General features: G+C 44.1%; 1 protein-coding gene and 1 pseudogene across 1 annotated transcript; both read right to left on the bottom strand.

Moving 5' to 3' along the window:
* Window positions 1-2980: 2980 nt before the first annotated feature.
* LOC139424141 (zinc finger protein ZFP2-like) lies at window positions 2981-66955 on the bottom strand. The gene is made up of 4 exons (XM_071175833.1): window positions 66617-66955; window positions 12070-12385; window positions 4236-4569; window positions 2981-3983 (listed from the first exon to the last, which is right to left on the bottom strand). The coding sequence occupies exons 1-4, from the start codon at window positions 66953-66955 to the stop codon at window positions 3329-3331; spliced, it is 1644 nt and encodes a 547-aa protein (XP_071031934.1). The 3' UTR covers window positions 2981-3328.
* A 26019-nt stretch (window positions 66956-92974) lies between these two features.
* On the bottom strand, window positions 92975-100902 carry LOC139364488 (zinc finger protein 436-like; annotated as a pseudogene).
* Between the last annotated feature and the right edge of the window lie 20994 nt (window positions 100903-121896).

Below are 121896 nucleotides of genomic sequence, written 5' to 3'. Positions count from 1 at the left end.
GCCGGCAGCCCATCCATCCCAGGCACCTTCCCTTTTCCCATCCTCCTAAGAGCGCTCTCAACCTCTTCTAGTGAGATCTGGGCCTCCATCACGTCTCTAATGTCCTCTGGCAACCGCCGGGACAAGTGTTCTAAAAACACGTTTCCCTGCTGTACATCTATTTCCCTTTGTTTAAATAAACCTTGGAAATGATCAGTTGTCACCCTGACCATTTCCTCTGGTTTACTTACTATACTACCATTTTCTTCCCTAACTCCCTTCATTACCTTCCTACTCTGTCTGGCCCTAACCGACTTAAAGAACATAGCGGAACAAGTCTCATTATGTTCTAGAAAGCCACTATGCGCACGCTCCAGGAAAGCTCGAGCCTTCTGCTCCTGCAGCTCCCTGAGCTGCGCCTTTAGGGCTGCGAATCTCTCCCAGTCAATCGACCCGCCGAGGTTGCCTGCCTCGTACTCGAGTTCAATTAACCTTTGGATACGATCCACCTCCCTCCTTTCCTCCCTTTTTTTCCTTCTACAATATCCTATTATAAAAGCCCTTATCCTCCCCTTGACTAAATCCCACCACTCTAACACCCCCTCGCACATGGACCGGAGGCCGTCAAGCCTCCGAAAGAAACAAAAAAATGCATCAACGAAAGCCTGCTCCTCCAGTATATCCCGATCTAACTTCCAGTACCCCCTACCGAAGAGGCAGACTGGCGACCCCACCTGCAGGAACACCCCGTCGTGATCCGTGAAGAAAACAGGCAACAGCCGCCCAGACAACTGACCCAAAGACCTGGATACAAAAATGTAGTCGAGCCTCCGCGCAACCCCCCTGGAGTTGCGCCATGTAGGACCGACCATTGCCGGAGTAGTGTGCAGGCCACCATCAACCAGACCATGGCAAGCCATTAGCCCAGAGATGGCACCTGCACTGCTATCACCGCCTAACCCTAAATCTATATTAAAGTCTCCTCCTATCACCAAGTGCCTGTTTGTAACACACAGGGGCGCCAGACAGTCCACCATCTCCCTCCTGTCTGCCGCCACCTGTGGCCCATACACCCCAATTAACCTATATCTAGCTTCTCTAAACTTAACATCTATCCCCAAAACTCTACCCTGCATTATTACAAAAGTGTTCTCTATTTTAACCTCTCTATGCCCAAACAAAATCCCTACTCCTGTTGAGTGCACCCCTCCTATGCCCCAAAAAGATTCCCCCTTATCCCACTCCCTCTTAAATCTACACACATCCCCACCATCCCTCAGGTGAGCCTCCTGTAAAAAACAGAAATCAAACCCCACACCCTCTAAATAACAAAAAAACCGCCCTCCTTTTAACATTATCCCTTAAACCCTTAACATTTAGACTAAAAAAAGAAACAGAACTATTCATTTAATTATTTACAACAAATAAAAACCCCAAAACCCAAAGAAAAACCAGGAGACTCACCCGATGCTCCCCTGGTCCATCTCCACCGGCGGGGACGTCCTCTCCTCTCCTGACGCCCCCCCGTCCTCCATCCCAACCCATGATCCAGGCAGTGTGTTGGGTCCTCCCTCCCCACCCACCATCCCCCCCTCCCTGTTTGCCTCGGGGCTGCATATAGGGGACCCCATCTCCCCAAACAGGAGTTGGGATCCCTCTAGCAAACAACCCACCGACCCCTCACTGGAGTCATCCACTAAAATGCAAGGGGCTGAGGCAAACCGGGAGGACAAATTACCCCCCCCCCCCCGCCACTCTCTTAACCCCCCCCCCCCCCCCCCCCTCCACACCCCCCTCCCTCTCACTTCCTGCCAAGCTCCCCCTCTTTATCCCTTTCTTCTTTGGTGAAGGAGGTAGCGGGGAGACACAACGTCCCATCCCCACTAACCCCTCCACCAAATCCCTCATTTCGACCTCGAGGAAGCCTGGCAGGCTGTCCCCCCACTCCTTCCCCCCATCTCCCCCCCCTACCACCCCCTCCCCTCCCACCTCCACTCCTCCCTCCTTCTCCGTTACTGTCCCCGTTCCCTCTTCCACTCCTTCTCGTACCACTGTCCCCTTCTCCCTCTTCTCAGCTCCTCCACCTTCTTCCGTCTCCTTTTTCTTCTCTCCTTCTGTTCCATTCTTTTCTTCTCCTCGCCTCTTTCTTCCCACCTCATCCTTCTTCCCATCTTCTTCCTGCGCCGTCTTTTCCCCTGTGCCATCCATGCAATCCGCACGCGTCCTTTCTTTCCTCCCCCCATCCCCCGCTCCCCCCCCAGCTGCAGACGCGTATGACCTGTGACGAGCCGGGCAATCACGCCACAGGTGTGCTCTTGAGCCACACCCGTGGCAAGCCTTGGGCTCGTCACACTCCTTGGCCTCGTGCTCTTCCGACCCACAAAAACGACATTTATTGGCGCTGCACGAGGCCAGGATATGGCCGTAGGCCATACAACGCCTGCAGAACGGGGGCTGACGTGCATAGTAGAGTGTTCCCCTGTCAGCCCCCAGGGAGAACATCGCCGGAGGATGGAGGTAGCCATCCACACTCTTCGGGGACTCCCTGAGTAACGCCTGGAACCCTCTCTTCCCGTTCCAGAAACCCAGGGAGTCCCTGAGGTACCTCGCTGAGGAGACATTGTCCATGTATCTCCCCAGAAAGGCCCTCACTTCTTCATCCTTCACGTGCGGATTGTACATGTTTACGGTGACCACCCTGAAGTTGTTCTTTGCCAGGCTGGTCACCGCATAATGGCACAGGGGTCCTTTTCTTTTCTTTGAGTCCAACCTCAAAACATAAATGGAAAAACGAAAGCCTGTAACACTTTCCCCCTAAAAACAACAAATATATCCTATCTTGTTGTTGGAAAAGTTTGCGCACCACCAACAGAAAAGAACCATTACACATATTCTACTACAATACTTCACCGTCTACAATATAAACATGGTGTCTACTGGCTGTCAACAATTAAAAACATTAAAAAACATGTATTTCTAAATAATAATATACAATCATATCTTTTCTTTTTCTTTCTATAGAATCCTTAAAACTCACTTGCTTCTAGAACTCATGTCTTCCTAAAACTCCACTTGCCTCTAGAACTCTCGTCCCCTTGGAAAGAGCACAAACAAAACTCATCTCCAATACGGGAAAAACTTACAGTCAAAATAAATTGTGATGCACTGGCTAAAAGCAAAACACAACACTTTTTGACTGCCCAACCTTGAGACAATCAGCAACCAAATACTCCTTCTACAATGTTAAAACCTTCTACATTGTGACATCATTAAAATACTCATTCTACAATGTTTGATATCATGAAAAAAACTCCTTCATGCATGTATTTTCTGATGTTTAATCAGATATCTATATATCACAGCTATAAGATATATCTCCTGTATGTGTTATCTGGTGTGATATCAGGTGGCTTGACTGAGTAAAACTTTTCCCACATTGAGTACAGCTATGAGGTTTCTCTCCTGTGTGTGTTCTCTGGTGTGCTATCAAGTGGCTTGACTGAGTAAAATGCTTCCCACATTGATCACAGCTATAGGGTTTTTCTCCTGTGTGTGTTCTCTGGTGTATCTTCAGTTCCCCAGATTGAACAAAACTCTTCCCACATTGAGTACAGCTATAAGGTTTCTCGCCTGTGTGTGTTCTCTGGTGTTTCTTCAGGTGGCTAGACTGAACAAAACTCTTCCCACATTGAGTACAGCAATACGGTTTCTCTCCTGTGTGTGTTCTCTGGTGTATCTTCAGTTCCCCAGATTGAACAAAACTCTTCCCACATTGAGTACAGCTATAAGATTTCTCTCCTGTGTGTGTTCTCTGGTGTTTCTTCAGATTGCTAGATTGAACAAAACATTTCCCACATTGAGTACAGCTATAAGGTTTCTCTCCTGTGTGTCTTCTCTGGTGTATCTTCAGATGGCTAGATGTAAAAAAAAACTTCCCACATTGAGTACAACTATAGGAGTTCTCTCCTGTGTGTGTTCTCTGGTGAAGAGTCAGATTGCTCGACCTTGCAAAACTCTTCCCACATTCATCACAGCTATATGGTTTCTCTCCTGTGTGTTTTCTCTGGTGTGATATCAGGCTGCTTAGCCGAGTAAAACTCTTCCCACATTGATCACAGATATAAGGTTTCTCTCCTGTGTGTGTTCTCTGGTGAAGAGTCAGATTGCTCGACCTTGCAAAACTCTTCCCACATTCATCACAGCTGTATGGTTTCTCTCCTGTGTGTATTCTCTGGTGTGATATTAGGGTGCATAGCTGAGTAAAACTCTTCCCACATTGATCACAGCTATAAGGTTTCTCTCCTGTGTGTATTCTCCGGTGTGATATTAGGTTGCATAGCTGAGTAAACCTCTTCCCACATTGATCACAGCAATATGGTTTCTCTAAAGTGTGGATTCTCTGATGAATTTTAATGCCTGCTGATGAGGTGAATCTTTTCCCACAGTCTGGGCAGCAATGAGATTTTTTTCCCGTGGGTGTCTGCTGGTGTTTCTTGAGGAGTTCTGATCTAGAGAGACTCTTCTCTGCCTTGTCAGCATCATGAGGTTGTTGAGGCTCCCAAGAGGGCCCATGGTAGACAGTTCTCTCTCCTGTGTGAATGACAAAGTCATACAGATGGTTAAAGGCCCACAACAGCAGAAATCCACTGTAAAAGGTGATGTACAACATCATGGCTACGCTGTTGGCAACAATTGACGTCTGTAATGAATGTAATGATTATTTGACATTTGTCTTAAAATGAGCAACAATAGTCATATTTTGTCTTGTTTTCAAATTAGTAGTAACATCTAAGTTTGTAGACTAGAAATTAGTTATTCATGTTGTTGAAACTCTAAGCAGTGTGCCAGACGACTTTTGGTCTCCAATATAGGCCCCTTTCTGTGTTTGCTAAAATTGTATGTAGTATATCTGCCTGGAGCAAAAATGGCGAGCAAAGTTTTTCGTCTTTCACAATGTATTCTGAATGGGGGAAACTCAGGGGAGTAACCTCCATTTCCAGGTTGCTAATGAATGCATTTCACGCTTTGGATTATAATTGTCAGGCTCTTTTGAATGTCCTGCTTAATATAATGTTTGTGTACATCATCGCAAATCAACCGCTCTGTACTTAAAAAACACTTCAACCAGTAAAATGCTCTTTGGCCTTTTCATCAGCCTGACAATGAGAGTTTGTACACTGTTTGACAAATTGGCAGTTTGCATAGATCTACTGTAGGACCCATAATTTCACCTAACAATAACATAGACCTACTGTAGGACCCACCTAACAACAAATACAGGAAAACAGCTCTGTGTTGTACAATAGCCTATCCATCAAGGAACAGTTCTCTACACATTATGAGCAAAGTATCTCTGTGTGCAAACAGACCAACGAGACCCTACAGTAAATCAAGCAGACAATAACATTATAAACAACAATTTGTTAGGGATGTTGGATCCAACATGGAACATGGCATAACTGTCTTTACCATAGTAATGAATGAAGAAGCACTTTGATTGTTGTTATGTCGTGATGTTTGTCATTTGACTGGCATTCAGAAAATTATTTCCTGGATCTTCTGATGATAGTTGAACATGTGACTGTAACTAAACAGCTACAGTATTAAGAATTGTGTAATTATTGAAGAACTGCGTTAATGACAGTTTCGATTTGAGTGTTGTCAATAAAGCTACTATTTAAAAATATATATATATATTTCACCTTTATTTAACCAGGTAGGCTAGATGAGAACAAGTTCTCAACTGCAACCTGGCCAAGATAAAGCAAAGCAGTGCGACAAAAACAACAGAGTTACAAGTGAGAAACAAAAGTACAGTCAATAACACAATAGAAAAATCTATATACAGTGTGCAAATGGAGTACGAAGGTAAGGCAATAAATAGGTCATAGTAGCGAAGTATTAAACAATTTAACACGAGTGATAGATGTGCAAGTAGAAATACTGGTGTGCAAAAGAGCAAAAAAAAAATCAATAAAAACATGGGGATGAGGTAGGCAGTTGGATGGGCTATCAGCAATCGGTGAGGTAAGCTGCTCAGATAGCTGATGCTTAAAGTTAGTGAGGGAGATATGTCTCCAACTTCAGCGATTTTTGCAATTCGTTCCAGTCATTGGCAGCAGAGAACTGGAAGGAAATGCGGCCAAAGTAGGTGTTGGCTTTGGGGATGACCAGTGAGATATACCTCCTGGAGCACGTGCTATGGGTGGGTGTTGCTATGGTGACCAGTGAGCTGAGTGAAGGCGGCCTAGCAAAGACTTATAGATGACCTGGAGCCAGTTGGTTTGGCGACGAACACGTGGCGAGGGCCAGCCGACGAAAGCATACAGGTCCTAGTGGTGGGTGGTATATGGGGCTTTGGTAACAAAATGGATGGCACTGTGCTAGATTTAATCCAGTTTGCTGAGTAGAGTGTTGGAGGCTATTTTGAAAATGACATCGCCACAGTCAAGGATCGGTAGGATAAGTTTTACGAGGGTATGTTTGGCAGCGTGAGTGAAGGTAGCTTTGATGCGAAATAGGAAGACTTAATTTTGGATTGAAAATGCTTAATATTAGTCTGGAAGGAGAGTTTACAGTCTAGCCAAACACCTAGGTATTTATAGTTGTCCACATATTCTAAGATAGAACCATCCAGAGTAGTGGTGCTGGGGGGGCAGCGATCGGTTGAAGAGCATACATTTAGTTTTGCGATCGTTTAAGAGCAGTTGGAGGCCATGGATGGAGTGTTGAATGGCACTGAAGCGCGTTTGGAGGTTTGTTAACACAGTGTCCAAAGAAGGGCCAGATGTATACAGAATGGTGTCATCTGCGTAGAGGTGGATCAAGGAATCACCCGCAGCAAGAGCAACATCGTTGGTATATACAAAGAAAAGAGTCGGTCTGAGAATTGAACCCTGTGGTACCTCCATAGAGACTGCCAGAGGTCCGGACAAAAGGCCTTCCGATTTGACACACTGAACTCTGTCTGAGAAGTAGTTGGTGAACCAGGCGAGTCAGTCATTTGAAAAACGAAGGCTGTTGAGTCTGCCAATAAGAATACGGTGATTGACAAAGTCGAAAGCCTTGGCTAGGTTGATGAAGACGGCTGCACAGTACTGTCTTTTATCAATAGCTGTTACATCGTTTAGTACCTTGAGCGTGGCTGAGGTGCACCCGTGACCAGCTCGGAAACTGGATTGCACAGCGGAGAAGGTATGGTGGGATTCAAAATGGTCAGTGATCTATTTGTTAACTTGACTTTCGAAGACTTTAGAATGGCAGGGCAGGATGGATATAGGTATGTAATAGTTTGGGTCTACAGTGCCACCCACTTTAAAGAGGGGGATGACCGTGGAAGCGTTCCAATCTTTAGGAATCTCGGACGATACGAAAGAGAGGTTCAACAGACTAGTAATAGGGGTTGCCACAATGGCGGAGGATAATTTTAGAAAGAGAGGGTCCAGATTGTCTAGCCCAGCTGATTTGTACGGGTCCAGGTTTTGCAACTCTTTCAGAACATCAGCTATCTGGATTTGGGTGAAGGAGAAGCTGGGGAGGCTTGGGGAAGTAGCTGCAGGGCGTGGGGAGCTGTTGGCCAGGGTTGGGGTAGCCAGGAGGAAAGCATGGCCAGCCGTAGAGAAAGGCTGGTTGAAATTCTCGATTATCGTGGAGTTATCGGTGGTGACAGTGTTTCCTAGCCTCAGAGCTACAGGGTGCAAATTTCTGTTTGAAAAAGCTAGCCTAACTGACTGTGTATATCGGTTCCCGACTTCTCTGAAAAGTTGCATATCGCAGAGAGTATTCAATGTTTTTGTGCTGGTCGAGGGCAGTCAGGTCTGGAGTGAACCAAGGGCTATATCTGTTCTTAGTTCTACATTTTTGAAAGGGCATGCTAATTTAAGGTGGTGAGGAAATTACAATTAAAGAACAACCAGGCATCCCCTACTGACAGGATGAGGTCAATATCCTTCCAGGATACCCGGGCCAGGTCGATTAGAAAGGCCTGCTTGCAGAAGTGTTTTAGGGAGCGTTTGACAATGATGAGGGGTAGTCGTTTGACCGCGGACCCCTAACGGATGCAGGCAATGAGGTAGTGATCGCTGAGATCCTGATTGAAAACAGCATAGGTGTATTTGGAGGGCAAGTTGGTCAGGATAATATCTATGAGGGTGCCCATGTTTACAGATTAAGGGCTTTACCTGGTGGGTTCCTTGATAATTTGTGTGAGATTGAGGGCATCTATCTTGGATTGTAGGACGGCCAGGGTGTTAACCTCACTAGGGTAGGGGGCACTATTTTCACCTCCGTATGAAAAGCAAACTTGGTAGATTTGGATAGAAAACACAGTTTACAAAACTGTTAAAATAATGTCTGTGAGTATAACAGAACTTATATGACAGGCGAAAACCTGAGAAAAATTCATCCAGGAAGTGGGATTTTTATATTTTTGTAGTTTTCTATTGAATGCCTATACAGATTTGATTGACTTAGGACTCAAATTGCACTTCCTATGGTATCCACTAGATGTCAGTCTTTAGAAATGATTTCAGGCTTGTATTCTGAAAAATGAGAGTAAGACCACTCTGAATGAGTGGCACATTTAGTGTCCCAGAGATTTTTCATGTGTGACACCGAGAGAGCGCCTTTCTTGTTTACTTTTTATATTGACGATGTTATTGTCCGGTTGAAATATTATCTATTATTTAGGCTAAAAACAACCTGAGGATTGATAATAAACACCGTTTGACATGTTCCTACGAACTTTACTGATACTTTTCGTCTGGCTGTTGTGATTGCTTTTGAGCCTGTGGATTATTGAACAAAACACGTGAACCAAACAGAGGTTTTTGGATATAAAGAGACTTTATCGAACAAAACTAACATTTATTGAGTAAATGGGAGTCTTGTGAGGGCAACGATATGAAGATCATCAAAGGTAAGTGATTAATTTTATTGCTATTTCTGACTTGTGTAACTCCTCTACTTGGCTGGTAACTGTTTGTAATGATTTGTCTGCTGGGCGCTGATCTCAGATAATTGCATGGTATGCTTTCGCCTTAAGCCTTTTTGAAATCTGACACCGTGGTTGGATTAACAAGAAGTTCATCTTTAAACCGATGTATAACACTTGTATGTTTCATGCATTTTTATAAGGAGTATTTCTGTTTTTGAAATTGGCACTCTGCAATTTCACTGGATGTTGGCTATGTGGGATGGTAGCGTCCCACACCCCCTAGAGAGGTTAAGCATATCCCAGTTTCGGTCACCTAACAGAACAAACTCTGAAGATAGATGGGGGGCAATAAATTCACATATGGTGTCCAGGGCAAAGCTGGGAGCTGAGGGGGATCTGTAACACACTGCAACAGAGAGAGAGAGGGAGAGACTTATTTCTGGAGAAATTCATTTTTAAAATTAGAAGCTCGAACTGTTTGGGCATGGACCTGGAAAGTATGATAGAACTTTGCAGGCCATCCTCTGCAGTAGATTGCAACTCCTCCCCTCTTTGGCAGTTCTATCTTGACGGAAAATGTTGAAGATGGGGATGGAAATTTCAGAATTTTTGGTGGCCTTCCAAAGCCAGGATTCAGACACAGCAAGGACATCAAGGTTGGCGGAGTGTGCTAAAGCAGTGAGTAAAACAAACTTAGGGAAGAGGCATCTGATGTTAACATGCATGAAACCAAGGCTTTTATGGTTACAGAAGTCAACAAATGAGAGAGCCTGGGGACATGCAGGGTCTGGGTTAACCTCTACATCACCCGAGGAACTGAGGAGTAGGATGAGGGTACGGCTAAAGGCTATCAGAACTGGTCGTCTAGTGCGTTGTGAACAGAGAAAAAAAGGAGCAGATTTCTGGGCGTGGCAGGATAGATTCAAGGCATAATGTACAGAGAGGGGTATGGTAGGGTGCGGGTACAGTAGAGGTAAACCTAGGCATTGAGTGACGATAAGCGGTTGCATCTACTGGAGGCACCAGTTATGCTAGGTGAGGTCACCGCATGTGTGGGAGGTGGGACAAATGAGTTCTCTGAGGCATGTTGAGTGGGACTAGGGGCTATGCAGTAAAACAAAACAATGATAACTACCCTACACAACAGTATACAAGGATTATTGATATTAGAGAGACATAAAGCGAGGCATAAAGCAATCACGTTAAACAAAATGGAGAACTGTGATTAATGAACAGTCCAGCAGGCATCAGCTATGTAGCCAAGTGATCATAGGGTCCAGTGAATAGCAATATATGAACCAGGGAAGCCGTTAGGTAGTCATTACTACGCAAGAGGTATTGTAGCTGGAGTAATTTTGTTTGCTAGCCGGTAGATGCACCTGGCTCGAGGCTAACTGGTGCTAGCTTCAGGACAAGGGCGTTAGCCACTATAGCAAATCCATATACAGCAAATTAAACTGTTTCAGGAAAATGTACATATGAAAATCATAACTGGCACACAGATTGGTAGAAATGGTCAGATAAATTGACCCTCCAACTGGAAAAGGTTGCTGACTGCTGGTGTAGTCTATTACTGAAAATTTCAGGAGCAGAACAGCAGAAGTTATGAAGTCCAGCAGCAGAGGGGGGCACCCCCTGGTCGGGTCACGTTGACGACCGGCTCCGTCTGGTCGGGTCATGTTGACGACCGGCTCCCTCTGGTCGGGTCATAGTGACGACTGGCTCCCTCTGGTCATTTGTGTGTATAATTTATTTAATCAAACAGCGTGCTTAAAGCATCAGACAAGTTCAGTACATATAGATTTTATAAAAACACATGGGGCGATTGGTAGAAAGAAAATGACTCTTGGTTGACCAATATGTATTTTAGTTGGGGACAGCACTGGAACATGATTCTGGGGCTCTCGAGTGGCACAGCAGATACTGCATCTCAGTGCTTGATGTGTCACTACAGACACACTGGTCCAAATCCAGGCTGTATCACAAACGTCTGTGGTTGGGAGTCCCATAGGGGGGGCGCACAATTGGCCCAGCGTCGTCCGGGGTAGGCAGTCATTGTAAATAAGAATTTGTTCTTAACTGACTTGACTAGTTAAATAAAGGTTACATTTAAATAAATAAAAAATAGTGTTTCATGACAAACTTTTTTTTTTTATCCGCCAAGGCACCAACTTTGAGAAGGGTTTAAAACAAAGGTTTCAAACCAATTTATGAATGTAATTGAATCTAGATATGTCTTGCCTTTAATGTAAGGGCATGAAAAAACATTGGCTGAATATTATACAATGACTTATCAAACGCTCTAATAATTTGACCCCCACAGGAAATCTACACGGGCAATGATAGAACATACTATATAGCCTAGAAACCTGGTTAGCCTATCATTATGACATCATGGATGAATTCTAGAATATTCTATATAGCCGAGAAACCTGGTAAAACTATCATTATGACATCATGGATGGACAGTCCTTGTATTCATAGTGTAGTGAATTCTGGGGGTAGCCCTGAGCTGAACTCAAACTTGGGTCCAGCGACTGTCAAGCCAACACCTTATAACTGTTACGCCAAGATGTCAACTTCTTGACGAGGTCGCTAGGTGTTAGGTTACAGTTGCTACAATAGCTCTCTCTATGAATGTGAGAGTGGTTACACTTCTCCTTCTCCCATCCTTCAGCTGTTTACCAAACCAAGCCTCTGGACAGCCATTTTGTTGCTGTTTAAAAAACCCACACAACCCAGCAATCTGCAGTTCAAACAATAACAAATCTGTCATTCCACCACTGTTCTGGTAATAAAATGATTATGGGGTTGGAGAAATGTAACTACAGACAGACAGACCTATGGATGCAAGGACTGACCATCCATGATATCAACATTATAGTATTAACCATGTTGAGGCGATACAGTGTTGATTTACATTGTTTCTAAACATTATAGTAAAAAAAAGCTTATTTGGGGCTCTGATGGGGTACAACAGTTGAACTAAGCTCATGAGGCATGTGTTATACGTGTTATATTCTTCAAGAATCAATGGCTATAAATAAATAATTGAAAAGTTACAATATGGATGTAGCAATTGTAGATTTCTGCTTTAACACCTAACATCAGTTCAACTGCAGAGTTTGTGCCTCTGTTTTTAAGACAGTACTTACTAGTGTCAATCAGGGAACGGTTTCTCAAAACCATCTTATGGCTTAATTCATCGTTAGAACCATTGGATGCCTTAAGATGCGTTTGGGAAACTGGGCCCAGATATCCAGTTTCCTCCTCTTCTTCCTCCTCCTTTTTGGATGTAACAGTCATCTCCTCCTCCTCCTCTTTCACTCCATAAACTGCTTCATCCTCTCCTTTTACTGTAACATCCTCCTCCTCTTTCACTCTGAACATGTCTTCCTCTTCTTTCACAGTAACGGCCTCACCCTCTACTTCTTGTTTTACTGTGATATCCTCCTCTTCATTAGAAGGAGAGTAGCTTAGTGACCGCATGGTCGGGGATGTTAGCTAGGCTAATGCTAACTTAACCAGACCGCTAGCTGAATAATAACAACACCGTAAATATGAAATTAAATCGGAAAACTAACCAAGACGACAGAAGTGGGTTTAAAACAGGGTGGCTAATATACACTAAAGCGATATATTGGTTCGGCTATTTTGTCTTGCAAGCTACTGAGGTGTCTGACTAACTATTGTTGCTGCTGTTGAAAGAAGATTTCCGTCCACTAGATTAGACGTCACACTAGCCGCATAACCATAAATTCCCACACAGCCATCTGCTGATTGGAGTGGGTAACGCAGTTGATTGAAATGTATATGTTATTTTCAGACAAAAGGTTAAAGGGTAGGAATCAGGGACGTCACTAGAACTAAAGTATTCATTAGCCCCCGCCTAAATAAATCAATATCAGTCAATAATTTTTTTCTGTGAATAATTTTTTGGGGTCAACCGTTCCATCGCATCTAAACGTTCTACCGGTCCGGCACTTGGAGGCCGCTGCACTCGTGACTGTAGGACTGGTAGAACGCTGCTGCACCAGAGACTAGTGACTGTTTGACTTTCATCAGCAAAGATGGCGGACAGAAATACTAGGAGAGAGGTTTACCCCTACACAGAACTGGACAGAAATGTAAAGGATTATAACGTCAGTAAAAAACATGTACAGTTGACAGGAAAATCATAGTTCATTTACGAAAATCGCGATTTAGCAGTTAGCTTTACGTTAAGCTGGCTAGCTTTATGGGTGTTGTGACATTAGTATGAAATTGTAATTCTGGTTGTTTTAGTGACTCCTGAAACAACCAGCAAACCAGGTTGTCGTTTTGTGAAACAGTGGATGTATAGAATCTAGCTGAAGAATTTACTGCAAATTTAATGTACAATTTTGTAAGCGTTCCTTGCAGATAGATGACATCACGTAGCTAGCTATTGTCGTGGAAATCTTTTTTTTTAAATAAAAATATTTTCAAACAGCCTGAATGACATTAATGAAGCCTATGGATTGAGTAGAATATAATATCATGTTGTACCAAGGATGCAAGTCGTATATACATGTAGTTATTACCATGCATGAGATCCCCACATTGTAGCCTGTACATTTAATATATTCACTGATCATGTACTCTATCTTGGCAAATAAAGGTGCAGTTTAGGTATGAATGTATTTGAGATTATTTTTCAGTCATATCCAATACCAGGAGTATCAAATTCCAGTCTTTGAATGATGCTGTGTCTGCATGTATGTATTACAATTATACACTTCAACAGTATTTACCAATCTTGGTCCTGGGACATCAATGGTTACACATTGTAACTAATAGACTAGAAACAGGATTTAACTAGTTAATTAATATATACAGAAATATAATGTTAAAAAACACTACACTACACTTCCTATGTAAATACTCTTAACACCGGTTCATCTCAATATCTAATTTCCTTCATCTGCATTGATCTGATAAACACAGGATAGGTGGAGTATTTCATCACATTACACTTCATTTCAACCAGTAGAGAATGTGAAACGTTTATGGAAAAGCTCATTATCCAAGTGTTATCAATACAAGTTCAATCTGTACTTCAATGCACATCTGTTGTGAATTATAAAAACAGAGGAAGAAAGAGGAGGAGGTGTAAAAGACAGAAAGGGAAAGAGGTAAACACAAGGAGCAGGGAAGGCAGCTAAATATTCTCTCAGTTCATCACAATTACATAATAGTGTCTCTAGTCGGCCCAAAGGTTATCTTAAAAGATGGTGAGGTGGCGATGATGGGACTGGGGGTTGGCATCCTCTCACAACAAAACATATCTGCAGACGAGAGAGAGAGCATGTTTAAGCCTTGTGTTTTTATTTTTTATTCTAACATTGTTAGTCATCAATCAGGAGGTGAAATGCAAAACTGACCTGGGATCATTAACTCTGGGACTACTGCATCTATCTGTATTTCAATGTAAAGCATCTCTTTAATAATACTTCCTGTTGACCTGACCAATTGACCTCTCACCTCTGATCATGCTGTGTCCTCTATGTAGCCAGTTCAGATGGAGGAGTGGTTCACCGACACAGCTGAACCTAGAGGATTTAGGGAGAAGGGGAGAGAGGGATGAAGTGAAGGAGAGAGAATGTTATTGAGAAAATAAGGTAGTTAAAGCGACAGTGTTCAACAGGAATCTGAGTGTGTGGCCTCACCTGGTGTCCACACCACATTAAGTGGCTGCAGAGCACTTCATGCTGAAAAACATGAACCGACCCACAAGGACAAACAATTTAGCTAGTTAGTTATAGAAGTAATGAAGTCTCTTACTATTCTTCACGGTAGCCTTCATACACCTGAATTCCTCCAGGAGGCAGTCCCAGATGACCCTGGTCACCCAACCTTGCAGTGCCCTACACGGTAACTATAGGCAATAGTTTTGAAGGAATCTCCAGTTACAAGGTATCTGTAGGAATATGGAAGACAATGTAATTATTAATCTGTTACATCACCAGGTCATTGTGGATTACTAAAGTATAATATCCCTGATAACAAATCATGACAACATTGGATTGATAGATGCATGGACACACATACAGTGCCTTGCGAAAGTATTCGGCCCCCTTGAACTTTGCGACCTTTTGCCACATTTCAGGCTTCAAACATAAAGATATAAAACTGTATTTTTTTTGTGAAGAATCAACAACAAGTGGGACAAAATCATGAAGTGGAACGACATTTATTGGATATTTCAAACTTTTTTAACAAATCAAAAACTGAAAAATTGGGCGTGCAAAATTATTCAGCCCCTTTACTTTCAGTGCAGCAAACTCTCTCCAGAAGTTCAGTGAGGATCTCTGAATGATCCAATGTTGACCTAAATGACTAATGATGATAAATACAATCCACCTGTGTGTAATCAAGTCTCTGTATAAATGCACTTGCACTGTGATAGTCTCAGAGGTCCGTTAAAAGCGCAGAGAGCATCATGAACAACAAGGAACACACCAGGCAGGTCCGAGATACTGTTGTAAAGAAGTTTAAAGCCGGATTTGGATACAAAAAGATTTCCCAAGCTTTAAACATCCCAAAGAGCACTGTGCAAGCGATAATATTGAAATGGAAGGAGTATCCGACCACTGCAAATCTACCAAGACCTGGCCGTCCCTCTAAACTTTCAGCTCATACAAGGAGAAGACTGATCAGAGATGCAGCCAAGAGGCCCATGATCACTCTGGATGAACTGCAGAGATCTACAGCTGAGGTGGGAGACTCTGTCCATAGGACAACAATCAGTCGTATATTGCACAAATCTGGCCTTTATGGAAGAGTGGCAAGAAGAAAGCCATTTCTTAAAGATATCCATAAAAAGTGTCGTTTAAAATTTGCCACAAGCCACCTGGGAGACACACCAAACATGTGGAAGAAGGTGCTCTGGTCAGATGAAACCAAAATTGAACTTTTTGGCAACAATGCAAAACGTTATGTTTGGCGTAAAAGCAACACAGCTGAACACACCATCCCCACTGTCAAACATGGTGGTGGCAGCATCATGGTTTGGGCCTGCTTTTCTTCAGCAGGGACAGGGAAGATGGTTAAAATTGATGGGAAGATGGATGGAGCCAAATACAGGACCATTCTGGAAGAAAACCTGATGGAGTCTGCAAAAGACCTGAGACTGGGACGGAGATTTGTCTTCCAACAAGACAATGATCCAAAACATAAAGCAAAATCTACAATGGAATGGTTCAAAAATAAACATATCCAGGTGTTAGAATGGCCAAGTCAAAGTCCAGACCTGAATCCAATCGAGAATCTGTGGAAAGAACTGAAAACTGCTGTTCACAAATGCTCTCCATCCAACCTCACTGAGCTCGAGCTGTTTTGCAAGGAGGAATGGGAAAAAATGTCAGTCTCTCGATGTGCAAAACTGATAGACACATACCCCAAGCGACTTACAGCTGTAATCGCAGCAAAAGGTGGCGCTACAAAGTATTAAATTAAGGGGTCTGAATAATTTTGCACACCCAATTTTTCAGTTTTTGATTTGTTAAAAAAGTTTGAAATATCCAATAAATGTCGTTCCACTTCATGATTGTGTCCCACTTGTTGTTGATTCTTCACAAAAAAATACAGTTTTATATCTTTATCTTTGAAGCCTGAAATGTGGCAAAAGGTCGCAAAGTTCAAGGGGGCCGAATACTTTCGCAAGGCACTGTATGTGTAGCATGTGACAATAACAGGATCCTATCAAGGATAGCATCACAAATGAATACATAAATACTACTTGAAGCTTGATGATGAGTTGATCATTTGAATCAGCTGTGCAGTGCTGAGGCAAAAACAACAATGTTCTTCTGAGTCCCCAGGACTGAGAACCACTGCTCTTCATTGGGACCTCTTCATATGTAGACTGGCTTTCATAGCACTCTTTATCTGAGGACAGAAAACCTCACAAGAAACAGACTTCATTCTAGTCAAATTACACCACACTGAATATGTTGGTCCTATTATCTTCGTCTTCACTTCTAGAGCCAGGAACTACACAAAAGTACCTGCCCTATCCAGAATAGCCTCCTCTCTCATTGACAGTTGGGGCTGCTATCCTTTCACCCTCCTCCATGGTTGTTAGCTAGCTACCTACAAATGCATTTGGAGTTTGTTTTTTACAGTGATAAATACATCAAGATAGCTAGCTAATATGAAGTTAGGTAGCTGGTGATATTTAATTCACTTAGCTAGCTATCTATACAGTATTTGAAGTTGTCTAGATAGCTCATTTAGCAGCTCATTTGAGTTAGCCTGCACTGTAGCTAGTTAGCTAATAATATAATCGTTTTTTTTTCCATTTTCAAAATCTATTTACTTACTTACTTGAATAGGTTCTCCCAGAAATGTGGACAACTGGAAACAGGGCAGCAAAGTTCATCACCAGAGGGTGTTACAGGATATTACTATTGAACTATGTACCCATTTAATAACCAGACATTCATACAAACTTGCTCTGCTGAATTATTGACGGAGTCACAACGGGGCCTAAGCGGCATCTCGTCCATCTGCTGACTGGACGCAGTTGAGGAAAATGTAGTTTTTAGTTTAGGAAGCATGAGTTTTTACTCACCAGTGTAACAACAGTGTCGTTAAAGACTTAGTAACTTAGTTTTTATTATGAACACAACAAATACAACAACAAAAAAATAGAAATATACAAACAAGAGTACATTAACCTAACAAACAGGGGTATTACATATCAAGATTCATTTTCAATTTGTTAAATACTTATGGTGCGTATTGCTTTTTTGTTTTTACATTTACTGATCACTTCAAAATAATATTTAAATTCTATCTTAAATCATGTGAAGAGGGGTTTGTCCACTTCATTTTATGGACAAAGAATCTTCCATGAAAGATAAATAAATGAACAATGAAAGTTAAATCAGGGTCCATATCATTTGGATCAAAATAAAACATAATATCAGATTAGCATTAATAGTTGTTTATTTTAAAATAAAATCTTCTGACATGAGAGGAGTCCCCCAAAAAATGGTCAAGAGTCTCTGGGTCACAATCACAAAATAAACATTTGTTATTAATAGCTATTTTAAATCTGTGTATAATAAAGGTCTTTACAGGGAAGATTCTATGAATGAGTTTGCATGATGCTTCTTTCACCTTATTAGATAGACAAAATTTCCCAGACAACAACGAGACTTTGTTCCAGTTCACTTGTCCAAGGGCTGCATTCCAGTTCACTTGTTCTAGGGCTACATTTCAGTCCACTTGTCCTAGGGCTGCAATCCAGGACACGTGTCCTAGGGCTGCATTCCAATGCACTTGTCCTAGGGCTGCATTCCAATTCACTTGTCCTAGGGCTGCATTCCAGGTCACTTGTCCTACGGCTGCATTCCAGTACACTTGACCTAGGGCTGCATTCCACTACACTTGTCCTAGGGCTGCATTCAAAGTCACTTGTCCGAGGGCTGCATTCCAGTTCACTTGTCCTAGGGCTGCATTCCAGTTCACTTGTTCTAGGGCTGCATTCCAGTTCACTTGTTCTAGGGCTGCATTCCAGTTCACGTGTTCTAGGGCTGCATTCCAGTTCACTAGTTCTAGGGCTGCATTCCAGTATACTTGTCCTAGGGCTGCATTCCAGTTCTCTTGTCCTAGGGCTTTATTCCAGTTCACTTGCCCTAGGGCTGCGTTCCAGTTCACTTGTCCTAGGGCTGCATTCCAGGTCACTTGTCCTTGGGCTGCAATCCATTTCACTTGTCCTAGGGCTGCATTCCAGTTCAATTGTTCTAGGGCTGCATTCCAGTTCACTTGTTCTAGGGCTGCATTCCAGTTCACGTGTCCTAGGGCTGCATTCCAGTTCACTAGTTCTAGGGCTGCATTCCAGTATACTTGTCCTAGGGCTGCATTCCAGTTCTCTTGTCCTAGGGCTTTATTCCACTACACTTTTCCTATTTTTGCATTCCAGGTCACTTGTCCTAGGGCTCTTTTCCAGTTCACTTGCCCTAGGGCTGCATTCTGGTTCATTTGTCCTAGGGCTGCATTCCAGATCACGTCCTAGGGCAGCAATCCATTTCACTTGTCCTAGGGCTGCAATCCAGTTCACTTGTCCTAGGGCTGCATTCCAGGTCACTTGTCTTATGGCTGCATTCCAGTACACTTGTCCTACAGCTTCATTCCATTTCACTTGTTCTAGGTTTGCATTCCAGTTCACCTGTCCAAGGGCTGCATTCCAAGTCACTTGTCCTAGGTCTGCATTCCTGTATACTTGTCCTAGGTCTGCATTCCAGGTTACTTGTCCTACAGCTGCATTGCAGTACACGTGTCCTAGTGCAGCATTCCAGTTCACTTGTTCTAGGGCTGCATTCCAGTTCACGTGTCCTAGGGCTGCATTCCAGTTCACTAGTTCTAGGGCTGCATTCCAGTATACTTGTCCTAGGGCTGCATTCCAGTGCTCTTGTCCTAGGGCTTTATTCCAGTTCACTTGCCCTAGGGCTGCGTTCCAGGTCACTTGTCCTAGGGCTGCATTCCAGGTCACTTGTCCTAGGGCTGCAATCCAGTTCACTTGTCTTAGGGCTGCATTCCAGTTCACTTGTCCTAGGGCTGCATTCCAGTATACTTGTCCTAGGGCTGCATTCCAGTATACTTGTCCTAGGACTGCATTCCAGTTCACTTGTCCTAGGGCTGCATTCCAGGTCACTTGTCCTAGGGCTGCATTCCAGTTCACTTGTCCTAGGGCTGCATTCCAGTTCACTTGTCCTAGGGCTGCATTCCACTACACTTTTCCTATTTTTGCATTCCAGGTCACTTGTCCTAGGGCTCTTTTCCAGTTCACTTGCCCTAGGGCTGCATTCTGGTTCATTTGTCCTAGGGCTGCATTCCAGATCACATGTCCTAGGGCTGCAATCCATTTCACTTGTCCTAGGGCTGCAATCCAGTTCACTTGTCCTAGGGCTGCATTCCAGGTCACTTGTCTTATGGCTGCATTCCAGTACACTTGTCCTACAGCTTCATTCCAGTTCACTTGTTCTAGGGCTACATTTCAGTCCACTTGTCCTAGGGCTGCAATCCAGGACACGTGTCCTAGGGCTGCATTCCAATTCACTTGTCCTAGGGCTGCATTCCAATTCACTTGTCCTAGGGCTGCAATCCATTTCACTTGTCCTAGGGCTGCATTCCAGTTCAATTGTTCTAGGGCTGCATTCCAGTTCACTTGTTCTAGGGCTGCATTCCAGTTCACGTGTCCTAGGGCTGCATTCCAGTTCACTAGTTCTAGGGCTGCATTCCAGTATACTTGTCCTAGGGCTGCATTCCAGTTCTCTTGTCCTAGGGCTTTATTCCACTACACTTTTCCTATTTTTGCATTCCAGGTCACTTGTCCTAGGGCTCTTTTCCAGTTCACTTGCCCTAGGGCTGCATTCTGGTTCATTTGTCCTAGGGCTGCATTCCAGATCACGTCCTAGGGCAGCAATCCATTTCACTTGTCCTAGGGCTGCAATCCAGTTCACTTGTCCTAGGGCTGCATTCCAGGTCACTTGTCTTATGGCTGCATTCCAGTACACTTGTCCTACAGCTTCATTCCAGTTCACTTGTGCTAGGGCTACATTCCATTTCACTTGTTCTAGGTTTGCATTCCAGTTCACCTGTCCAAGGGCTGCATTCCAAGTCACTTGTCCTAGGTCTGCATTCCTGTATACTTGTCCTAGGTCTGCATTCCAGGTTACTTGTCCTACAGCTGCATTGCAGTTCACTTGTCCTAGTGCAGCATTCCAGATAACTTGTCCTACGGCTGCATTCAAAGCCACTTGTCCTAGGGCTGCATTCCAGGTCACTTGTCCTAGGGCTGCATTCCAGTTCACTTGTTCTAGGGCTACATTTCAGTCCACTTGTCCTAGGGCTGCAATCCAGGACACGTGTCCTAGGGCTGCATTCCAATTCACTTGTCCTAGGGCTGCATTCCAATTCACTTGTCCTAGGGCTGCATTCCAGTTCACTTGTCCAAGGGCTGCATTCCAGTTCAATTGTCCAAGGGCTGCATTCCAGTTCACTTGTCCTAGGGCTGCATTCCAGTTTACTATGTTCCAGGGCTGCGTTCCAGTAGACTTGTCCTATGGCTGCATTCCAGTAGACTTGTCCTAGGGCTGCATTCCAGTAGACTTGTCCTAGGTCTGCATTCCAGTATACTTGTCCTAGGGCTGCATTAGAGGTTACTTGTCCTACGGCTGCATTCCAGTACACATGTCCTAGGGCAGCATTCCAGGTCACTAGTCCTAGGGCTGCATACCACTACACTATTCCTAGGGCTGCAATCCAGGTCACTTGTCCTAGGGCTGTATTCCAGTTTACTTGTCCTAGGGCTGCTTTCCAGTATACTTGTCCTAGGGCTGCATTCCAGGTCACTTGTCCTATGGCTGCATTCCAGTACACTTGACCTAGGGCTGCATTCCACTACACTTGTCCTAGGGCTGCATTCAAAGTCACTTGTCCGAGGGCTGCATTCCAGTTCACTTGTCCTAGGGCTGCATTCCAGTTCACTTGTTCTAGGGCTGCATTCCAGTTCACTTGTTCTAGGGCTGCATGCCAGTTCACGTGTTCTAGGGCTGCATTCCAGTTCACTAGTTCTAGGGCTGCATTCCAGTATACTTGTCCTAGCGCTGCATTCCGGGTTCACTTGTCCTAGGGCTTTATTCCAGTTCACTTGCCCTAGGGCTGCGTTCCAGTTCACTTGTCCTAGGGCTGCATTCCAGGTCACTTGTCCTTGGGCTGCAATCCATTTCACTTGTCCTAGGGCTGCATTCCAGTTCAATTGTTCTAGGGCTGCATTCCAGTTCACTTGTTCTAGGGCTGCATTCCAGTTCACGTGTCCTAGGGCTGCATTCCAGTTCACTAGTTCTAGGGCTGCATTCCAGCATACTTGTCCTAGGGCTGCATTCCAGTGCTCTTGTCCTAGGGCTTTATTCCAGTTCACTTGCCCTAGGGCTGCGTTCCAGGTCACTTGTCCTAGGGCTGCATTCCAGGTCACTTGTCCTAGGGCTGCAATCCAGTTCACTTGTCTTAGGGCTGCATTCCAGTTCACTTGTCCTAGGGCTGCATTCCAGTATACTTGTCCTAGGGCTGCATTCCAGTATACTTGTCCTAGGGCTGCATTCCAGTTCACTTGTCCTAGGGCTGCATTCCAGGTCACTTGTCCTAGGGCTGCATTCCAGTTCACTTGTCCTAGGGCTGCATTCCAGTTCACTTGTCCTAGGGCTGCATTCCACTACACTTTTCCTATTTTTGCATTCCAGGTCACTTGTCCTAGGGCTCTTTTCCAGTTCACTTGCACTAGGGCTGCATTCTGGTTCATTTGTCCTAGGGCTGCATTCCAGATCACATGTCCTAGGGCTGCAATCCATTTCACTTGTCCTAGGGCTGCAATCCAGTTCACTTGTCCTAGGGCTGCATTCCAGGTCACTTGTCTTATGGCTGCATTCCAGTACACTTGTCCTAAAGCTTCATTCCAGTTCACTTGTTCTAGGGCTACATTTCAGTCCACTTGTCCTAGGGCTGCAATCCAGGACACGTGTCCTAGGGCTGCATTCCAATTCACTTGTCCTAGGGCTGCATTCCAATTCACTTGTCCTAGGGCTGCATTCCAGTTCACTTGTCCAAGGGCTGCATTCCAGTTCACTTGTCCTAGGGCTGCATTCCAGTTCAATTGTTCAAGAGCTGCATTCCAGTTCACTTGTCCTAGGGCTGCATTCCAGTTTACTATGTTCCAGGGCTGCGTTCCAGTAGACTTGTCCTAGGGCTGCATTCCAGTAGACTTGTCCTAGGGCTGCATTCCAGTAGACTTGTCCTAGGTCTGCATTCCAGTATACTTGTCCTAGGGCTGCATTCCAGGTTACTTGTCCTACGGCTGCATTCCAGTACACTTGTCCTAGGGCAGCATTCCAGGTCACTTGTCCTAGGGCTGCATACCACTACACTATTCCTAGGGCTGCAATCCAGGTCACTTGTCCTAGGGCTGTATTCCAGTTTACTTGTCCTAGGGCTGCTTTCCAGGTCACTTGTCCTAGGGCTGAATTCCAGTATACTTGTCCTAGGGCTGCATTCCAGGTCACTTGTCCTACGGCTGCATTCCAGTACACTTGACCTAGGGCTGCATTCCACTACACTTGTCCTAGGGCTGCATTCAAAGTCACTTGTCCGAGGGCTGCATTCCAGTTCACTTGTCCTAGGGCTGCATTCCAGTTCACTTGTTCTAGGGCTGCATTCCAGTTCACTTGTTCTAGGGCTGCATTCCAGTTCACGTGTTCTAGGGCTGCATTCCAGTTCACTAGTTCTAGGGCTGCATTCCAGTATACTTGTCCTAGGGCTGCATTCCAGGTCACTTGTCCTAGGGCTTTATTCCAGTTCACTTGCCCTAGGGCTGCGTTCCAGTTCACTTGTCCTAGGGCTGCATTCCAGATCACTTGTCCTTGGGCTGCAATCCATTTCACTTGTCCTAGGGCTGCATTCCAGTTCAATTGTTCTAGGGCTGCATTCCAGTTCACTTGTTCTAGGGCTGCATTCCAGATCACGTGTCCTAGGGCTGCATTCCAGTTCACTAGTTCTAGGGCTGCATTCCAGTATACTTGTCCTAGGGCTGCATTCCAGTTCTCTTGTCCTAGGGCTTTATTCCAGTTCACTTGCCCTAGGGCTGCGTTCCAGGTCACTTGTCCTAGGGCTGCATTCCAGGTCACTTGTCCTAGGGCTGCAATCCAGTTCACTTGTCTTAGTGCTGAATTTCCTGTTCACTTGTCCTAGGGCTGCATTCCAGTATACTTGTCCTAGGGCTGCATTCCAGTATACTTGTCATAGGGCTGCATTCCAGTTCACTTGTCCTAGGGCTGCATTCCAGGTCACTTGTCCTAGGGCTGCATTCCAGTTCACTTGTCCTAGGGCTGCATTCCAGGTCACTTGTCCTAGGGCTGCATTCCACTACACTTTTCCTATTTTTGCATTCCAGGTCACTTGTCCTAGGGCTCTTTTCCAGTTCACTTGCCCTAGGGCTGCATTCTGGTTCATTTGTCCTAGGGCTGCATTCCAGATCACATGTCCTAGGGCTGCAATCCATTTCACTTGTCCTAGGGCTGCAATCCAGTTCACTTGTCCTAGGGCTGCATTCCAGGTCACTTGTCTTATGGCTGCATTCCAGTACACTTGTCCTACAGCTTCATTCCAGTTCACTTGTGCTAGGGCTACATTCCATTTCACTTGTTCTAGGGCTGCATTCCAGTTCACCTGTCCAAGGGCTGCATTCCAAGTCACTTGTCCTAGGTCTGCATTCCTGTATACTTGTCCTAGGTCTGCATTCCAGGTTACTTGTCCTACAGCTGCATTGCAGTACACTTGTCCTATTGCAGCATTCCAGATAACTTGTCCTACGGCTGCATTCAAAGCCACTTGTCCTAGGGCTGCATTCCAGGTCACTTGTCCTAGGGCTGCATTCCAGTTCACTTGTTCTATGGCTGCATTCCAGTTCACTAGTTCTAGGGCTGCATTCCAGTATACTTGTCCTAGTGCTGCATTCCAGTTCTCTTGTCCTAGGGCTTTATTCCAGTTCACTTGCCCTAGGGCTGCGTTCCAGTTCAATTGTCCTTGGGCTGCATTCCAGGTCACTTGTCCTTGGGCTGCAATCCATTTCACTTGTCCTTGGGCTGCAACCCAATTCACTTGTCTTAGGGCTGCATTTCAGTTCACTTGTCCTAGGGCTGCATTCCAGGTCACTTATCCCAGGGCTGCATTCCAGTACACTTGTATTACGGCTGCATTCCAGTACATTTGTCCCAGGGCTGCATTCCAGTTCGCTTGTCCTAGGGCTGCATTCCAGTTCACTTGTCCTAGGGCTGCATTCCAGTTCATTTGTCCTAGGGCTGCATTCCAGTTCACTTGTCCTAGGGCTGCATTCCAGGTACTTGTCCTATGGCTGCATTCCAGTTCACTTGTCCTAGGGCTTTATTCCAGTTCACTTGCCCTAGGGCTGCGTTCCAGTTCACTTGTCCTAGGGCTGCATTCCAGATCACTTGTCCTTGGGCTGCAATCCATTTCACTTGTCCTAGGGCTGCATTCCAGTTCAATTGTTCTAGGGCTGCATTCCAGTTCACTTGTTCTAGGGCTGCATTCCAGATCACGTGTCCTAGGGCTGCATTCCAGTTCACTAGTTCTAGGGCTGCATTCCAGTATACTTGTCCTAGGGCTGCATTCCAGTTCTCTTGTCCTGGGGCTTTATTCCAGTTCACTTGCCCTAGGGCTGCGTTCCAGGTCACTTGTCCTAGGGCTGCATTCCAGGTCACTTGTCCTAGGGCTGCAATCCAGTTCACTTGTCTTAGTGCTGAATTTCCTGTTCACTTGTCCTAGGGCTGCATTCCAGTATACTTGTCCTAGGGCTGCATTCCAGTATACTTGTCCTAGGGCTGCATTCCAGTTCACTTGTCCTAGGGCTGCATTCCAGGGCACTTGTCCTAGGGCTGCATTCCAGTTCACTTGTCCTAGGGCTGCATTCCAGGTCACTTGTCCTAGGGCTGCATTCCACTACACTTTTCCTATTTTTGCATTCCAGGTCACTTGTCCTAGGGCTCTTTTCCAGTTCACTTGCCCTAGGGCTGCATTCTGGTTCATTTGTCCTAGGGCTGCATTCCAGATCACATGTCCTAGGGCTGCAATCCATTTCACTTGTCCTAGGGCTGCATTCCAGTTCAATTGTTCTAGGGCTGCATTCCAGTTCACTTGTTCTAGGGCTGCATTCCAGATCACGTGTCCTAGGGCTGCATTCCAGTTCACTAGTTCTAGGGCTGCATTCCAGTATACTTGTCCTATGGCTGCATTCCAGTTCACTTGTCCTAGGGCTTTATTCCAGTTCACTTGCCCTAGGGCTGCGTTCCAGTTCACTTGTCCTAGTGCTGCATTCCAGATCACTTGTCCTTGGGCTGCAATCCATTTCACTTGTCCTAGGGCTGCATTCCAGTTCAATTGTTCTAGGGCTGCATTCCAGTTCACTTGTTCTAGGGCTGCATTCCAGATCACGTGTCCTAGGGCTGCATTCCAGTTCACTAGTTCTAGGGCTGCATTCCAGTTCTCTTGTCCTAGGGCTTTATTCCAGTTCACTTGCCCTAGGGCTGCGTTCCAGGTCACTTGTCCTAGGGCTGCATTCCAGGTCACTTGTCCTAGGGCTGCAATCCAGTTCACTTGTCTTAGTGCTGAATTTCCTGTTCACTTGTCCTAGGGCTGCATTCCAGTATACTTGTCCTAGGGCTGCATTCCAGTATACTTGTCCTAGGGCTGCATTCCAGTTCACTTGTCCTAGGGCTGCATTCCAGGGCACTTGTCCTAGGGCTGCATTCCAGTTCACTTGTCCTAGGGCTGCATTCCAGGTCACTTGTCCTAGGGCTGCATTCCACTACACTTTTCCTATTTTTGCATTCCAGGTCACTTGTCCTAGGGCTCTTTTCCAGTTCACTTGCCCTAGGGCTGCATTCTGGTTCATTTGTCCTAGGGCTGCATTCCAGATCACATGTCCTAGGGCTGCAATCCATTTCACTTGTCCTAGGGCTGCAATCCAGTTCACTTGTCCTAGGGCTGCATTCCAGGTCACTTGTCTTATGGCTGCATTCCAGTACACTTGTCCTACAGCTTCATTCCAGTTCACCTGTCCAAGGGCTGCATTCCAAGTCACTTGTCCTAGGTCTGCATGCCTGTATACTTGTCCTAGGTCTGCATTCCAGGTTACTTGTCCTACAGCTGCATTGCAGTACACTTGTCCTATTGCAGCATTCCAGATAACTTGTCCTACGGCTGCATTCAAAGCCACTTGTCCTAGGGCTGCATTCCAGGTCACTTGTCCTAGGGCTGCATTCCAGTTCACTTGTTCTATGGCTGCATTCCAGTTCACTAGTTCTAGGGCTGCATTCCAGTATACTTGTCCTAGTGCTGCATTCCAGTTCTCTTGTCCTAGGGCTTTATTCCAGTTCACTTGCCCTAGGGCTGCGTTCCAGTTCAATTGTCCTTGGGCTGCATTCCAGGTCACTTGTCCTTGGGCTGCAATCCATTTCACTTGTCCTTGGGCTGCAACCCAATTCACTTGTCTTAGGGCTGCATTTCAGTTCACTTGTCCTAGGGCTGCATTCCAGGTCACTTATCCCAGGGCTGCATTCCAGTACACTTGTATTACGGCTGCATTCCAGTACATTTGTCCCAGGGCTGCATTCCAGTTCGCTTGTCCTAGGGCTGCATTCCAGTTCACTTGTCCTAGGGCTGCATTCCAGTTCATTTGTCCTAGGGCTGCATTCCAGTTCACTTGTCCTAGGGCTGCATTCCAGGTCACTTGTCCTATGGCTGCATTCCAGTACACTTGTCCTACGGCTTCATTCCAGTTCACTTGTGCTAGGGCTACAGTCCATTTCACTTGTTCTAGGGCTGAACTCTAGTTCACTCGTCCAAGGGCAGCATTCCAGGTCACTTGTCCTAGGGCTGCATTCCAGTTTACTATGTTCTAGGGCTGCGTTCCAGTAGACTTGTCCTAGGGCTGCATTCCAGTTTACTTGTCCTAGGTCTGCATTCCAGTAGACTTGTCCTAGGGCTGCATTCCAGTTCACTTGTCCTAGGGCTGCATTCCAGTTATCTTGTCCTAGGGCTGAATTCCAGTTCACTTGTACTTCGGCTGCATTCCAGTATACTTGTCCTAGGGCTGCATTCCAGGTCACTTGTCCTAGGGCTGCATTCCAGTTCACTTGCCCTAGTGCTGCATTCCAGTTCACTTGTCCTATGGCTGCATTCCAGTACACTTGTCCTACGGCTTCATTCCAGTTCACTTGTGCTAGGGCTACATTCCATTTCACTTGTTCTAGGGCTGCACTCCTGTTCACTTGTCCAAGGGCTGCATTCCAGGTCACTTGTCCTAGGGCTGCATTCCAGTTTACTATGTTCTAGGGCTGCGTTCCAGTAGACTTGTCCTAGGGCTGCATTCCAGTAGACTTATCCTAGGTCTGCATTCCAGTATACTTGTCCTAGGGCTGCATTCCAGGTTACTTGTCCTACAGCTGCATTCCAGCACACGTGTCCTAGGGCAGCATTCAGGTTCACTTGTCCTAGGGCTGCATTCAAAGATACTTGTCCTAGGGCTGCATTCCAGTTCACTTGCCCTAGGGCTGCGTTCCAGTTCACTTGTCCTAGGGCTGCATTCCAGGTCACTTGTCCTTGGGCTGCAATCCATTTCATTTGTCCTAGGGCTGCATTCCAGTTCAATTGTTCTAGGGCTGCATTCCAGTTCACTTGTTCTAGGGCTGCATTCCAGTTCACGTGTCCTAGGGCTGAATTCCAGTTCACTAGTTCTAGGGCTGCATTCCAGTATACTTGTCCTAGGGCTGCATTCCAGTTCTCTTGTCCTAGGGCTTTATTCCAGTTCACTTGCCCTAGGGCTGCGTTCCAGGTCACTTGCCCTAGGGCTGCATTCCAGGTCACTTGTCCTAGGGCTGCAATCCAGTTCACTTGTCTTAGGGCTGCATTCCAGTTCACTTGTCCTAGGGCTGCATTCCAGTATACTTGTCCTAGGGCTGTATTCCAGTATACTTGTCCTAGGGCTGCATTCCAGTTCACTTGTCCTAGGGCTGCATTCCAGTTCACTTGTCCTAGGGCTGCATTCCAGTTCACTTGTCCTAGGGCTGCATTCCAGGTCACTTGTCCTAGGGCTGCATTCCACTACACTTTTCCTATTTTTGCATTCCAGGTCACTTGTCCTAGGGCTCTTTTCCAGTTCACTTGCCCTAGGGCTGCATTCCGGTTCATTTGTCCTAGGGCTGCATTCCAGATCACTTGTCCTAGGGCTGCAATCCATTTCACTTGTCCTAGGGCTGCAATCCAGTTCACTTGTCCTAGGGCTGCATTCCAGGTCACTTGTCTTATGGCTGCATTCCAGTACACTTGTCCTACGGCTTCATTCCAGTTCACTTGTGCTAGGGCTACATTCCATTTCACTTGTTCTAGGGCTGCATTCCAGTTCACCTGTCCAAGGGCTGCATTCCAAGTCACTTGTCCTAGGTCTGCATTCCTGTATACTTGTCCTAGGTCTGCATTCCAGGTTACTTGTCCTACGGCTGCATTGCAGTACACTTGTCCTAGTGCAGCATTCCAGATAACTTGTCCTACGGCTGCATTCAAAGCCACTTGTCCTAGGGCTGCATTCCAGTTCACTTGTCCTAGGGCTGCATTCCAGGTCACTTGTCCTAGGGCTGCATTCCAGTTCACTTGTTCTAGGGCTGCATTCCAGTTCACTTGTTCTATGTCTGCATTCCAGTTCACTAGTTCTAGGGCTGCATTCCAGTATACTTGTCCTAGTGCTGCATGCCAGTTCTCTTGTCCTAGGGCTTTATTCCAGTTCACTTGCCCTAGGGCTGCGTTCCAGTTCAATTGTCCTTGGGCTGCATTCCAGGTCACTTGTCCTTGTGCTACAATCCATTTCACTTGTCCTTGGGCTGCAACCCAATTCACTTGTTTTAGGACTGAATTTCAGTTCACTTGTCCTAGGGCTGCATTCCAGGTCACTTATCCCAGGGCTGCATTCCAGTACACTTGTCCTAGGGCTGCATTCCAGTACATTTGTCCCAGGGCTGCATTCCAGTTCGCTTGTCCTAGGGCTGCATTCCAGTTCACTTGTCCTAGGGCTGCATTCCAGTTCATTTGTCCTAGGGCTGCATTCCAGTACACTTGTCCTACGGCTTCATTCCAGTTCACTTGTGCTAGGGCTACATTCCATTTCACTTGTTCTAGGGCTGAACTCTAGTTCACTCGTCCAAGGGCAGCATTCCAGGTTACTTGTCCTAGGGCTGCATTCCAGTTTACTATGTTCTAGGGCTGCGTTCCAGTAGACTTGTCCTAGGGCTGCATTCCAGTAGACTTATCCTAGGACTGCATTCCAGTATACTTGTCCTAGGGCTGCATTCCAGGTTACTTGTCCTACAGCTGCATTCCAGCACACGTGTCCTAGGGCAGCATTCAGGTTCACTTGTCCTAGGGCTGCATTCAAAGATACTTGTCCTAGGGCTGCATTCCAGTTCACTTGCCCTAGGGCTGCGTTCCAGTTCACTTGTCCTAGGGCTGCATTCCAGGTCACTTGTCCTTGGGCTGAAATCCATTTCACTTGTCCTAGGGCTGCATTCCAGTTCAATTGTTCTAGGGCTGCATTCCAGTTCACTTGTTCTAGGGCTGCATTCCAGTTCACGTGTCCTAGGGCTGAATTCCAGTTCACTAGTTCTAGGGCTGCATTCCAGTATACTTGTCCTAGGGCTGCATTCCAGTTCTCTTGTCCTAGGGCTTTATTCCAGTTCACTTGCCCTAGGGCTGCGTTCCAGGTAACTTGTCCTAGGGCTGCATTCCAGGTCACTTGTCCTAGGGCTGCAATCCAGTTCACTTGTCTTAGGGCTGCATTCCAGTTCACTTGTCCTAGGGCTGCATTCCAGTATACTTGTCCTAGGGCTGCATTCCAGTATACTTGTCCTAGGGCTGCATTCCAGTTCACTTGTCCTAGGGCTGCATTCCAGTTCACTTGTCCTAGGGCTGCATTCCAGTTCACTTGTCCTAGGGCTGCATTCCAGGTCACTTGTCCTAGGGCTGCATTCCACTACACTTTAACCTATTGTTGCATTCCAGGTCACTTGTCCTAGGGCTCTTTTCCAGTTCACTTGCCCTAGGGCTGCATTCCGGTTCATTTGTCCTAGGGCTGCATTCCAGATCACTTGTCCTAGGGCTGCAATCCATTTCACTTGTCCTAGGGCTGCAATCCAGTTCACTTGTCCTAGGGCTGCATTCCAGGTCACTTGTCTTATGGCTGCATTCCAGTACACTTGTCCCACGGCTTCATTCCAGTTCACTTGTGCTAGGTCTACATTCCATTTCACTTGTTCTAGGGCTGCATTCCAGTTCACCTGTCCAAGGGCTGCATTCCAAGTCACTTGTCCTAGGTCTGCATTCCTGTATACTTGTCCTAGGTCTGCATTCCAGGTTACTTGTCCTACAGCTGCATTGCAGTACACTTGTCCTAGTGCAGCATTCCAGATAACTTGTCCTACGGCTGCATTCAAAGCCACTTGTCCTAGGGCTGCATTCCAGTTCACTTGTCCTAGGGCTGCATTCCAGGTCACTTGTCCTAGGGCTGCATTCCAGTTCACTTGTTCTAGGCCTGCATTCCAGTTCACTTGTTCTATGGCTGCATTCCAGTTCACTAGTTCTAGGGCTGCATTCCAGTATACTTGTCCTAGGGCTGCATTCCAGGTCACTTGTCCTTGGGCTGCAATCCATTTCATTTGTCCTAGGGCTGCATTCCAGTTCAATTGTTCTAGGGCTGCATTCCAGTTCACTTGTTCTAGGGCTGCATTCCAGTTCACGTGTCCTAGGGCTGAATTCCAGTTCACTAGTTCTAGGGCTGCATTCCAGGTCACTTGTCCTAGGGCTGCATTCCAGTTCTCTTGTCCTAGGGCTTTATTCCAGTTCACTTGCCCTAGGGCTGCGTTCCAGGTCACTTGCCCTAGGGCTGCATTCCAGGTCACTTGTCCTAGGGCTGCAATCCAGTTCACTTGTCTTAGGGCTGCATTCCAGTTCACTTGTCCTAGGGCTGCATTCCAGTATACTTGTCCTAGGGCTGTATTCCAGTATACTTGTCCTAGGGCTGCATTCCAGTTCACTTGTCCTAGGGCTGCATTCCAGTTCACTTGTCCTAGGGCTGCATTCCAGTTCACTTGTCCTAGGGCTGCATTCCAGGTCACTTGTCCTAGGGCTGCATTCCACTACACTTTTCCTATTTTTGCATTCCAGGTCACTTGTCCTAGGGCTCTTTTCCAGTTCACTTGCCCTAGGGCTGCATTCCGGTTCATTTGTCCTAGGGCTGCATTCCAGATCACTTGTCCTAGGGCTGCAATCCATTTCACTTGTCCTAGGGCTGCAATCCAGTTCACTTGTCCTAGGGCTGCATTCCAGGTCACTTGTCTTATGGCTGCATTCCAGTACACTTGTCCTACGGCTTCATTCCAGTTCACTTGTGCTAGGGCTACATTCCATTTCACTTGTTCTAGGGCTGCATTCCAGTTCACCTGTCCAAGGGCTGCATTCCAAGTCACTTGTCCTAGGTCTGCATTCCTGTATACTTGTCCTAGGTCTGCATTCCAGGTTACTTGTCCTACGGCTGCATTGCAGTACACTTGTCCTAGTGCAGCATTCCAGATAACTTGTCCTACGGCTGCATTCAAAGCCACTTGTCCTAGGGCTGCATTCCAGTTCACTTGTCCTAGGGCTGCATTCCAGGTCACTTGTCCTAGGGCTGCATTCCAGTTCACTTGTTCTAGGGCTGCATTCCAGTTCACTTGTTCTATGTCTGCATTCCAGTTCACTAGTTCTAGGGCTGCATTCCAGTATACTTGTCCTAGTGCTGCATTCCAGTTCTCTTGTCCTAGGGCTTTATTCCAGTTCACTTGCCCTAGGGCTGCGTTCCAGTTCAATTGTCCTTGGGCTGCATTCCAGGTCACTTGTCCTTGTGCTACAATCCATTTCACTTGTCCTTGGGCTGCAACCCAATTCACTTGTCTTAGGACTGAATTTCAGTTCACTTGTCCTAGGGCTGCATTCCAGGTCACTTATCCCAGGGCTGCATTCCAGTACACTTGTCCTAGGGCTGCATTCCAGTACATTTGTCCCAGGGCTGCATTCCAGTTCGCTTGTCCTAGGGCTGCATTCCAGTTCACTTGTCCTAGGGCTGCATTCCAGTTCATTTGTCCTAGGGCTGCATTCCAGTACACTTGTCCTACGGCTTCATTCCAGTTCACTTGTGCTAGGGCTACATTCCATTTCACTTGTTCTAGGGCTGAACTCTAGTTCACTCGTCCAAGGGCAGCATTCCAGGTCACTTGTCCTAGGGCTGCATTCCAGTTTACTATGTTCTAGGGCTGCGTTCCAGTAGACTTGTCCTAGGGCTGCATTCCAGTAGACTTATCCTAGGACTGCATTCCAGTATACTTGTCCTAGGGCTGCATTCCAGGTTACTTGTCCTACAGCTGCATTCCAGCACACGTGTCCTAGGGCAGCATTCAGGTTCACTTGTCCTAGGGCTGCATTCAAAGATACTTGTCCTAGGGCTGCATTCCAGTTCACTTGCCCTAGGGCTGCGTTCCAGTTCACTTGTCCTAGGGCTGCATTCCAGGTCACTTGTCCTTGGGCTGAAATCCATTTCACTTGTCCTAGGGCTGCATTCCAGTTCAATTGTTCTAGGGCTGCATTCCAGTTCACTTGTTCTAGGGCTGCATTCCAGTTCACGTGTCCTAGGGCTGAATTCCAGTTCACTAGTTCTAGGGCTGCATTCCAGTATACTTGTCCTAGGGCTGCATTCCAGTTCTCTTGTCCTAGGGCTTTATTCCAGTTCACTTGCCCTAGGGCTGCGTTCCAGGTAACTTGTCCTAGGGCTGCATTCCAGGTCACTTGTCCTAGGGCTGCAATCCAGTTCACTTGTCTTAGGGCTGCATTCCAGTTCACTTGTCCTAGGGCTGCATTCCAGTATACTTGTCCTAGGGCTGCATTCCAGTATACTTGTCCTAGGGCTGCATTCCAGTTCACTTGTCCTAGGGCTGCATTCCAGTTCACTTGTCCTAGGGCTGCATTCCAGTTCACTTGTCCTAGGGCTGCATTCCAGGTCACTTGTCCTAGGGCTGCATTCCACTACACTTTAACCTATTGTTGCATTCCAGGTCACTTGTCCTAGGGCTCTTTTCCAGTTCACTTGCCCTAGGGCTGCATTCCGGTTCATTTGTCCTAGGGCTGCATTCCAGATCACTTGTCCTAGGGCTGCAATCCATTTCACTTGTCCTAGGGCTGCAATCCAGTTCACTTGTCCTAGGGCTGCATTCCAGGTCACTTGTCTTATGGCTGCATTCCAGTACACTTGTCCCACGGCTTCATTCCAGTTCACTTGTGCTAGGTCTACATTCCATTTCACTTGTTCTAGGGCTGCATTCCAGTTCACCTGTCCAAGGGCTGCATTCCAAGTCACTTGTCCTAGGTCTGCATTCCTGTATACTTGTCCTAGGTCTGCATTCCAGGTTACTTGTCCTACAGCTGCATTGCAGTACACTTGTCCTAGTGCAGCATTCCAGATAACTTGTCCTACGGCTGCATTCAAAGCCACTTGTCCTAGGGCTGCATTCCAGTTCACTTGTCCTAGGGCTGCATTCCAGGTCACTTGTCCTAGGGCTGCATTCCAGTTCACTTGTTCTAGGCCTGCATTCCAGTTCACTTGTTCTATGGCTGCATTCCAGTTCACTAGTTCTAGGGCTGCATTCCAGTATACTTGTCCTACTGCTGCATTCCAGTTCTCTTGTCCTAGGGCTTTATTCCAGTTCACTTGCCCTAGGGCTGCGTTCCAGTTCAATTGTCCTTGGGCTGCATTCCAGGTCACTTGTCCTTGGGCTGCAATCCATTTCACTTGTCCTTGGGCTGCAACCCAATTCACTTGTCTTAGGGCTGCATTTCAGTTCACTTGTCCTGGTGCTGCATTCCAGGTCACTTGTCCCAGGGCTGCATTCCAGTACACTTGTCCTACGGCTGCATTCCAGTACATTTGTCCCAGGGCTGCATTCCAGTTCGCTTGTCCTAGGGCTGCATTCCAGTTCACTTGTCCTAGGGCTGCATTCCAGTTCATTTGTCCTAGGTCTGCATTCCAGTATACTTGTCCTAGGGCTGCATTCCAGGTTACTTGTCCTACAGCTGCATTCCAGCACACTTGTCCTAGGGCTGCATTCCAGTTCACTTGTCCTAGGGCTGCATTCCAGGTTACTTGTCCTACAGCTGCATTCCAGCACACTTGTCCAAGGGCAGCATTCCAGGTCACTTGTCCTAGGGCTGCATTCCAGTTTACTATGTTCTAGGGCTGCGTTCCAGTAGACTTGTCCTAGGGCTGCATTACAGTAGACTTGTCCTAGGGCTGCATTCCAGTTTACTTGTCCTAGGTCTGCATTCCAGTATACTTGTCCTAGGGCTGCATTCCAGGTTACTTGTCCTACAGCTGCATTCCAGCACACTTGTCCTAGGGCAGCATTCCAGATCACTTGTCCTACGGCTGCATTCAAAGCTACTTGTCCTAGGGCAGCATTCCAGTTCACTTGTGCTAGGGCTACATTCCATTTCACTTGTTCTAGGGCTGCATTCCAGTGTACTTGTCCAAGGGCTGCATTCCAGTTCACTTGTCCTAGGGCTGCATTCCAGTTTACTATGTTCTAGGGCTGCGTTCCAGTAGACTTGTCCTAGGTCTGCATTCCAGTAGACATGTCCTAGGGCTGCATTCCAATTCACTTGTCCTAGGGCTGCATTCCAGTTATCTTGTCCTAGGGCTGCATTCCAGTTCACTTGTACTTCGGCTGCATTCCAGTATACTTGTCCTAGGGCTGCATTCCAGGTCACTTGTCCTAGGGCTTTTTTCCAGTTCACTTGCCCTAGTGCTGCATTCCAGTTCACTTGTCCTAGGGCTGCAATCCATTTCACTTGTCCTAGGGCTGAATTCCAGTTCACTAGTTCTAGGGCTGCATTCCAGGTCACTTGTCCTAGGGCTGCATTCCAGTTCTCTTGTCCTAGGGCTTTATTCCAGTTCACTTGCCCTAGGGCTGCGTTCCAGGTCACTTGCCCTAGGGCTGCATTCCAGGTCACTTGTCCTAGGGCTGCAATCCAGTTCACTTGTCTTAGGGCTGCATTCCAGTTCACTTGTCCTAGGGCTGCATTCCAGTATACTTGTCCTAGGGCTGTATTCCAGTATACTTGTCCTAGGGCTGCATTCCAGTTCACTTGTCCTAGGGCTGCATTCCAGTTCACTTGTCCTAGGGCTGCATTCCAGTTCACTTGTCCTAGGGCTGCATTCCAGGTCACTTGTCCTAGGGCTGCATTCCACTACACTTTTCCTATTTTTGCATTCCAGGTCACTTGTCCTAGGGCTCTTTTCCAGTTCACTTGCCCTAGGGCTGCATTCCGGTTCATTTGTCCTAGGGCTGCATTCCAGATCACTTGTCCTAGGGCTGCAATCCATTTCACTTGTCCTAGGGCTGCAATCCAGTTCACTTGTCCTAGGGCTGCATTCCAGGTCACTTGTCTTATGGCTGCATTCCAGTACACTTGTCCTACGGCTTCATTCCAGTTCACTTGTGCTAGGGCTACATTCCATTTCACTTGTTCTAGGGCTGCATTCCAGTTCACCTGTCCAAGGGCTGCATTCCAAGTCACTTGTCCTAGGTCTGCATTCCTGTATACTTGTCCTAGGTCTGCATTCCAGGTTACTTGTCCTACGGCTGCATTGCAGTACACTTGTCCTAGTGCAGCATTCCAGATAACTTGTCCTACGGCTGCATTCAAAGCCACTTGTCCTAGGGCTGCATTCCAGTTCACTTGTCCTAGGGCTGCATTCCAGGTCACTTGTCCTAGGGCTGCATTCCAGTTCACTTGTTCTAGGGCTGCATTCCAGTTCACTTGTTCTATGTCTGCATTCCAGTTCACTAGTTCTAGGGCTGCATTCCAGTATACTTGTCCTAGTGCTGCATTCCAGTTCTCTTGTCCTAGGGCTTTATTCCAGTTCACTTGCCCTAGGGCTGCGTTCCAGTTCAATTGTCCTTGGGCTGCATTCCAGGTCACTTGTCCTTGTGCTACAATCCATTTCACTTGTCCTTGGGCTGCAACCCAATTCACTTGTCTTAGGACTGAATTTCAGTTCACTTGTCCTAGGGCTGCATTCCAGGTCACTTATCCCAGGGCTGCATTCCAGTACACTTGTCCTAGGGCTGCATTCCAGTACATTTGTCCCAGGGCTGCATTCCAGTTCGCTTGTCCTAGGGCTGCATTCCAGTTCACTTGTCCTAGGGCTGCATTCCAGTTCATTTGTCCTAGGGCTGCATTCCAGTACACTTGTCCTACGGCTTCATTCCAGTTCACTTGTGCTAGGGCTACATTCCATTTCACTTGTTCTAGGGCTGAACTCTAGTTCACTCGTCCAAGGGCAGCATTCCAGGTCACTTGTCCTAGGGCTGCATTCCAGTTTACTATGTTCTAGGGCTGCGTTCCAGTAGACTTGTCCTAGGGCTGCATTCCAGTAGACTTATCCTAGGACTGCATTCCAGTATACTTGTCCTAGGGCTGCATTCCAGGTTACTTGTCCTACAGCTGCATTCCAGCACACGTGTCCTAGGGCAGCATTCAGGTTCACTTGTCCTAGGGCTGCATTCAAAGATACTTGTCCTAGGGCTGCATTCCAGTTCACTTGCCCTAGGGCTGCGTTCCAGTTCACTTGTCCTAGGGCTGCATTCCAGGTCACTTGTCCTTGGGCTGAAATCCATTTCACTTGTCCTAGGGCTGCATTCCAGTTCAATTGTTCTAGGGCTGCATTCCAGTTCACTTGTTCTAGGGCTGCATTCCAGTTCACGTGTCCTAGGGCTGAATTCCAGTTCACTAGTTCTAGGGCTGCATTCCAGTATACTTGTCCTAGGGCTGCATTCCAGTTCTCTTGTCCTAGGGCTTTATTCCAGTTCACTTGCCCTAGGGCTGCGTTCCAGGTAACTTGTCCTAGGGCTGCATTCCAGGTCACTTGTCCTAGGGCTGCAATCCAGTTCACTTGTCTTAGGGCTGCATTCCAGTTCACTTGTCCTAGGGCTGCATTCCAGTATACTTGTCCTAGGGCTGCATTCCAGTATACTTGTCCTAGGGCTGCATTCCAGTTCACTTGTCCTAGGGCTGCATTCCAGTTCACTTGTCCTAGGGCTGCATTCCAGTTCACTTGTCCTAGGGCTGCATTCCAGGTCACTTGTCCTAGGGCTGCATTCCACTACACTTTAACCTATTGTTGCATTCCAGGTCACTTGTCCTAGGGCTCTTTTCCAGTTCACTTGCCCTAGGGCTGCATTCCGGTTCATTTGTCCTAGGGCTGCATTCCAGATCACTTGTCCTAGGGCTGCAATCCATTTCACTTGTCCTAGGGCTGCAATCCAGTTCACTTGTCCTAGGGCTGCATTCCAGGTCACTTGTCTTATGGCTGCATTCCAGTACACTTGTCCCACGGCTTCATTCCAGTTCACTTGTGCTAGGTCTACATTCCATTTCACTTGTTCTAGGGCTGCATTCCAGTTCACCTGTCCAAGGGCTGCATTCCAAGTCACTTGTCCTAGGTCTGCATTCCTGTATACTTGTCCTAGGTCTGCATTCCAGGTTACTTGTCCTACAGCTGCATTGCAGTACACTTGTCCTAGTGCAGCATTCCAGATAACTTGTCCTACGGCTGCATTCAAAGCCACTTGTCCTAGGGCTGCATTCCAGTTCACTTGTCCTAGGGCTGCATTCCAGGTCACTTGTCCTAGGGCTGCATTCCAGTTCACTTGTTCTAGGCCTGCATTCCAGTTCACTTGTTCTATGGCTGCATTCCAGTTCACTAGTTCTAGGGCTGCATTCCAGTATACTTGTCCTACTGCTGCATTCCAGTTCTCTTGTCCTAGGGCTTTATTCCAGTTCACTTGCCCTAGGGCTGCGTTCCAGTTCAATTGTCCTTGGGCTGCATTCCAGGTCACTTGTCCTTGGGCTGCAATCCATTTCACTTGTCCTTGGGCTGCAACCCAATTCACTTGTCTTAGGGCTGCATTTCAGTTCACTTGTCCTGGTGCTGCATTCCAGGTCACTTGTCCCAGGGCTGCATTCCAGTACACTTGTCCTACGGCTGCATTCCAGTACATTTGTCCCAGGGCTGCATTCCAGTTCGCTTGTCCTAGGGCTGCATTCCAGTTCACTTGTCCTAGGGCTGCATTCCAGTTCATTTGTCCTAGGTCTGCATTCCAGTATACTTGTCCTAGGGCTGCATTCCAGGTTACTTGTCCTACAGCTGCATTCCAGCACACTTGTCCTAGGGCTGCATTCCAGTTCACTTGTCCTAGGGCTGCATTCCAGGTTACTTGTCCTACAGCTGCATTCCAGCACACTTGTCCAAGGGCAGCATTCCAGGTCACTTGTCCTAGGGCTGCATTCCAGTTTACTATGTTCTAGGGCTGCGTTCCAGTAGACTTGTCCTAGGGCTGCATTACAGTAGACTTGTCCTAGGGCTGCATTCCAGTTTACTTGTCCTAGGTCTGCATTCCAGTATACTTGTCCTAGGGCTGCATTCCAGGTTACTTGTCCTACAGCTGCATTCCAGCACACTTGTCCTAGGGCAGCATTCCAGATCACTTGTCCTACGGCTGCATTCAAAGCTACTTGTCCTAGGGCAGCATTCCAGTTCACTTGTGCTAGGGCTACATTCCATTTCACTTGTTCTAGGGCTGCATTCCAGTGTACTTGTCCAAGGGCTGCATTCCAGTTCACTTGTCCTAGGGCTGCATTCCAGTTTACTATGTTCTAGGGCTGCGTTCCAGTAGACTTGTCCTAGGTCTGCATTCCAGTAGACATGTCCTAGGGCTGCATTCCAATTCACTTGTCCTAGGGCTGCATTCCAGTTATCTTGTCCTAGGGCTGCATTCCAGTTCACTTGTACTTCGGCTGCATTCCAGTATACTTGTCCTAGGGCTGCATTCCAGGTCACTTGTCCTAGGGCTTTTTTCCAGTTCACTTGCCCTAGTGCTGCATTCCAGTTCACTTGTCCTAGGGCTGCAATCCATTTCACTTGTCCTAGGGCTGCAATCCAGTTCACATGTCCTAGGGCTGCATTCTAGGTCACTTGTCCTATGGCTGCATTCCAGTACACTTGTCCTACGGCTTCATTCCAGTTCACTTGTGCTAGGGCTGCATTCCAGGGCACTTGTCCTAGGGCTGCATTCCAGTTTACTATGTTCTAGGGCTGCGTTCCAGTAGACTTGTCCTAGGTCTGCATTCCAGTATACTTGTCCTAGGGCTGCATTCCAGGTTACTTGTCCTACAGCTGCATTCCAGCACACTTGTCCTAGGGCAGCATTCAGGTTCACTTGTCCTAGGGCTGCATTCAAAGATACTTGTCCTAGGGCTGCATTCCAGTTCACTGGTCCTAGGGCTGCTTTCCAGTTCACTAGTTCTAGGTATGCATTCCAGTATACTTGTCCTAGGGCTGCATTCCAGGTTACTTGTCCTACAGCTGCATTTCAGCACACTTGTCCTAGGGCAGCATTCCAGTTCACTTGTCCTACGGCTGCATTCAAAGCTACTTGTCCTAGGGCTGCATTCCAGTTCACTTGACCTAGGGCTGCATTCCACTACAATTTTCCTAGGGCTGCATTCCAGGTCACTTGTCCTAGGGCTTTATTTAAGTTCACTTAACCTAGGGCTGCATTCCAGGTCACTTGTCCTAGGGCTGCATTCCAGGTTACTTGTCCTACAGCTGCATTCCAGCACACATGTCATAGGGCAGCATTCCAGTTCACTTGTCCTAGGGCTGCATTCAAAGATAATTCTCCTAGGGCTGCATTCCAGTTCACTGGTCCTAGGGCTGCATTCCAGTTCACTTGTTCTAGGGCTGCATTCCAGTTCACTTGTTCTAGGGCTGCATTCCAGTTCACTAGTTCTAGGTATGCATTCCAGTATACTTGTCCTAGGGCTGCATTCCAGTTTACTTATCCTAGGTCTGCATTCCAGTATACTTGTCCTACAGCTGCATTCCAGCACACTTGTCCTAGGGCAGCATTCCAGTTCACTTGTCCTACGGCTGCATTCAAAGCTACTTGTCCTAGGGCTGCATTCCAGGTCACTTATCCCAGGGCTGCATTCCAGTACACTTGTCCTACGGCTGCATTCCAGTACATTTTTCCCAGGGCTGCATTCCAGTTCGCTTGTCCTAGGGCTGCATTCCAGGTCACTTGTCCTAGGGCTGCATTCCAGTTCATTTGTCCTAGGGCTGCATTCCAGTACACTTGTCCTACGGCTTCATTCCAGTTCACTTGTGCTAGGGCTACATTCCATTTCATTTGTTCTAGGGCTGAACTCTAGTTCACTCGTCCAAGGGCAGCATTCCAGGTCACTTGTCCTAGGGCTGCATTCCAGTTTACTATGTTCTAGGGCTGCGTTCCAGTAGACTTGTCCTAGGGCTGCATTCCAGTAGACTTATCCTAGGTCTGCATTCCAGTATACTTGTCCTAGGGCTGCATTCCAGGTTACTTGTCCTACAGCTGCATTCCAGCACACGTGTCCTAGGGCAGCATTCAGGTTCACTTGTCCTAGGGCTGCATTCAAAGATACTTGTCCTAGGGCTGCATTCCAGTTCACTTGCCCTAGGGCTGCGTTCCAGTTCACTTGTCCTAGGGCTGCATTCCAGTTCACTTGTTCTTGGGCTGCAATCCATTTCACTTGTCCTAGGGCTGCATTCCAGTTCAATTGTTCTAGGGCTGCATTCCAGTTCACTTGTTCTAGGGCTGCATTCCAGTTCACGTGTCCTAGGGCTGAATTCCAGTTCACTAGTTCTAGGGCTGCATTCCAGTATACTTGTCCTAGGGCTGCATTCCAGTTCTCTTGTCCTAGGGCTTTATTCCAGTTCACTTGCACTAGGGCTGCGTTCCAGGTCACTTGTCCTAGGGCTGCATTCCAGGTCACTTGTCCTAGGGCTGCAATCCAGTTCACTTGTCTTAGGGCTGCATTCCAGTTCACTTGTCCTAGGGCTGCATTCCAGTATAATTGTCCTAGGGCTGCATTCCAGTATACTTGTCCTAGGGCTGCATTCCAGTTCACTTGCCCTAGGGCTGCATTCCGGTTCATTTGTCCTAGGGCTGCATTCCAGATCACTTGTCCTAGGGCTGCAATCCATTTCACTTGTCCTAGGGCTGCAATCCAGTTCACTTGTCCTAGGGCTGCATTCCAGGTCACTTGTCTTATGGCTGCATTCCAGTACACTTGTCCTACGGCTTCATTCCAGTTCACTTGTGCTAGGTCTACATTCCATTTCACTTGTTCTAGGGCTGCATTCCAGTTCACCTGTCCAAGGGCTGCATTCCAAGTCACTTGTCCTAGGTCTGCATTCCTGTATACTTGTCCTAGGTCTGCATTCCAGGTTACTTGTCCTACAGCTGCATTGCAGTACACTTGTCCTAGTGCAGCATTCCAGATAACTTGTCCTACGGCTGCATTCAAAGCCACTTGTCCTAGGGCTGCATTCCAGTTCACTTGTCCTAGGGCTGCATTCCAGGTCACTTGTCCTAGGGCTGCATTCCAGTTCACTTGTTCTAGGGCTGCATTCCAGTTCACTTGTTCTATGGCTGCATTCCAGTTCACTAGTTCTAGGGCTGCATTCCAGTATACTTGTCCTACTGCTGCATTCCAGTTCTCTTGCCCTAGGGCTGCGTTCCAGTTCAATTGTCCTTGGGCTGCATTCCAGGTCACTTGTCCTTGGGCTGCAATCCATTTCACTTGTCCTTGGGCTGCAACCCAATTCACTTGTCTTAGGACTGCATTTCAGTTCACTTGTCCTAGGGCTGCATTCCAGGTCACTTGTTCTATGGCTGCATTCCAGTTCACTAGTTCTAGGGCTGCATTTCAGTTCACTTGTCCTAGGGCTGCATTCCAGGTCACTTGTCCCAGGGCTGCATTCCAGTACACGTGTCCTACGGCTGCATTCCAGTACATTTGTCCCAGGGCTGCATTCCAGTTTGCTTGTCCTAGGGCTGCATTCCAGTTCACTTGTCCTAGGGCTGCATTCCAGTTCATTTGTCCTAGGGCTGCATTCCAGTACACTTGTCCTACGGCTTCATTCCAGTTCACTTGTGCTAGGGCTACAGTCCATTTCACTTGTTCTAGGGCTGAACTCTAGTTCACTCGTCCAAGGGCAGCATTCCAGGTCACTTGTCCTAGGGCTGCATTCCAGTTTACTATGTTCTAGGGCTGCGTTCCAGTAGACTTGTCCTAGGGCTGCATTACAGTAGACTTGTCCTAGGGCTGCATTCCAGTTTACTTGTCCTAGGTCTGCATTCCAGTATACTTGTCCTAGAGCTGCATTCCAGGTTACTTGTCCTACAGCTGCATTCCAGCACACTTGTCCTAGGGCAGCATTCCAGATCACTTGTCCTACGGCTGCATTCAAAACTACTTGTCCTAGGGCAGCATTCCAGTTCACTTGTGCTAGGGCTACATTCCATTTCACTTGTTCTAGGGCTGCATTCCAGTGTACTTGTCCAAGGGCTGCATTCCAGTTCACTTGTCCTAGGGCTGCATTACAGTTTACTATGTTCTAGGGCTGCGTTCCAGTAGACTTGTCCTAGGTCTGCATTCCAGTAGACATGTCCTAGGGCTGCATTCCAGTTCACTTGTCCTAGGGCTGCATTCCAGTTATCTTGTCCTAGGGCTGCATTCCAGTTCACTTGTACTTCGGCTGCATTCCAGTATACTTGTCCTAGGGCTGCATTCCAGGTCACTTGTCCTAGGGCTTTTTTCCAGTTCACTTGCCCTAGTGCTGCATTCCAGTTCACTTGTGCTAGGGCTGCAATCCATTTCACTTGTCCTAGGGCTGCAATCCAGTTCACATGTCCTAGGGCTGCATTCCAGGTCACTTGTCCTATGGCTGCATTCCAGTACACTTGTCCTACGGCTTCATTCCAGTTCACTTGTGCTAGGGCTACATTCCATTTCACTTGTTCTAGGGCTGCACTCCAGTTCACTTGTCCAAGGGCTGCATTCCAGATTACTATGTTCTAGGGCTGCGTTCCAGTAGACTTGTCCTAGGGCTGCATTCCAGTAGACCAGGGGTGTCAAAGTCAAATGGACGGAGGGCCAAATAAAAAAATCAGCTACAAGACGAGGGCCGGACTGTTCGAATGTTCATTGAAAAATTTTTAAATGACGCATATAGTCTAGTGAACCTAATTGAACCTACTGAAAACCTAACAAATATATTACAATATGATCAGATAAATAAAGCAATATTTTCTTATGGCTCTGTCAGTAATCTTTAATTTTCAACAGACACAAAAGACAAATTTCCTTTATATAAATATCCCCATAACATGAACATTAAATGAAAGAAACCGGTATTCAAGGCACCATCAGTAGACTATATTTTCTATTTTAGCAAAAGTGGGCTAAATTTACTTCAAAGAAAAAACAATAATAGCAATTTTCTATCATCCACTCAACTGAAATATTTTTAAAATATAATTGGATTGAAATACAAAAAAATAAAGTGCAAAAATCTATTAATCAAAAACAACACTTTGTTTAAGGAGAAGTAACATGCAGTGAAAACAAATATTAAATTTTAACTTTTAAACTTGAACTGAGTAAAAACTCTAAATATGTGATTGCACAGTAATGTTCACTTGTTTGAGGTTGAGGGTGATACTTGGTGGTGTCCCATCTTTTCCACAAGTTCATCAATGTTCGGGGTAAGGCTCTGAGCTGAAGAAATCCTCAGAATTGAGTGGAGGTGTTCAGCAGTAAGTCGACTTCTGTGTGATGTTTTGTTCAGGTTCATCAAAGAAAACAGTTGTTCACACAGGTATGTGCTGCCAAACATAGACAACGTTTGAGCAGCCTGGATGCGCAGCTGGGGCATTGTGCCGGGGAGGAAACGGGCGAACTCCGCAGCACCCACTGCCGCATATTTTGCCCTCAGTGCATCATTGCATTGGAGGTCAATCAACTCCATTTGGAGGTTTGGTGGTGAGCTTTCCACGTCAACAGCAAATGGGTTACCGAGCAGTTCCAACCTGCTTTTTTGTGCTTCAAAGTCAGCAAATCGGCGTCGAAAGTCAGCGGCAAGCATACCTATTTTATCAGCCAACTGTGTGCTCGGGAACGCACTGGTAGAGAGCTTCTCTTTCATGGTCTGGCAGCTGGGAAAGTGGCTCAAATTTTCTTTCCGCATCTGCGTCTCCCACAGAGTCAGTTTGGTTTTAAATGCCTTCACTGTACTGTACATATCAGAGATGACACGATCCCGACCCTGCAGCTGCAAGTTTATTGCATTCAGATGACTCGTAATGTCACACAGAAAAGCCATTTCACACAGAAACATTTCGTCTCGGAGTTGTGTTGTGTCTTTCCCTTTGCTGTCCAAGAACAGACAAATCTCCTCACGAAGCTCGAAACATCTTTGAAGCACCTTTCCCTGGCTTAGCCATCGCACCTCTGTGTGATAAGGCAAATCACCATGCTCCGTTTCTAACTCCGTCAGAAATGCCTTGAACTGGCGGTGATTCAAACCTTTGGCTCTGATAAAGTTAACTGTGCGCGTGATGATGCTCATTACATGCTCCATTTTCAAGGCTTTACCGCACAACGCTTCCTGGTGTATGATACAATGATAAGCTGTCAGCTCACCTGTCGCGTTTTCCTCTTGCATCTTTTCCCGTATCTTCGCCACCAGTCCGCTCCTGTGTCCACACATCGCAGGTGCTCCGTCGGTTGTCAAACCCACGAGTTTTTCCCAAGGCAGCTCCATCTCATTTACACATCTTGACACCTCTTCATACAAATCATGCCCCGTAGTTGTGCCATGCATAGGACGTAAAGCCAAAAACTCCTCTGTCACGCTTAGGTTGGAGTCCACTCCGCGGATGAAAATTGACAACTGGGCAATGTCAGAAATGTCGGTGCTCTCATCCACAGCCAAGGAATATGCAATAAAATATTTTCCCTTTTTCACAAGCTGCTCTTTTAGATTGATGGACAACTGGTCTACTCTCTCGGCAATGGTGTTTCTGCTCAGACTCACATTTAAAAAGAGTTGCCTTTTTTCTGGGCAAACTTCGTCACAAACTTTAATCATGCAGTTTTTGATGAAATCCCCCTCCGTAAATGGCCGGGCTGATTTAGCGATCTCTTCTGCCAAAATAAAACTGGCCTTGACAGCAGCCTGGCCTTGTGATTTGGCTTTTTTGAACAGAGCCTGTCGAGATTTGAGGCCTCGTTTTAATTCCTCTGCCTTTTGTAGCCTTTGTTCCATGTCCATATTCTTGTTTTTGTCCGCGTGTTTCGTTTCATAATGTCGTCTCAGATTATACTCTTTCAGTACCGCCACACTTTCTCCACACAGAAGACACACAGGTTTTCCAGCTACCTTCGTGAACATATACTCCGACTCCCACCTTGTTTGAAACCCCCGGTTCTCAGTATCCACCTTCCGTTTTGCCATTTTTGATGGGTATCTGAAAGTTAATTTTACTGTGATGCTGATGACTGCTGTGCCAATAAATATTGAAATGAAGCAGCCTACTGCTCGGTGCGTCACCTTTGCATTGTGGGAAATGTAGTATTGGTGCGTGTAAAAGATCTGCGGGCTGCCGGCTTGCTGCGGGCCGGTTCTAATAATAAATCAAGATCATCCCAGGGGCCGTAAAAAACCTTCTTGCGGGCCGGATGTGGCCCGCGGGCCTTGACTCTGACATATGTGCAGTAGACTTATCCTAGGTCTGCATTCCAGTATACTTGTCCTAGGACTGCATTCCAGGTTACTTGTCCTACAGCTGCATTCCAGCACACTTGTCCTAGGTCAGCATTCAGGTTCACTTGTCCTAGGGCTACATTCAAAGATACTTGTCCTAGGGCTGCATTCCAGTTCACTGGTCCTAGGGCTGCTTTCCAGTTCACTAGTTCTAGGTATGCATTCCAGTATACTTGTCCTAGGGCTGCATTCCAGGTTACTTGTCCTACAGCTGCATTTCAGCACACTTGTCCTAGGGCAGCATTCCAGTTCACTTGTCCTACGGCTGCATTCAAAGCTACTTGTCCTAGGGCTGCATTCCAGTTCACTTGTCCTAGGGCTGCATTCCAGTTTACTTGACCTAGGGCTGCATTCCACTACAATTTTCCTAGGGCTGCATTCCAGGTCACTTGTCCTAGGGCTTTATTTAAGTTCACTTGCCCTAGGGCTGCATTCCAGGTCACTTGTCCTAGGGCTGCATTCCAGGTTACTTGTCCTACAGCTGCATTCCAGCACACATGTCATAGGGCAGCATTCCAGTTCACTTGTCCTAGGGCTGCATTCAAAGATAATTCTCCTAGGGCTGCATTCCAGTTCACTGGTCCTAGGGCTGCATTCCAGTTCACTTGTTCTAGGGCTGCATTCCAGTTCACTTGTTCTAGGGCTGCATTCCAGTTCACTAGTTCTAGGTATGCATTCCAGTATACTTGTCCTAGGGCTGCATTCCAGTTTACTTATCCTAGGTCTGCATTCCAGTATACTTGTCCTACAGCTGCATTCCAGCACACTTGTCCTAGGGCAGCATTCCAGTTCACTTGTCCTACGGCTGCATTCAAAGCTACTTGTCCTAGGGCTGCATTCCAGTTCACTTGTCCTAGGGCTGCAATTCATTTCACTTGTCTTAGGGCTGCATTTCAGGTCACTTGTCCTAGGGCTGCATTCCAGGTCACTTATCCCAGGGCTGCATTCCAGTACACTTGTCCTACGGCTGCATTCCAGTTCACTTGTGCTAGGGCTACATTCCATCTCACTTGTTCTAGGGCTGAACTCTAGTTCACTCGTCCAAGGGCAGCATTCCAGGTCACTTGTCCTAGGGCTGCATTCCAGTTTACTATGTTCTAGGGCTGCGTTCTAGTAGACTTGTCCTAGGGCTGCATTCCAGTAGACTTATCCTAGGTCTGCATTCCAGTATACTTGTCCTAGGGCTGCATTCCAGGTTACTTGTCCTACAGCTGCATTCCAGCACACGTGTCCTAGGGCAGCATTCAGGTTCACTTGTCCTAGGGATGCGTTCAAAGATACTTGTCCTAGGGCTGTATTCCAGTTCACTTGCCATAGGGCTGCGTTCCAGTTCACTTGTCCTAGGGCTGCCTTCCAGGTCACTTGTCCTGAAATCCATTTCACTTGTCCTAGGGCTGCATTCCAGTTCAATTGTTCTAGGGCTGCATTCCAGTTCACTTGTTCTAGGGCTGCATTCCAGTTCACGTGTCCTAGGGCTGAATTCCAGTTCACTAGTTCTAGGGCTGCATTCCAGTATACTTGTCCTAGGGCTGCATTCCAGTTCTCTTGTCCTAGGGCTTTATTCCAGTTCACTTGCCCTAGGGCTGCGTTCCAGGTCACTTGTCCTAGGGCTGCATTCCAGGTCACTTGTCCTAGGGCTGCAATCCAGTTCACTTGTCTTAGGGCTGCATTCCAGTTCACTTGTCCTAGGGCTGCATTCCAGTATACTTGTCCTAGGGCTGCATTCCAGTATACTTGTCCTAGGGCTGCATTCCAGTTCACTTGTCCTAGGGCTGCATTCCAGTTCACTTGTCCTAGGGCTGCATTCCAGTTCACTTGTCCTAGGGCTGCATTCCAGGTCACTTGTCCTAGGGCTGCATTCCACTACACTTTAACCTATTTTTGCATTCCAGGTCACTTGTCCTAGGGCTCTTTTCCAGTTCACTTGCCCTAGGGCTGCATTCCGGTTCATTTGTCCTAGGGCTGCATTCCAGATCACTTGTCCTAGGGCTGCAATCCATTTCACTTGTCCTAGGGCTGCAATCCAGTTCACTTGTCCTAGGGCTGCATTCCAGGTCACTTGTCTTATGGCTGCATTCCAGTACACTTGTCCTACGGCTTCATTCCAGTTCACTTGTGCTAGGTCTACATTCCATTTCACTTGTTCTAGGGCTGCATTCCAGTTCACCTGTCCAAGGGCTGCATTGCAAGTCACTTGTCCTAGGTCTGCATTCCTGTATACTTGTCCTAGGTCTGCATTCCAGTTCACTTGTCCTAGGGCTGCATTCCAGGTCACTTGTCCTAGGGCTGCATTCCAGTTCACTTGTTCTAGGGCTGCATTCCAGTTCACTTGTTCTATGGCTGCATTCCAGTTCACTAGTTCTAGGGCTGCATCCCAGTATACTTGTCCTACTGCTGCATTCCAGTTCTCTTGTCCTAGGGCTTTATTCCAGTTCACTTGCCCTAGGGCTGCGTTCCAGTTCAATTGTCCTTGGGCTGCATTCCAGGTCACTTGTCCTTGGGCTGCAATCCATTTCACTTGTCCTTGGGCTGCAACCCAATTCACTTGTCTTAGGGCTGCATTTCAGGTCACTTGTCCTAGGGCTGCATTCCAGGTCACTTATCCCAGGGCTGCATTCCAGTACACTTGTCCTACGGCTGCATTCCAGTACATTTGTCCCAGGGCTGCATTCCAGTTCGCTTGTCCTAGGGCTGCATTCCAGTTCACTTGTCCTAGGGCTGCATTCCAGTTCATTTGTCCTAGGGCTGCATTCCAGTACACTTGTCCTACGGCTTCATTCCAGTTCACTTGTGCTAGGGCTACAGTCCATTTCACTTGTTCTAGGGCTGAACTCTAGTTCACTCGTCCAAGGGCAGCATTCCAGGTCACTTGTCCTAGGGCTGCATTCCAGTTTACTATGTTCTTGGGCTGCGTTCCAGTAGACTTGTCCTAGGGCTGCATTACAGTAGACTTGTCCTAGGGCTGCATTCCAGTTTACTTGTCCTAGGTCTGCATTCCAGTATACTTGTCCTAGGGCTGCATTCCAGGTTACTTGTCCTACAGCTGCATTCCAGCACACTTGTCCTAGGGCAGCATTCCAGATCACTTGTCCTACGGCTGCATTCAAAGCTACTTGTCCTAGGGCAGCATTCCAGTTCACTTGTGCTAGGGCTACATTCCATTTCACTTGTTCTAGGGCTGCATTCCAGTGTACTTGTCCAAGGGCTGCATTCCAGTTCACTTGTCCTAGGGCTGCATTCCAGTTTACTATGTTCTAGGGCTGCGTTCCAGTAGACTTGTCCTAGGTCTGCATTCCAGTAGACATGTCCTAGGGCTGCATTCCAATTCACTTGTCCTAGGGCTGCATTCCAGTTATCTTGTCCTAGGGCTGCATTCCAGTTCACTTGTACTTCGGCTGCATTCCAGTATACTTGTCCTAGGGCTGCATTCCAGGTCACTTGTCCTAGGGCTTTTTTCCAGTTCACTTGCCCTAGTGCTGCATTCCAGTTCACTTGTCCTAGGGCTGCAATCCATTTCACATGTCCTAGGGCTGCATTCCAGGTCACTTGTCCTATGGCTGCATTCCAGTACACTTGTCCTACGGCTTCATTCCAGTTCACTTGTGCTAGGGCTACATTCCATTTCACTTGTTCTAGGGCTGCACTCCAGTTCACTTGTCCAAGGGCTGCATTCCAGGGAACTTGTCCTAGGGCTGCATTCCAGTTTACTATGTTCTAGGGCTGCGTTCCAGTAGACTTGTCCTAGGGCTGCATTCCAGTAGACTTATCCTAGGTCTGCATTCCAGTATACTTGTCCTAGGGCTGCATTCCAGGTTACTTGTCCTACAGCTGCATTCCAGCACACTTGTCCTAGGTCAGCATTCAGGTTCACTTGTCCTAGGGCTGCATTCAAAGATACTTGTCCTAGGGCTGCATTCCAGTTCACTGGTCCTAGGGCTGCTTTCCAGTTCACTAGTTCTAGGTATGCATTCCAGTATACTTGTCCTAGGGCTGCATTCCAGGTTACTTATCCTACAGCTGCATTTCAGCACACTTGTCCTAGGGCAGCATTCCAGTTCACTTGTCCTACGGCTGCATTCAAAGCTACTTGTCCTAGGGCTGCATTCCAGTTCACTTGTCCTAGGGCTGCATTCCAGTTTACTTGACCTAGGGCTGCATTCCACTACAATTTTCCTAGGAATGCATTCCAGGTCACTTGTCCTAGGGCTTTATTTAAGTTCACTTGCCCTAGGGCTGCATTCCAGGTCACTTGTCCTAGGGCTGCATTCCAGGTTACTTGTCCTACAGCTGCATTCCAGCACACATGTCATAGGGCAGCATTCCAGTTCACTTGTCCTAGGGCTGCATTCAAAGATAATTCTCCTAGGGCTGCATTCCAGTTCACTGGTCCTAGGGCTGCATTCCAGTTCACTTGTTCTAGGGCTGCATTCCAGTTCACTTGTTCTAGGGCTGCATTCCAGTTCACTAGTTCTAGGTATGCATTCCAGTATACTTGTCCTAGGGCTGCATTCCAGTTTACTTATCCTAGGTCTGCATTCCAGTATACTTGTCCTACAGCTGCATTCCAGCACACTTGTCCTATGGCAGCATTCCAGTTCACTTGTCCTACGGCTGCATTCAAAGCTACTTGTCCTAGGGCTGCATTCCAGTTCACTTGTCCTAGGGCTGCAATTCATTTCACTTGTCTTAGGGCTGCATTTCAGTTCACTTGTCCTAGGGCTGCATTCCAGGTCACTTATCCCAGGGCTGCATTCCAGTACACTTGTCCTACGGCTGCATTCCAGTACATTTTTCCCAGGGCCGCATTCCAGTTCGCTTGTCCTAGGGCTGCATTCCAGTTCACTTGTCCTAGGGCTGCATTCCAGTTCATTTGTCCTAGGGCTGCATTCCAGTACACTTGTCCTACGGCTTCATTCCAGTTCACTTGTGCTAGGGCTACAGTCCATTTCACTTGTTCTAGGGCTGAACTCTAGTTCACTCGTCCAAGGGCAGCATTCCAGGTCACTTGTCCTAGGGCTGCATTCCAGTTTACTATGTTCTAGGGCTGCGTTCCAGTAGACTTGTCCTAGGGCTGCATTACAGTAGACTTGTCCTAGGGCTGCATTCCAGTTTACTTGTCCTAGGTCTGCATTCCAGTATACTTGTCCTAGGGCTGCATTCCAGGTTACTTGTCCTACGGCTGCATTCCAGCACACTTGTCCTAGGGCAGCATTCCAGATCACTTGTCCTATGGCTGCATTCAAAGCTACTTGTCCTAGGGCTGCATTCCAGTTCACTTGTGCTAGGGCTACATTCCATTTCACTTGTCCTAGGGCTGCATTTCAGTGTACTTGTCCAAGGGCTGCATTCCAGTTCACTTGTCATAGGGCTGCATTCCAGTTTACTATGTTCTAGGGCTGCGTTCCAGTAGACTTGTCCTAGGTCTGCATTCCAGTTCGCTTGTCCTAGGGCTGCATTCCAGGCCACTTGTCCTAGGGCTGCATTCCAGTTCATTTGTCCTAGTGCTGCATTCCAGTACACTTGTCCTACGGCTTCATTACAGTTAACTTGTGCTAGGGCTACAGTCCATTTCACTTGTTCTAGGGCTGAACTCTAGTTCACTCGTCCAAGGGCAGCATTCCAGGTCACTTGTCCTAGGGCTGCATTCCAGTTTACTATGTTCTAGGGCTGAGTTCCAGTAGACTTGTCCTAGGGCTGCATTACAGTAGACTTGTCCTAGGGCTGCATTCCAGTTTACTTGTCCTAGGGCTGCATTCCAGGTTACTTGTCCTACAGCTGCATTCCAGCACACTTGTCGTAGGGCAGCATTCCAGATCACTTGTCCTACGGCTGCATTCAAAGCTACTTGTCCTAGGGCTGCATTCCAGTTCACTTGTGCTAGGGCTACATTCCATTTCACTTGTCCTAGGGCTGCATTCCAGTGTACTTGTCCAAGGGCTGCATTCCAGTTCACTTGTCATAGGGCTGCATTCCAGTTTACTATGTTCTAGGGCTGCGTTCCAGTAGACTTGTCCTAGGTCTGCATTCCAGTAGACTTGTCCTAGGGCTGCATTCCAGTGCACTTGTTCTAGGGCTGCATTCCAGTTATCTTGTCCTAGGGCTGCATTCCAGTTCACTTGTACTTCGGCTGCATTCCAGTATACTTGTCCTAGGGCTGCATTCCAGTTCACTTGTCCTAGGGCTTTTTTCCAGTTCACTTGCCCTAGTGCTGCATTCCAGTTCACTTGTCCTAGGGCTGCAATCCATTTCACTTGTCCTAGGGCTGCAATCCAGTTAACATGTCCTAGGGCTGCATTCCAGGTCATTTGTCCTATGGCTGCATTCCAGTACACTTGTCCTACGGCTTCATTCCAGTTCACTTGTGCTAGGGCTACATTCCATTTCACTTGTTCTAGGGCTGCACTCCAGGTCACTTGTCCAAGGGCTGCATTCCAGGTCACTTGTCCTAGGGCTGCATTCCAGTTTACTATGTTCTAGGGCTGCGTTCCAGTAGACATGTCCTAGGGCTGCATTCCAGTAGACTTATCCTAGGTCTGCATTCCAGTATACTTGTCCTAGGGCTGCATTCCAGGTTACTTGTCCTAGTTCACTAGTTCTAGGTATGCAATCCAGTTCACTTGTCTTAGGGCTGCATTCCAGTTCACTTGTCCTAGGGCTGCATTCCAGGTCACTTGTCCCAGGGCTGCATTCCAGTATACTTGTCCTAAGGCTGCATTCCAGTACACTTGTCCTACGGCTGCATTCCAGTTCGCTTGTCCTAGGGCTGCATTCCAGTTCACTAGTACTAGGGCTGCATTCCAGTTCACTTGTCCTAGGGCTGCATTCCAGTTCACTCGTCCTAGGGCTGCATTCCAGATCACTTGACCTAGGGCTGCATTCCACTACAACTTTCCTAGTGCTGCATTCCAGTTCACTTGTCCTAGGGCTTTATTTAAGTTTACTTGCCCTAGGGCTGCATTCCAGGTCACTTGTCCTAGGGCTGCATTCCAGGTTACTTGTCCTAGGGCTGCATTCCAGGTTACTTGTCCTACAGCTGCATTCCAGCACACTTGTCATAGGGCAGCATTCCAGTTCACTTGTCATTGGGCTGCATTCCAGTTCACTTGCCCTAGGGCTGCATTCCAGGTCACTTGTCCTAGGGCTGCATTCCAGGTTACTTGTCCTACGGCTGCATTCCAGTTCGCTTGTCCTAGGGCTGCATTCCAGTTCACTTGTACTAGGGCTGCATTCCAGTTCACTTGTCCTAGGGCTGCATTCCAGTTCACTAGTTCTAGGTATGCATTCCAGTATACTTGTCCTAGGGCTGCATTCCAGTTCTCTTGTCCTAGGGCTTTATTCCAGGTCACTTGTCATTGGGCTGCAATCCATTTCACTTGTCCTTGGGCTGCAATCCAGTTCACTTGTCTTAGGGCTGCATTCCAGTTCACTTGTCCTAGGGCTGCATTCCAGGTCACTTGTCCCAGGGCTGCATTCCAGTATACTTGTCCTAAGGCTGCATTCCAGTACACTTGTCCTACGGCTGAATTCCAGTTCGCTTGTCCTAGGGCTGCATTCCAGTTCACTTGTTCTAGGGCTGCATTCCAGTTCACTTGTCCTAGGGCTGCATTCCAGTTCACTTGTCCTAGGGCTGCATTCCAGTGCACTTGTCCTAGGGCTGCATTCCAGTTCACTTGCCCTAGGGCTGCATTCCAGGTCACTTGTCCTAGGGCTGCATTCCAGTTCACTTGTCCTACAGCTGCATTCCAGCACACTTGTCATAGGGCAGCATTCCAGTTCACTTGTCATTGGGCTGCATTCAAAGATACTTGTCCTAGGGCTGCATTCCAGTTCACTGGTCCTAGGGCTGCATTCCAGTTCACTTGTTCTAGGGCTGCATTCCAGTTCACTAGTTCTAGGTATGCATTCCAGTATACTTGTCCTAGGGCTTCATTCCAGTTTACTTATCCTAGGTGGGCATTCCAGTATACTTGTCCTAGGGCTGCATTCCAGGTTACTTGTCCTACAGCTGCATTCCAGCACACTTGTCATAGGGCAGCATTCCAGTTCACTTGTCCTAGGGCTGCATTCAAAGCTACTTGTCCTAGGGCTGCATTCCAGTTCACTTGTCCTAGGGCTGCATTCCAGATCACTTATTCTAGGGCTGCATTCCAGTTCACTTGTTCTAGGGCTGCATTCCAGTTCACTAGTTCTAGGTATGCATTCCAGTATACTTGTCCTAGGGCTGCATTCCAGTTCTCTTGTCCTAGGGCTGCATTCCAGTTCACTTATTCTAGGGCTGCATTCCAGTTCACTTGTTCTAGGGCTGCATTCCAGTTCACTAGTTATAGGTATGCATTCCAGTATACTTGTCCTAGGGCTGCATTCCAGTTCACTTGTTCTAGGGCTGCATTCCAGTTATCTTGTCCTAGGGCTGCATTCCAGTTCACTTGTACTTCGGCTGCATTCCAGTATACTTGTCCTAGGGCTGCATTCCAGTGTACTTGTCCAAGGGCTGCATTCCAGTTCACTTGTCATAGGGCTGCATTCCAGTTTACTATGTTCTAGGGCTGCGTTCCAGTAGACTTGTCCTAGGTCTGCATTCCAGTAGACTTGTCCTAGGGCTGCATTCCAGTTCACTTGTTCTAGGGCTGCATTCCAGTTCACTTGTACTTCGGCTGCATTCCAGTATACTTGTCCTAGGGCTGCATTCCAGGTCACTTGTCCTAGGGCTTTTTTCCAGTTCACTTGCCCTAGTGCTGCATTCCAGTTCACTTGTCCTAGGGCTGCAATCCATTTCACTTGTCCTAGGGCTGCAATCCAGTTCACATGTCCTAGGGCTGCATTCCAGGTCACTTGTCCTATGGCTGCATTCCAGTACACTTGTCCTACGGCTTCATTCCAGTTAACTTGTGCTAGGGCTACATTCCATTTCACTTGTCCAAGGGCTGCATTCCAGGTCACTTGTCCTAGGGCTGCATTCCAGTTTACTATGTTCTAGGGCTGCGTTCCAGTAGACATGTCCTAGGGCTGCATTCCAGTAGACTTATCCTAGGTCTGCATTCCAGTATACTTGTCCTAGGGCTGCATTCCAGTGCACTTGTCCTACGGCTGAATTCCAGTTCGCTTGTCCTAGGGCTGCATTCCAGTTCACTTGTTCTAGGGCTGCATTCCAGTTCACTTGTCCTAGGGCTGCATTCCAGTTCACTTGTCCTAGGGCTGCATTCCAGTGCACTTGTCCTAGGGCTGCATTCCAGTTCACTTGCCCTAGGGCTGCATTCCAGGTCACTTGTCCTAGGGCTGCATTCCAGTTCACTTGTCCTACAGCTGCATTCCAGCACACTTGTCATAGGGCAGCATTCCAGTTCACTTGTCATTGGGCTGCATTCAAAGATACTTGTCCTAGGGCTGCATTCCAATTCACTGGTCCTAGGGCTGCATTCCAGTTTACTTGTTCTAGGGCTGCATTCCAGTTCACTAGTTCTAGGTATGCATTCCAGTATACTTGTCCTAGGGCTGCATTCCAGGTTACTTGTCCTACAGCTGCATTCCAGCACACTTGTCATAGGGCAGCATTCCAGTTCACTTGTCATTGGGCTGCATTCAAAGATACTTGTCCTAGGGCTGCATTCCAATTCACTGGTCCTAGGGCTGCATTCCAGTTTACTTGTTCTAGGGCTGCATTCCAGTTCACTAGTTCTAGGTATGCATTCCAGTATACTTGTCCTAGGGCTACATTCCATTTCACTTGTCCAAGGGCTGCATTCCAGGTCACTTGTCCTAGGGCTGCATTCCAGTTTACTATGTTCTAGGGCTGCGTTCCAGTAGACATGTCCTAGGGCTGCATTCCAGTAGACTTATCCTAGGTCTGCATTCCAGTATACTTGTCCTAGGGCTGCATTCCAGTGCACTTGTCCTACGGCTGAATTCCAGTTCGCTTGTCCTAGGGCTGCATTCCAGTTCACTTGTCCTAGGGCTGCATTCCAGTTCACTTGTCCTAGGGCTGCATTCCAGTGCACTTGTCCTAGGGCTGCATTCCAGTTCACTTGCCCTAGGGCTGCATTCCAGGTCACTTGTCCTAGGGCTGCATTCCAGTTCACTTGTCCTACAGCTGCATTCCAGCACACTTGTCATAGGGCTGCATTCCAGTTCACTTGTCATTGGGCTGCATTCAAAGATACTTGTCCTAGGGCTGCATTCCAATTCACTGGTCCTAGGGCTGCATTCCAGTTTACTTGTTCTAGGGCTGCATTCCAGTTCACTTGTCCTAGGGCTGCATTCCAGTTCACTTGTCCTAGGGCTGCATTCCAGTGCACTTGTCCTAGGGCTGCATTCCAGTTCACTTGCCCTAGGGCTGCATTCCAGGTCACTTGTCCTAGGGCTGCATTCCAGTTCACTTGTCCTACAGCTGCATTCCAGCACACTTGTCATAGGGCAGCATTCCAGTTCACTTGTCATTGGGCTGCATTCAAAGATACTTGTCCTAGGGCTGCATTCCAATTCACTGGTCCTAGGGCTGCATTCCAGTTTACTTGTTCTAGGGCTGCATTCCAGTTCACTAGTTCTAGGTATGCATTCCAGTATACTTGTCCTAGGGCTGCATTCCAGGTTACTTGTCCTACAGCTGCATTCCAGCACACTTGTCATAGGGCAGCATTCCAGTTCACTTGTCATTGGGCTGCATTCAAAGATACTTGTCCTAGGGCTGCATTCCAATTCACTGGTCCTAGGGCTGCATTCCAGTTTACTTGTTCTAGGGCTGCATTCCAGTTCACTAGTTCTAGGTATGCATTCCAGTATACTTGTCCTAGGGCTACATTCCATTTCACTTGTCCAAGGGCTGCATTCCAGGTCACTTGTCCTAGGGCTGCATTCCAGTTTACTATGTTCTAGGGCTGCGTTCCAGTAGACATGTCCTAGGGCTGCATTCCAGTAGACTTATCCTAGGTCTGCATTCCAGTATACTTGTCCTAGGGCTGCATTCCAGTGCACTTGTCCTACGGCTGAATTCCAGTTCGCTTGTCCTAGGGCTGCATTCCAGTTCACTTGTTCTAGGGCTGCATTCCAGTTCACTTGTCCTAGGGCTGCATTCCAGTTCACTTGTCCTAGGGCTGCATTCCAGTGCACTTGTCCTAGGGCTGCATTCCAGTTCACTTGCCCTAGGGCTGCATTCCAGGTCACTTGTCCTAGGGCTGCATTCCAGTTCACTTGTCCTACAGCTGCATTCCAGCACACTTGTCATAGGGCAGCATTCCAGTTCACTTGTCATTGGGCTGCATTCAAAGATACTTGTCCTAGGGCTGCATTCCAATTCACTGGTCCTAGGGCTGCATTCCAGTTTACTTGTTCTAGGGCTGCATTCCAGTTCACTAGTTCTAGGTATGCATTCCAGTATACTTGTCCTAGGGCTGCATTCCAGGTTACTTGTCCTACAGCTGCATTCCAGCACACTTGTCATAGGGCAGCATTCCAGTTCACTTGTCCTAGGGCTGCATTCAAAGCTACTTGTCCTAGGGCTGCATTCCAGTTCACTTGTCCTAGGGCCGCATTCCAGATCACTTATTCTAGGGCTGCATTCCAGTTCACTTGTTCTAGGGCTGCATTCCAGTTCACTAGTTCTAGGTATGCATTCCAGTATACTTGTCCTAGGGCTGCATTCCAGTTCTCTTGTCCTAGGGCTTTATTCCAGGTCACTTTTCATTGGGCTGCAATCCATTTCACTTGTCCTTGGGCTGCAATCCAGGTCACTTGTCCCAGGGCTGCATTCCAGTTCACTTGTACTAGGGCTGCATTCCATTTCACTTGTCCTAGGGCTGCATTCCAGGTCACTTGTCCTAGGGCTGCATTCCAGTATACTTTTCCTAAGGCTGCATTCCAGTACACTTGTCCTACGGCTGCATTCCAGTTCACTTGTACTAGGGCTGCATTCCAGTTCACTTGTACTAGTGCTGCATTCCAGTTCACGTGACCTGGACCAGCTCAGGTGAAACACCTTCCCACTAACGAGATGGACAAGCCAGCACAGGTGTAACACATACTGACTAACGAGGTGACACCAATCAGTGCACCTTAAGTGCTATACCTGCTAACAAGCTATACCTGCTGAAGTACAACCTCAAAACATAATTGGAAAGACCAAAGCCTGTAACACCTTCCCCCTCCCCTGTAGACAACAAATATATCATATATTTTTGTTGGACATGTTTGCTCACCCCCAACAGAAAACTTCCATTTCACACCATCAACTACAATGCTTCTACAATATAAACATGGTGTCTACTGGCTGTCAACAATTAAAAACAAGAAAAAAACACATTTCTAAATAATAATATACAATAGTATTCTTAATAACTTTTCTTTCAATAGAATCCTAAAACCCACTAGCTTCTAGAACTCTTGTCTCCTTGGAACTAGCCCAAACAAAACTCATCTCCAATAAGGAAAAACGTGCAGTCAAAATAAATTGTGATCCATGGCAACGCACTGGCTAAACTCAAAACTTGTTGACTGCCAACCCTTGAGACCATCAGCAACCAACCCCTGCAATATCCGTGGTAACTTTCCACCTTACTTCTCGCTCTCTTTTCAGGGTTCACTCGATAGGCATGTTGTTGGATCGGGCCCAATCCCCAATATCATGCATTTGGGTTAGCACATCTTAGAATTAATCCTGATATTCTAAAAGCAGGGCAACATTATCAATATAATTGTACCCAAATATGGTCAGCTGGTTGCATAAATAATTATGATTACTAAATGTTACATAAATTGTAAATATGAAAATCAAAACCAAATGTACAGCACTTTGTTAATATGTATTGGCAATACTTCACTTAATGGTGAGGCATGGAATAATAAAACATGTATATTTTGTCAGGCTGAATGTTTGAAATAAGAGTAGGTGATTTGAGTCATGCTTCTTGAGTAGTTGAATAAAGACAATTAGCATTTGAATGTTGTCAAGAAATACTGGAGTGATGTCAGATTGGTCTATAAATCAATTTTATTAACAATTTATTATACTGCTTTCATGTGTGTATATACACAAACGGCTGCAACAATTATCATATTACATGTATTTTTTAAACAAGCAGCTTTTTCAACTTGTAGAAAACAGCTAGCTACATTTTGAAGTGCTGCATTTTGATTAACTGGGTCACCAATGCAGTAAGTGTAACACAGCTCTTTTTTTGTTACTCACATTTTGTTAAATAATATTATTTCAATTCAGAGCCTGGATTTCCCCCCAGAGGCTAATATCCATATCATGCTGCAATCAATTGAACAGGGCAAACGATAAGGTAGAACATCATTAAAATACTCCTACTACAATGTTAAAACATTCTACATTGTGACATCATTAAAATACTCCTACTACAATGTTAAAACATTCTACATTGTGACCTTGTTAAAATACTCCTACTACAATGTTAAAACATTCTACATTGTGACATTTCATTGAGATCATGAAACAACTTCGTCATGTATGTGTTTTCTGATGTTTGATCAGAGATATTTTATCAGAGTATCTCTTGTCACATTAATCACAGCTATAAGGTTTCTCTCCAGTGTGTGTTCTCTGGTGTTGAGTCAGATGGCTAGATTGAACAAAACCCCTCCCACATTGATCACAGCTATAAGGTTTCTCTCCTGTGTGTTTTCTCTGGTGTAATATCAGACCGCTAGATGTAGTAAAACTCCTCCCACATTGACCACAGCTATAAGATTTCTCTCCTGTGTGTGTTCTCTGGTGTATTGTCAGACTGCTAAATGTAGTAAAACTCCTCCCACATTGAACACTGCTATAAGGTTTCTCTCCTGTGTGTGTTCTCTGGTGTATTTTAAGTTCTGATGAAGATCTGCAACCTTTCCCACAGTCAGAGCAGCAATGAGATTTCATCCCTGTGGGTCTCTGCTGGTGTTTCTGGAGGTGTTGTGACGTGGAGAGACTCTTCTCTGCCTCGTCAGCATCATAAGGTTGTTGAGGCCCCCCAGAGGATCCACGATAGTCACGTCTCTTTCCTGTGTGAACAAAAAGTCAGACAGGTGGTTTAAGGCCCACCACAGCAAAAATACTGTAAAAAGGTGATGCCAACAGCGTAGCCATAATGTTGTACAAACAATGACGTCTGTAATGAATGTTAATTATTTGACATTTGTCTTAAGACAGTCAAGTGAACAACAATAGTCATATTTTGTCTAGTTTTCCCATTAGTAGTAACATCGACGATTTTATGCAAGAAATACGATTTTAAAGTTGTTGAAATCCTAAGCAGTGTACCAGACAACTTTTGGTCTCCAATATAGGCACCTTTCTGTAGGTCTATGTTGTTTTTGTTAGGTGAAGTTATGGGTCCTACAGTAGGTCTATGGTATTGGTATAACTAGCGGTTTCAGCATTAGCATGGAGGAGTTTCTGCAACCAAATTGCGTTTTAGCAAACAGAGGGCAGAGAGCGATGCAGAGAGCGATGCACCTATTTGGGGATGTCTGATAGTATTTACGCACCACCACTAAGGATTTGTCGAGCTTCTCAAAGTCATTTTTTCTTCACCTCAAACAGCAAGTAAACAAAGTCTTACAAAATACTTTGAGGAACTATTGATTGGAGTAAAATATTTCCAGCTCTCACTCTTGATAACCACTCGACATGAAAGGGAAAAATGTAAAGCTCTGATCCAGTGGAAATGTCATACAATACCTGATTACTTCTTATCCCTTTCACAAATAGCTTACAGCTGTGTCTGTCCCAAACTATTTTATACAATGTTGCTATCACGTTTCGGACATACCTAGGTGATAGTTGAAACACTGTTTAAAGTTCTATGTAGACAGGCCATGCGCAGCCAATGTGATTTATTTTTATCTGGATATTTGAGATGTTTTTATTAGTTGGCTTTATGTAGGCTACTTTTACATAGTTGGCAATGGCAATAAAAGTTATTTAGATTTATATCATTTTCATTTCTATTTCTATAGAATGTAGATTAATCACAGACAATGATTTTGAGATACGATTATAAATGAAACTGTTCCAGTAAAATGTGAATATGAAAACCATAACTGGCACAAGATCAGTAGAAATGGTTAGATACATTTGCACTACAAATGCAAAAGGTTGCAGACTGATGTTGTAGCCTATTACTGGAATCTTCAGGAGCATAATGTCAGAATTTACGAAGGCCAGCAGCAGCAGGAAGAGTTTTTTATCTTATGGTTCGGCTATCCTGATCTCTGGTTCCCTCGAGTCATTCGTGTGTCTCAATTATTTAATAAAACACGTGATTCCTATGTTGACGATGTAAAGAATATTTGCTGCTCTGTGGTGTGTAATGAGGAGCAACCAGACACTGCACGCATTTATGAAATTGCTTGTTACTAATAAGCATGCACCCATTAAAAACAATGACTGTACAAGCTGTTAAATCCCAGTGGAATGATTAGGAATGTAAAAAATGGTATGGTTGAGAAGGATGAGGCAAAAGGAATGGCAAATAAGTCTGGCTGTACAACCGATTGGCAAACGTCCTGCAAATTGAGAAATCATGTGACAAACTGAATAAAAATAAAGACAATGAAACAAAGATAAATGACAAAGAATGATAGTAAAAAAGCTTTTGAGAACAATATTGGGAAAAAATGTACTGAATCAGATGGCTCATTCATCACAATGCCCACTACTTATGATTTTTTCATTGGCAAGATTAGCAAACGTAGGCATGTCATACCAGCAACAAACGCTGACACTACACTTCCAAGTATATCTGTCCAAATTATGAAAGACAAGCATTGTAATTTAGAATTCCGTAAAGTCAGTGTGGAAGAGGTGAAAATAATTATTGTTGTTCATCAATAATGACAAGCCACCGGGGTCTGACAATCTAGATGGAAACTTACTGAGGATAATAGCGGACGATATTGCCACTCCTATTTTCCGTATCTTTAATTTAAGCCTACTAGAGAGCGTTTGTCCTCAGTCCTGGAGGGAAGCTAAAGTCATTCGACATGCGCTATGTTAGCTCCAGGTAAAATGTTGCACTTATTCAGCCATTCTGTGACCAAAAACAAGCTACATATGGACAGTACCAAAATAAACTGACTCTGGAAATAACAAAGCGCCTCGTAACCTAGCTGGAAATGGGACAAACGGACCACTTCTGTGGTAACAGACTGGGACGATTTCTAATCAAATCTAATTCCCAGGAACGGGGTTCATACGAACCACAGAGACTGTGTGGGATAATAACATGGCCGTGTAGCTTGTTCCCTCGACTCAGCTACCAACCAGAAATCTCCAACAGGGCCTTCACCTGTATCAATAGACACTTCATAGTTAGCTACAGGTAGGAATCAGCAATGAATCCCAATAATGAGCCACCTATGGGAGGGGTATCCCTTTGTGGACAAATCTCAAAGTATTACTGCTACCCTGGGGAGATTGCTATACCCCTTGAACATCGGCTCCAATCCTCGTCGGATATGGCAGGCATGCCACGTCAGACTACAAAGGGAAGCACAGCCAATAGCTGCCCAGTGACACAAGCCTACAAGACAAGCTAAATTACTTCTATACTCGCTTCGAGGAAAGTAAGACTGAAACATGCATTACAGCATCAGCTGTTTCGGGCGACTTTGTGATCACGCTCTCCGCAGCCGATGTGAGTAAGACCTTTAAACAGGTTAACATTCACAAGGCTGCAGGGCCAGACGGATTACCAGGACGTGTACTCCAAGCATGCGCTGACCAACTGACAAGGGTCTTCACTGACATTTTCATCCTGTCTGAGTCTGTAATAGCAACATGTTTCAGACCACCATAGTGTTCTTGGGCACAGGGACTAAGGCAACCTGCCTAAATGACTACCGACTCATAGCACGCACGTCTGTAGCCATGAAGTGCTTTGAAAGGCTGGTCATGGCTCACATCAACACCATTATCCCAGAAACCCTAGACCCACTCCAATTTGCATACCGCCCCAACAGATCCACAGATGATGCAATCTACTGCACTCTACACTGCCATTTCCCACCTAGACAAAAGGAACACCTATGTGAGAATGCTGTTCATCGACTACAGCTCAGCGTCCAACACCATAGTCCTTCAAAGCGCATCACTAAGCGAAGGACCCTGGAACTAAACACTGAGCACGCCCCATTCTCATCGAAGGGGTTGTAGGGAAATGGCAGCAAGTAGTGCAGACGAAAGGGTTAACAAGTTGGTAAAACAACAGATGTTCTGGAATGAAAACAATATAGGTGCTACTTTGAGAACGCAAACATCTTTCACAGCACAGAGCGAGGGAGTCTGGGGGATGACTGGAGGAGCAATGGAGGAAGCATTGAGGGATTATCTTGGCGTGAGTACAGTTGGTGAGACTGAGTGGACGATGGTGAAGAACAGTGACTCTGTACAGTTGGTGAGACTGAGTGGACGATGGTGAAGAACAGTAGAGTGAAAAGGGCTAAAGTTGGTAATGAACAGCAGTTTAGGGTCGGAGTGGGAATCATCAGCAAGGGTGTTTTTGTGGGTGACCTGTTAACGGTCTCAAAGATGGTGAAGGATGAATTGGGTAAAGTGGAATCGGTTCGAGTGACCAGGAGTGGTATGATGCCGATTGTGTGTCAACAGCGCAAAAGGAGAAAGCTTTGTGTGGTTTAGGTTAAACATTTCAGGTAGACGCATGTGGATTAAAATGAATGATAGACAGAAGGTTTTACTGTGGTTTGGTGAAGTGGCTCTCCCATTTTATGTAAAACCTGGGTAAGTGAGATACAGAAGCCGCTGCAGTGTTACAATTGTAAAAAAAGGTTGGACATGTGGCAAGTGCTTGTCGAAGCAATAAATATGTCATAGTCAGATAACATGTTGTAATTGTGATGGGAATCACGTTCCCGGGTTCCCAGAGTGCACTGTACGGATGAAGGAGGTCGTAGTAGCTAGGATGATCAGGCCCATCCAGCAGGTGTCCTATGTGGAGGCAGTGAAAATAGCCAAAGGAGTAGAGAGGAGAAGGTAGTTCATGTCCCACAGTCTGCAGTGAAGCCATGCAGGAGAAGGATCCCAACAGACAAATAGTGAAAGAGGTGGACTTCGTTGTGTTTATAGAGCAAGTGATAAACTGCATTAATAAATTAGTAACCTTCATCCAAAACTAGCAGTTTCCAAAATTGCGTTTGCATTGCCCTCACTGCCGCAGTGATACATTGCATTAATAATAAACTAACAAAACATCTAAGAAGTTAGACATCATTGTGAAGGCGGCAAACAGATTTCTGGATCTCCAGGACTTCAGACAAAATGTTACAGGGAGTACTGAGTGAAGAAGTTCCCCCCTCCCAGGTTCCTGAACCTGTGTAGGGATCTGAATAGTACCATTTTTGTTTGAAATTCAGGGTAGTGGAGTGAATTTGGTTCGTGTTTATTTTTATATTTTACATAATTTGTATAATTTGTTAATCCCATTTTTTTGGGGCGTTTTGGTTATTTTTTAAAACCCCGTACAGTAGGAGGCAGCAAAACACCTGATGTAGTCTGACTATAAACCTCAGAGAAGAAGACATGGTAAGAACCAAAGTGTTGGTAATTGTTTCCAGTTGACCCTAATTAGATGTTAGATTACATGTTGTTTTCTTACTTCATGTAGCCTGCTAGCTAACCAACATCTTCATACTTCGCTTACTCCTCTCTGATAAGATACCGCTGCACAAACATGCTTATCTAGACCGACAACAGCACTTGAACCAGGCAGTATTAGCTAGCTACGTTTGCTCTGACTCTTAATACATTTAGCAAGCTAGCTAACCGCTAACTAGCGATTAGCAGCTAACTTTATTTGAGCAACACCTTGCTAAGAAAATACAATATTTCGCCTTTAATGTAATGCATGAAAATAATTGCCAGAATATTATACAATGACTTATCAACAGCTCTAACAATTCGACCCCAACAGGCAATCTACACTGGCAGTTATAGAAAGACCCATTTACTATATAACCATTGATTCCACTGATTCTTGAAGAATATAACTTATAAATGCCTCAAATGTTTCAGCCTATTACTCCACCAGAAACCAAAACATAAGATCTTATAACGCCACTGTTTGTAAACTAATACTATAAGGCTGAGGAGTAGGGTCGATCCAAGCGTTCTGACCTCACAATGACAGTAAAGAACCCAAGCTACCTGGCTAACGTTGGATAGCTTGCTAGACACAAATCAGAGAAAACCCCACTCTTACCATTTTACTTGCCCTAGCAGAGCTGGTTAGGCTGTTATCCAACGCGTTGGTGACCAACTGTGCTGCTGGCAACCATGATCTTTTTTGCAGATGTTTACTGACACCGGCCATATTCAACGGGTGTTGAGCGTTATTAAATTCATCAGTTATTCTGCTCTCTAATCAAGTCAAACATTGGGTAGTTAGTATAGTAACTATAGTCTAACTGGCAAGTTTGATGTATAAGTAGCCAACTAACGTTAGGTAGCTAGTTAACATACTGATACATACCGCTGGAAAGATATGCTATGCGTTTTATAAGGATAGTGTTGCTCACATAACTTATTTGAAAAGTCATTACTTTATTACATTGCTCAACACGTGTCAATTATTTAAAGCAGTTAATTTGTATCCGCTCTCGTTGGACTATGGCTGAATATTTCCCTCCATTTTCTTCAAATCTGAAATCGATGTTAAGTCAGGCCCATTTCCTGAAGAATTGCATTATGGGTCCGTAAAGTACTGCGTGTATATGTCATATTTTGGCGAATTTAGTACGACATCCGGGAACTTTTGGCATACTAACTTCATCATACTATAATAAGCTAACTATATACTCAATTAACATTTGTATGAGTATTCTAACACAGCGCAGGTCTCTGGGCAGCCATTTAAAAAAAAACATTTTTTTTTTTTAAACAGGTTGCCCCTTTAAAAAAGCCACACAATCAACCAATCTGCAGTTCAACCAATAACAAAGCTGTAATTACACCACTGTTTTGGTAATACGATGGAGGGGCTGGAGAAATGTAATTACTCTCAAATTCATAAACAGACCTATGGATGAGAGGACTGGCCATCCATGATATCAACATAGTTTTAACCATGTTTTGAGGCTATACAGTGTTGGTTTACATTGTTTCTAAACATTGGAGTTAAACATGCTTATTTGGGGTTATGATGGGGTAAACAGTTGAACTAAGCTGATTAGGGATTGTAATATTCTTCAAGAATCAATGCCTATAAAAAATAATTTAAAAGTCAAAATAAGGATGTAGCAATTGCACATTTCCCCTCAGTTCAACAACCGCAGAGTTTGTACTTCTTAAGACAGTACTTACTAGTGTTAATCAGGGCCCGTTCATCGTTAGAACCATCGGACGCCTTAAGATGCGTTTGGGAAACCGGGCCAAGATATCCAGTTTCCTCCTCTTCTTCATTGTTCGATGAGACAGTCACCTCCCCCTCCTCTTCTTTCACTCTTAACGAGTCTTCCTCTTCTTTAACCGAGACGTCTTTTTCTTCTTCTTTCACTGGAACAGCCTCAACCTCTACTTGTTGTTGTTGTTGTTGTTGTATTGTAACAGCCTCCTCCTCCTCCTCTTTCACGAGAGCTTCTTTCTCCATCCAGCAGACCACCTCTTCTTCAGCAGGGACGGGGTTAAGTTTGAGACTGGAGTAATGAGGCATGTACTGAAATCGCTAAACAGTATAATTCAAAGCAGTGTCACTTTATCAGCAGCACGTGATCAATGACGTCTGAAGAATCATTTCGTCGAACACCTGATTGGTATTGATTAATTTGGGCTCGTTCGACATTGCAGCCGACAGTGCAGGTGGCTGCTGACTGCTGACTGACTAATTTACAAATCACCTTGCATCATAAATAACTACTCATTATTATTATCATCTATAATAATGTGGCTGTTCTAAATTCTGTGTCGCTCAAAGCCTTGAGTCATAAACCTATTTTTGACACAATTGGCTGGAAAGAGTCAATGCTGACTGATTAGAAAAGTATCATCCAACCATCGGGTATCTCATTGCATCCTCATATGCCATGTCTTGAAATATGCAGACAGACATATTTAAAGTAATTTTACATTATAATACTGTACTTCTGACAGCCAACTTTCTAACTCCTCCCAAAACTTTATGACATCATCACATTCCCAAAAGGCATGGATTATTGAGTCATTGTTAGTTTTACACTTAAGACATAACTGTCATTATGCTGTAGAATTTGTGAATTTGACATGTCAGTTGGAATAATGATAGATTTCTGGAGGGACCATTGTCACTACAACCAATCAGTGAGCAGCTTCCCTTCCCCCACATCTCAGGCAGTTCTGTTACTCACAACACGTCCCCTGCTTTCCTCAACAATGGAAAAGCCCACTGAGCTAAAGCCTTGCCATTTTTACAAATAGGAAATAATATTTCATGTTTTACTCGTACCTCAGCCAGCATTGTGAATGGTTAGGAAATAATATGTAATGTTTTACTCGTACCTCAGCCAGCATTGTGAATGGTTATGAAATAATATGTCATGTTTTACTCGTACCTCAGCCAGCATTGTGAATGGTGTCTGAGGCGGTGACATACTAGACCAAGGCAGTAAATCTAATACGTAGGTGTTTTTAGTTACGCATGAAAGGTCTGTGGTGGTTCTGTGGTTATAAGTTACTGACCTTGGAATACATTTCTGGCCATGCTGGCAGGGTCTGAATCAAACCCAATGCCCACCTGGCACACTGACAGGGTCTGAATCAAACCCAATGTCCACCTGGCACACTGGCAGGGTCTGAATCAAACCTAATGTCCACCTGGCACACTGACAGGGTCTGAATCAAACCCAATGTCCACCTGGCACACTGGCAGGGTCTGAATCAAACCCAATGTCCACCTGGCACACTGACAGGGTCTGAATCAAACCCAATGTCCACCTGGCACACTGGCAGGGTCTGAATCAAACCTAATGTCCACCTGGCACACTGGCAGGGTCTGAATCAAACCTAATGTCCACCTGGCACACTGATGTATTGTTACACCATGTAGGAGCAGTATAGACCTTGTCTGTTCATTATTTACATCTACATGATGCATTGTTACACCATGTAGGAGCAGTATAGACCTAGTCTGTTCATTATTTACATCTACATGATGTATTGTTACACCATGTAGGAGCAGTATAGACCTAGTCTGTACATTACATACATGATGTATTGTTACACCATGTGTAAATGTTGATTTTGTGCCCAATTAACCATTTCTTCGTGGATGTTGATGAGTCTTGCTAGAAGATCCACTTATGGCCAAGTGTCAGCCTCCTAGCAGAGAGGTAACCAGATTTTGGGCTAAAATATCCTGGTAGTGGGTAAAGTTTATTTATTTTATACATACACTTTTGCTCATCTTTATCAAGGGTATCAATAACTAGGTGCTTATTTTGATATCTAGTTATTTGACTGAATCAGGAATACAGATGTGGAGTAGATGGAGAGTTTGTTTTAAATTCTCATAAAAAAAATCGGAACTAATCAAACAACAGTTGTTGCTCATTGTACGTGTTGATATAATATTCATATTTAATGGAGTGGAAAAAAACGATTCCCTAAAATGCTTTATAATATTATAATTCAATGAAGAAAAGAAAAATAGTTTTCCCTCCTCAACTGCGTTTCCTCCCTCCAGACAGCAGATGGTGATATGTGTCTTTCAGGCGATGTTTCTACTGTGACGTATAATCTAGTGGACGGAAAGCTTCTTCCGCAACTGCAGCCACCTCGGTAGCTCGCTAGACAACAAAGTCATTCAAGTTCTTTAGACAATTTCGTGGTTTATTTGCCACTATGATTTAAACATACTTATGTGGAAACAACTAGCTACCCCATTTAATTTAATATTTACGTTGTAAGTCAACTTGCTGGCTGGTTAAATTAGCACTAGTCTAGTCGCTAAAACTAACTAGCTATTTTTCCCGAACATGAGTTCACTAAGCTACTCTCCTCCTGTTTAAGAGGAGGGGGTCTGCTGGACGGAGAAAGAAGCTCACGTGAAAGAGGAGGCTTTTACAATACAAAATCAAGTAAAGGGTGAGGCAGTTACCGTGAAAGAAGAAGAGAAAGACGCCTTCAGAGTGGAGGATGAAGACGTTTTTGGAATGAAGGATGAAGAAGGGGAGATTACTGTCACATTAGAGTAGGACGAAGAAGAGAAGACTGGAGATCTGATTAACACCAGTAAATACAGTGAGTACTATCTTATGAAACAGGGACACAAACTCTGCAGTTGTTGAAGTAATGTGTGATTTTTTAAAAAGGGCATTCTACATTGTTCATAACGTCCTCCAGTGATTAAAAAAAAACAACTTTCAACTTCCTGTTGAAAGTGATATATAAATACTGTAAGAAAAATAGTGTTTTTTAGACAACTGCAAACTTGGAGTGAGTGATGTCATAGTAAGTCCTTCAAGGAGTTGGCTTGATGGGAAGTTGTGATGTCATCCAATAGGTGATGGATCTTCATGTGAATATTCATTATTCTTTTTTAAATCCTTCCTGTTCTGTCAAGTTGGATGTTGATCATTGCTAGAAAGCCATTTTCAAGTTTTGCCATAGACTTTCAAGACAATTTAAGTCCAAACTGTAACTAGGCCACTTGGGAACATTCAATGTCATCTTGGTAAGCTCCTCCAGTGTAGATTTGGCCTTGTAGTTTAAGTTATTTTCCTGTTAGGACAGTTTTTTGTATTCAGATCTCTGAAATGCTCTCTAACTACGTAACATTTAGTGTTTCCTTATATTACGCTGGGTAAACAGTTATCAAGGGCACAGAAATCCTAAATCATTTCAGAGTTTGCAAAATCCAATGGTTCTAACCGAGAGTCACCTTAACTTTATTGACAACACCCAAATGGATACTGTCATTAATGCGGTTCTTCAATAATTACACATAATATTTAATTCTGTAGCTGTTTAGTTACAGTCACATGTTCAACTATCATCAGCTGATCCAGAAAATCATTTTCTGAATGACAGTCACATGACAAACATCACAACATGCAACAACAACCAAAGTGCTTCTTCATTCATTACTCTGGTAATGACAGTTATGCCATGTTCCACATTGTATCCAACATCCCTAACAAATTGATGTTTATGATGTGTCTGCTTGATTTACAGTAGCGTCTCCTTAGTCTGTTTAGGCACAGAGATACTTAGCTGTGTAGAGAACGGTTCCTTGATGGATAGGCAATTATTTAACTAGGCAAGTCAGTTAAGAACAAATTCTTATTTTCAATGACGGCCTAGGAACCGTGGGTTAACTGCCTGTTCAGGGGCAGAACGACAGATTTGTACCTTGTCAGCTCGGGGATTTGAACTTGCAACCTTCCGGTTACTAGTCTAACCACTAGGCTACCCTATTGAACAACACACAGAGCTATTTTCCTTTATTCAGGACATTTAGAATGACAACACATTACAGAGTAGACTAGTGGGATTATTCACAAAATTATCTGGTGATCAGGTTATGAAATGTCATGACAAAGACATTTTAGTTTCCATGTTTCACCTGAAATATTAAATGATTTAAAGTCCTCGGTCTATAGTGTTAGGTGAAGTCATGGGTCCTACAGTAGGTCTATGTTGTTGTTAGGTGAAGTTATGGGTCCTACAGTAGGTGTATGTTATTGGTAGGTGAAGTTAGGGGTCCAACAGTAGGTCTATGTTGTTGTTAGGTGAAGTTATGGGCCAATTTGGCAAACACTTTGTTTACAAACCCTCATTGTCAGGCTGATGGAAAAGCTAGCTAAAGAGCATTTTACTGGTTGAAGTGTTTTTTAAGTATGAAGCAGTTGATTTGAGACAAACACAAACATTACACTAAGCAGGAGATTCAAGCGAGCCTTACAATTTTAATCCAAAAGTATTGGGAAATGCACTCATATTCAACCTGTAAATGGAGGCAATTTTTGCTGTCAGCCTATGAGAATTCCCCTGAGTTTTCCCCCACGGTGGTGAATTAGTGAATAGACACAGAGGTAATGTGAGTTTCCTGGAGTAGCACTCCTGATCTTGCGCTGTAATATTCAGAATACATTGTGAAAAACTTAAATCTTGGCTCACCATTTTTGCTCCAACCAGATATACTACATCCATAACTAGCGGTTTCCTCATTACCAGATATACTACATCCATAACTAGTGGTTTCCTCATTACCAGATATACTACATCCATAACTAGCGGTTTCCTCATTACCAGATATATTACATCCATAACCAGTGGTTTCCTCATTACCAGATATACTACATCCATAACTAGCAGTTTCCTCATTAGCAGGGAGGAGTTTCTGCAACCAAATTGTGTGTGCCGCCCTCGTTCTGCAATTTTATTAAACACAGAAAGGGGCCAAAATTGGAGACTAAAAGTCGTCTGGCACACTGCTTAGAGTTTCAGCAACTTTAATAACTTGTTTCTAGCCTCCAATCATCGATGTTACTACTAATGTGAAAACAATACAAAATTGTTGCTCACTTGACTGTTTTAAGACATTTGTCAAATAATTTAACAGACGTCAATTGTTGTACAACTTCATGGGTATGCTCTGGGCATCACCTTTTAACTCAAATAAACAGTGGATTTCTGCTGTTTTGAGCCTTTAACCATCTGTCTGACTTTGTTGTTCACACAGGAGAGAGACGGGACTATCGTGGATCCTCTGGTGATCCTCAACAACATCATGATGCTGACAAGGCAGAGAAGAGTCTCTCCAGATCAGAACACCTCAAGAAACACCTGCAGAGACCCACAGGGAGGAAATCTCACCACTGCTCTGACTGTGGGAAGAGTTACTCAAGATCAGATTCACTTAAACTACATAAGAGAATACACCAGCGAGTACACACAGGAGAGAAATCTCACCACTGTTTTGACTGTGGGAAGAGTTACTTAAAATCAGATTCACTTAAACTACACCTGAGAATACACACTGGAGAGAATCTTCACTTCTGCTCTGACTGTGGGAAGAGATTCACCTCTTCAGTAGACCTTAAAATACATCAGAGAATTCACACTGTAGAGAAACCTTTTGGCTGTAATCAATGTGGGAAGAGTTTTACTAAGCTAAGCAACTTGAAATCACACCAGCAAATACACACTGGAGAGAAACCTTATGGCTGTGATCAATGTGGGAAGAGTTTTACTCAGTCAAGCGGCCTGATATCACACGCAGTAGAGAAACCATATAGCTGTACTCAATGTGGGAAGAGTTTTGCTACATCTGGCTATCTGAAGATACACCAGAGAATACACACAGGAGAAAAATCTTATAGCTGTAATCAATGTGGGAAGAGTTTTACTCAGTCAAGCAGCCTGAAATCACACCAGCGGACACACACGAGAGAAACCTTATGGCTATGATCAATGTGACAAGAGATACTCTGATAAAATATATCTAATCAAACATCAGAAAATACATGGAGTTGTTTCATAATATCAATTAAATATTGTCACAATGTAGAATGTTGTAACATTGTAGAATGAGTATTTGAATGAATTTCACAATGTAGCACCCTAAACAATTGCCCCCTGTTCAATTTGATAAATTGATATATGGATATTAGCCTCTGGGGAAGAATCCAGGCTCTGAATTGAATGAGTTCTATTTATGTGATTTAACAAAAAGATCAGGTGTGATGTTAATGTTTGTATGTTTTGTATTGTTTATAAAATATATATTTTCAGGTCTTTTTTCGTAACTTAATTTCAACGTACTTGCAGCTTATACACCTATAATCAATTTTATTAACAATCCTACATCACTCCAGTATTTATTGACAACATTCAAGTGCTAATTGTCTTTATTCCACTACTGAAGAAGCATGACTCAAATCACCTCATATTTCAAACATTCAGCCTGACAAAGATATGTTTTATTTTTCCATGCCTCACCAATCACATTAGCTTTTGATATTTTTTCCAATTCATGTAACATTTAATTTTTTGGGTTTCTTGATGGAGAACATAACAAACAATGGAGTAAAACAAGTTTATAATTTGTATTGGATGTTGCATCCAATTGTTAATATTTGAATCAATGACATTTCCTTAAAATGTTCAGTCTTTCAGTTAAGTTTGTTTGTTGTGTACTAAATATTTCAGTTTTTTTTTTTCTGTGAAGTCATTGTTGCATCCATGTCTGAAATGTACTATATAAATAAAGCTTGATCTGATCATATTGCAAAACAGATTAACCCAGTGACCAACCAATCAACTCTTGCTAAACCAATGAACCAATATGTGCAAAGGTCCATCTTAGACTGAATTTATATTGTTTTTCATGCTATCTTCTACCTTGTCATTATAGCGCATGGTCCATCTTAGTATGAAAAACAGTATCAATTCAGTGCATGGTATGTAAGTTTAGTATCACTTTTCAACCAACCCAGTGCATTTGTTGAAAATGAAAAATGTTGAAATGAACAATACATCAAAGGATCAAACTACTGAAAACTGAAAAAGACAAATGGATCAAACAGATCAATCCCACTTTTCCAGCCTGCTGAAGGTGTGGTGGAGTGGTAAACACCACCCCCGGCTCTACCAGGGGCTTGAGGTGATCTCCCACAGCTCTGCTTATGTCATGTTCTGTGGCCTTGCCGTTCCATTTCTTGACTGCCCCTGCAACACAGAAATAAATATATTTAGTAATATTATATAAAACTCTCAAAGTAATGGATATGGAGCATTTATGGCCTCAGTTACACCTGGCACCTAAATGTGATTTCTGTCATCCGATCGCTCCATTAGGTTCAGATCTAACAGGATGGGCCTTCGACGCAGTCAGGCCACCAAATATGCATAAGCAATGTAGAGAAATGTGGGGAAAAGTAAATTCTACACAAATTACCTTCATAATATCAAAGAACAAATGTGTGTGCCTGAGGGGAAATTCACTTTCATACAGCCCCTTTTGGGTGAGAAATTACACCAATATCAGTGGACAATTTGTACTAATGTAAATAAACATAGATGATGGAACATATTACCTTTTTCTTACGTGATGAACCGCTAAAGGGACATAAATATTTACCATCTGTGACCTCTCACCTCTCTGGCTGTAGAAGTGTTCTTCCTAACCAGTCCCTCAACAGCTCTCTGACTGAGCTCCAACCTCACTGGGTCTTCAGAGGAGAGGAAGGCTGAGGAGGGATGGAAGGATGACTGGGTCAGTCAATAAAGTTTAGAACTGCTGTCTATGCTGTCTGACATACAGTGCCTTGCGAAAGTATTCGGCCCCCTTGAACTTTGCGACCTTTTGCCACAATTCAGGCTTCAAACATAAAGATATAAAACTATTTTTTTGTGAAGAATCAACAACAAGTGGGACACAATCATGAAGTGGAACAACATTTATTGGATATTTAAAACTTTTTTAACAAATCAAAAACTGAAAAATTGGGCGTGCAAAATTATTCAGCCCCTTTACTTTCAGTGCAGCAAACTCTCTCCAGAAGTTCAGTGAGGATCTCTGAATGATCCAATGTTGACCTAAATGACTAATGATGATAAATACAATCCACCTGTGTGTAATCAAGTCTCCGTATAAATGCACCTGCACTGTGATAGTCTCAGAGGTCCGTCAAAAGCGCAGAGAGCATCATGAAGAACAAGGAACACACCAGGCAGGTCCGAGATACTGTTGTGAAGAAGTTTAAAGCCAGATTTGGATACAAAAAGATTTCCCAAACTTTAAACATCCCAAGGAGCACTGTGCAAGCGATAATATTGAAATGGAAGGAGTATCCGACCACTGCAAATCTACCAAGACCTGGCCGTCCCTCTAAACTTTCAGCTCATACAAGGAGAAGACTGATCAGAGATGCAGCCAAGAGGCCCATTATCACTCTTGGTGAACTGCAGAGATCTACAGCTGAGGTGGGAGATTCTGTCCATAGGACAACAATCAGTCATATATTGCACAAATCTGGCCTTTATGGAAGAGTGGCAAGAAGAAAGCCATTTCTTAAAGATATCCATAAAAAGTGTCGTTTAAAGTTTGCCACAAGCCACCTGGGAGACACACCAAACATGTGGAAGAAGGTGCTCTGGTCAGATGAAACCAAAATTGAACTTTTTGGCAACAATGCAAAACTTTATGTTTGGAGTAAAAGCAACACAGCTGAACAACCCATCCCCACTGTCAAACATGGTGGTGGCAGCATCATGGTTTGGGCCTGCTTTTCTTCAGCAGGGACAGGGAAGATGGTTAAAATTGATGGGAAGATGGATAGAGCCAAATACAGGACCATTCTGGAAGAAAACCTGATGGAGTCAGCAAAAGACCTGAGACTGGGACGGAGATTTGTCTTCCAACAAGACAATGATCCAAAACATAAAGCAAAATCTACAATGGAATGGTTCAAAAATAAACATATCCAGGTGTTAGAATGGCCAAGTCAAAGTCCAGACCTGAATCCAATCGAGAATCTGTGAAAAGAACTGAAAACTGCTGTTCACAAATGCTCTCCATCCAACCTCACTGAGCTCGAGCTGTTTTGCAAGGAGGAATGGGAAAAAATTTCAGTCTCTCGATGTGCAAAACTGATAGAGACATACCCCAAGCGACTTACAGCTGTAATCGCAGCAAAAGGTGGAGCTACAAATTATTAACTTAAGGGGGCTGAATAATTTTGCACGCCCAAGTTTTCAGTTTTTGATTTGTTAAAAAAGTTTGAAATATCCAATAAATGTCGTTCCACTTCATGATTGTGTCCCACTTGTTGTTGATTCTTGACAAAAAAAAATACAGTTTTATATCTTTATGTTTGAAGCCTGAAATGTGGCAAAAGGTCGCAAAGTTCAAGGGGGCCGAATACTTTCGCAAGGCACTGTAACTATTTTAGTCGTAAATTAAAGGAATTAAGGCTTTCTGACTGCTGAATACCAACTATTAATCACTTAGATCATGTATTTTCAGGTAGAGATAGATTCTTGGGACGTCACTAGCCTGTTGAAGTTGACATTTAAAATGGTTAGGGTAGGGGTGTCCCAAGGATCCCAGATAGAAGAATGCACAATGGTCAATGCTGTCTCTTTTACATAGCAGGTGATGGGTTCTGATTTCTGAACTTGAAAATATGAAATATCCTTATTATGTGAAATTGAATGAAACAATAATATATGTTGATGCTAATATGATGTACAATATTCCATGTTGTTTATATATGATAACAATAGAGTAATATATTTAATATGCCATATACTCTTTTTTAACAGCTTCACTAATTAATTTAAATTAACTTAATCATTATGATTCAACATCCGTTCACAGTCTCATACTGTATTGGAGAAGCAGCAGCTGACTGCCCAGTTCACCGTCTCACCTCATACTGTATTGGAACAGCAGCAGCTGACTTGATCGTTGATACTAATCATCATGTTTTGAATCTGAGAGTAAATAGAGCCGACGTCAACTCTAAAAATGAAGGGTTCAACTGGAGTTGTTCTCAGATCCCCTAAGAACCGTAGGGTTCTTGGTAAATGGAAAACAGCCCCAAAAGGTTCTGCAAAGAACTTGTTAGAAGGTGGGTTCATCGAGGAACCTCAGCTGTTGCTGGACTTCTTCCGGGAACTTCGCAATTACAACTGAAAACGATGGTGACCAGTTTGGATGCGACAACAAGTTAAAAAGGTTAAGTTGGGTTGATGTTTGGTTCTGAATATGTCTCGAAATAATAATAATAATATACTAATAATGAATAACGAAGACAATTCTGTTTTTCTGTGAATATCTTCCGTAATGTTACTATAGTTAATTACCGTAAATATTAGAAAGCCGGGTTTGACCGTGGGCGTTGTATGAGCTACAGTACAGTACCGTTATCTAGCTAGAGAACGTTATGTCCTAACTAGGAACAACTAGGTTTGGATTATTTCCCTCAACGATATCCGTTCCCATATATTGTATATCGTTTCCATAAAGCCAACATGGCTTTACACTCATTAACGTAAGTTCTCAGTTTTGTGATAATGAACGAGCAAACGTTAACTAACTAACTAAATAAGGACGGTGACCTGTCCAGACGAGATGTTACAACGAACTGAATCGTCAATGGAGATCTTCCTCTTTATATAGCCTGCTGCAGCATGTAATACTATTAACTCACAAGGGGGCATAACGTCACATGTACAATACTATCCCATTTTGGAAACGTTACATGTCCGCGTTAATTATCTGAAATATCTTTTCAGATCTTATCAGAAATTAATCAAGTCCATGGAATGGATACAGACAAAACGAGATTTCAAGGACTAGCAGAGGTAGAGAGGTAGGGGTGAGGACATCATCCTGGTATTTTGACAGTCCCTGAAGGACAATACAGAAGAGGTATTTGCTCTTATTCCTTCCCTTTCTCTAATGTATTTTGTAATAAAATTAGCAAGTGTAGTAAGATCAATGCTTTACTAGGACTGGAGACCACAGCAGCGATTCTGCTCTTGCCCTACCTCTTCAAAGAGGACCCGAGTGGCCTTTGTGTCCGTGACAACGTATGCCTATGCACCAATCATCTGTTTCTTCATAAACATAAGTGTGCATGCTTATATAAAACTACAGCTGAACATGTGTTATGTTCTTTGTTAATTGTATGTGTATTAATCTTTTCTTACTTTTGTTGACACAGATTTCACCGCTCTTCACTCCTTTACTGCACATCGGCGGAACTTGGGGCTCTGCTAGGGCTGTATTTTTTTATTTTCCCTTAAAATTTCCCAAAAATGTCAGAAAATCACTTATGTTATTAAGTTACTGTGTTCTGGGGAGAAGAAAAGTTGGGGTGAAGTTACCAGGGCCGGTCATAAAGATGGCAAACTTACTAACATAACTAAGTGAATATGATACACACTAAAGCTTAAAAATCTGTATTTAGCATCAAGTCTACGATGTTGTTAGTTTACCTATGATTCTTTTTTGAATGTATGTTGTTTTTATTGTACATCATTATTTTTGGTAAATTGTTTTGTAAATATTAATTCACATGTGTGGTGCCACTAAATAAACAATTAATTATTTAAGTCAATATTGTCAATATTATTATAATATGTTTTTATAATGGAGGGTGGACAGGGAGTTAAAAAAATTAACCACAAAAGGTTCTTTGAGGAACCATAAGGCGTTCTTCAAATATGTTCTTCAAATAACTTTTTTAGCTTTTTGTCTGAAAGTATTTTCTCAACTGCGATACCAACTCCAGTCAGAAGATGTGCGTCTTTCAGATGATTCTGCCACTGTGATGTAGTGGACGGGACGCTCCTTCAACATCAACAGTTAGTCAGACAGTTAGTCAGCCACCTTGCTTCACTCTAACTTGATGGAAAAATGGTTTATTCAACACATCAAGCAACTCCTCTCATACTGGGAAGACCCCCACAGGCCTTAAGGGCAGTTTTTTTTCAAATGTAGTACACGGACGGAGAAAATCCAATAAGCCTTTTATAGTTTAATCGTTAGGGTAACTTATCCTAAAGTGGACACACTCCCATCAGTTTGAGACAACGGCCCAGACTTTGTAGACTGTTTAATAATGCTTAAACCTCATCTTTATCAAATTATCCATTAAAGATACCAACTTAAAACCTACGTTTGTCTACATACGAGTTGCTTAAATTATATCTAATATTCCCAGTTTTACTTTATCAAATCGCTAGGAATCATTATACACACATACAATTAATAAAATTTTCATATATTCACAGAATCCATATAAAACGTAAGAAAATCTTAGGTACTCACAAAAACCATTCAATTTGCTTTTTCAAGAACTCTCCATAGCGAAGAAGCAGCTCTCCAAACATACTCCCAGCAGAATAAAAAAAATAAACTTTTGTTTCCCAGACAATGACCATGGGATCGTCAACGGATCTCTAACCTCCCAAACACCACGGGAAAATCAAGCCTCCCAGGAACTATAGACCTTCCGCTGCTTTCTAAAATATCATCCCGCTTATTATCCAAATTTCAATCATCTGAGTAAGCATATTTCTATATGTTACTATCCAAACGTCTGTAACGGTTCTCTTGTTGTGAAGTAGAGGCGGACCAAAAAGCAGCGTGGTTGTTATTCATTGTACTTTAATAACGAAACTGTACATGAAAAAACAAATAAAACAACAAACGTGCGAAAACCTAAAAAAAACAGCCCTGTCTGGTGCAAAACACAGAGACAGGAACAATCACCCACAAACACACAGTGAAACCCAGGCTACCTAAGTATGATTCTCAATCAGAGACAACTAATGACACCTGCCTCTGATTGAGAACCATACTAGGCCGAAACATAGAAATACCCCAAAACATAGAAAAACAAACAGACTGCCCACCCAACTCACGTCCTGACCATACTAAATACATACAAAACAAAGGAAATAAAGGTCAGAACGTGACAACGTCAGATTAACACTCATTTCCACATTCACACAACTCTTATATAAGTCACACAATGCTATTCCCAAACATACCTAATCAATTAGTTGTTTTTCAACAATATTTTACCTGCAGGAATATTTTCACATTTCTATCTCATGGTTAGTTCCTAGGATAATGCAACTCATACATTTACATCTTTCAATACTTCTAAAATGGGGTCCAGGTTTTTTTTTAAATTACAGGTGCACCTTACCATCTTATACTATATCATAAATGGTCTTAACACAGATTCTAGTTTTCATCCAGTTCACACAGATAGCTGCCTCGGACCTGTTTACACCTCCAAGGTGCCCCCCTCACACAGGAATACACACTCAGAGCCTACGAGGCATTTCTAAAAACTCCACTGTACATGTTTCGCTCGTCTTTCTTTAAAAAAAAAACTGAGTTTGAGATGTGGTATCCACTCGGCTTGCTGCCTCTCAGATCAAAGGTGGGACAATCTGCTCCGTTCCCAAAGTGCGTTCTCCCCGAGATCATGTTTGAGGGATCCCTCATGCACGATTAACCTGGTTCGTCAGGAGCGGTCACCAAGTGAAGATTAACATCCCCATCGCCAAATGTGGTTAATTTCTTTAATATCAAATGAGACAAACTTATCACACAAGTCAGAGTTACATTTAAATATTTATTCACTTATTAATATGGGAGCAGGTCAATACAAAGCACAAATATAAAGTTAATTAATTGAGTGCTCTACGATAATGATGGCTGGTCGACACACCACCCCCAGATGATTCGTTGAGAGCCATGATACAATAGTACTAAGGTCTTTTACAGCCAAGACACACCCCTTTCAACCTACATGACCAACAACAGATGAATAGAACGGGTCACAAGGTTAAGATTTGTATGAAAGATACTTATAATTCTCAGCAGACAGTATCTGTATAGTATATAGTTCTCTTTGTGCAGAGACCAGGGTCTGGCCCTGAGGTCATCTCTCCCTGGTACCATATAGAACAGAAACATTAACTCATGCTCTGGAATGCTGTCTCTTTAGGTTTTATCACCCAAAATACTTTGTAAATCTCCTGTTAGTGTTATCTGCCAGAGGTCCATGGAACACACAGACACAATAGTTCTAAGAACCCTCTATTCTGTTGAATAAAACAACCATTTGATGCAATAAAAGTATTATAACATAATGTTGAAGTTTTGCTCTCAGTGTCCACTGAAAGTTGAATAGTAACAAATCAAATCAAATTTTATTTGTCACATACACATGGTTAGCAGATGTTAATGCGAGTGTAGCGAAATACTTGTGCTTCTAGTTCCGACAATGCAGTAATAACCAACAAGTAATCTAGCTAACAATTCCAAAACTACTACCTTATAGACACAAGTGTAAGGGGATAAAGAATATGTACATAAAGATATATGAATGAGTGATGGTACAGAGCGGCATAGGCAAGATACAGTAGATGGTATTGAGTACAGTATATACATATGAGATGAGTATGTAAACAAAGTGGCATAGTTAAAGTGGCTAGTGATACATGTATTACATAAAGATGCAGTAGATGATATAGAGTACAGTATATACGTATACATATGAGATGAATAATGTAGGGTATGTAAACATTATATTAGGTAGCATTATTTAAAGTGGCTAGTGATATATTTTACATCATTTCCCATCAATTCCCATTATTAAAGTGGCTGGAGTTGAGTCAGTGTGTTGGCAGCAGCCACTCAATGTTAGTGGTGGCTGTTTAACAGTCTGATGGCCTTGAGATAGAAGCTGTTTTTCAGTCTCTCGGTCCCACCTTTGATGCACCTGTACTGACCTCGCCTTCTGGATGATAGCGGGGTGAACAGGCAGTGGCTCGGGTGGTTGTTGTCCTTGATGATCTTTATGGCCTTCCTGTGACATCGGGTGGTGTAGGTGTCCTGGAGGGCAGGTAGTTTGCCCCCGGTGATGCGTTGTGCAGACCTCACTACCCTCTGGAGAGCCTTACGGTTGTGGGCGGAGCAGTTGCCGTACCAGGCGGTGATACAGCCCGATCGATGCTCTCGATTGTGCATCTGTAGAAGTTTGTGAGTGCTTTTGGTGACAAGCCGAATTTCTTCAGCCTCCTGAGGTTGAAGAGGCGCTGCTGCTCCTTCTTCACGATGCTGTCTGTGTGGGTGGACCAATTCAGTTTGTCTGTGATGTGTACACCGAGGAACTTAAAACTTACTACCCTCTCCACTACTGTCCCATTGATGTGGATAGGGGGGTGTTCCCTCTGCTGTTTCCTGAAGTCCACAATCATCTCCTTAGTTTGGTTGACGTTGAGTGTGTGGTTATTTTCCTGACACCACACTCCGATGGCCCTCACCTCCTCCATGTAGGCCGTCTCGTCGTTGTTGGTAATCAAGCCTACCACTGTAGTGTCGTCCGCAAACTTGATGATTGAGTTGGAGGCGTGCGTGGCCACGCAGTCGTGGGTGAACAGGGAGTACAGGAGAGGGCTCAGAACACACCCTTGTGGGGCCCCAGTGTTGAGGATCAGTGGGGTGGAGATGTTGTTACCTACCCTCACCACCTGGGGGCGACCCGTCAGGAAGTCCAGTACTCAGTTGCACAGGGCGGGGTCGAGACCCAGGGTCTCGAACTTGATGACGAGTTTGGAGGGTACTATGGTGTTAAATGCTGAGCTGTCGTCGATGAACAGCAATCTCACATAGGTATTCCTCTTGTCCAGATGGGTTAGGGCAGTGTGCAGTGTGGTTGAGATTGTATCGTCTGTGGACCTATTCGGGCGGTAAGCAAATTGGAGTGGGTCTAGGGTGTCAGGTAGGGTGGAGGTGATATGGTCCTTGACTAGTCTCTCAAAGCCCTTCATGATGATAGAAGTGAGTGCTACGGGGCGGTAGTCGTTTAGCTCAGTTACCTTAGCTTTCTTGGGAACAGGAACAATGGTGGCCCTCTTGAAGCATGTGGGAACAGCAGACTGGTATAAGGATTGATTGAATATGTCCGTAAACACACCAGCCAGCTGGTCTGTGCATGCTCTGAGGGCGCGGCTGGGGATGCCGTCTGGGCCTGAAGCCTTGCGAGTGTTAACACGTTTAAATGTTTTACTCACCTCGGCCGTGTCAGTGGCACTGTATTGTCCTCAAAGCGGGCAAAAAAGTTATTTCTTCTGCCTGGGAGCAAGACATCCTGGTCAGTGATGGGGCTGGATTTCTTTTTGTAATCCATGATTGACTGTAGACCCTGCCACATACCTCTTGTGTCTGAGCCGTTGAATTGCGATTCTACTTTGTCTCTATACTGACGCTTAGCTTGTTTGATTGCCTTGCGGAGGGAATAGCTACACTGTTTGTATTCGGTCATGTTTCCGGTCACCTTGCCCTGGTTAAAAGCAGTGGTTCGCGCTTTCAGTTTCACGCGAATGCTGCCATTAATCCACGGTTTCTGGTTTGGGAATGTTTTAATCGTTGCTATGGGAACAACATCTTCAGCGCACGTTCTAATGAACTCGCTCACCGAATCAGCGTATTCGTCAATGTTGTTGTTTGACGCAATACGAAACATATCCCAGTCCACGTGATGGAAGCAGTCTTGGAGCGTGGAATCAGATTGGTCGGACCAGCGTTGAACAGACCTCAGCGCGGGAGCTTCTTGTTTTAGCTTCTGTAGGAAGGGAGCAACAAAATGGAGTCTTGGTCAGCTTTTCCGAAAGGAGGGCGGGGGAGGGCCTTATATGCCTCGCGAAAGTTAGAATAGCAATGATCCAAGGTTTTACCAGTCCTGGTTGCGCAATCGATATGCTGATACAATTTAGGGAGTCTTGTTTTCAGATTAGCCTTGTTAAAATCCCCAGCTACAACGAATGCAGCCTCAGGATATGTGGATTCCAGTTTGCAAAGAGTCAAATAAAGTTTGTTCAGAGCCATCAATGTGTCTGCTTGGGGGGGAATATATACGGCTGTGATTATAATCGAAGAGAATTCCCTTGGTAGATAATGCGGTCGACATTTGATTGTGAGGAATTCTAAATCAGGTGAACAGAAGGACTTGAGTTCCTGTATGTTGTTGTGACCACACCATGTCTCGTTAACCATAAAGCATACACCCCCGCCCCTCTTCTTACCAGAAAGATGTTTGTTTCTGTCGGCGCGATGCGTGGAGAAACCAGCTGGCTGCACCGACTCCGATAGCGTCTCTCGAGTGAGCCATGTTTCCGTGAAGCAAAGAACGTTACAGTCTCTGATGTCCCTCTGGAACGCTACCCTTGCTCGGATTTCATCAACCTTGTTGTCAAGAGACTGGACATTGGCGAGAAGTATGCTAGGGAGTGGTGCGCGATGTGCCCGTCTCCGGAATCTGACCAGAAGACCGCTTCGTTTCCCTCTTTTACGAAGTCGTTGTTTTGGGTCGCCGGCTGGGATCCATTCCGTTGTCCTGGGTGAAAGGCAGAACACACTTTCCGCTTCGCGAAAGTCATACTCCTGGTTGTACTGATGGTGAGTTGACGCTGCTCTTATATTCAGTAGTTCTTCTCGACTGTATGTAATGAAACCTAAGATGACCTGGGTTACCAATGTAAGAAATAAAACTTAAAAAAACGAAAAACTGCATAGTTTCCTAGGAACTCTTAAGACAAAAAATATTGTATATTTTTGTTGGACAAGTTTGCTCACCACCAACAACAATTTCCATTTCACCAATATAAACACGGTGTCTACAATTTTAAAAACTCTTATTTAGCTTCTAGAACTCTCATCTTCCTAAAACTCACTAGATTCTAGAACTCTCTCCCTTTGGAACGAGCCAAAACAAAACTAATCTCAATACAAAAAAATGTGCAGTCAAAATAAATTGTGATCCATGGCAACGCAAAACACAAAACTTTTTGACTGCCCACCCTTGAGAAAATCAGCAAGCAAGTTGTCCTTACCACAGACATGTCTGATTTCAAGAGGACTCCTGCAATATCTGTAACTTTCAGTTTTAATGTGTCCAAATCAATAACCAATATGCAGAAACAGTTTGGGATAAATTGAAAACCTAAACATAAAATGTGCTATAGACACTAATATCTGCAACAATAATCATATTACTTGTATTTTTTAAAACAAGCACCTTTTAAAATGCACAAGCACCGAAAATGCTGTCGTTTTGAAAAGCAGCAATAAATCACTGATATCGATTAGGGGGAAATCAGGCTGTACGTGCTGTTGAAACTAACAACAAAAAAAACACATGGAAATGTCATTTCAAAATCATTTGTGCGAGAGAAGGGAGATGAGGTTGCACGTCCTGTTAAAACTAACAACTCAAAAACCACACAGAATATGGGAATAATGTGTACATCCCTGGTTAGAGGACAACTTGGAGAAAACAGCTAGCTACATTTTGAAGTGTTGCATTTTGATTCACGTGGGTCACCAACATGGTAAGTGTAACAACTCTTTTTTTGTTAGTCACTTTTAGTTAAATCTCATAAATAGTACTCTTTCAATTCAGAGCCTGGATTTCCCCCCTGAGGCTAATATCCATATCATGCTGAAATCAATAGATCAGGGGACAAACGTTTAGGGTCCTACATTGTGACATCATGAAAATACTCCTACTACAATGTTGAAACATTCTACATTGTAACATTAATTCATTGATATTATGAAACAACTCCATGTATTTTCTAATATTTGATATGAGATCTTTTATCAGATTATCTCTGGTTACAGCTATAACATTTATCTCCTGTGTGTTCTCTGGGGTACTCTCAGACTGCTAGATTGAACAATACTCTTCCCACATTGATTACAGCCATAAGGTTTCTCTCCGGTGTGTGTTCTCTGGTGTGATATCAGGTTGGTTGAATGAGTGAAACTCTTCCCACATTGATCACAGCTATAAGATGTATTTCCTGTGTGTGTTCTCTGGTGTACTGTCAGAAGGCTGGATGAAACAAAACTCTTCCCACATTGATTACAGCTATAAGGATGCTCTCCTGTGTGTGTTCTTTGGTGAACAATCAGATTGCCAGATGTAGTAAAACTTTTCTCACATTGATCAGAGCTATAAGGTTTCTCTCCTGTGTGTGTTCTCTGGTGTGATATCAGGTTGCTTAGCTGAGTAAAACTTTTATCACATTTAGTACAGCTAAAATATTTCTCTCCTGTGTGTGTTCTCAGGTGTACTGCCAGGATGCTAGATGAAACAAAACTCTTCCCACATTGATTACAGCTATAAGATTTCTCTCCTGTGTGTGTTATTTGGTGTATTTTAAGTTCTGATGAAGATTTGCAACATTTCCCACAATCAGAGCAGCAATGAGATTTATCACCTGTGTGAATTCTCTGGTGTGGCTTTAGTGAATCTGATCTGGATTAACTCTTCCCACAGTCAGAGCAGCAGTGAATTATCTTCCCTGTGGGTCTTTGCGGGTGTTTCTTGAGGTGTTCTGATCTGGAGAGACTCTTCTCTGCCTCTTCAGCATCGTGAGGTTGTTGAGGCTCACCAGAGAACACAAGATAGTCCCGTCTCTCTCCTGTGTGAACAACAAAGTCACACAGATGGTTAAAGGCCCACAACAGCAAAAACACTGTAAAAGGTGATGCCAACAACGTAGCGATGATGTTGTACAACAATCGACGTCTGTAATGAATGTCAAAATTATTTGACAATTTTATCTTGTTTTCACATTAGTAGTAACATCGATGATTGTAGGCTAGAAATAAGTTATTTGTGTTGTTGAAACTCTAAGCAGTGTGCCAGATGACTTTGGTCTCCAATATAGGTCCCTTTCTGTGGTTAATAAAATTGCGGCACAAGGGCGATGAGCACACAATTTGATTGCAGAAACTCCTCCCTGCTAATGAGGAAACCGATAGTTATGGATGTACTATATCTGCCTGGAGCAAAAATGGTGAGCAAAGATTTTAGTTTTTTAAAATATATTTTGAATGTGAAATGGGGGAAAACTCAGGAGAGTAACCTCAATTTACAGGTTGCTTATGAGTGCATTTCACACTACTTTGGATTATAATTGTAAGGCTCGTTTGAATGTCCTGCTTAATATAATGTTTGTGTTCATCATCGCAAATCAACCGCTTTGTATTAAAAAAAAACTTCAACCAGTAAAATGCTTTTTTGGCTAGTTTTTCCATCAGCCTGACAATGACGGGTTGTACACTGTTTGCCAAATTGCCCATAACTTCACCTAACAACAAATATACCTATGTTGTGATGTTTGTCATTTGATTGGCATTCAGAAAATTATTTCCTGGATCAGCTGATAGTTGAATATGTGACTGTAACTAAACAGCTACAGTATTAAGTATTATGTGTCTATTATGATGTCATAATGACATAACCCTAAATCTATCTATGATGTCATAATGACATAACCCTAAATCTATCTTCAGAGTTTGTTCTGTTGCTTTATGCCACGCTTTATGTCTCTCTAATGTCAATATGCCTTGTATACTGTTGTTTAGGGTAGTTATCATTGTTTTATTTTACTGCGGAGCCCCTAGTCCCACTCAACATGCCTCAGAAAACTATTTTGTCCCAACTCCCACACATGCATTGACCTCACCTAGCATAACTAATGCCTCCAGAAATGCAACCTCTCTTATCATCACTCAATGCTTAGGTTTACGTCCACTGTACCCGCACCCTACCATACCCGTCTGTACATTATGCCTTGAATCTATCCTACTACGCCCAGAAATCTGCTCCTTTTATTCTCTGTTCCCAACGCACTAGACGACAAGTTCTGATAGCCTTTAGCCATACCCTCATCCTACTCCTCTGTTCCTCATGTGATGTAGAGGTTAACCCAGGCCCCGTGTGTCCCCAGGCTCTCTCATTTGTTGACTTCTGTAACCATAAAAGCCTTGGTTTCTTGCATGTTAACATCAGAAGCGTGCTCCCTAAATTTGTTTTTTACTCGCTGCTTTAGCACACTCCGCCAACCCATTTCCATCCCCAACTACAACATTATCCGTCAAGATAGAACTGCCAAAGGGGGAGGAGTTGCAATCTACTGCAGAGATGGCCTGCAAAGTTCTATCATACTTTCCAGGTCCATGCCCAAACAATTCGAGCTTCTAATTTTAAAAATGAATCTCTCCAGAAAAAAGTCCCTCACTGTTGCCGCTTGTTATAGACCCCCCTCAGCTCCCAGCTGTGCCCTGGACACCATATGTGAATTGATTGCCCCCCCATCTATCTTCAGAGTTTGTTCTGTTAGGTTACCAAACTGGGATATGCCTAACACCCCTGCCGTCCTACAATCCAAGCTGAATGCCCTCAATCTCACACAAATTATCAAGGAACCCACCAGGTACAACACTAGATCCGTAAACATAGGCACCAAGCTCATAGATATTATCCTGACCAACTGGCCCTCCAAATACACCTCCGCTGTCTTCAATCAGGATCTCAGCAATCACTGCCTCATTGCCTGTATCCGTTATCGGTCAAACGACCACCCCTCATCACTGTCAAATGCTCCCTAAAACACTTCTGCGAGCAGGCCTTTCTAATCGACCTGGCCCGGGTATCCTGGAAGGATATTGACCTCATCCCATCAGTAGAGGATGCCTGGTTGTTCTTTAAAAGTAATTTTAATCAGCTAGACGACAACAACAGGTAAAATGGCGATGAATGGCAGAGAGGGGCAGTTAACTACACACAGGGCCGACAGATAAACAAAATAGAGTATCGAGTTTAATGAACAGTCCAACAGGCATCAGCTATGTAGCCAAGTGATCATAGGGTCCGGTGAACAGCAATATATGAAACAGGGAAGCTGTTAGGTAGTCGATACTATGCTAGCCAGGAGATGCGGCTGGCTCGAGGCTAACTGGTGCTAGCTTCAGGACAAGGGCGTTAGCTACTATAGCCAATCCAGTGCAAAGATCCAGAGCTTATGGCAGGAATCCGGTGATGTCGTGGCTTCTAGAAATCTTTGTGAAGAGTCTGGGAGGCATCAGCTGTGTAGGTGAGTGATCATAGGGTCCACTGAGCAGGCCGGAAGATGGGCCTGGCTCAAGGCTAGCTTCGGGGCTGGGCCACTCGGTAGAAGCTAGCTAGCTGCGATTATCCAGTGTAATGGCAGGAATAAGGGGATGTAGTGGAGAAAAACAGTCCGATATGCTCAGGGTTGATATCGTGCTGTGCAGACTGGCAGGTATTAAAAAATAGTATAATAATTTAATTTAATAAATAATTTACAACAACAAACACGTCTTACTAGTTTTGGAATAGTTTTCATTTTTCAAACAGGTTTATTATTTTATTTCAGTTTACTAAATAGTTTTCCCCTAATTACTTTTTCTATAATAAGCATTTCCCTTATCAACCAGTCACAGGTACTGGCGACAAAGCACCTCGTAACCTAGCTGGGAATGGGACAGATGGAACACTTCTGTGGTAACAGACAGGGGCGATTTGAAATTAAATCTAATTCCCAGGAATGGGGTTCATATGAACCACAGAGACTGTATGTGGGATAATAACATGGCCGTGTCCAACCCTGCTCCTTCCCTCGACTCCACTACCAACCACCAATCTCCAACAGGGCCCTTAACCTGTATCACTAGACACTTCATAGTGAGCTACAGGTAGGAATCAGCAATGAATCCCAATAATGAGACACCTCTGGGGAGGGGGTGTCAGAAACATTAAAATATATATTAAAATATATATTTAGTGTTTTATGACAAACCGTTTTTTTACAAATTCGTCAAGACACCAACTTAGTCTTTACCGTGAAATGCTTTACATACAAGCCCTTAAATAACAGTGCAGTTCAAGAAGAAGAAAACGTTTACCAAGTAGGCTAAAATAAAAGTAATAATAAAAAATAACACAATGAGAATAACAATAACGAGGCTATATACAGGGGGCACTGGTACCGAGTCAGTGTGCGGGGGTACAGGCTAGTTGAGGTAATCTGTACATGAAGGTGGGGGCGTAGTGACTATGCACAGGTAACAAACAACCAGTAAAGTAACAGCAGTGCACCAAAGGGAGGGGGATGGGGGGGTCAATGTAAATTGTCCGGTGGCGATTTTATGAATTGTTCAGCAGTTTTAGGGCTTGGGGGTAGAAGCTGTTGAGGAGGCTTTTGGTCCTAGACTTGGTGCTCAGGCTTTCCGTGCGATAGCAGCGAAAACAGTCTGACTTGGGTGACTGGAGTCTCTGACAATTTTGTGGGCTTTCTTCTGACACCGCCTATTATATAGATCCTGGATGGCAGGAAGCTTGGCCACAGTGATGTACTGGGCCATTCGCACTACCCTCTGTAGCGCCTTCACTGTCAGATCCCGAGCAGATGCCATACCAGGCGGTGATGCAACTGGTCAGGATGCTCTCGGTGGTGCAGGTGTATTACCTTTTGAGGATCTGGGGACCCATGCCAAATCTTTTCAGTCTCCTGAGGGGGAAAAGGTTTTGTTGTGCCCTCTTCATGACTGTCTTGGTATATACCCACGTTGGTGATTGAAAGATGAACTCAGGTCCACACTCCAGTCCAGTTGATGGTGGTAATGTACCTTAAAGTTGGTTGCCAACCGCCATTTAAAGTCCAAAGAAGAAAAAGAAGCCCGAAGGAAGGAGAAATGACGAGAAACCAATTTGGTTTACCGTTTGGGGCGTCGCAACTGGTTACCTATTTTGATGTGATATGAAAGTATTGTGTGAAATTATTTTGTTGTGATATCAAAGTATTATGTTAGTACAGCAGTTTATGTTTCTAGAAATCACAATCGATTGAAGATCGATTCACATTTACATGGAATATTTGACTATTTTGGGTTCTGATGGGGTACGACAGTTGAACTAAGCTCATGAAGAATTTATAAGTGAATTCTTAAAGAAACAATAGGTGTCTACTGGCTGTCAACAATTAAAAACAAGAAAAAAAACACATATTTCTAAATAATAATATACATTAGTATAATTTAAAAAAATCATTTTCTTTCAATAGAATCCTAAAACCCACTAGCTTCTAGAACTCTCGTCCCCTTGGAACGAGCCCAAACAAAACTCATCTCTAATACGGAAAAACGTGCAGTCAAAATAAATTGTGATCCATGGCAACACACTGGCTAAACGCAAAACTTATTGACTGCCCACCCTTGAGACAATCAGCAACCAACCCCTGCAATATCCGTAGTAACTTTCCACCTTACTTCTCGCTCTCTTTTCAGGGTTTACTCGATAGGCATGTTGTTGGATCGGGCCCAGTCCCCAGTCCCCAATGTCATGCATTTGGGTTAGCACATCTGAGAATGAATCCTGATATTCTAAAAGCAGGGCAACATTGTCAATATAATTGTACCCAAATATGGTCAGCTGGTTGCATAAATAACTATGATTACTAAATGTTACATAAATTGTAAATATGAAAATCAAAACCAAATGTACACCACTTTGTTAAGTTATGGCTAGCGTTCCCATTGGGGAACACCCCCCCCCCCATTCAGCTGAAAAGGTGGCAAGCCATTTTTCAGTCACAAAAGCAGAATAATAGATAGATCAAATGAATCACTAACCTTTGATTATCTCCATCAGATGACACTCATAGGACATCATGTTATACATTTGTGTGTTTTGTTCGATAATGTGTAAATATATATATATATATAAAAACTCAGTTTACATTGGCATGTTATGTGCAGTAATGTTTTGATTCCAAAACATCTGGTGATTTTGCAGAAATACTCAAAATAAACATTGATAAAAGATGCAAATGTTACTTACAGAATTAAAGATAAACGTATCCTCTATGCAACCGCTGTTACAGAAAAATAATAATCTGAGAACTGCGCTCAGAACCCAAATTAGCCAAAGAAATAGCAGCCATTTTGGCGTCAACAGAAGCTACAAAAAACACTATAAATATTCACTTACCTTTGAATATCTTCATCAGAAGGCAGTTCCAGGAGTCCCAGTTCGACAATGAATGACTGATTTGTTCCATAAAGCCCATCATTTAGCCACTTGTTGTTAGCTTGTTCAGCCCAGCATTCAATCCTCAAAAAGCACAAGCAATTCCTCTAGACAAAAACTCAAAAGGTTCCGTTACAGGTCGTAGAAACAAGTCAAATGATGTATGCAATCCATATTTAGGATGTTTTAAACATTAATCAGCAATAAGGTTCCAACCGGAGAATTTCATTGTCTGAAGAAACGCATTGGAACGGAAGAACACTCTCTCGTGACCGCGCGCAAGGAGACCAAGGCTTTCTGCCAGACCACCCACTCAAAGTAGAATCATACAACCAGAATCTAAAGACGGGGACATCTTGCGGAAGCCCTAGGAAGTGCATGCTCATCCATATCTAAGATGGACATCAAATGGCAGTTTTCAAAATTGAGTTCTCACTTCCTGTTTGGATTTCTTCTCAGGTTTTTGTCTGCCATACGAGTTCTGTTATACTCACAGACATAATTCAAACAGTTTTAGAAACTTCAGTGTTTTATATCCACCAGTAATAATAATATGCATATATTCCCATCTGGGAAAGAGTAGGAGGAAGTTTACTCTGGACACACCTTTCATCCTAAAGTGAAAATGCTGCCCCCTAGCCCCAACAAGTTAATATGTATTGGTAATACTTCACTTAATGGTGAGGCATGGAATAATAAAACATGTATATTTTGTCAGGCTGAATGTTTGAAATATGAGTAGGTGATTTGAGTCATGCTTCTTCAGTAGTGGAATAAAGACAATTAGCATTTGAATTTTGTCAAGAAATACTGGAGTGATGTCAGATTGTTAATAAAATTGATTATAGACCAATTTATTATACTGCTTTCATGTGTGTATATACACAAACATCTGCAACAATTATCATCTTACATGTCATTCTTAAGCAGCTTTGTCAACTTGTAGAAAACAGCTAGCTACATTTTGAAGTGCTACATTTTGATTAAAGTGGGTCACCAATGCAGTAAGTGTAACACAGCTCTTTTTTTGTTAATCACTTTTTGTTAAATAATACTATTTCAATTCAGAGCCTGGATTTTCCCCTGAGGCTAATATCCATATCATGCTGCAATCAATTGAACAGGGCAAACGATAAGGTAGAACATCATTAAAATACTCCTACTACAATGTTAAAACATTCTACATTGTGACATCATTAAAATACTCCTATTACAGTGTTAAAACATTCTACATTGTGACCTCGTTAAAATACTCCTACTACAATGTTAAAACATTCTACAATGTGACATTATTCCATTGATATCATGAAACAACTTCTTCATGTATGTATTTTCTGATGTTTGATCAGAGATCTTTTATCAGAGTATCTCTTGTCACATTGATCACAGCTATGAGGTTTCTCTCCTGTGTGTGTTCTCTGGTGTGAAGTCATCTGGCTAGATGTTAGAAAACACTTCCCACATTGATCACAGCTATAAGGCTTCTCTCCTGTGTGTGTTCTCTGGTGTTGAGTCAGATGGCTAGCTTGAACAAAACTCTTCCCACATTGATCACAGATATAAGGCTTCTCTCCTGTGTGTGTTCTCTGGTGTGAAGTCAGCTGGCTAGATGTAGGAAAAGTCTTCCCACATTGATCACAGCTATAAGGTTTCTCTCCTGTGTGTGTTCTCTGGTGTTGAGTCAGATGGCTAGCTTGACCAAAACTCTTCCCACATTGATCACAGATATAAGGCTTCTCTCCTGTGTGTGTTCTCTGGTGTTGAATCAGATGGCTAGCTTGACCAAAACTCTTCCCACATTGATCACAGATATAAGGCTTCTCTCCTGTATGTGTTCTCTGGTGTTGAGTCAGATGGCTAGCTTGAACAAAACTCCTCCCACATTGATCACAGCTATAAGATTTCTCTCCTGTGCGTGTTCTCTGGTGTGAAGTCAGCTGGCTAGATGTAGGAAAAGTCTTCCCACATTGTTCACAGCTATAAGGGTTCTCCCCTGTGTGTGTTCTCTGATGTTGAGTCAGATGGCTAGCTTGAACAAAACTCTTCCCACATTGATCACAGATATAAGGTTTCTCTCCTGTGTGTTTTCTCTGGTGTATTGTCAGACCGCTAGATGTAGTAAAACTCCTCCCACATTGACCACAGCTATAAGGTTTCTCTCCTGTGTGTGTCCTCTGGTGTATTGTCAGACCACTAGATGTAGTAAAACTCCTCCCACATTGATCACAGCTATAAGGTTTCTCTCCTGTGTGTATTCTCTGGTGCATTTTAAGTTCTGATGAAGATTTGCAACCTTTCCCACAGTCAGAGCAGCAATGAGATGTCTTCCCTGTGGGTCTCTGCTGGTGTTTATTGAGGTGTTTTGATGTGGAGAGACTCTTCTCTGCCTCGTCAGCATCATGAGGTTGTTGAGGCCCCCCAGAGGATCCACGATAGTCACGTCTCTCTCCTGTGTGAGCAAAAAGTCGGACAGGTGGTTTAAGGCCGACAACAGCAAAAAATACACTGTAAAAAGGTGATGCCAACAGCGTAGCCATTATGTTGTACAAACAATGACGTCTGTGATGAATGTTAATTATTTTACATTCGTCTTAAGACAGTCAAGTGAACAACAATAGTCATTGTCTTGTTTACCCATTAGTAGTAATCAACGATTTTACGCAAGAAATACGATTTTAAAGTTGCTGAAATCCTAAGCAGTGTGCCAGACAACTTTTGGTCTCCAATATAGGCACCTTTCTGTAGGTCTATGTTGTTGTTAGGTGAAGTTATGGGTCCTACAGTAGGTCTATGGTATTGGTATAACTAGCGGTTTCTGCATTAGCATGGAGGAGTTTCTGCAACCAAATTGTGTTCTTGCGAACAGAGGGCAGAGAGTGATGCAGCTATTTGGGGATGTCTGATAGTATTTACGCACCACCACTAAGGATTTGTGGAGCTTCTCAAAGTCATTTTTTCTTCAACTCAAACAGCAAGTAAACAAGGTCTTACAAATACTTTGAGGAACTATTGATTGGAGTAAAATATTTCCAGCTCTCACTCTTGATAACCACTCGACATGAAAGGGAAAAATGTAATGCTCTGATCCAGTGGAAATGTCATACAATACCTGATTACTTCTTATCCCTTTCACAAATAGGTACAGCTGTGTCTCTCCAAAACTCACTTGTGCGGGAAACTGAGAGCCCAGAATATTTTATACAATGTTGCTATCACGTTTCGGACAGACCTAGGTGATAGAACTTGAAACAGTGTATCAACTATGTAGACAGGCAGCCAATGTGATTTATTTTTATCTGGATATTTTCTAGATGTTTTTATTTGTTGGCTTTATGTAGGCTATTTTTACATAGTTGGCAATGGCAATAAACATTATTTAGATATATATAATTTTCATTTCTATTTATATAGAATGCAGATTAATCACAGACAATGATTTTGAGATACGATTATAAATGAAACTGTTCCAGTAAAATTTGAATATGAAAATCATAACTGACACCAGATCAGTAAAAATGGTTAGATAAATTTGCACTACAAATGGAAAACGTTGCCGACTGCCGTTGTAGCCTATTACTGGAAACTTCAGGATTATAATGTCAGAATTTACGAAGGCCATCAGCAGCGGGAGGAGGAAGTGTTTTTTCCTTATGGTTAGGCTATCTTGATCTCTGGTTCCCTCAAGTCATTTGTGTGTCTCAATTATTTAATAAAACATGTGATTCCTATGTTGACGATGTAAAGAATATTTGCTGCTCTCTGGTGTGTAATGAGGAATAACCAGACGCTGCACGCATTTCTGAAATTGCTTATTCCAGTTACTGATAAGCATGCACCCATTAAGAAAATGACTGTAAAAGCTGTTCAATCCCAGTGGAATGATGAGGAATTGAAAAATTGTATGGTTGAGAAGGATGAGGCAAAAGGAATGGCAAATAAGTCTGGCTGTACAACCGATTGACAAACGTCCTGCAAATTGAGAAATCATGTGACAAACTGAATAAAAAGCCAAAGACAATGAAACAAAGATAAATGACAAAGAATGATAGTAAAAAAGCTTTTGAGAACCTTACATACAATGTTGGGAAAAAATTAACTGAATCAGATGGCTCATTCAAAGCCCACTACTTTTATGATTTTTTCATTGGCAAGATTAGCAAACTTAGGCATGTCATACCAGCAACAAACGCTGACACTACACTTCCAAGTATATCTGACCAAATTATGAAAGACAAGCATTGTAATTTCAGTGTGGTCACTGTGGAAGTCAGTGTGGAAGAGGTGAAAAAAATTATTGTTGTCTTTCAACAATGACAAGCCACCGGGGTCTGACAATTTTGATGGAAACTTACTGAGGATAATAGCAGACGATATTGCCACTCCTATTTTCCGTATCTTTAATTTAAGCCTACTAGAGAGCGTGTGCCCTCAGGCCTGGAGGGAAGCTAGAGTCATTCGACATGCGCTATGCTCTGCATAGTTAGCTCCAGGAAAAATGTTGCACTTATTCAGCCATTCTGTGACCAAAAACAAGCTACATATGGACAGTACCAAAATAAACTGACTCTGGAAATAACAAAGCGCCTCTTAACCTAGCTGGAAATGGGACAAACGGACCCCTTCTGTGGTAACAGACTGGGACGATTTCTAATCAAATCTAATTCCCAGGAACGGGGTTCATACAAACCACAGAGACTGTGTGGGATAATAACATGGCCATGTCCAACTCTGTTTGTTCCCTCGACTCAGCTACCAACCAGCAATCTCCAACAGGGCCCTTTACCTGTATCACTAGACACTTCATAGTGAGCTACAGGTAGGAATCAGCAATGAATCCCAATAATGAGCCACCTATGGGAGGGGTATCCCTTTGTGGACAAATCTCAAAGTATTACTGCTACCCTGGGGAGATTGCTATACCCCTTGAACATTGGCTCCAACCCTCATCGGCTGTGGCATGCTTGCCACAGACTACAAAGGGAAGCACAGCCGATAGCTGCCCAGTGACACAAGCCTACAAGACGAGCTAAATAACTTCTACGCTTGCGGCGAGGTAAGTAACACTGAAACATGCATGAGAGCATCAGCTGTTTCGGACGACTTCGTGATCACCCTCTCCGCAGCCGATGTGAGTAAGACCTTTAAACAGGTTAACATTCACAAGGCCGCAGGGCCAGACGGATTACCAGCTCAGCGTCCAACACCATAGTCCTTCAAAGCGCATCACTAAGCGAAGGACCCTGGAACTAAACACTGAGCACGCCCCCATTCTCATCGAAGGGGTTGTAGTGGAGCAGGTTGAGAGCTTCAAGTTCCTTGGTATCTACATCCTTGGTGTCCACATTATAGGCTTAGTTAACTGGTGAACTGTTGAAATCATGGAAACAAAGACGATTCTAATTCTAGATTTGGAATAGAATGTGCAGCACCTTTAATATATTGTTGTTTGACATGACTACCAATTAATAAACCAGGGAGGAATTACTGACCGAGTAGGAGCATGGTGGAGACATCCAAGCGAGGAAAATCGGGAAGGGAAATGACAGCAAGTAGTGCAGTCGAAAGGGTTAACAAGTTGGTGAAACAACATATGTGCTGGAATGAGAACAATATAGATGCTACTTTGAGAACACAAACTCACATCTTTCACAGCACAGAGTGAGGGAGTCCAGGGGATGACTGGAGGAGCAATGGAGGAAGCATTGAGGGATTCTCCTGGCGTGAGTACAGTTGGTGAGACTGAGTGGACGATGGAGAAGAACAGTGGAGTGAAAAGGGCTAAAGTTGGTAATGAACAGCAGTTTAGGGTCGGAGTGGGAATCATCAGCAAGGATGTTTTTGTGGGTGACCTGCTAACGGTCTCAAAGATGGTGAAGGATGAATTGGGTAAAGTGGAATCGGTTCGAGTGACCAGGAGTGGTATGATGCCGATTGTGTGTCAACAGCGCAAAAGGAGAAAGCTTTGTGTGGTTTAGGTTAAACATTTCAGGTAGATGCACGTGGATTAAAATTAATGATAGACAGAAGGTTTTACTGTGGTTTGGTGAAGTGGGTCTCCCATCTTATGTAAAACCTAGGTAAGTGAGATATACAGAAGCCGCTGCAGTGTTACAATTGTAAAAAAGGTTGGACATGTGGCAAGTGCTTGTCGAAGGAATAAATATGTCAGTCAGATGAAGCATGTTGTAATTGTGATGGGAATCAGCGCCCTGTACAGATGAAGGAGGTTGTAGTAGCTAGGATGATCAGGCCCATCCAGCAGGTGTCATATGTGGAGGCAGTGAAAATAGCCAAAGGAGTAGAGAGGAGAAGGTAGTTCATGTCCCACAGTCTGCAGTGAAGCCATGCAGGAGAAGGATCCCAACAGACAAATAGTGAAAGAGGTGGACATTGTTGTGTTTATAGAGCAAGTGATAAATTGCATTAATAAATTATTAGTAACCTTCGTCCAAAACTAGCAGTTTCCAAAATTGTGTTTGCATTGCCCTCACTGCCGCAGTGATAAATTGCATTAATAATAAACTAATAAAACATCTAAGAAGCTAGACATCATTGTGAAGGTGGCAAATAGATTTCTGGATCTCCAGGACTTCAGACAAAATGTTACAGGGAGTACTGAATGAAGAAGTCCCCCCCAGGTTCCTGAACCTGTGTAGGGATCTGAATAGTACCATTTTTTTTTTAAATTCAGGGTAGTGGAGTGAATTTGGTTAGCGTTTATTTTTTATTTTACCTAATTAGTATGATTTGTTAATCTAATTTATTTTTGCGTTTTGGTTATTTTTTACAACCCCGTACAGTAAGGTGGCAGCAATACACCTGATGAGTGTAGTCTGACAAACCTCAGAGAAGAAGACGAAGAAGACCAAAGTGTTGGTCACATTGTTTCAAGTTGACCCTAATTAGATGTTACATTACATGTTGTTTTCTTACTTCATGTAGCCTGCTAGCTAGCCAACATCTTCATCCTTCTCTTACTCCTCTCTGATAAGATACCGCTGCACATGCTTATCTGGGCCTACAACAGCACTGGTACCCGGCAGTATTAGCTAGCTACGTTTGCTCTGACTTAATACATTTAGCAAGCTAGCTAGCCCGCTAACTAGACATTAGCAGCTAACATTATTTGAGCAACACCTTGCTAAGAAAATACAATATTTCGCCTTTAATGTAATGGCATGAAAATAATTGCCTGAATATTATCCAATGACGTAACAGCTCTAACAATTTGACCCCAACAGGAAATCTACACTGGCAATTATAGAAAGACCCATTTACTATATAACCATATATAACCAGTATGACATCCGGGAACATTTGGCATACTAACTATTTCACACTATGACCAATAAGCATACTATATACTCAATTAACATCACAAATAGTACAGTTAATATGAGTATTCTAACACAGCTAATGACTTAACAGCTCTATCAATTTGACCCTAACAGGAAATCTACACTGGCAGTTATAGAAAGACCCATTTACTATATAACAACTGATTCTTGACGAATATAACTTATAAATGCCTCAAATGTTTCAGCCGTATTACCCCACCAGAAACCAAAACATAAGCTCGTATAATGCCACTGTTTGTAAACTAATACTATATGGCTGAGGAGTAGGGTCGATCCAAGCATTCTGACCTCACAATGACAGTAAAGCACCCAAGCTAACTGGCTAACGTTGGATAGCTTGCTAGACACAAATCAGAGAAAACCCCACTCTTACCATTTTACTTGCCCTAGCAGAGCTGTTTAGGCTGTTTTCATGTTATCCAGAGCGTTGGGGACTAACTGTGCTGCTGGCAACAAATTAATTTGATAATTTTTGCAGATGTTTACTGACACCGGCCATATTCAACGGGTGTTGAACGTTATTAAATTCATCAGTTATTCTGCTCTCTAATCAAGTCAATAAACATTGGGTAGTTCGTTTGAATATAGTTACTATACTGGCAAGTATGATGTATAAGTAGCCAACTAACGTTAGGTAGCTAGTTAACATACCGATACATACTGCTGGAAAGATATGCTATGCGTTTTGTAAGGATAGTGTAGCTAACGTAACGTAACTTATATGAAAAGTCATTACTTTATTACATTGCTCAACATTTGTCATAATTACTTAAAGCAGTTCATTTGTATCCGCTCTCGTTGGACTTAGGCTGAATATTTTCCTCCATTTTCTTCAAATCTGAAATCGATGTTAAGTCACGCCCATTTCCTGAAGAGTTGCATTATGGGCCCTAAAGTACTGCGTGTATATGTCATATTTTGGCGAATTTAGTACGACATCCGGGAACTTTTGACATACTAACTACATCATACTATAATAAGCAAACTATATACTCAATTAACATCACAAATAGTACGGTTAGTATGAATATTCTAACACAGCTCAGGTCTCTGGGCTGCCATTTTGTTTGTTTAAAAACTTGGTTGCCCCTTTGAATGTTGTGTGGCTTTTTCAATCAACCAATCTGCAGTTCAACCAATAACAAAGCTGTAATTACACCACTATTTTGGTAATAAGATGGATGGGGCTGGAGAAATGTAACTACTCAAATTCATAGACAGACCTATGGATGCAAGGACTGACCATCCATGATATCAACATTATAGTTTTAACCATGTTTTGAGGCTATACAGTGTTGGTTTACATTGTTTCTAAACATTGGAGTAAAAAAAGCTTATTTGAGGTTCTGATGGGGTAAACAGTTGAACTAAGCTCGTGTGTTATATTCTTCAAGAATCAATGGCTATAAATAAATCATTTAGAAATCAAAATATGGATGTAGCAATTGCAAATTTCCCCTTTAACACCACACATCAGTTCAACAACCGCAGAGTTTGTGCTTCTGTTTTTAAGACAGTACTTACTAGTATTAATCAGTGCCCGTTCATCGTTAGAACCATCCGACGCCTTAAGATGCGCTTGGGAAACCGGGCCCAGATATCCAGTTTCCTCTTCTTCATTTTTCGATGTGACAGTCACTTCCCCCTCCTCTTCTTTCACTGAAACGTAGTCGTCCTCTTTAACTCTGAACGAGTCTTCCTCTTCTTTAACTGAGACGTCTTTCTCTTCTGCTTTCCCGGTAACAGCCTCAACCTCTACTTGTTTTTGTATTGTAACAGCCTCCTCTTCCTCCTCCTCCTCTTTCACGAGAGCTTCTTTCTCCATCCAGCAGAACCCCCTCTTCTTCAGCAGGAACGGGGTTAAGTTTGAGACTGGAGCTATGAGGCATGTACTGAAGTCCCTAAGCGGTATAATTCAAAGCAGAGTCCCTTTATCAGCAGCACGTGATCAATGACGTCTGAAGAATAATTTCGTCGAACACCTGATTGGTTTGGTATTGGGCTCGTTCGACATTGCAGCCGACAGTGCAGGTGGCTGCTGACTAATTTACAAATCACCTTGTACCATAAATAACTACTCATTATTATTTATAAATCAGTCAGGCAGTCACAGTTTACCCACAATGCAGCATGGACTTGATGCTCTCGATCAAGGCCGGTGGTTTCGTAGAATACATCATTGCTACGCTGCTACGGTGTGGGACGTCGTCTTTAAAAAATGTGGCTGTTCTAAATTCTGTGTCGCTCAAAACCTTGAGTAATGAACCTTTTTTTTTTTTTTTTAAAACAATTGTCTGGAAAGAGCCAATGCTTCAGGAAGCTTTGTTTCACCATCACTACTTTTCAGCATGTTTTCTGTGAATTCGACTACGGGAGTTTTGTAACTTTTTCCACCTTGGCTTACTGTTAGTTGGGTTCTAACTGGTCTCCGGTAGTTGGTCTCGCTGACCATAAACGTGCTGGTTGGCTACGCTGTTTAGCCTAATAGCTAGTTGCCTAAATAGCTAACGTTAGCTGGCTGGCTAAGATAACTGCATATAGCTAACATTCTTTGATTGGTTAGATGGCATTATGTATTTCCAAAACGTTGGTTTACTTTAATCACTCAAGTCATGAGTGCAAACGATTGGTTTAATTTAAAGTTATACATTTTAAGTTATTTCTGTTGTAGTTAACATCATAGGTGAGGATTGGTTGATTTCCAGTTTTTAAGTATGGTATTTAAGATGATTGATGAGAAAAGTATTGTCCAACCATCTGGTAACTTGTTTCATGCGCATTAAAGGTGAGGGTGAATTTCAGATGTTCCCTGCTTGTATTGATGAAGGAGTGGAATGATGAAGTTCCTCTGCTGTGCCCTGGAATAGAAGGAACACGTCATCAATGAAGACTTTTTCAGAACCTGATGAGGTGCTAGAATGGATTGTTAGGGCTGACAATCACATTCTTCTCTAACAACCCCACATACAGTTACACATAATTAGATGCATTTCTTTTTTTAACTACAATGACCATAATGACCTGAGCGCCTACTTGTCTTGTCTGTGTTTCTTTTAAACCTGCTACGTAAAAGAGACCGAAGCTTCCGTCCCTCTCCTCGCCCCTACTTGGGCTCGAACCAGGGACTCTGCACACATCAACAACTGCCTCCCACTTAACATCGTTACCATCGCTGTTAGTGCACACCCCACTAACTAGCTAGCCATTTCACATCGGTTACAAATGCACAATGGTCATTGCTATCTGGGATTCTTTGGACATCCCTACTCTAAACCCTAACTTAACCATTTTAAATGTCAACTTCAATGGGCTAGGGAAGTCCCAAGGATGTATCGCTACCTGAAAATACAATATCTAAGTGATTGATAGTTGGTATTCAGCAGTCATAAAGCCTTATTTACATTAATAAACGACTAAAATAGTGATTTTGTCAGACCGCACCTCTACACTTTATTGACTGACTGATCCATCCATCCTTCCATCCCTCCTCGGTCTTCCTCTCCTCTGAAGACCCAGTGAGGGTGGAGCTCAGTCAGAGAGCTGTTGAGGGACTGGTTAGGAAGAACACTTCTACAGCCAGAGAGGTGAGAGGTCACACATGATTTAGATGGTAAATATTTATGTCCCCTTAGTGGTTCATCACATCAGCAAAAGGGAATATGTCCCATCATCCATGTTTATTTACATTAGTGCAAATTGTGATATTGGTGTAACTTCTCACCACTTTTGGCTGTATGAAAGTTAATTTCCCCTCAGACACATTTGTTCTGCACTATTATGGTCATTTGTGTAGAATGTACTTTTCCCCACTCATTTGCCCCACCTCTTTACGTTGCTTATTTATATTCAGTGGCCTGACTGCGTCCAGACTGTCAAAGGCCCATCCTGGTAGATCTGAACCTAATGCAGTTTGGAGTGATCAGATGACAGAAGTCACATTTAGGTGCCAGGTGTAACTGAGGCCATAGACGCTCCATATCCATTACTTTTAATGTTTTATATAATATGACTAAATGTGTTTATTTCTGTGTTGCAGGGGCAATCAAGAAATGTAATGGCAAGAACACTGAGCATGACATAAGTAGAGCTGTGGGAGACCACCTGAAGCCCTTGGTAGAGCCGGGGGTGGTGTTTACCACTCCACCACGCCTTCAGCAGGCTGGAAAAGTGGGATTGATACCGTTTTTCATACTAAGAGGGACCAAGAGTCTGTTGATTGGTCAGTCTTTGGTTTCATTTGTTGAAATCAAATCAATCTTTATTTATACAGCACATTTCAGACATGGATGCAACACAATGGCTTCACAGGAAAAAAATGAAAATAGACAAAAATATTTAGTACACAACAAACAGAAGACTAACAACTGAAAGACTAATGATCATTAAGGAAATTCCATTGATTAAAATATTAATTGGATGCAATATCCAACCCAAAATATGAGCTTGTTTTTTAGGAGGGGCTCTGAAAGACACTATGGGGGTGTCCACTGGAAGTTGACTAGTAACAACAACTGGGACATAAGACACCCACCATGAGACCCACTAAATCTGTCCAAGAAGAGGGAAACAAATGAAAAATGTAAAAACAGGAAGTAAACCAAAAAGGTGGTTAAAATAATTTATTACAATCAATACCATTCATACTATTACAAAATCATAATTCTCATTCATTCTTAATTAATTGTATTTACAAAAACATCAAACAAAAACAAACCTCAGGGGAGCATCGTCCCTCCCCGTCATACCTAACCAATACCTAACCCTTTCCCTATCTCCCCTTCCCTAATCTATCCCCTTACCAAACTCACTCTAACACTCCCAGCCCTAAACCCCCTTTCCACCTCTCCCGTGCCGCATGCTTCCCCCACTTCCTCTCCTCCCTCTTCATCTTCCCCCTCAAATCACCTTCCACCCTTCTCACTATCCCTTCCACCCCCCAATCTCTCCCTGTCTTGACTAAATTCTGCCTGGCTTCCCACAGTCCCTTTTTAAAGAGACTCATGAGAAGCCAGAGCAGAAACCTGTCCCTATCCGTTCCCTTTGCTCTCCCTACGCCTCTCTCTAGCCTAGCCCATGTCAAAACAAAATCACTCCTAACCACACCTAGCATTACCCGTGCCCTAGCCCAGACTAGTCCGGCAAAGGCACAGTCCCAAAAGGCATGGCGCACAGTCTCCTCCCTGCCACAAGAGGATCTTGGACAGGTGGGGGATTGCACCAAACTATACCGGTACAAGATGGCACGTACCGGCAAGCACTTATGGAGGCCCAACCTCCTCCTCAGACAAGCCGGCAATGGATAGATGTATGCCACATACAAAAGAGACGGCAACACATCCACCTTTAGGACCAGGACTTTGCCCATAAAAGACAAATACCTAGCCTTCCACATTGCTAGCTTCCTCTGTACCACTGCGATACGCATGTTCCAGTTTAGCGTCGCTGAGCCGGAGGTCTCAAAATGAACCCCGAGAATCCTCAGGGCCCCTTCACAGAGAGATAACCCCCCAGGCACATCCGTTCTACCGCGCCATCTTCCGAAAAACTTGACGGAAGACTTTGCATGGTTCAGAACTGCTCCCGACGCTCGGGTGAAATCCCTAAAGATGGCAAGGGACCTTGTCAGGCACGAGTCCTTGCACAACAGCAAGGAAGTGTCGTCGGCGTACTGCGTCATCTTAACACGCAGCCCACCGCTTCCAGGGATCAACAAGCCTTCCACCCCTGTGTCTGCCCTAATGGCAGCCCCCAGAGGCTCCATGTACAGAACGAAGAGGAGAGCCGAGAGTGGGCATCCCTGCCTGACCCCAGACGAGAGGTCAAAAACGTCACCTAAGTGACTATTTACACTAACTCGACACCCCGCTCCGACATATAAAGTACGGATCCATCCTATAAACTTCTCCCCAAATCCTAATCTACCTAACACCCTGAATAGAAAAGATCTATTCACGCGATCAAAAGCTTTCGCCTGATCTAGCGCTGCTACCATTAAAGGCAGCCCTCTATCTTCAACCCAAGCGATGGAATCCCTGATCAACTGTAGGTTCCATCTTATAGAGCGGCCCTCTACCCCGCACGTCTGATCCTCGTGGACGACGTAGGGAAGGGCTGTGCGCAACCGGTCTGCTAAAACCTTTGCAAGAATCTTGTAATCTACGCACAGCATGGTCAATGGCCGCCAGTTGCCAAGGTCAGTTGCTTCCCCCTTCTTATAAAGAAGTGACAGCACACCAACAGCCATTGATCCCCCCGGGACCCCCGTCTCAAGGATGGCCTTCAAGACTTCGAGAACCACTGGTCCAAGTATACCCCAAAACTTGAGGTAAAACTCAGCCGGCAGCCCATCCATCCCAGGCACCTTCCCTTTTCCCATCCTCCTAAGAGCGCTCTCAACCTCTTCTAGTGAGATCTGGGCCTCCATCACGTCTCTAATGTCCTCTGGCAACCGCCGGGACAAGTGTTCTAAAAACACGTTTCCCTGCTCTACATCTATTTCCCTTTCCTTAAATAAACCTTGGAAATGATCAGTTGTCACTCTGACCATTTCCTCTGGTTTACTTACTATACTACCATTTTCTTCCCTAACTCCCTTCATTACCTTCCTACTCTGTCTGGCCCTAACCGACTTAAAGAACATAGCGGAACAAGTCTCATTATGTTCTAGAAAGCCACTATGCGCACGCTCCAGGAAAGCTCGAGCCTTCTGCTCCTGCAGCTCCCTGAGCTGCGCCTTTAGGGCTGCGAATCTCTCCCAGTCAATCGACCCGCCGAGGTTGCCTGCCTCGTACTCGAGTTCAATTAACCTTTGGATACGATCCACCTCCCTCCTTTCCTCCCTTTTTTTCCTTCTACAATATCCTATTATAAAAGCCCTTATCCTCCCCTTGACTAAATCCCACCACTCTAACACCCCCTCGCACATGGACCGGAGGCCGTCAAGCCTCCGAAAGAAACAAAAAAATGCGTCAACGAAAGCCTGCTCCTCCAGTATATCCCGATCTAACTTCCAGTACCCCCTACCGAAGAGGCAGACTGGCGACCCCACCTGCAGGAACACCCCGTCGTGATCCGTGAAGAAAACAGGCAACAGCCGCCCAGACAACTGACCCAAAGACCTGGATACAAAAATGTAGTCGAGCCTCCGCGCAACCCCCCTGGAGTTGCGCCATGTAGGACCGACCATTGCCGGAGTAGTGTGCAGGCCACCATCAACCAGACCATGGCAAGCCATTAGCCCAGAGATGGCACCTGCACTGCTATCACCGCCTAACCCTAAATCTATATTAAAGTCTCCTCCTATCACCAAGTGCCTGTTTGTAACACACAGGGGCGCCAGACAGTCCACCATCTCCCTCCTGTCTGCCGCCACCTGTGGCCCATACACCCCAATTAACCTATATCTAGCTTCTCTAAACTTAACATCTATCCCCAAAACTCTACCCTGCATTATTACAAAAGTGTTCTCTATTTTAACCTCTCTATGCCCACACAAAATCCCTACTCCTGTTGAGTGCACCCCTCCTATGCCCCAAAAAGATTCCCCCTTATCCCACTCCCTCTTAAATCTACACACATCCCCACCATCCCTCAGGTGAGCCTCCTGTAAAAAACAGAAATCAAACCCCACACCCTCTAAATAATAAAAAAACGCCCTCCTTTTAACATTATCCCTTAACCCCCTAACATTTAGACTAAAAAAAGAAACAGTACTATTCATTTAAATATTTACAACAAATAAAAACCCCAAAACCCAAAGAAAAACCAGGAGACTCACCCGATGCTCCCCTGGTCCATCTCCACCGGCGGGGACGTCCTCTCCTCTCCTGACGCCCCCCCGTCCTCCATCCCAACCCATGATCCAGGCAGTGTGTTGGGTCCTCCCTCCCTCCCCACCCACCATCCCCCCCTCCCTGTTTGCCTCGGGGCTGCATATAGGGGACCCCATCTCCCCAAACAGGAGTTGGGATCCCTCTAGCAAACAACCCACCGACCCCTCACTGGAGTCATCCACTAAAATGCAAGGGGCTGAGGCAAACCGGGAGGACAAATTACCCTCCCCTCCCCCCCCCGCCACTCTCTTAACCCCCCCTCCCCCTCCACACCCCCCTCCCTCTCACTTCCTGCCAAGCTCCCCCTCTTTATCCCTTTCTTCTTTGGTGAAGGAGGTAGCGGGGAGACACAACGTCCCATCCCCACTAACCCCTCCACCAAATCCCTCATTTCGACCTCGAGGAAGCCTGGCAGGCTGTCCCCCCACTCCTTCCCCCCATCTCCCCCCCCCCCCCCTCCCACCCCCTCCCCTCCCACATCCACTCCTCCCTCCTTCTCCGTCACTGTCCCCGTTCCCTCTTCCACTCCTTCTCGTACCACTGTCCCCGTTCCCTCTTCCACTCCTTCTCGTACCACTGTCCCCTTCTCCCTCTTCTCAGCTCCTCCACCTTCTTCTTCTTCCGTCCCCTTTTTCTTCTCTCCTTCTGTTCCATTCTTTTCTTCTCCTCGCCTCTTTCTTCTCACCTCATCCTTCTTCCCATCTTCTTCCTGCGCCGTCTTTTCCCCTGTGCCATCCATGTAATCTGCACGCGTCCTTTCTTTCCTCCCCCCATCCCCCGCTCCCCCCCCAGCTGCAGACGCGTATGACCTGTGACGAGCCGGGCAATCACGCCACAGGTGTACTCTTGAGCCACACCCGTGGCAAGCCTTGGGCTCGTCACACTCCTTGGCCTCGTGCTCTTCCGACCCACAAAAACGACATTTCTTGGCGCTGCACGAGGCCAGGATATGGCCGTAGGCCATACAACGCCTGCAGAACGGGGGCTGACGTGCATAGTAGAGTGTTCCCCTGTCAGCCCCCAGGGAGAACATCGCCGGAGGATGGAGGTAGCCATCCACACTCTTCGGGGACTCCCTGAGTAACGCCTGGAATCCTCTCCTCCCGTTCCAGAAACCCAGGGAGTCCCTGAGGTACCTCGCTAAGGAGACATTGTCCATGTACCTCCCCAGAAAGGCCCTCACCTCTTCATCCTTCACGTGCGGATTGTACATGTTTACGGTGACCACCCTGAAGTTGTTCTTTGCCAGGCTGGTCACCGCATAATGGCACAGGGGTCCTTTTCTTTCCGCTTCCTTTGCCATCTTCAATACATCATCATGTTTCTCTTGCTTGTGAAAAGTCACATCAAAACCCTTTTCATTTGGGTTCCCTTGAAGGCAGAGTACTTCCTTCACCTCTATCCTGAGGCATCCCATCAATATGGTCCTTCCAAAAGTTTCCCTGCCCCAAGGTTCCATCTCCTTTTCAGTCCATGAAAATCTTACGGTATTTGCTATACCAATCCCCGGAACCGACCAGGTTTGCTTGTTTGTATTCATTTTTTTTTTTGAAGAAAAAAAGCTCTCTTCAGAAAGAAGCTTCAACCTGAAGTGAAAACATCTTTAAACCAAAAAGGTGGAGCAACTAAAGGTGTTGACTCTCCACATCTATCAAGACAACTGGAGCACTGGGCCAGACACTCTTAAATAGAACCTGGACCAGCTCAGTTGAAACACCTTCCCACTAACGAGATGGACAAGCCAGCACGGGTGTAACACATACTGACTAACGAGGTGACACCAATCAGTGCTAACGAGCTACACGTGCTAAAGTCCAACCTCAAAACATAAATGGAAAAACCAAAGCCTGGAACACCTTCCCCCTTAAGACAACAAATATATCCTAGATTTTGTTGGACAAGTTTGCTCACCACCAACAGAAAACAACTTCCATTTCACATTATAATCAACTACAATGCTTCACCTTCACCAACATAAACATGGTGTACACTGTCAACAATTAAAAACAAGAAAAAACACCTATTCCTAAATAATAATAAACAATCATGTTATTTTTTTCTCCTTTTTCTTTCTATATAATCCTAAAACTCACTAGCTTCTAGAACTCTCGTCCCCTTGGAACGAGCCCAAACAAAACTCAAATCAAATTGTATTAGTCACATGTGCCGAATACAACAGTGAAATGCTTCCTTACGAGTCTCTAACCAACAGTGCAGTTTCAATACGGAAAAGAATAAGAGATAAAACTCCAAATAAATTGTGATCATGGTAACACACTGGCTAAACGCAAACACAAATCTTTTTGACTGCCCACCCCAGAGATAATCAGCAACCAAGTTGTCCTTACCACGGACATGTCTAATTTCAAGAGGAAACTCCTGCGATATCCGTAGTAACTTTCCACCTCACTGCAGAGCTTCTCTCTCTTTTCAGGGTTCACTTGATACGATAGGCATATTGTTGGATCGGGGCCCAGTCCCCAATATCATGCTCTAGTACATTTGGTTTGGCACATGTGAGAATTAACCCTGGTATTCTAAAAACAGGGCAACAATGTCAATATAATTGTACCAAAAAATGGTCAGTTGGTTGCATGAATAAATATCCCTACCAAATGTTACATGAAATGTAAATATGAAATATTTGATTGCATAGTCATATTTTTAACGTCTTTTCTTTTTTTTTTTTACTCTGTTTATTAAGTTTTACACACACACAGACAAGACAAAGCAATATAAATAATATACTCAACTAGAAAAAAATACAAATAAAAATACAAATAAAAAAATAGCTTTAAAGATACCATACTTTAGACAAGTTAAACACGCCAGGCAGAAGGCTACAGAGGTTAAAGGGCAATCTATAGTACAGGGACAGAGCAAACACCTCACCATTGTTCCTGTAAACAGTCAAGGGATAAGGGTGGAGAAATGCAACCACTCACAGAGATTCATGGCCACAGACCGACCCTCCACTGGACCAAAAATAAAGTTTACAATGCTTTAAAATAAAAAAAAATAAAAAAATAGAATGATTATTCATGTAGGCGTGAACAAAATGTTAAAATAACTGGGAAAAACAAGCTCACACTTCAGTCTCTGCCCGGGCAAGATGAACAAGGCATCTGCGGATCACAATCAATAAGCACATGGACCTTAATGCCCCCCCAGCAAAAACACAGAGAGAAGCTCCTCCAACCCTTAAGTCACAAACTTATTTTAGTATTAATTGGAATGCCATCAGAGGATGGACTGTTTAAAGTAAGACCGGAATGGAGCCCAAGCCTCATTAAACAGTTTGGGGTTCCCACGTGAGTTGAATTTAATTTTTTCTAGTTTCAGAGAGCACAACACATCCCTCACCCAATATTTATAAGATGGGGGAGCTGCCATCTTCCAGTTCTGTAGTATTAGCCGTCTAGCTAAAAGAGTTGTATAAGCAACAGTGTCCGACTGGATTCTTGATAGGGGGGTACCCATGGGCAGTACTCCAAAAAGGTCTGTAAGGGGAGACGGATCTATAACAGTGTCATATATATCAGAGAAACATTTAAATATTAATTCCCAGAAACCTGACAGTTTATGACAGCCCCAAAACATATGCAACAGTGTGGCTGGTTCCACTTTACATCTGACACAGGTAGGATCAAAATCAGAGAATATTCTTCCAAGTTTGGCCCCCGACCAGTGGATACGGTGAACCACCTTGAATTGAATGAGGCTGTGTCTAGTGCTAAAAGAGGACGAGTGCACCCTGTGCAGCACAGATTCCCAGGCGCCCTCCCCAAGTTCCTCCCCCAAATCCTTTTCCCATCGAGTCTTTAAAGGCACCAAAGAAAGGTCCTGTAAGTCATGAATGATTGCATATACATCTGAAATTGCGCCCCTAGGAAGCTTGTTCAGCTCCAAGATGCTCTCTATAGCTGTATTCGCAGGCCTATTGGGAAATCCAGGTGTGTTAGCTCTGACAAAGTTTCTAGTCTGGAGATAGCGGAAAAAGTGGGATTGGGGGAGATTTAACTTTTCCTGCAGCTGAGAAAAAGAGGCAAATGTATCATCAAAGAATAATTGGGCTAGCGAGGAGAGGCCTAGTGAGTGCCAAATGCCAAAAGCCCCATTATTCAAAGATGGTGGAAATAAATTGTTCTGATTGATTGGGCCTGATAGAGAAAAGCCTCGGAGGCTAAAGGCTAAATGGAACTGATTCCAAATTTTAAGAGACTGCTTTACAATTGGGTTGACACACCTTTTGCCTAGGGACACTGGGAGAGACGAGCACAGCACAGAGGAAAGTGCTGCAGGTTTACACGATTCAGACTCCATCTGGACCCAGAGTGGTCTAGGGCCAGTAGGATCAGTCTGCAGCCAGTACAGAACGGCTCTGAAATTTGCAGCCCAGTAGTATGTCTGAAAATGTGGTAGAGCTAAACCCCCCAATGACCTAGGCTTCTGTAAATGTTTTCTACCAATCTGTGGTACCTTGCCATCCCAAATAAAATGCATGAATGTTTGATCCAGTGAAATAAAAAAAGATTTTGGAATAAAAATGGGTAAACATTGAAATAAATATAAAAATTTGGGCAACACATTCATTTTAATGACATTAATCCTTCCGATAAGAGAAAGGGGTAGCGAATTCCAAAAATTAAAAGATTGTTTCAATCTGTCTGCTAGAGCAACAAAGTTTTCCTGAAACAAATTTGAATATTTCCTTGTCACTTTTACTCCCAAGTAGGTGAATTGAGCCCGGACAATCCTAAGCTGAGAACTTGTAAAAGAGCACTTTAAAGCAGCCTTGTTTACCGGAAAAAGCTCACTCTTGCCTAGATTCAGCTTGTACCCTGAGATTGATCCAAACTTTTTAAGAACAGATAGGGCACGTGGCAATGAGGTATCGGGGTTGGAGATAAACAAAAGGAGGTCGTCAGCATATAGCGAGACTTTCTGCTCCCAGCCCGCCCTGATTATGCCTTGAATGGCATCATTAGAGCGTAGTGCAATGGTGAGAGGCTCGATTGCCAAAGCAAACAACAAGGGGGAGAGTGGGCAACCCTGTCTGGATCCGCGGTGCAAGGGAAAATAGTCAGAGGACAAGTTATTAGTGCGTACCGAAGCCATGGGGGAAAAATAAAGAATCTTTATCCATGCCATGAATTTGGGGCCAAAGCCAAATCTATAAAGAGCAGCTGTTAGGTAATCCCACTCAACGCGGTCAAATGCTTTTTCGGCATCTAGTGAGACCACCACCTCCGGGTCCTCCGACGCTGGGGAGTACAGTATATTCATTTGGCGCCTAATATTGAAAAATAAATGCCTATTTCTCACAAAGCCAGTCTGGTCAGAGTGTATTACTTGGTGCAGCAAACCTTCCATACGGATGGCTAAAAGCTTAGCTAGGATTTTGTAATCACAGTTTAAAAGCGAGATTGGGCGATAGGATCCACATTCCAGGGAGTCTTTGTTTTTCTTTAGTAGTAATGAAAATGAAGCCTGATAATGACTAGGCGGTAGCTTTGAAGTATTAAGGCACTCTGCAAATAGTCGAGACAAGAATGGGCAAAGCAGACCAGAAAACGTCCTGTAAAATTCGGTTGGAAAACCGTCCGGACCCGGTGATTTACCACTTTTCATTGCGGACACTGCTGTTGCAATCTCCTCAAGCGTAAATTCTTCTTCTAGACAGTCATGGGAGTCTGTATCAATTGAAGGCATATTCAAGCCATTAAAGAAGGAGTCAATCATCAAAGGGTCTTGAGGGGATTCAGAGGTTTATAGCGCAGAGTAAAATGGTTTAAATTGATCATTGATCTCTTTATGTATAACTGTGGTGGCACCAGACGGGGTCCTTATTTGTGGGATTAAACGTGAGGCCTCAGATTTACGGATCTGATGCGCAAGGAGTTTACTGGCCTTGTCGCCTTGTTCATAGACTTTGTATCGAGCTCGCAAGAGTAACTGTTCAGCTTGCCTGGTAGAAAGCTCATCAAAATCAGATTGGAGTAGTTGGCGCTCTTTATGCAGATCAGAGGAAGGATCCGTAGCATACTTCTCATCCAATGTGGCTATGGACTCGCTCAGGTCCCGAAGTCGCTGGGAGCGAACTCTGTTTTGGTTGGCTGTATAAGAAATAATTTGGCCACGTAGGTATGCTTTGAGCAGGACATACCTGGTGTTGAATTAGTTTCTAGGAATAAGGTGATTTCAGAAGAAATGAAATTGACAAACTCCTTATCTGAGAGTAAAATGGGGTTGAGACGCCATTGATAACACATAGGAGGTCGCTGGGGAAACTCTAGTTCAAGCACTAATGGTGAATGGTCAGAGATAACAATACTCTCGTAGTTACACTGCCGAAGGTTAGTCAGAGGTTTTTTGTCCAAAAATAAGTAATCAATCCGGGAGTATGTTTGATGAACATGAGAATGAAAGGAATACTGTCTATCTGTAGGATGTAGGAAACGCCAGGCCTCAAACATAGCATATTTCTGAAGAAAGGATTGAATAAGTAGGGCACATTTAGATGGGCCTGTATTTGTTTGTGAGGACTTGTCAAGAACAGGGGACATTTTACAGTTGAAATCCCCCTAAAATCAACAAATGAGAATCTAAATTGGGAATAGCAGACAGAAAGGAAGAAATGAAACTTGTGTCATCCCAGTTGGGAGCATAAACACTAGCCAAAACAAGAGGGGTAGAAAACAGTTCACCGGTTACTATGACGTATCGTCCCTTAGGATCAGCAATAACCTCAGAAGCTACAAAGGGAGTAGCTTTATCAACCAGAATAGCAGCACCTCTTGATTTACTATGAAAGTTAGAGTGGAACACTTGACCAACCCAGTCCTTACGCATCCTAAAATGCTCACCAGTCCTCAAGTGAGTCTCTTGTAGAAATACAATATTTGCATTCAAACCCTTTAAGTGTGTCAACACCCTCTTACGCTTCACCGGGTTGTTAACCCCTTTGGTGTTCCATGAAATGTACTTGATCGCATTATTTCGGCCCCTCTGGGCATTCCCGTTATTCAACCCTGTCATTAGAGCATAGAATGGAAAAGCAATGAGCGCCCAAAACCCCCAGAATAACTTGTCTCAGAGTAATAATGTACGGTGGTAAATGTTTGGAAAAAGTACAGAAAAAAAACAGGGAAAAAAACTAAAAAGACAAAATGACAACATTAGAACTGAACAATCCCTCTAAACTCACACAGCTCTCCTTCACCTTTTTCAAATCCGCAGCTAGGTGTTTAATTTCAGCCTCCAGGGATGTAGTTATATCGGAGACATTAGTAGCGGAGGTCTCCAGTGCTGCAATCGTTGTAGTGTGTGACACAGTTGTTGTTTTGAGTAATGTGATTTCTGGCACAGTCTCGTTCCGCAGGATGGTTAAATCTGCTTTTAAAGTATCAGAAACCTCCTGTATTCTGGCCTCAATCGTAGCAACCACCTGTGTTTTCATTTCAACTATCTCAGAGCGTAGTAGTTTGATGTCCTCGAGAATGTTCATTTCAGCGCCGCCAGGCCAAGCCGCACCCCCGGGTAAAGTGTGCGTCCCCGGGCCCTCAGACTCAGGAGAGGGCGGTGATGAGAGCGGGTCTTGTAGGCTGGGTTTTCTCAAAGTCATGCTTTTGGCCTTATGTTTGGTCGACATGCTGACATTCGGAAGCAAAGTAGTCTTGGTTTTTACGGAAATAATTAATATTTGAAAATAAATACGGTTCTGCTGCAAAATTCACATAAACTTTAAGAATACCACGGGAGCAAACGGAAAACACGTCAGTCGCACATGGCGTCCCCTACCATCCCCCTTAACGTCTTTTCAATGACATTTTGCTAGGTGGTATAGCCCAATGTCAAAACACAGTTTTAACGTGTCCAACTCAATAACCAATATGCAGAAACAGTTTGGGATAAATTGAAAACCTAACATGTGCTATATACACAAACATCTGACACAATAATCACATTACTTGTATTTTTTAAAACAAGCTCCTTATAAACTGCACAAGCACCAAAAACGCTGTTGTTTTGACAAGTAGTAATAAATCACTGATATCGATTTGGGGGGAAATTAGGTTGTACGTGCTGTTGAAACTGACACAACAACAAAAAACACATGGAAATGGGAGATATATTTTACCTCACTGGTTAGAGGACAACCTGCAGAAGAGTCAGCTACATTTGGGAGTGATGCATTTAAATTTAGGGGTCGCTAAACAAGGGAATGCAACACTTATTTGTCATCACTCATCAATATCATGCTAAAATCATTTGTGCGAGAGGAGAGAGATGAGGTTGCACATCCTGTTAAAACTAACAGCTCAAAAACCACACGGAATCTGGAAGTAATGTGTACATCCCTGGTTAGAGGACAATTTGTAGAAAACAGCTCGCCACATTTTGAAGTGTTGCATTTTGATTCAAGTGGGACACCAACGTGGTAAGTGGAACACAACTCCTAATTGTCCCTAGAATTTCTAAGCAAACAGCTGGAGGCAGGGCTTTCTCCTATAGATCTCCATTTTAATGGAATGGTCTGCCTAACCATGTGAGAGAAGAAGACTCGGTCTCAACCTTCAAGTCTTTACTGAAGACTCATCTCTTCAGTAGGACATATGATTGAGTGTAGTCTGGCCCAGAAGTGTGAAGGTGAATGGAAAGGCTCTGGAGCAACGAACCGCCCTTGCTGTCTCTGCCTGGCCGGTTCCCCTCTCTCCACTGGGATTCTCTGCCTCTAACCCTATTACAGAGGCTGAGTCACTGGCAAACTGGTGCTCTTTCATACCATCATTAGGAGGGGTGCGTCACTTGAGTGGGTTGAGTCACTGACGTGATCTTCCTGTCTGGGTTGGCACCCCCCCTTGGGTTGTGCAGTGGCGGAGATCTTTGTGGGCTTGTCTCAGGATGGTAAGCTGGTGGTTGAAAATATTCCTCTACAGGTGTGGGGGCTGTGCTTTGGCAAAGTGGGTGGGGTTATATCCTTCATGTTTGGCCCTGTCCGGGGGTATCATCAGATGGGGCCAGCGTCTCCTGACCCCTCCTGTCTCAGCCTCCAGTATTTATGCTGCAGTAGATTGTGTCGGGGGGCTAGGGTCAGTTTGTTATATCTGGAGTACTTCTCTTGTCTTATCCGGTGTCCTGTGTGCATTTAAGTATGCTCTCTCTAATTCTCTCTTTCTTTCTCTCTCGGAGGACCTGAGCCCTAGGACCATGCCTCAGGACTACCTGGCATGATGACTCCTTGCTGTTCCCAGTCCACCTGGCCGTGCTGCTGCTCCAGTTTCAACTGTTCTGCCTGCGGCTATGGAACCCTGACCTGTTTACCTGACGTGCTACCTGTCCCAGACCTGCTGTTTTCAACTCTCTAGAGACAGCAGGAGCGGTAGAGATACTCTTAATGATCGGGAATGTAAAGACAACTGACATTTACTCCTGATGTGCTGACCTGTTGCACCCTCGACAACTACTGTGATTGTTATTATTTGACAATGCTGGTCATTTTTGAACATCTTGGCAATGTTCTGTTACAATCTCCACCCGGCACAGCCAGAAGAGGACTGGCCACCCCTCATAGCCTGGTTCCTCTCTAGGTTTCTTCCTAGGTTTTGGCCTTTCTAGGGAGTTTTTCCAAGCCACCGTGCTTCTACACCTGCATTGCTTGCTGTTTGGGGTTTTAGGCTGGGTTTCTGTACAGCACTTTGAGATATCAGCTGATGTAAGAAGGGCTATATAAATACATTTGATTTTAAATCTTTTTTTGTTTGTCAATTTGGTTAAATCACATAAATAGTACTCTTCCATTTCAGAGCCTGCAATTTTCACCTGGGGCTAATATCCATATCATGTTGAAATCAATTCATGAGGGGGAAAACATTTAGGCTTCTACATTGTGAAATCATTATAATACTCCTACTACAATGTTAAAACATTCTATATTGTGACACTATTAAAATACTCCAACTACAATGTGTTAACATTGTACATTGTGACATCATTAAAATACTCCTACTACAACGTTAAAGCATTCTACATTGTGACACTATTACTTGATATGATGAAACAACTCCTTTGTGTATTTTCTGATGTTTAGTCAGAGATCTATTATCAGATTATGTTTAGTCACAACTATAAGGTTTCTCTCCTGTATGTGTTCTCTGGTGTGATATCAGGTTGAATTGCTGAGTAAAACTCTTCCCACATTGATCACAGCTATAAGATTTATCTCCTGTGTGTGTTCTCTGGTGTAATGTCAGACAGCTAGATGTAACAAAACTCTTCCCACATTGACCACAGCTGTAAGTTTTCTCTCCTGTTTGTGTTCTCTGGTGTAATGTCAGCTGGTCAGATCGAACAAAACTTATCCCACATTGAGCACATACATACGGTTTCTTTCCTGTGTGTGTTCTCTGGTGTGATATCAGGTTGCATTGTTGAGTAAACCTCTTCCCACATAGAGTACATATATAAGATTTCTCTCCAGTATGTGTTCTCTGGTGTGATATCAGGCGTGATGAATGACTAAAACCTTTCCGACATTGAGTACAGCTATGAGGTTTCTCTCCTGTGTGTATTCTCTGGTGTGATATCAGGCTGCTTAGCTGAGTAAAACTCTTCCCACATTGAGTACAGCTATAAGATTTCTCTCCTGTGTGTGTTCTCTGATGAATTTTAATACCTGATGAGGAGAATCTCTTCTCACAGTCAGAGCAGCAGTGAGTTCTCTGCAGGTGTTTCTTGAGGTGTTTTAATGTGGAGAGACTCTTCTCTGCCTTGTCAGCATCATGAGGTTGTTGAGGCTCCCCAGAGGACCCACGGTAGTCTCGTCTCTCTGCTGTGTGAACAACAAAGTCAGACAGATGGTTAAAGGCCCACAACAGCGGAAATCCACTGTAAAAGGTGATGCTAAAAGGTAATGATTATTTGACAATTGTCTTAAAATGAGCAAGAATAGTCATATTGTCTTGTTTTCACATTAGTAGTAACATCGATGATTGTAGGCTAGAAATAAGTTATTAAAGTTGTTGAAATTCTAAGAAGTGTGCCAGACGACTTTTGGTCTCTAACATAGGCACCTTTCTGTGTTTGCTAAAATTGCGGCACGAGGGCGATGCACATGCAATTTGGTGGTAGAAACTCGTCCCTCTAATGAGGAAACCGATAGTAATGGATGTAGTATATCTGCCTGGAGCAAAAATGGTGAGCAAAGATTTTGGTAATGTAATGAATGAAGAGGCACTTTGGTTGTTGTTGCATGACACACATAGTGTACTCTAGGACTCATAACAATAACATAGGCCTACTGTAGGACCCATAACTTCAACTAACAACATAGACCTACTGTAGGACCCATAACTTCACCTAACATAGACCTACTGTAGGACCAATAACTTCACCTAAGAACAAATATAGGAAAATAGCTGTGTGTGTTGTTCAACCGTCTATCCATCAAGGAACAGTTATCTACACATTATGAGCTAAGTATCTCTGTGTGAAAACAGACTAACGAGACCCTACTGTAAATCAAGCAGACAATAACATTATAAACATACATTTGTTCGGGATGTTGGGTTCAACGTGAAGCACGGCATAACTCTCTTTACCAGAGTAAAGGATGAAGAAGCACTTTGGTTGTTGTTGCATGTCGTGATGTTTGTCATTTGACCGGCATTCAGAAAATTATTTCCTGGATCAGCTGATGATAGTTGAACATGTGACTGTAACTAAACAGCTACCGTATTAAGAATTGTGTGTAATTATTGAATAACAGCGTTAATGACAGTATCGATTTAGGTGTTCTAAGTTAGAACCGTCCAGAGTAGTGATGCTGGACGGGGGGGTGCGGGCGGCAATCGGTTGAAGAGCATACATTTAGTTTTGCTAGCGTTTAAGAACAGTTGGAGGCCACGGATGGAGTGTTGAATGGCATTGAAGCGCGTTTGGAGGTATGTTAACAGTATCCAAAGAAGGGCCAGATGTATACAGAATGGTGTTGTCTGCATAGAGGTGGATCAAGGAATCACCCGCAGAAAGAGCAACATTGTTGGTATATACAGAGAAAAGAGTCGGTCCGAGAATTGAACCCTGTGTTACCTCCATAGAGACTGCCAGAGGTCCAGACAACAGGCCCTCCGATTTGACACACTGAACTTTGTCTGAGAAGTAGTTGGTGAACCAGGCGAGTCAGTCATTTGAGAAACGAAGGCTGTTGAGTCTGACGATAAGAATACGGTGATTGACAAAGTCGAAAGCCTTGGCCAGGTTGATATAAACGGCTTCACAGTACTGTCTTTTATCGATGGCTGTTATATCGTTTAGTACCTTGAGCGTGGATGAGGTGACCCGTGACCAGCTCGGAAACCGGATTGCACAGCGGAGAAGGTACGGTGGGATTCAAAATGGTAAGTGATCTGTTTGTTAACTTGACTTTTGAAGACTTTAGAACGGCAGGGCAGGATAGATATACGTCTGTAACAGTTTGGGTCTAGAGTGTCACCCCCTTTAACTTCTAAACCTGTTGAACGATTTAATTTGATTGCTTTTCTGATTTTCGTGACCAGGTTGCCTGCTGCTAGCTAGGCATAATGCTATGCTAGGCTATCGATAAACTTACACAAATGCTGGTCTTGGTTTGGCTGTAAAGCATATTTTCAAAATCTGAGATGACAGGGTGATTAACAAAAGGCTAAGCAGTGTTTCAATATATTTCACTTGTGATTTCATGAATATTAATATTTTCTAGTAACATTTATGTCAGTTGCGTTATGCTAATTAGTGTCCGTTGATGACAACGCTCCCGGATCCGGGATGGGTAGTACTAAGATTAAGGTATAGGGGGCAACATTTTCACTTTGGAGAAATAGCGTGCCCAATTTCAACTTCCTGCTACTCATGCCAAGAATATAAGATATGTATAGTATTAGTAGATGTGGATAGAAAACACTCTGAAGTTTCTAAGACTGTTTGAATCATGTCTGTGAGTATAACAGAACTTATGTAGCAGGCAAAACCCAGAGGACTAAACGTTCAGAAATTGTTATTTTTAGGTCTCTGTCTGTTCAATGGGTTCCCATGGGGAAATTACATTTCTTTTTCAGTTCCTACAGCTTCCACTGGATGTCACCAGTCTTTGGAATTTGGTTGAGGTTATTCATTTGTGCAATGAAGAAGTAGGCCATCTAGGAACAACGTAACACTGTTGAGAGTTGGGCAAGATGTGAAAAGTAGCTTGGTTTGTTGTTTTCCTGTATTGAACACAGAGACCCGTCTTCAATTTGATCGATTATTAACGTTTAAAAATACCTAAAGTTGTATTACAAAAGTAGTTTGAAATATTTTGGCAAAGTTTATAGGCAAATTTCAAAATATTTTGTAGTGACGTTGCGCATTTTGGAAGCTGTTTTTGTCTGGATCAAACGCGCCAAATAAATGGACAAAATGGATATATATGGAGGGAATTAATAGAACAAAAGGACCAATTGTGATGTTTATGGGACCGACTGCTGGTGTAGTCTATTACTGAACATTTCAGGAGCAGAACGGCAGAATTTACAAAGTCCAGCAGCAGACGGGGGCTCTCTCTGGTCGGGTTATGTTGACGGCCGGCTCCCTCTGGTCAGGTTGTGTTGACGAGCGGTTCCCTCTGGTCGGGTTATGTTGACGACCGGCTCCCTCTGGTCAGGTTGTGTTGACGAGCGGCTCCCTCTGGTCGGGTTATGTTGACGAGCAGCTCCCTCTGGTCAGGGTTATGTTGACGAGTACAACATGTAGCAATTGCAGATTTCCGCCTTAACACCAAACATCAGTTCAACTGCAGAGTTTGTGCCTCTGTTGTTAAGACAGTACTTACTAGTGTTAATCAGGGAACGGTTTCTCAAAACCATCTTATGGCTAAATTCTTCGTTAGAACCATTGGATGCCTTAAGATGCGTTTGGGAAACCGGGCCCAGATATCCAGGTTCCTCCTCCTTTTTCGATGTAACAGTCATCTCCTCCCCCTCCTCTTTCATGCCATAAACTGCATCTTCCTCTCCTTTAACTGTAACATCATCCTCCTCTTTCACTCTGAACGCGTCCTCCTCTTCTTTCACAGTAACGGCCCCACTCTCTACTTCTTGTTTTACTGTGATATCCTTCTCTTCGTTAGAAGGAGAGTAGCTTGGTGACCACATGGTCGGGGATGTTAATTAACCAGACCGCTAGCTGACTAATAACAACACCGTAAATATGAAATTAAATCGGATAACTAACTAGACGACAGAAGTGGGTTTAAAACTGGGGAATAGCTTAGTGACCGCATGGTCGGGGATGTTAGCTAGGCTAATGCTAACTTAACCAGACCGCTAGCTGACTAATAACAACACCGTAAATATTAAATTAAATCAGATAACTAACTAGAGGATAGAAGTGGGTTTAAAACACAGTGGCTAATATACACTAAAGCGTCTAAAGTAATGTATTGTTTCGGCTATTTTGTCAAGCAAGCTACCGAGGTGTCTGACTAACTGTTGCTGCTGTTGAAAGAAGCGTTCCGTCCACTAGATTATACGTCACACCAACAGCATAACCTTAAATTCCCAGACCGCCCTCTGCTGACTGGAGTGGGTAACGCAGTTGAGTAAAATGTATATTTTATCTTCAGATAACAAGTTAAAGTGTAGGAAGCATGAATTTTTACTCACCAGTGTAACAATACAGTGTGGTTAAAGACTTAGTAAGCTAGTTGTCGTCGCGATATGGTTACCTATAAGGACAAACAGTTATGTTCTTGCGTTACTACATATTTATTAACTTATTTTGTGAACTCTTCCAAACTACCCACAATGCAGTATTTCTTCACGTCATATGGATGATCAACTCTGTGCTACTTCGTTTGTATGCCAGTGTAACGGTGTAATGAAGTTACAATTTTAAAATATATTTAACCTTTATTTAACTAGGCAAGTCAACAAATTCTTATTTACATTGACGGCCTGCCCCTGCCAAACCCTAACCCAGAGACGATGCTGGGCCAATTGTGCGCTGCCCTATGCGACTCCAAATCACGGCTTGTTA

Source organism: Oncorhynchus clarkii, chromosome 13 (genome assembly GCF_045791955.1).
Source record: "Oncorhynchus clarkii lewisi isolate Uvic-CL-2024 chromosome 13, UVic_Ocla_1.0, whole genome shotgun sequence".
In the NCBI taxonomy this organism is placed as follows: Eukaryota; Metazoa; Chordata; class Actinopteri; order Salmoniformes; family Salmonidae; genus Oncorhynchus; species Oncorhynchus clarkii.
Note: the sequence above shows the minus strand (reverse complement) of the source record. Positions and strands in the feature narration are given on the sequence as shown.

Bases quoted from the DNA above. Each gene is read 5' to 3' on its own strand.
- LOC139424141 (XM_071175833.1), bottom strand. From the start codon at position 66,955: ATGCCTCATTACTCCAGTCTCAAACTTAACCCCGTCCCTGCTGAAGAA. The intron at 12,386-66,616 runs ATTAACACTAGT...TCACTAAGCTAC, and splicing joins CTAACGATGAACGGGCCCTG to TCTCCTTCTAATGAAGAGGA. The intron at 3,984-4,235 runs GCTATGCACCCT...GAGTTTTGCAAG, and splicing joins TGTGGGAAGAGTTTTACTCA to GTCGAGCAATCTGACTCTTC.